General features: G+C 46.0%; 3 protein-coding genes across 4 annotated transcripts; 1 reads left to right on the forward strand and 2 right to left on the reverse strand.

The window, feature by feature from the left end:
• Nucleotides 1-14,068: 14,068 nt before the first annotated feature.
• On the forward strand, nt 14,069-16,176 carry LOC135387738 (uncharacterized). Its single transcript, XM_064616835.1, has 3 exons — nt 14,069-14,116; nt 14,483-14,674; nt 15,525-16,176. The coding sequence occupies exons 1-3, from the start codon at nt 14,069-14,071 to the stop codon at nt 15,945-15,947; spliced, it is 663 nt and encodes a 220-aa protein (XP_064472905.1). The 3' UTR covers nt 15,948-16,176.
• A 12,847-nt stretch (nt 16,177-29,023) lies between these two features.
• LOC135389918 (uncharacterized) lies at nt 29,024-96,707 on the reverse strand. Of its 2 annotated transcripts, none has more exons than XM_064619967.1 (3): nt 96,287-96,707; nt 30,170-30,547; nt 29,024-30,113 (listed from the first exon to the last, which is right to left on the reverse strand). In XM_064619967.1, the coding sequence occupies exons 1-3, from the start codon at nt 96,302-96,304 to the stop codon at nt 29,571-29,573; spliced, it is 939 nt and encodes a 312-aa protein (XP_064476037.1). In that variant the 5' UTR covers nt 96,305-96,707; the 3' UTR covers nt 29,024-29,570. The 2 variants fall into 2 exon arrangements, with proteins under 2 accessions (XP_064476037.1, XP_064476038.1); XM_064619968.1 differs by lacking the exon at nt 96,287-96,707 and adding an exon at nt 32,520-32,608.
• Nucleotides 96,708-117,562: 20,855 nt separating this feature from the next.
• Nucleotides 117,563-119,482, reverse strand: LOC135387739 (uncharacterized). Its single transcript, XM_064616836.1, has one exon. It carries the CDS (start codon nt 119,480-119,482, stop codon nt 117,563-117,565), a length of 1,920 nt encoding a protein of 639 aa, XP_064472906.1.
• Nucleotides 119,483-144,179: the final 24,697 nt, after the last annotated feature.

Here is a 144,179-nt window from a genome sequence, read left to right on the forward strand (position 1 = left end):
AAACAAATGTTATCTGACTATAAAATATGCAGTCGCGCGCAGGAAACTGCTAAATTCGAATGTCGACTAACCTGGACATATAAATGCGAACACCGAACTTAGCCACCGAACAATATACCAGCTCCCGTGGCATAGTGGTTAAGATGATCGCTTTCCACGCAGAGTCTGTGAGGTAACACGGGTTCGAATCCTGTCACCAGCTGTGCTGTCCTGTCTGAGGTTTTCCTTGGGTTTTTCGAAGACTTTCCAGACGAATGTCGGCACACTTCCCCTGAAGTCGTCCCAGGACACATACAAGCCACCCTGTCCCCCACTCCTTCCTGCTGTCCTCTCTCCATCTGTCCATGTCTTTACGGCTCTGTTAGCCACAGTTGCTTCGCGGTGCTAACACGGATTTTAAAATAATAAACTAACCAACATGCTGCTCCGTCGTGTCCGCCCTGCTAGCCTAACGGCTGCTAAAATGTGGAACTCGTTCGCTAAAACGACTTGGACAGAAATCGAAAACCCGGTGAGTGACGTCGTATTTTTAAACACGGCATATCACCTTACGAAGCAATCGAGCATTGTCCCTGTTTCGAGAGCATGAACTTCGAGCTTGGGGATTTCGAAACGGGAAATATTGAGGTCCTCCCCTCATTGAAAAGTACACATCACCCAGATGTTACTGAGATATATACCTTACTGAGTATGGTCTGCAAGCCAAAGGCGTTGCACCCGTAAGGTCTGCGGGCGGCATAAACTTCCAATTCCTTGAAAGTATCTTAACACTTTTTCTTTACGGACATCAAGACATTTAAGGCATCAAAGATTAAGAGATCTATATTATCTTTAGATATTCAGAGGTTTCCCAAGCAGCACAATGTACCGAAAGGCGAGTGCAATAGGGGTGGACGGGTAGGTGAAAGGCCTTGAGTAGACTCGTGAAACTAAAGAACATCGATAAGACACATAACGTCCACCCCTATTGCACTCGACTTTCGGTACATTGTGCTGCTTGGGTTCATGTCTGTGGGATAGCCGACATCCGTTTCGATGAGGCCTACATCACCATGTTTTTCTAGGCATTACATCATGGAGCGTATCTGGTCATTAACCTCAACTCATTGTCATAATTCAGTTGTTGTTGTTGTTGTTGTTTACTCGTTATTGCTATCTAATTTTCCCCTTCTGAAGATGCATTGGTGTATATTTAATGTGACCATTCCGTTTAATATCGAACTAAACCTGGCCAAAACTAATAGCAATACCGATCCCCATTTATATCGACGTCAATCATTCCACCAGGCATTCATGTCACCCATGTATAAGATTGCTAACCTTTCGATCTCCGGAAGGTGGTCGGTTTATAGGGCGCGGCGCTAATGAGTAGTGTACAGCACTAATCAGATGCATTCATTAACACACTGGTCAGTGACCGTATGGGTCGTGATCAATGGGCATTAAGCCGATTAAATAGTGTATATTTATGCGCACACATTAACGCAGGGAAGCCAGGTCGTTCAGGACGCAGTGCTCGTGGGACTGGATGAGGCGTTTATTTGCGCTACGTGCAAGAAACCCACTAATCCACATCAACTTCCGCGATTTCACCAGATCCAATCTACATTGGCACACTCTTCGCGTGCAGAATTGTAGATGTACATTGGGTGATAGCTAACAGTGATAGCGGACCAAAAAAAAAAATCCCCGACTTTGCCTTTGAATATCGCTGGGTAAACGCCCTGATACCAGGAGCACTGATGGAGGTTACTGTATGTCACATATGGAGGTCGCGCCTGTGGAATGTTCCAAGGGCAGTAGAAGCACCTCTGAGGTTTTCAAAACAGAAGAGAGCGTGAGGACGTTTGAGAAGGGGAGTCCTGCTTCGTTATCTGTTGGCGTTTGTAGGGAGCAGTACGTTCTCGAAGTCGCAATGCAATAGAAGGTATATGGGACAGATTAAGTATCTTCGCCCGCACTGTGTTCATCTAATTTCCCCAGTGCAGAATACCTGGACAACGGCAGTAATATTGCAGAAACTTATTTCCTCAAAATAAAGCCTGGAAAACGACTGTGATGTTGCAGAAACTTATTCCGCTGTAAACTCTACCTCGTGGGCGGGGACATCGAATGTGACATAATATTCAAATTCAACGAACCTGGTGTTGCTTTTCTTTCTTTTAAATAAGCAAGTTGATAACTCGTGTTTTATTGGCGCAGCGGTAACTATAAATAAGCACGACCGGCTTCACTTTTTCTGAGTATGCCAAATTTTAATGAGAGACCGTTTTTTGATTCGTGAAGTCAAGTTCTTAAAAAGCCGACATATCACTGGCTCCTTTCCTCTAGGAACATAGCGAGGGTCGACTTTCAATCAGTTGGGCTAACAGGCTCAGACGAAAGATCCTCAACCCGAAGCGGTGATCCGGGCTACAGCTTCGTCTTCAGACGCACCACAATCCTGCCTCATTTCGCATTTCACATTCATGCGTCTATAGAAACATTCAGACTATATTGTAATGCAAACGCTAGAGATAGTGTTGCGCGATGTTCAAGCACAATACGCTGTTCACCACTAGGTCGTTGTGCAGCTAACTTAGAAGGTGATGTCAACAACGCCTTCCCAGGTTCGAACCATGACGCTGAAGTCCGTAGTCGTCATCTGCAGACCGCCTCCTGTTTATGTTGAAGGGACATTAAAGACACCGTTTTGACGTGCCACCGTGATGAAAGACACCGCTACCTTGATAGCAATACAAAAGGAACGAGATTCGTCCGCTGCGTCGTTCGTGGTTTATGATCAATAGAAAATAGGCAATTTATGCCTTCCCCCCTCTCTCTTTCTATCCTTCTCAACAAAGCGGCATCCTATTGATCTCCTGAAACCATTCATCCAATCATCGCGGGCGATCGTTTGAGGAAGCCAATGGGATGCCGATCTGCAACAAATAATTCCGTTCCTTTTGTATTGCTGTCAAGATAACGACATCTTTCATTCAACGAGAGAGATATTTTTGCACTTTAGTGCTCCTCTAATGACCTTCCTCTCAAGATACCACAACGACCGCGAAGCAAGGCATCGAACACGACACAACGTTATCATGCACGGCATCCCTTTCCTGCATCCCTCGTTTTTCTTCCCTGTGACTGCGGGCTCGATAACACAAAGCAACATTGCATCGAGCAGTTCATCGGACGAACACAAGAAAAGCAAGTTTGTCCCACTTGCAGCTTACGTCTTGCTTGCTCTGCTTTACGCCGATCTAGCGTCTCTTTACGCTTGGTTTTAGTCGAGACGGCGTCTCGTATTCAGGACAGAGCCGTCGCCTCCTGTAAGAGCGTAAGTTCTTGGGCGGTGTGCCAAGGCTCCGTGAAATCCATCTTGACAGCGGATGCGTTTGTTTCAAGTGCGTACTGTGTGGGTGACCATCCGAAAGGTTGACATCGCGTAGGGCGGAAGTTGAGATTGTTGACAGTCCTATGATTGGGGCCAAGGGTGGGACGTCTACCGACCGAAGGCAGTGCCTTGTGCGTCTGTACGGTAACGTGTGAATAGGTCTCGCCTGAGACTGTGTGGTTGTCGCACGATTTCTGTCATAAGGTTACGCGGTTCCTTTACGTGTTTTTAAGGGTGCTCCTCTTGTTTGGCGTTGTCACTCAAGCGTGAACAAAGTAAAGCTGGAAAGAGATTTTTGCTCAAGTCATGCAGGCGGCTTGCATGGTTTGCACCAGAGTTGGGCAAATGTGCTCAAGATATCTACAATCATCTCAATTGGTTAAGGCGTCCCGCTCGTTAGCCAAGGTCGTGCTGTAGACTGGGAGGTGGTGGGTTCGAATCCTACCACCGGCTGTGCTGGCAGAGGTTTTCCCTAGGTTTTCCGAAGACTTTCCAGACGGATGTCGGCACAGTTCCCCACTGTAGTCGGTCCAGGACGCACACTAACACCCCTGTCCCGCACTCCTTCCCGCTGTCCTCTCTCCATCTGTCCACATCTGTACGCCGCTCATAGCCACAGTTACTTGGCGGCGCTAACACGGAATTTTGAAAAAAAAATCGCCTCAATGCTTGCCAGCAGAGGTTTCTCCTCACCTCATCCAACTGAGATTCGTTTCTAAGAATTTTCTTCACCGCACCCAATATTTTTTTTTTTTTTTTCTGGAAGATTCCTCACCTCACGTAAATAGTCTTTCTGGAGGTTGTTTTCCTCACATCCAGGTAATTCTTTTTTCCGGGGCATTCCCCTCACCTCACCTCGGTCTTTTCTTCCTGGAAATTTCTCCTCGCCTCACTTCACCTCAACGTGCGCCACATGAGGGTGAGGACGTCCTCACGCTCATTTGCCCTCGTGACTGTGCCCACCTCTTGTTGGGACAGCGTTGGTTTTTCGCATTATTTTCATTATTGTGTCTTTCTCTTTGGCGACCAGGTCGGAGAAAGGAAGAAGAACTCTTTTTTGTCAAGCCGCGACGGTTGGAAGAGTGACGATTTGAAGAATTCGGTGTTCAAAGCGCGAACTTCCGAAGGTATATACCAGCTCTCGTGCCATCTCGGTGTCGCGGTATCTCGTGTTCCAGCGTGCCTTCAAGAACACTTGAGTGCGCGGGCAATGGGTACCTGCCGATCCGACCTGGAGGCCAGCTCCCGTGGGAGGTACTCATTTTGTTAGGTTTGTACTTTGTTGTGCGTAGCCCGTCGTATCAGAGACCGCAATGATCCTCCAGTTGGTTCCTGGCCTTTCTTGAGGAGGTACGTGATATCACTACGTAGGTTTCTCCCCAACCGACCCCAGGTAGTGTGGTGGAGGACCCCACCTGGCTCAAAGTACCTGAGCTCGTTGTGTCAAGCCCGACTGAGTATTGATGGGCTGACCCTGATCATCAAAGCATATCCACACTTTTGTACATACTTCATCACAAGCATGTATATTCTTGGGGCATTTTTAATCCTCTAAATCACATACCGCATTTTGCATTGTAAATGACACTGCATCTTGAGCTGTAACTGTGTGAAATAAAATGTTCTTGACAAAAAAGAAAAAAAACTCTCGTGGCGTAGTGGTTAGCGTGCTGGCCATGTCATGTCGAGACTGGGAGGTACACGGGTTCGAATCCCGGTGCGGGCTGTGCTGTCTCGGTGTTTTCCCTGGGTTCTCCTCAGACGCTTTAAGAGAAATGTCGGCGCAGTTCCCTGTGAAGTCGGCTCAGGACGCAAGGTCCCCCTTGCTATAGCCGTGACGCTGCCACCAGCATCACCTCAGATCGGTTACTAGCAACGTTTTCGGCGATTATATTTCCCGCGGTGTTACGAGGTGGGCGAAGACAAGAAGTTGTCCTCTTCTTTCTTTCTTTTTTTTCCTGTTCCTGTTCTGGACCAATTCGAGTTATTCACCACTGAAGTCTGTTTCTACAGTCATTTCTGCAGCGTTCCGGGAGATCCTAGAAATTATAATATCCAAAACTGAGGAATCCTAGTTCGAGCCGAGACGCTCACAATTTTCAAGAACAATTTTCAATCTTAGAGGAGAACGGCTTTTGACTTATGTCATTATGTATGACACTATATGCTTTCTGTGCTCTCATCTCTTCATGGACCTCCAACGACTCTATAGATGGGGAATATTAGCTTGTCTTAGTAGATCGGAAAACGTTCAAGATAACGATTCTGAAAGCTTGTTAAGCCTTACACAGTTGAAATGACTGGCATTACGTACTGACCTTTGATTTGACAGCTTCCTTTATCGTATCGTTATTGAAGGGTGATTCCGATCGAATAGAACGTCCCTCTTATACTAAGAAAATGTATTACATTGATCGGATGGTTATATGGTTAAAAACAATGAAACTTAACTACTTTCCAAGTCCCCACAGAAGGTGAATACTTTATGCCGAGCATCGTCGACCGTGCTGAACGTTATACAGGCGACCCGCGTTTATCCGGACGGCTAGGTTTCCTGTGGAAATGTCCGAATCGCGGGGGAATCGGATAAGTGAAACACAAAAATCCAGAGTGATCTTAAAAGGATATCTTTACTGACCATTACACAGAAAACTTACTTTACTGTAACTTACTTTCGTGTAACGTGCAAAGTCGGAAAGGGAGGAAATTCTTCCTAGCAACACCATCTTTGTGTCAGTAAAAAGGAGGCCACGACCAGGGTTCTCGACGTCGCTTGACTAGGTGTGGGCCAAGTGTCATTCCTGGACAATGACAGGATAACTGAAGCCGATTGTTGGGTATTAGTCACTTCTGTTCCCTAGAATTCTCGTCCGAGTCCGGAAGCTGAAGTCCCGATAAACGAGGGCGAAATACATGGGGAGAAATCCGTCCCCGTGCTTTTTTGTCCGGATAGCGCAGGATCCGGATAAATGTAATCCGGATAAACGCGGGTCGACTGTACAATCAATACATAAGTGAACAATAAAATGAAAACAAAACGGAAGAGAGGACTGTAGCTCGCCACGCCTACCATGACAACGGCAGTCGGCGTTGACAGAACGGCAACATTAGTTGTGGAACAGTAACGTTTGAACAGCCTACCCCCCCCCCCCCCCGCCCCCACACACGCACATATAGATGGGCCCCATCTTCCACCAAGTGTGTGAAATACAGTACCCGACGTTCACTTCCTGCAAAATTTCAAAGACTGCAACAGCCACCAGACACGCTGCTTGTGAACTTCACCTCGAAACAAACAGCGCATATCAGACTCACTCCAAGATCTTCCACGGTGATGCGTCTGTCAATAGGGTCACTGTATTGGGCCGTCAAATATTGCGCTGTCCGCGAAAGTGTAGGGCACCACGAAAGGCTATTACATCGGGTGCCGTTACTCAATACCTTGGGAGGAGTGTGACGCCATCAAAGAGAGCCAAGGAGGTTAGGGGACGTTTCATCCTGTTTGTGACGCCCGTCAAAGGCCTCCGTGAAGGCGGCGCCCCCCGCGGTTCCGTTGAGATTGACTTCTCAGCAGGTCTGCGAACGGCAGCTTATCGACAAACCGGACGGAATGCTGCGGAAGTATCGGCAAATGCGTCGATGAGATAGCTAGCAGGCTGGTTGTGTTATGTAATGACCACTTTTCCTTGGAGCGCGGGAGGTACCACTAAGCCTAGTCGCTGGCTGTGGCTGCTGTTCGGTTCTTTTTCCATTCAACTCGTGGTGTCACCGCAGTTGGACTTGTGATCTTTCCCAGTACCTAGTCTTAGATTGTGCATTTCGGACGAGATCTCACGTATGAAGTTTGCAGTTAACAGCATCATCTGGACGATCGCACGGCTCTTTGCGCCTCTCAAGTATAAGGATAAGGACCTTCCTCCGTTCGCTGTTGATTAGCTGCAACAGGGCTCTTGCGTGAACTCTGAACATTCATCATCATTCACCATCTTCTCCCCCTCAAGCAATGGGATAGTGTTACGCCTCAGCGGCGAAACATCCCACTACATCATTACTTATTTGTTGTTGTTGTTGTTGTTGTTGTTGGTGTTGTTGTTGTAGATGTGTGTTGGTGCGTGCATGTAGATGCTTGTATGTACATTTCACGATATTAATTATATTCTGACGAGGATAAATTATCTGCAGAGCCTGTAAGGTGGAGACATAAGGGCCGGTGGAGTAGTACAAAGGATCTTCTAGACGTACGCCATGACACAAATGACATCAGGTGAAATATTATGGATGGAACGGTGTCACGAGTGGACCAACTGTATATTTTACCCTCCACGCGTATATATTTCGTTGTACTTTTGTGATGTGTATCGAGACCCCATCACAAAATATTTTTCTATTTAATGCTTCTCATAAGATGGTTTTTGGCATGTGCGCGTTTTATAATTTGTGCTTGGAATGTCATACAGGGCTTGTCCTCAGAGTCCTGTTTTCAACATAACAGTGAGAAGTTGTGCGCAATAACACGTCTTCAATCTTGAACTTCGCGTCCTCCAGCCCTGTTTAATCGATGAACGCGCAGAACGCAACACTTTATTCGGTAACAAGAAACCCGACACAAGGAAGGACAAAAAAAAAAAAAAAACGCATACGAACAAGGTCTGAACGTTTCGGAACGGGAAAGCCACCGGCTTCTCCAAAGCTCTTGGCTTTCCGTTTCTAACTCCCGAAGTTTGTTTGAGCAGCAGTGACTAATGTCGTCCTGCCATTCAGCGACGCTTCCAACTCGAGCCAGAAGCGATTGAGAAGTACCTCGGAATTGCTGGCTCATACATCTCGCCCGAGAAGACGGTGGTACTCCCTTTTACGCCGGAATAGCAAGCTCTAGCTGGCTGGCCTTTCCTTTTTTTTCTTTAATAAACCTTCATATCCCACCTTTTACTCGACGGAACATGCAGCCTTTTCCACTCGCTGTAGCTGGCATAGCGCTAACCAAGGTGTCTCACCACCGGTTCTTGGCGTTATTGTGGATGCCAGATTATCTTGTATTGCCTGCTTGGAAGCAAAGGTCCACCGTTCGATTGCAGTGATTCGCCGCTTCGCAGGCATAAGGTGGGGTGCCGATTCGACTTTGTACTTAACGTAGAGAGTTGGTTTAGTGTATTTAACAAGTACAATCGAAAAGAGCCAAAGAAAACACACGACACGAGCTTGTCCTGGGTTGTCGTGTATTCTTCTGCCCCTCTCGCAATGTACTCGTCTCGCAATGTCGTTATCATCCATCCGTCGGGCTTTGGTGCATTGGGTCACTTGCTTACAGTTTGCCGCCGCTGAATGGCCTCACTCCACCATCAGACCATAAGCTGCAGTGCCTCCTGGCGCTGAGCCTTTGCATGTGCTTGGGAGTCCTTCGAGGAGCAGACACCCGTATGGTACTCGCCGAAGCGAGGGAAGCCACAGTAAACGTCCTCCTCAACGGTGAATTCTGTAGCCTTTTCCTTCGCCTTGTGACCGACCATCGAGACGGCACCCGTTAGCCTCGAGGCACTCAGACGCGAACACTGCACGGTGCGTCGATCGATTGCCCAGTTGAAGCCTAGCATTCCTCATTTTACAGTGAAGCCATTGGTCCCAAGCACCCCTCCTTGGGCTCTGCTAGCACCGGTCATCTCTTTGTCTGTACCTGGCCTCTTCTGCAAGAAGCGGGATCTTGCCCCATGCGTCGTCCAGCAGGTTACTATGGACACGATTAGTTATTGTTATCGGGTGTGCACCCAAGTATTCACTCACGGCTCACGTACCCGGGTCAGTTAGCCCGCCGCATCTGTTATTACCGCCGCTTCCAGCATCGTCTGTGCTTTTGCACAGAACTTGTTCAACGTGCACTGAACTCTACGCTATTCTCTTTGGCATGCAAAATATTCGAATACCCCCGTCCACCCTTGGGTTGTCTTAACATATTCGAGAACGGCGCTTTGGTATGTCGCCATCATGTGACTAAGCGGTCCCCTTAGCCCTGTAGTCTTCGTCATTCCGCAAGCGGCAGTGGCGGGCCACACTGCAGTATTGCAATGGATGCTTTGTCATACGGTCATCGTTGGAAATGAGGAGCCCGACACTTGAATGCAACCCAACACCTAGCTTGTGTTCCTATAATGTTCTCTTCGAGTGACCGCAGCTGTTTCATTTCCACACTTCTTTGCCCGAGAATGCAAGCCCAATAGACACACGATGTCTCTCATTCCCCGCTCTATAGGCTATATCGACCCTATATTGTCTCTCATCCTTCCTCGTCGACTGCCGCGTCCGTGTTCACAGCTCTCTTCCACCACATGAGGCTCCTACACAGTCTGCCTTCTAATTTCGCCTCGGTTCTGCCTCATCTGACCTGTGCCCCACCTGCGGTGTGCGCAATGACCTCAACCACATCATGCTTGAGTGCAGGCAGAACTATCAACAACTCGTCTTCATGCAACGCCGATTACGTAGCATGGACCACCGTTCAATCTTGATCTCGCCAGGGCACTTGGACCATGGACGAATACGTCTCGCTAGCCCCAGGGTCTCCCAGAGTTTCTGTCACCTGCCGGCTTGGTGACAGAACTTTAAAGGTACAGTCCCCCTTTTTTCCCCTAAAGGGATAGGCCGTTTCTTTTTTCTTTAGTAGCATCATCCCCTCATCCTCTCCCAATAGCAATGGGGCAGTGTACCGGCATTGCAGCGGCGGCGAATCGTCCATATCATCATCATCCATCTCATCATCATTCATGTTTCTTCTAACACACTTGCATCTCTGTTTCGTTTTGTTCGAATTTTGTGTGTGTGTTGGGGAATACGTTTATTGTAAAAGAGCAAAAAAGGTTAGCCATACACGAGTCTGCTTGCTGTTCCCCTAAGAAATGGTCTAGTGCAGCCTAATGGTGTCTAAAGGTCTAATGCGTAAGCATAACGTACAATGACCAAGACTTCTGCTTCCCTGAGGAACCTGAGTGCAGTGCCGCAGTCACGTCAGTGTGTTAAGTTGGGCCAGATTGTGGTCTCAGAATACTTCCCAGCTGTCTTTGAGACCTTCTTCGCGTGCGTTTTTCTCGTCCTTCTTGCTCTCAGACCTGCTTGTTATTGCTACGCGCTGGATTGCTTTTAACCATCCCCAACTTACATCCGAAACTTACATCCCCATTTTTTTCTTTATTCACATCACATCACATCACATCACATCGCTTTTAACCATTCTTTCCAACCCTTGTTTGCATTTCGAGAAGGAGACGATGAGGCCGTGTGGGTATTTTGAAACAGACACCACATGGAATGCCTCATGCGAAATTATGTTGTTTGCGATGAATCATTCGCAAGACACATTATTTCAATAACCGAACTGCAATTTGAAACGCGCTGTCGAAATTCCGTTCGCTTCAAAAACAAGAGATCCCAAAAGAGAGAGGCAAAGGAGAGAGTTTGTGTGTGTGTTTCAGCATAAAATTAATGTAGGACTGCCGTATGTGACTTGATTATACGATCCGTACTCGTGTACAGATTAATTGATGATGATGAATGGAATCAGGTGCGTACTCGTGTGTACGCACCTGATTCCATTCATCATAATCAATTAATCTGTTGTTGTTGTTGATTCCAATCAGCACATCAGGCGAAACTGGCACACGAATGACAAAGAAGCATATAGCGACCAGTGCCCCTTTGGGAAAGACACAAACAACTTTATTTTAATGATGTTTACTGAGAAAGAGAAAACCATTGTGGCTCTGCAATACCATTCCCTTTGATCTTCTTCGGATCAATGCTGTCCTTCTCACCTCTTACTGTCAATATGTTGGACCAACAAAGGCGCGTCTTCCTACGGTAATGAGCACAACCAAAGCATTTAAATGATGAGGTAATGGGGTGTTTCCCACCTTAGACCGCGGTACCCTAACCCAGTTTATGTGAGCTGGTAGCACTAGAGTAGTTAGAATGACACGCACGCGAATGGCGCAGCGCAAAGGCGCAGAGATCGTTCTGGAAGATAAGGGAAGAGCCATAAGCAACAGAAGCGCTTTGCTGCTGTACGAGATAGCACACCAAGACAGACAGAGGACAGAGACTTACAGTTTCTGCGAAATTGCCATCACTGCAACCATTCTATTAAATATAGCACCATGGCAAAAATTATACAACCAGTCACCAAAAACACTACAACTCGCACTTAATCATACAGAGGTGTTAGACACTTTATATATATATGTATATATATATATGCAGGGTGTCACAGCTAAGTGTATACAGATTTTTTTAAATATATATAACACTTTTTCCAAGATGAAATCAATTACAATATAGCATATGCTGAAGGGCACTCCCTAGGAGGACATTAGCAAAGTCCAAAGGCAATGTCTTAATTAACTCTCATTAATTAACTTGTTAATTATAAAAGCTACAAAGTTGTCCCAATGAGAACATCTGTTCCTTTCGGTCACCTGATATCGTAGCCGTTTTCAGAACAATAATCCGTTCCATAGATCGCCCGCAAAAAAATTAGTGAAGGAACGTCATTTTTTTTCTTTATTTTGTTCATTGCGCATATTCGCAGACGCGTATTTCCTTCATCCCCAATGTGAGAGGGGGAAGGAGCACAGTGCCGCCTCATGCGTCGAAGATGAGCTTTAACTTGCGGAAACAAAACAAAAACAAATGTATCGGGTGACTCTATCGGAACTGGCCTTATCTTGGGTTGCATGTTCTGTTTCATTTTAATCTTTTTCCAGGACGCGAGAGGCGATAGTGTGCTCTTTCTCCCTCTCACGTTGGGGATGAAGGAAAGACGCGTCTTCTAAGAAGCGCAATGAACAAAATAAAGAAAAAATGGCGTTCCTTTACGAATTTTTTGCGGGCGATCTATCGAACGGATTTTTGTTCTGGAAACGGCTACGATATCAGGTGACCGAAAGGAACAGATGTTCTCATTGGGACAACTTTGTAGCATTTATAATTAACAAGTTAAGTAATGAAAGTTAATTAAGACATTGCCTTTGGACTTTGCTAATGCCCTCCTAGGGAGTGCTCTTCAGCATATGCTATATTGCAATAGATTTCATCTTGGAAAAGTGTTATATATATTTTTAAGAAATCTGTATACACTTAGCTGGGACACCCTGTATATATATATATATATATATATAACTCCGTCATACTGCACGACAGCCCCACCTGTCTCGTGCATTGTCCCTTCCACTGGCTCTATCCGGCCGGGAATTCCTTCAACGATGCGCTACCGTCTGTTACACACCCGAAATCCATTTCGGAATTCAGGAAGCGAAATTAATGTCGCCTGCATGCTCGCCCTCTTGTAGAAATTGCGAGCGAAAGGAACGACATTTCGTGTCTTTCTCTTAGATGTAGGCCGCTAAACAAATGCTTCACTTGGGTGAAAGTTGACGAGCAAGACAAAACAGAGAACAGACAAAAAGAAAGAAAGCCTCATCCAGGCTACGACATGGGAGGGCAGAACGTGTCGTCTGCGAATGAGGTGGTAATGGGTGTACCTTCCGCGAACGCGACAAGGGTTCGTGGGTATAAGAAGACACTCGAAACCTCTTGCAGACACACACTTTTGCAGTTAGCAGACGACGCACACAGGCGCTCTTCAGCACACGTTTGGGTGGCTTATAAGTGGTCCTTGAGAAAGCAGACGTAGAAGGCAGTGAAAAAAAAATGTTCAAGGTAAGTTGTGACCACCAATATTTGCTTGTAGACATATACTTGTTCCGACTGAGAAACTTCTGCCTCGGGAAGGTCGCGATCTCGGCAGATACGGCGAGGACGTGTGGAAAATGTTACAAGGGTGGAAGCTTACGGTGCTGAATTGTTAGCAGTCGTGAGGAAAGGCGTTCTGTGTACCCCAGCTGTTCTAGGGGCCATGAGCTGTTCTGGAGACGTTCTGCATTTTTGTGGCGAGTATGCATACCGGAGCTATAACTCGCTTCACAAAACAGATCAAGACCACAGAAGAAATGAATCGACAGCGAAGAAAGATTATGACACTGGAAGGTTGAGCGATTGCGCCAGTTTAACTATTCCCTCGGGGTACTACCAAACGTCGAAAGGCGCTACACCAAGCTAAGAAAACTTAATGGAAGCATTCCACGCCTGTAACTTGAATGCAAAAGAATAATAACAATAACAATATAATACTAAATTAGCTTACAGTTCACCTAGGCGTCGGGAAGTATCGGCCAGTGGACACAAACCTGAAATAGAGGCGGGAAGGCATGGATAAGAAATAATACGTCGACCGTAGACGCAAATTACTGTCGCGTCATAGCATTACATATTGGTGAGCTGAACTAACGCTTCCTGCACTTAAGATAATCACTGTGTCAAGGGAAGCAGAAGGAAGAACACCTCCGATGCACAAATGATTGACTAAATCCAATAACGCCCTTTGAGGTCGTCGACAGGAAGCCAGTAACATTTCCATAACCCCGCAAACTACACATTGTTCTCTATAACCATATTTTAACTACAACTTCCGCAAAGCAGAGGAACGAAGGAATACATAGCCAGCTTGCGATCGTAATAGACACATCTAGCCGATAATTCTGCAAGGATGCACTCTGTCTAATGGTTTATGGCTCGCCGTTTAGTAACAACTAAGAATCGTTCGAAAGAGTCTTTGTTACATGACCTCGTGGTTGCACTGAAGCCGACATGGCACCAGCGGAAATGATAGACACTGCAGCGCTCATCATCCTGCAGGTGCGTCAGAACTGGCGTTGCTAGTTACGGTATGATAGTTACAGTTGGTAGCCCTAATCTCTTTCACCTCAAAGTACGCGATCAGCGCATAAGATGCTACCTTGTCAACTTGTTTGCGCCGTGGACGCCAGAGGGCTATAGCCTTGGACGACCGTTTCGTCCGTTACTTCGAGCGTGCGGCCAGAGTGTACGTGTCTTCAAACCTGGCACTAACAGCTCGATTGCGAAACTGCCAGCCATATTTAGACGGGAGGACGAAAGTGCACATACCTTTGAGCAAACTTCATGCTTGATAGCGTTTCAGGAATGCTAAATGTATTTAAAGGCTATCGGAATGCAAAGTGAGGTTATTTTCTTCTACTTTAGGTCGTGTTCCTGTGTACGTTAATAGTAGCTGTCTACGCCGAAGACGACAAGGATAACGATGCTGCTGCAGACACCAGCTACGCAGGCTTCGGCCAGGCTTACACTCAACAGAGCGGAGTTAGGTCTCAACCTGTGAACCTGGATGCCGCCGCTGCTACGTATGGATCTGGATACAGCCAGCAAAACGCCGTTGTAGGTCAAATATAACTCCTCTAGTAACGATCTCAGCTATGAAGGAGCGCGCGAATTATTGATGCAGAAGCATTCCTTCTTCAATTGTAAGGGACACCGCATAAACTACCGTTGGCAAGTCGAAATATGGCGTCGAAAAAGGCTGTTGCCAAACAACGAGGTATCACGAAAACGAAAGAAAACTTTTGCCAGTTTCTTTCTTTTCTTTTTTTTTCACAGCTTTTTCGGTTTGTCCTTTTAGTATAATGGGCAAGTGAGTCACTGATGGCGAGCGCGGTCAAAGTTTTGCTTCGGAAAGGTGAGAAAATCGTTCCATTGGCAGGACCATGTTAGACGCGGAGTGTTCCATTTGGACAGGAAAACTTAAATATTTGCTCCAAGGGGCAATAAATTTTGACCCGCCAATTCGCATGAAGAAAAACGAGCGGAACTGAAAGGGAGAGAACAAGTGTGCGCACGAAAACATGAGGGCGGTGATGTTTGCCGGAATGCACGAATTTCACCGTGGCTATGGCTATACGCACACCACGTTGGCAATCCAATCCCTAGAAAAGAGAAACGCTAATTATAGCGTTGTCAATCCAATCCCATTTAAAGTTGTCAATCCAATCCATAGAAAAAGAGACACGCTGAAGAGACACGCTCCAGCGGACCCGAAGAGGAAACCCGTGTGATCAGGATAAGCAATCGACCCACCCCAGTTGTAGAGCAAAATTTGCTATCTCAATGGAATCCCCCATGAGATATCTCTATTTCCTTTATAACGTCGGGGTGACCCCTAGCGGTCGCGCATTGCAGCTTATTCGTCACATGCTTCGTATATCCAAGTCTCCATTTGGCTTTGTTCCAGGAACGAGCTCAACCATTTGACTTCGGCTACAACATTCAAGACGAGTTCGGCAACACACAGTTCCGTCAGGAGAAAGGCGACGAGTCCGGTGCAGTGCAGGGCAGCTACGGCTACACAGACGCCTACGGAGTCTACCGTAAAGTCAACTACATAGCCGACGCCAGTGGCTTCAGAGCTGACATCAAATCCAACGAGCCAGGACTGAAGCAGGACAACCCTGCCGACGCCCAGTTCAATGTCGAATCTCCACCTCAAGGCATCCAAAGTATCACCGCGACTCGCGCCGGCACCTTCGTGAATCCCGGAAGCCAAGGCGCAAGTGGGAAGCTCACCTCCGGAAGCGTTCCCGGACGTCCGGCCCAGCCGCGTCCTCGCTTCCCACCCGCCGCTAGGCCTGATGGGGGATTCCAATTTCCCCAGTAGATTTACGTAAAAAATAGACTTCATTTAGCTACGAAAAACAATATTCGTGCTTCTCTGTGTTATGGTGCAGGTACTAATGTCCGAATCCGGTGGTCTTTTTGATCGTATATGGGAAGGCGTCTCCTCCACGTTATTTCCGAATCTCAAGCAATAACGCATCTGCAACGGGTCACAGGTATGGGTGAAACCGCTTTTGCGCGTGCCATATGCTAACGTGTGTGATATTCAGGGTGAAGGACCATGTGTTGCTCTAAGTATTTATTGTTATTCAGTTTGTTGAAGTCGTAGCATCGCTCTTGTTCATGAGAGAAATAAATACATTAATCATGACTGCACTTGTTCATTCTTACCCACTGCCTCGACGGACGATTTCATGGCTGGATCAACAATGAGTGATTAAGGGCGGTACCGCTACCACGTAGTGTTGAACGCTTTGTGCATACATACGGATGTGCTTTACTTTCGCTTTGTGTGTTAGGGGTCTCACATTAACGTAGCCGGCCACACGTACGAGGGTACAGTCTATGCCGTCACGACCTGTGCGAAGATTGGCATTAGATGATGATGATGATGATGATGATGATAATGAACGTCGAGGATACGCGGAGGAGTTATAAGCCCACTGTCTCCTGTGGAAGGGACTAGTTTTTGCTTCCGGATGAGTGTGGGCCGTCGCCTGATGTCCCATCTGGGAAGAACAACTTTCTCAGGCGTCATTTTTTTTTTCTCCGACGCGTTTGGAGAAACGTGGTCCTCAGCCCGTGGACGACGCATGGTAGTGTTTAGTAACGGTAGCAGTAACAGTAGTATTAGTATTGGAACCAATAAGATTATGGAACAGTTCGTGAACAGAAAACAGGTCAACAGATATGTCGACGAGAAATGTTAATTTCCCTCTGTTTGGGCCCTTATTTAAGCAAGCGCTGTAGCTACATAGTGGAGATCTCGAGCTTTCTCGTCCAAAACCCAATAACGGCTGTTTTATAAGTATTTATTTCCTATAATCGTAGTTCTATCTTTAAACAAATCCAACTCTGCAATATGCGAGATATCCAAAAACCAAGTTTGCTATTGCAACGTTCCTTCATTGCAAGCTCAATCAATCAATCAATCAGGTCACGAAAATAAAGTATCTGTTGCAAGCTTCCCGCAGTGGCGGAAGACGTGAAAAGAACGTGCTAACAACCGAAAGAATCCAGTTATTGGGTAGCATGTCATCTTGACGAAAATAATGTCGAATTTAAATTAACAAAATCAGATAATTATTTTTCTCTGCCAAGTCTTTGGAGAGTTGTCCCTCAATAAACCGGAAACGGCAAACTTCGCACCAATCCTACCTTTTTAGGCGGAACGTCCGACCCGCGTCATTTATTGAATGAATAATCAGGAATATTTCTTAATGCCTTAAGTAAACGGCCTTAAATAAACTTGGTAGCACCTCGTACAATATCCTCCTATAAATCCCTCAATATATATGCTTCTCCCGGTATTCGCTACACGCGAATGATCTAACATATATGATATACTGTCAGAAATGAGTTATTATGCTTCCAGTAAATAAAACGAGGTAGCGGTCGAGATTACAATAAGACCTCAGTCACAGACAATAAATCCGCGCGTAAACAAAAGCAATGCATAACCGGCAAGACGCGGAAGAAGCATCCTGCAGGAAAAAACGGCAATACATTGTAGTTTAACCGTGACTATTACAGTCTCTCTTCCTTCCGGCATCCGCGAAATTGCAGTGAAGACCATAGCAAAAACAAAGTCGGGTCATCGAGCTGCTCTTGACGATTTGTGGGTGGATTCTCGATATTGTTGTTCTACAACAGGTCTGTACGGAGACTGAATTGTCAGACGAGACTTTCCAAAAATATATGGAGGACTGTATTGAGGCAATCAGCTGAACAATATTTGCGTTCGAAGAAAGCGAACAGTTGAAACGCACAATTGTTCCAGCCTCAGAACGATTGCTTTCCATCAAGCGAGTGAAGTCTCGAATCTTAGTATGCAGCTCGAGTCTTGCACAGTCGCGACGCGGAGTATAGTGTGTACGGTTTGGTCTGTGATTACATGCAGAGAGCAACTACCGCGTCTTTATTACCTGGGCTTTATAGCTGTAGAATTAGGGCCCACGCCTGCGACGAAACAATTCTAACGTACGCGAGGCATGGTGCTTCTCGCTGTATAGTCGTATGAGGCAAGTACTGATGAGGGGTGCTTCCGCCGCCCGTTTCCAAGAGAGAGAAGTCGTTCACGTGTAACGAAGAGAAACAAGTGATCTGTTTTATGTATGCAAGTAATTCATGATAGTGACAGTGACAACCGCTTTTAAGACTGTAGTAGATCCTACGGTACTGCATTCTAAAACGACGCACAGCCGTATGTTTAGGTCACCGAATCACCATCTTGGGAGCAATCAAGGGTAGGGTTTCCCAGCCTAAGTGGGTGAACATCCCATGACATCCTCATTTGTAATATAATTGTTGTTCTTGTTGGAATCAGTTTTTCAAAGGAATCAAAAAAGGACAACTATGATATGAGCGGTGCTCAAAAAAACTGCAATGGTAGATGATGCAGATCAAATAGCGTGCCGTAGCAGCATCACAGGTAAGGTGAGGGAACTTCCAAGTGACTTCTGTCTTTCTTTTGTCATTCCGAGTAAGCAAAACAACCACATCCCTATCATGTTTTGAATATTTATGTTCATTCTGTTCTATTAATTAGTGTGTATCTGTTTCGTCCTTTCCTGATATAAGGCATGACTCCTGAGTAATACCGGAAGTCCAACATTATCGCCGCCAGGGAAAGGCGTGGACGTTTAACGGAACGAATGCTCCTTCCCCAAATAGAAAACAGCAACCAGTAGAAAACTTAAAAAGAGAATCACTTTCACTTCAACCGTGATCATCCCAGGTAGAACTCCCGGGGCAGTCACGGTACCCCGCGTTGCGCTGGAGCGGTCAGTTAATCTCAAACATCTGGGCCATTGTTTCGTTTCGTTCAAGATGACCCCTAACTTCTAATTCCGGGTTTCGGAAACGTTCTGTAGTCGTTTATATAAAGCACGCTTCGTGACGAGCTGTATGATATGTATACTTTTTTTTTAGATTGCACGGCATAGAAAGAGATTCTAGACAGAGAATGGAAGGGGGGAATGGAAGGGGCTTAACATTGTCTGGACTGATTAGCATGGGCCAAGCTTAACGGCACAATAAACGGGGTCGGTATAATTTGCGTGGAAGTGTGACGGCTTCCCACGGTCGAATATTTTTGTGTGGCTGTACGGGATGCGGTAATGCGAGGGAAAACGGAGTAGTGAGCACTATTGCGAAGGTCTCGATCCAGGATCTGCTGAACTCCCTGATCTGCAGGTTAACTACTTTGGTTTGTTACATCATGTACGTATTGTACTGCAAATCAGAGTATTGAGGGAAAAAAACGTGAAAAATAATGATTTTTCTACGTGCCGTTGACCTTTGAACACACGTACAGTACAAGATCTGGTGTCACAGGAGCGAAGTGAGAAGCCATTCGTTGCCGTGAACACGTGACCGCTCCCGCGCCGCCTCACTGGCGGAGATCCCAGCAGTGACGTCAGAGCGGGAAGAATTTGGTATTGGTGATGATGACTATTTCCAATATGGTCTATTTACCGACTTTGTTTCAAAGCTTGGAATGCAGATCCACGTCTACGAATATAACCGACTACTACGTTTGTATGATACGTTAACTCCTGACGAAGGAGCCAGTCTCGGATGCTACTAGACTTGGCTAACGAAGACACCATGGTTATGGGGGGGGGGATATGTTTATTACGGAAAAAAAGAGGCAGGTAAAAAGGAAAGGTCAGCCAGGCAGAAGAGTCGACTTGCTATTCCTTGTAAAAAGAATAAGGAAGAAAAAGAATAAGAAAGAAAAAAAAACAGAAAAGGAGAAAGACGCAAGCGGCACATGGGCAGCAGGGGGGCATGAGTACACGATCGCTCAGAGGCAGTCCAGGAGCCCAGAGTCACCCAGGAAGCATATTAGCGCTCTGGTAACAGCCCATTGCTTCTGCCCTACACTCTAAACCTGGTACACACTAAATTTCAAAACACCCTTTTTGGTGGAATTCGGCGGTATCATAACTGACTCCCTTTTTGGTGTATATCAACACCCTTTGGAAAAGCTACAACCCTCAGAAAAGGTGTATTCCTTACACCCAAATTGGTGTATCTCAACGGTATCATAACTGACTCCCTTTTTGGTGTAATCCTACACCCAGTAGAATCCGTACACCCTTCTGGAAAGGGTGTAAATGGAGTGCACCATGTGTCGTATATGAGACACGGCGAAATTAAGTCCGCGAACGCGTCTGAGGAATGTCTGAAGCGTCCATGGCTGGGCTTTGGAATCCCAGCAATCTAATTCCAGCAACCACTGTAAGCCAAACTGATACAGATACATAAATGATACGGATGATACAGATGAATACATATAGATAAATAAAATAACATATAATAAAAATAAAATTAATAAATACAGATATTAGTACAAATTTTGTTCACTTGAACATACAGTTCTTCATGGTTTCGTGTTTGTTAGTGCAGTATGTACCCTTGTATTCTTTATGGAAATGCTCTCTTCCTCTGTTCTGTGAATACACAACTTTTTGCTCTGCCAATCCTTTATCGTAATTCTGTTTTGCTGAATATGCACTGCACTTGCTTACCACACTGTATTGGGCTGACATCTGACATAATGTCCACAAAAACATTGGGCAGGACAAGTATTTTTTACTTTATGGTATTAGTTAATGATGAAGTCATGTCGTAAATATTAGGTACTGACAGCACAAGAAGGTAATTCGTTATTCGCCACATATCCATTCATTGCCTTTCCTTAAGAAAATGTCAAACTCGAACACATGTTTCACCCACTGTGGATACCCACAAATAAAAGTATATATGTTGTTCATTTACACCATATTTACACCAAAATGTGATAACACGTTGGAAAGAGGGTGTTTCGAAACACTAACACCCCATCAACACCACTTCTGGTGATTGTTTTTTCCATAGAAGGTGTAATAGGGGAGTATATGCAATGTTACACCCTAATTACACCTCAAACACACCAAACAAGGTGTTCTGAAATTTACAGTGTACCTTCTAGTAAAGGATAAAAATTTCAAAATGTTTACCCTCTATTTCAGAAGTTACCTTGTAACCTATGGGCAATACCTTCTATAAACGTTACACAGATCACCTATAAATAGAGGTTACCGTCTCCTAACCACCACACCGACGTAAAAGTTACAGTTTCGTCAGGCATGGCTGTCTCTAAGACGCTCGCCTCTTCACAGATGCTACAGAACAAATGGTGCTCAAAATGAGCTCTCATCAGTGCAGAATGCATACTGTCATTCGGAACATATAGCTATAATATACGGAATTCATCTAAGGGCATCCAGTGGCGAAAAGTGAGTGATTTCTACGTGTACAGATTCACATGCATACCAAATGAAAGAAAGAAATCATTGCAACTGGAGCATATGTATTATTTAATTAGCAAACCTGGAACTACAGCTGAGGCAAGAACACGAGGACGTCACAATAACAACACTTCATCTGTGATGAACGACATTCAGTTTCAAGCAGGTATACTCTTTGCAGTCCCACGTTGTTGCAACTTCCTCTCCAGTACGCCGAAAACATTTCTATTCCTCACACACAATCACAAAAAAGTATCAAAATGCACCCTACTAAAGGCGCTAAAATTACAACAAGAAAACGAAAACACACACATAGCGCTATTTGTGTGTATCTTATCCTGCCCCATTGTGCCTTGGGGGCAGTGGGCCGCACCTTACGTCGCGAATTTCCTCATTCATTATCATTAACTTATTTGTTGTTGTTTTTGTGTGTATTAGTGTTCTTGCTATAATTTAATACTTTTAGTGGGATGCAGTGCCCCAGTCTGACATTTTACCAAAAACGATTTTTGTACTTTTAAAGAGCATATTTGTTGAAAAAAATCCAAGTATGAGAGGCATGAAATGTTGAAAAACTACCGATGCTTGTATGTTGATGTTAAACGAATGTAATGCAAAGACCCGCATACATTATGACACTGCAACCGGCAGTACGATGACTTGATTTCAGTTCTCCCAATGCATGGTTCTAGTGCCTTTTTATATTCTTTCCTTCATTGCCATTTAACATCATTCTATATGACAATGTGTGATTGGATTACATGACGATGTAAAGTAACAGTCTGAAAAACACACATGCTTTCACGTTTCATTTTTACATTTTACGTTTGTTTAATTGGTCGCATGGATTACATTGCTGCTGATCACAGTCGTATGAATATGAAGGCTTACATTGTGTTCCATCTTTTTTCTTTAGTTCTTTTTTTAAACACGTCGTATTTCAGAAAGTAGCAAGGAATTTCCGGAAATGTATAATCTCTATGCTTGTGCTCTTTTTCCTCCGTGAAATTTCATAGCCTAATTGAAATTGCATAATCACTGTACAACTGACTGGTTGCCTCTGTACATGTAACTGCGAATTATGCCATGTGATTCTGTTCATATCCATGGGCTAGCACTTAACCAGTAGAACATTATGGCTTCACAGCATTTGCCAAGAACGCTGGCTAAAGTTTTGCTAAAAAGGCAAGATATAGCTACTAAACAGTGAATGCAAAGTGGTACAAATTAAATTGACAGTGTACTTGACGAGTACTTGAAGTACTTTATTGCCTAGGACTTTGTACTTTACTCGAAGTACATTTAAAATTGGGTACTTTGTACTGTACTTGTAGTACTATAATGATGCGAGGTACTTGGTACTTTACTCTAGATTCAAGATTCAAGATTCCTTAGATTCCTTTATTAGTGCAATTTACGATTACAAAGTACAATTCTGAGGTACTTTGCCCATCCTTACATAGTTTTTACCACATCAGATCATGGTTTGTGTTACATTTTGCCAAGTGTATTGTTTAGGCATAATTGTTTGATGTTTAACTGGTCATAAATTTTACAACAGTTTTGGCGCACTATAGCCTTAGTGGCTCGTGCTTAATAAAGCCTCAATCATCATCAACATCATCATCAGTTTGCCCATCGCTGAAGTCTATGAGGAGTTCGGAGGGCAATCTGCTGTGGTATGAGGAACAGCACCGAGCTGTGCGTGTAGTAAAAATGCCAGTCGAAAGCCCTGGTCCTACAATACTCCAGTTTAAAAGAATCGCGACGGTAGAGAGAGAGAGAGAGAGAGAAATGGGAAAATGGAGACATCTGCCACGCTTGTGCAGCGAGTTGAGAGCTACACTAGTGATTAAACTGGCGGATAACCGTAACGCAAGAAGTTTTAGGGGATGCGCCGCTAGCGACGCCCAAACACACGCAAGTAACAATGACATTTTTGTTTCTTTTGTAAGGGCCCTTCACAGCCCGTACGCACTATTAAGCAATATGCCGAGCATCCCACACGTTTCACAGTGCGAACTGTGTCCAGGCTGTAATATATTAAATAGCCTGCGGGCCGCCCCCCCCCCCCCCCCCCCCCTGCGGGCCGCAACATCTCCATCGTACGTCAACACCATCGTTGAAAACAGCACGCCCGGCATGCACATTTTTTAAACTGAGTTCTAGTCCATTTTCCTTTTCTTCATTCAAAAATCAAGAAGACAATTCCTCGGCCTCGTTTTCCCACAAGTACCCTTACACGGCATTTCTAGACTTCAACCGTCTTCTGCCAACACACGTCGCACGTCAACTTGTTGCGCTAGCCGGGCAGTCTCTCTAGATTTCAAGTTCTTACAAGTGACAAGCTGCCGGAGGTCCACGTCTCATTTTTCTAACGAAACCAGACGGCTCGTCACGGTGGCCCGTGAGGCAAGAGAACTAGAAGTTTCTTCTCAGGAACAGTTGAGAAAAATGTTGCCTATTTATCAAATTTGAACCGCGCGCCATTCGAGGAAGTTCCATCATGATGGAACGTGGACTGCGGTGTCCCAACGGGGGGTGCAGTATAATGTGGGACGCATTGAGGCTAATTTAAGTGTACGTACCTGCTGGGAGAGGAGTATGGTTTTGCGATAAAGTGTGGGATACAGGGCGAATATCTAGGTGGTTTATGGACAGGGCGGAAGAGGAGACGCAACAGACACTGCGTCGTCAGGGTGCTACGCTTGAGCGACTTCCACGGGGCTAATGCGTAGATGGCTACCTACTCAACTCATTTCACTCTCCTCATATCCTTTATCTAATCTTAATATCTAATAATAATAATTATGTGCTTCTTATCTAATCTCTTTCGTGTAATGAGGTAAGGCACTGTATACCAGCGGCGAAATGTTACTGTTGTTGCCCACAAGATGGCATGACGAATGCGTGGGTGTGAATGGCCTCGAGAACGGTATGAAGGAACCACTGTACAAGTACGATGCAATCTATAGAGGATCACCATGCACGACATCTATTTTCAAATCTGTTTAACGTTTTGTCCTTGTCAAATCTGTCCTTTTTCCAGAGTTGCTTGATTTCAAATCTGTTTAAAGCCTCATTGTGTTGGATGCCCAGACCTTGCTTCAAGACAGAACGTAGTATAATTACATAAATTCTCGAAGGTGTCAACAGAAAACCAATGTTATATTGTTGCGGTTATACAAAGGCAATGTACAAAGGTACAACGTCAAAGGTAGTGTACTTGTGAGTGTACCCGCTATGGTTTAAAAAAGAAAAAAGAAGGAGGAGGAGGTGAGGAAGAAGTCATGTGGCAGGATAAAAAGCGGGAAAGGAGCAGAAATGTAATCTGATATATCTGAAAGAGTGAAGTGGCTCCTCTACAACATTGTTTTCATGATCGAGACATGATCGAGATTTTTAGAAACATAATTCTAAGATCCAGTATTCATGCAGTAAAATCATAAGACTTGGCCCGTAGTGAAAGTGTCCCATGTCGCCCATGTCGTCGCCCCATTTCGTGATAGAGCCTCGTCGACTTCGATGTCGCGTGCAGGAGGAACGCTGAACAATGTTTGTTTGTTTGTTTGTAAGAAAAAATAAAAGAGGAGAAATTGAACTCGTCTCCCGACTTGTTCTGCTGCTCCTAACATAAATTCTCACCCCCCCCCCCCCAGCCACCCAAAATAATTCTCAGGTGCTCTACTCGTAAGTTCGCTATTCACTATTCACATGTTCAACAATGTATTTAGCGTTGTTCAGCGTGCTAAGGGTTTAACAAACGTTAAGTATCAGCCACGTAGAATTTATCAATGGAAGTACGGACAACGGGGCACTGTTCAGAAGGCGGCATATTGATGCTTGCGAGGAGCGCCCAAAAAATAGCGGGACACGATGGCACTTCCCAATGCTGCTACCCTCCGTCACCCTCACATAAGCTGAACAAGGTATCGAGAGTCTCAGTGCATCAGGGCGGACATACTCCAGTGATCTGCTCCAGGAAGTTGCCCAAAGTCGCGAGTATTCATTCGTAGGCGCGAACCTTCACCACCTATACTGCTGCCTGAACGGAACTTTACGCAAAAGCCCGGTGTTATGGAAAGACTAAGTCTGGAGGAGCTTGTCCCGCGATAAGCGTGCTCACACTTCCATATCTTCTCTCCTACCATCATCATCGTTATCATAGAAGTTCCAAAGAAATAATTATTGCCGACGCTGTTAACAAGAATGATGCTTATTCACTTCGAGAAGTATCAAATACTAATGGCTACACACACACACACACACACATAAAGAGACGATGATGACATGGGGCTCATGCCGACCAGAAGGCTGGGCGCTACCCCGGGGCCAGTGCTGATGGCTACGACGACAACGTTAAAAGCGAAAACCAAGAGTACGCAAGACAAGACGGCAAGGAAAGACCAAGACTTCGGCTGAGCATAAAAGTAGGATGCAATCTGGAGATGATGACATTCCTTGATTGATTGATTGATTGATTGATTGATTGAGGGAAGACAACCACGAACAAGAACAGGTACAATAAGATACTTGTCCCGCTGCTTCTTATTCGCCGTTTTCTTCCTTCAATCTCAAGGAATGTCATCGTCTCCACGACTTTGTCCCCTCTTCAAATGATGTTAATGTGAACTGTTTCGTTTTTACTGCGGATCGGTGTTCCGTCACAGTTTGTTAACAGGGCATTGCGTCTTTTACTTCAACGTATATTTGTGATGATTGATTGATTGATTGAAAGAAAGAAAAAAATGGGGATTGTAGCCCTCATCACGAGGGCCGGCTACCCCAGATCACCTAAGGAAAGGAATTCCAGACACGTCCACCATCACCCACTGGAGATGTCGCGAAGCGGCGACGAACGCCACAGACAAGTCATAGCCCATCTAACAGCTTTGTGTCCCTTAAAAACTGTGTAACGGCTCGCAAAGCTGGCAGTTGAGTGCTCATTGGCCATGGGCCCAGCACCTTCTGCACTCCGAAGGGTCGATTGTCAACCCGGCCTAACGCGGCTACAAGTCTGTCACGACACTCAGAGTATCTTGGGCACGTAACTATAATATGTTCGACGTCTTCGATTGAGCCACAGACTGGACAATTAGGAGAGTCCGCCTTCCCAAGCCTGTACAGGAGTCTTGCACTGTATGGTACATTGAGCCGGAGCCTGTGAAACAATGACGTAATCTGCCGTGGCATGGATGTTGGGAGGACCAGAGCTAGTTCGGGGTCAACCCGGTGCAGAAGGGAAGATCCAGCCTCGCCACAAAACCATTGATCTTTTGACAGCTTATGGCTCAGAGACTTTAAGGCACTCTTGGCGTCCACCTTCGTGAAGTAAACACTGCGGAATGTACTATTTCCATGTGCTTTCCCGGCGTTGTGATCGGCCGCATCATGTCCGGTGATCCCACAGTGGCCAGGTATCCACCGGAAAATCACGTCATGGCCAGCGATCACTGCTTTTTGGTGCGCTACTAGTATGTCATTCAGTACAGGAGCTGAGAGGTGGTGTGTACCCGGTGTCATAAGGGTCTGTAAAGCGGCTTTAGAATCACAGAAAATCACCCATTTTCCCTGGGAAGGCGCGCACGAGATATGCTCTATGGCTAGAAGAACAGCGTGTAGCTCTGCTGCTGTCGATGAAGTACGATGCGATAGTCGAGCACTGCGCGCAGTATTCGACGCTGGTACAACGAAGGCACAGGCGGATCCTGTAGATATTGTGGAGCCATCCGTATATACCGCCGTGCGATCATCCAGACGTTGGATCAATTCTAAGCTCAGCTGTCGCTGCATGCAAGGGGGTGAGGACTTCTTCGACGAAAGGCCTGGAACTTCTGCATTGACTCTGAGAGGCACAACACTCCACCATGGCAAAGGCGATGCTGGAATGCGTTTATATGATGGTGAGATGCCTCGGTATGGCAGAATGGCCTGGTGAAAAGTGGAATTATCTCTCTTATTAATTGCTTCAACAAGGTGGTGCCGACGATGACGCGTTGACAGTCGGATGAAGTGACGAAGTGATTCCTGAACTCTTAGAGCTGGTACCGGAGGTTCCTTCGCTTCTGCAACTGTGAGCTGGTTAGAAGCTGACCGATGAACCCCCAAGCACACTTTTAGGCTCCTTGCAACCACACTCTCGAGGATAGATTCTGAGGTGGGACACAGACCTTGTAGAAGTGGCAGGGAGTACGCCAACATCTGACGAATTAGTGAATGATGCAGACCGAGCATAGCTGTCGGAGACGCTCCCCATCGACTGCCTGCGATGTAGCGCATGACATTAACAACGGATGTAGCTTTCTCCTTTATGCGCTGAACTTCGGCTGACCAGGACAGAGCTCTGTCCACGATGACCCCAAGGAACCTGTGATGTGTTACTCTTCGGAGTTGTTGACCATTGACTTGAAGCTGAAAGTTCGGTAAACGTTTCCTCGTGAACGGCATCACTACTGTTTTCTCTAACGACACATCCATGCCCCGTTGAGACAAGAAGATGGTAACTTTGTCTAGTGCCTCCTGAAGACGTGTACGAAGCGCTGGCCACTGTTTCCCGGACGACCACAGACATAAGTCATCGGCATACATACTCAGACGTACACCTCGTGGTAACAGGGACGGGAGTGTCGCCACTAGGGCATTAAAAAGCATGGGACTGAGTACTGCTCCCTGCGGCACTCCTGCGGTCACTGAGTGTTTCTGTGTATCCCCGGTGCTGGTACGCATGAACACCGCCCGGCCACTTAAATAGTTAGCAATCCACCTCAGCGCTCGCCCCCTTATGCCGAGGGAGTAGAGGCCATGCAGAACATGAGGGTGACTTGCAGTGTCATACGCCCTTTTGATGTCAAGGAACACAGCTGCAGTCATCGTCCACCCAATCGCTCCTGTTCAACTGTTGATACTAGGTCCAGTACGCAATCCATTGTACACCTTCCTCTTCGGAACCCCGCCATCTCTTTAGGCAGACGATTGCGAGATTCCAAATACCACTCAATCCGAGATAAGATAATACGTTCCATAATCTTGCACAAGCAACTTCTCAAGCTTATTGGGCGAAACGAGTCTATTTGACTTGGCGCTTTCCCCGGCTTCAGAATAGGTATTGCTCGCGATACCTTCCAGCCCTCAGGGATAGTTCCCTTTTGCCATTGGTCATTCATCAACCGAAGCAATACATTCCGAGCCACTTGGCCAAGATGCATTATCATTTGGTACGATACACCATCCGGGCCCGGGGACGACCGGCGATTGCACGCTTGAATGGCTGTTTCCAGCTCCTGAGGGGTGAAGTCAAGATCCATCGCAGTATCTTCAGCATTGTGGTTTAAGTCGACAGCGCAAAGTGCCTCTTGCGTTGACACCTGGTACCCAGAAGTTAGGGACGCTGTCGATGGTTTTAGGAGTAACGCGCAAAATTCTTCTCCCGTATATTTGTAATATTTTCCAGGACGAAAGCCGCACTGTAATAGGCTTCTGGCAGGTCCTGGCTGATATCAATGGTCCTTTCGTAATAAAACTCCTTGTCCTCTAGAAAGACTGGAGAGACGGCTTCACCACTCCAGGTCAGGTCAGATATAAAAGACACGACAACATAACGTAAACATAAATATTTTTTATTGCACGGTCTCTGTCACGCTTTGAGTTAGAATGGTATTCAAAAGCTCAAGCACACACAGTTTTAAAAAAAAGAACATCAAAATCACACATGCCTCTCAACCCGCAAGAGGGCGCCAGGCCTTGTTTTCGAGCTAAACAGAAACAACAGTCTCGACAAACCGAGTAACCCCAACCGGTCTGGCACCTCCAAAGAAGAACGATCCCCAACATACACCCGCGACATGACTCACAAACATCTCAGGAATGCGAAACAATGTACAAGAATGAGCATGCAGTCGTGCAGAAAGACTCAAGCGCAAAAACAGCGGCAGTGGCCAACACTGGAAGACTCAAACGAAAATGAATCACGTGACATCGTGCATTCACCAATAACGCAGATACTATACAAGAGACCATGGGTCCTTTTAAGACAGAATCCTCATACGCTTCACATTCATCGCGTTACGTAGCCGCCATTAAAAGCTACACGTTCGTTAAAACCAGAAAGAAGTCCATCAAGCCTAAGCGTACTAGGAGAACACTAGTGCTTAGTACTTCCACGGGCCGGAACCACCGGCTCCACCGGCACCACCACCACCGTAGCGGGTTGGAGGTGGGCCATAGCTTCCGCCGCCGTAACCACCCTTGCCGCCGCCGAAACCGCCTTTAGCTCCTCCAGCGCCGCCGCCATATCCACCTGCTCCGCCACCATATCCACCTGCTCCACCAGCTCCACCAGCTCCACCGTGGTGAGCTCCACCTCCGAAGCCACCAGCTCCGCCGTGGTGACCTCCACCTCCGTAACCACCCTTGCTGGCGAACTGCTGAACGACTCCGGCCGGAGGAGGCTCGACGTGGAACTCAGCGTCAGCTGGGCTAGCGGGTCCGACGCCGGGTTCGTTGGTCTTAACGACAGCCCGGAATCCGTTTTGATCGGCGATGTAGCTGACCTGACGGTAAACGCCGTTGGTGTCAGTGTAACCGTAGCTGCCCTTCACGACTCCAGACTCGTCTCCGCTTTCCTGACGATGCTGGGAGTTACCATACTCGTCCTTGACGTCATAGCCAAAGTTGTATGGCTCGGGACGACCCTGAAAGCAATAGGGGTTAGTGACGTTGCCAGTCGTTCCCACGCAACAGAACTCACGTATCCGGCACCACCGTATCCACCACCGCCTCCTCCGCCGTGATGGCCTCCAGCACCTCCGAACCCGCCACCTCCGTGGTGACCTCCAGCACCGCCGAATCCACCGCCTCCATGGTGACCTCCAGCGCCGGCGTGGCCTCCGGCTCCGCCAAACCCACCAGCACCGCCATGGCCTCCAGCACCGCCAAAGCCACCAGCACCAGCACCGCCGTGGTGGCCTGCTCCGCCACCAGCCCCGCCACCATAACCTCCGCCACCTGCACCACCACCGTGGTGGCCACCTGCCCCGCCACCATAGCCTCCACCACGTCCGCCACCGCGACCACCACCATAACCGCCAGCGACCGCCAAAGCGACGCACAGGCTCAAACAGAGACCCTGTACGTGAGTGAAAATAAAAACATACTTCAATCATTTATCAGCACCCATCAATCCTGCAGCCCGTTTGACGGCAGTCACAACGTGTGAAGTTGAAGCAATCTCTTTTCATTTGTTCTTTCTATGGACGTTCATCACCGGGAACATGACATCATCGTGACACTACCAGAGAGTGCTTACGTCGTACTTCCAGCTCATACATCACTATAAAAGAATACATCATTGTGCATAGTGCAATCGCACGATTGCGGGCGCTTCTAGAAGGTGTACCCACAATTTCTCTCCCTCGATTCGTTACGGGCCTCATTCTGCTTTATTTCCTATATTGCCTCATTGCGTCTTATTTACGCGTTGTCTTTTGATGTTTAGTGCAGCCTGGTTGCCGAATCCTACACTGCGAGACGGAAATATGGCTGTTCGTGCACTTCACATCTGCGTTGGTCAATCAAGCCCTATGGATGTGCAACCCGAATAACTAGGGATGATGAGCTGCCGGAGAAAGTCAGATATCTTAGCACTATCCTAAAATTTTGCATGATAACTCATTTGTGGGTGCCGAACTTACGTACCATTCCTCTTGCAACGACACGACCTCCACATTGGGCCCACGGTGATAACGTACGCTCGTAGGACACAAAGTTAGTAACAGAACCTAGTTGTGTCGTGAGAACCGAATTCCTGTCGCACTTGGTCACGTAAAAATAGCCCTTTGGGAGGAACGAAAGGGACGGAACCTGACGCGCCAACATTCAGCGTAAAACACGGCAAGTCACGATGCTCTGGAGAGGACGGGTCAAAGGAGGGATCGTTCCGGTACTGAAGAGGAGGCGGGAATTGATACATGACGTGCGCTATTATTAGAGGGACGCTTCGTACACTGCTAAGGTCCGTCGTTAACGATCCTGTAACTGCACCGGGTGCTTATCCATGGCCATATTCAGCTTCAGACCTGACACGAAACACGTGACTTATCCGGGACGGGAAATCTGCATGGAGTGCACGAAGCAGTACTCATTTGTAATGGGAGCTGCAATACGAGATGGCTTATGAATGCGCTTATACCTTTCTGACAGTAAAGGAGAGTTGATTGCGTGGAGGACGAGACAAGCACTCGTCGCTTGGTATGTGGAATTGTTATACCTAACCTAATCCGTCCAATGGCACTTCTTGACGTTTTTGTCTCGAGCTGTCATCCATTGTTACCGTCCATGTGATGGGAAAGGTGACTACCTCACCAGACCGACAGGCATGCTTATTTAATCGCGCACGTTATCATTGGTGATTTTCAGAAGATCCAGAATACTAGGACATTTGATTTTTGTAATTTCTATGGCACGTTTAACGACTTACGATTGTAAATTCTAAAAATGAATTCTAGCTTTAGGCGCGACGGATTGGTCGGCGTTAACGTTTATGAAGACTAAATGCTTTTTTTCTTTCTTTTTTCATTTCTATTTTCTCGAACTTATCTGATTACAAATACGTCACATCTATACGCTACTCTATCTGAAGCTAAACCCTCGTCTACGCCGATTCCCTCACACCGTCCGGCAGGTGGAGCTAGATACCTCTGTAAGGTAGCATAACTGGACACTCCAAAACGAAACTCAGAAATATAGCGTTCAGTCTAACCTTACTAAACTAACGACCAGCGGCTTACATTGACTGAGCGAAGAGCTAAGAGAGAAAGCTGGTTGCACTCGGGTTCGAACCTAGTCCCCAATTATCGCCGGCCAGATCCTCCACACGGAGCACTGTAGTCGACAGGAACTGTATGGCAGTCCCATGAGGAGGCAGGGCACTTGATCGGCAATCTCTGGGAACCGGGTTCGAACCATAGTGCTGACTTAACAGCCCTTCTCCCAGGGCAGCACCGGTCCAGTTAGATAACTGATCGAAGATCCATCGATAAGGCGACCGAAGGAAGCACCGAAAGGGTAAGTCCGTTGTTATCTTCCGCACTGAACCTTACCTTCGTCAGCATGTTTGCGTCCTAACTCCGGTTGGATACTACGAGAGTCGGAGGAGTAGCACTGCCTTTGATGACTGCTCAGGTGGAAGAAGACACAGGAATTGATGGTTGGTCAGACAAGCGGCCGCCGCTTATATAGCGGGTGACCAGGGATCCTTGTTACACTTTCCCCCCTTGCATTCCTCTCGCAAAAATTTGAACAAAAAGTAGTGGGCAAGCGGGCGAATCATATCGAAATTCAGGACAGCGAAAGTGAAAATAATGGACAGCTGACGGGCGAGAGCGAAACGGGCATCCGGCGGTGAATCTTCGCGCTCTCTCGCCTTCGGAAGAGCAGTTCTCTTTCTTCCGACGGCTGCTTTCTCTCGAGTCGAGAGGGTGAAAGTGGACTTTTCCGCTGATGTGATGCACAGCGTGGGGTATCCCATAGCGATGTTGTGTCCATTGTGCATTGCTTGTCTCGGCGAGTTGTTACAAGCACTAGATTGTTTCTGTCAATTAGTTAAAATTTACTGGGTACCACACAGGACGACATCGTGCGTATACTGTTGGAAAGCAAGATTCCGTACTCTCCATCTACGGTGGCACTGGCTCAGGAAATATCTCCAAGTCTTCTGACACAGCCAGGTGTCAGGCTGTGCCAGTTGTACATAGCCCGTACCTTCCGAGTCATTCATGTTTCAGTTGTTCCATCTTACGGAGCGTATGTGTCTTCCAGGGGGGGCAAAGCTGTCTTCGGTTCTTCTTTGTGATGTCCCCAGTTTCAATCCGTGTCCTGTGCAGCAAAGGATGCACACATAGCACAAACCACTAACGAGGTGTCACTAGCAAAAAAAAAAGAAGAAAAAAGGAAAAAAGAAAGATTATGCCAGTGTCTTTGAAGGTTTGTTCAGCAGCTTCAGGGAGGACGCGGATTGGTTGCATAGCCACACAGCCAGGATTTTCGTTATTTATTTTCTTTTCTAATTTTTAATCATTCTGCAGTAAGAACAAATTGTTTCTTTTCTTTCTTTTCCCGAGAGACTATCTCTATATTTCAAACCAGACCTCGATTGGCAGACCTCCTCCCTGCACTGCGGCTGCCCCGTAACCCTTCGTGCACAATCACCCACTTCATCTTTGCCAAATCAAGACGACTAAATTTCAAATGTCCTTACTTCACATATCCAAACGCCTGTTCTCACGGATGAATCAATTCACGATCATGTGCACCTCCAAAGCTGATACAATTATTTGCGTATGACCTAGAACTACACCGACCCACATTAAGTAACATACCCCACACCCTGTACGACTGACGCTTTCAATTTCTATTCGGATGCTCATAGCTGTCACTTGGAGTTTGGAATTTTGTGACGCAAGGATATCGAGTATCATGCCGTGCCGTACGATGCTATGCAGATAGCTGTCACTTTAGCTGCTTGCCCAAGGCTGCCCGTTCCACCATTTCCCCACCAGGAGGTCCGATTCATTTGACATTCAATTCAAATTGTTCGCGTCTTATTTACCGTCACGTGTCTACCAATCGTCTAAAACAAACAATTTTCCTCCTTCTAGTTCCCTCACAGAGCGGCAATTATCGAGCAGACGACGCGACCCTCGGCTTTCTTGGCAGACGACGACCGCTCTCTGACCCATTCATTTGAACGCAACGCCTGTAACATCTGCAACAAAAGGCCGCCATTGTTCGTCGTCTGACATGTTTGCCGTAACGCAGAAGACACGAATAGCTTCGCGAGAACGGCCAACCGTGAGCGTCAAAGAAAAGCTTAATGTCTTCGAATAACGCCGGCAGCCGACACATGTAATACTGCTGACGTGCTTGATGGTTGCCAAAGGTGAGTAATGTAACACAGCCCGACACAGGTTTTAATAAAGTGTCAAGGGTGAGCACGGGTAACTGTTATGCAATGTGTTTGGTAGGAACAGTAGATGGATTTGTGATTCGGGTATACTAGAAGAAAAAAAAAAGTCTCCTGAGCAACATACATGCATGTGGCAAATAAAATAGAGGCAAGTAAGTAGTTGACTGGAAATTATGTTAATGTACTTACTTTAGTCCTCAGCACCGCCAGTGCAGTATACACAATAAATGTTAATTATTACACAATCGTTCCTGTACAAAGCAATCTGTATTGAAACACTACCCAGAACAGGGAATAGCCAAATTATTTTTTCTCACGCGAAGATGAACCACATTACAGGATGTACTCATTTGGGGTTGAGAACAATGACCACGACTGTTGCGAAATTTAGAAGAACTACAATATGTTAAATGGCCATTTGATCTCGAGTAAAAAAGAAACCAGATGTACATCACTTGACAACGAAATGACGATAAAAGCCTCAAGCAAGCGATACGAAAGTTGTCAAGACTGATTGCCAGGTCCAGATTTCGTGGAAGGCTCATTTCTAAACGAGTAAACATATCCAAGTGTGGCTGGTTGCTTTCGAGTTCTGCAAGCAAATAGACAATACAATACTTCCACGTCTTGGTCGCCAATACAACGTAACGTTTCCCCAGTGCAAACTCATTCGAAACTTATGCTATTCAGAGTTATTCATAGCCCCACCAGAATCGTGCAGTTAGCTTTTGAACTAAACCCAAGTGTGTCCGCAAAACACACACACACGTTTCGGAAATAGTACATAGGAATGTGTGTTAATACGCGCAATAAATGTAACGTAATAAATTTTTATTCGTTTAATTCAATCAATCATCATGCTTCACGAACTTTGTGCCGCAAGATCTAGCGAAACGACCGCTCCCGCAGCGTCTTGACACTGAATCAGCAACCGGAAAACCTCTCCGCACACACAACTGAGTCTACTTGAAAAGACAATCGTCCAACAAAAGATCCTGACCAACATTCATCACAACAAAGCCCAGATGGTCTCTACATTTGAACCTTCGCACCCAACCATTGTTGGTCAACCAGGTTTTGCTTTTCACTACCATACGGTTCAGGGGTGCCGTCCACAATCGCCAAGTGCCAATCCCACAGACAAGAGGAACGCCAATCGAGTCAACTGAAGCGTCTGCCCTCCTGCCATTAAACGCCAATTAACCCAATAAAGAAGAGTACTTCTTCCGTGTGAGTTCGTGCGTCTGTCTGTTCCTGACTGTCTGCAGATTCATCCATCTTGCACGCGAAGACTCTGTATGTCTCGTCACGGAACTTCATGCTAAATAAATAGCCATCAGAAGCCGAAGCAGGTAGCCCGGGAAGACGCTCATTTCCACGCGGAAATGCCTCTGCACTTTTTGCTGACCGCTCTCATCCAGAGGAGCAGACATACTGTCTCTATAGTACGTTGCCTTTCCTGAGCGATTCGTGATTGGAGCCTCTTTAGCATAAGGAGCTACTCCTCGCAGTCGCGTCAGGTGATGTTTGGACAGCGCATCCCGCTGTATACTTGAGTATACGTACGGATGGTACGGGGAGGAACCAATCAAAGGAAACCAATCGATCAGGCGGGAATATAGACAGGAAGCTTCAAACGTTACTGGTTAGCTCGTTGCGTTTACGCGTTTGGAGACCCTGTTTAAAACAGCTTCGTGGGTGTTGATCGAGCAGAAGGGGTTCACGATAACGCCTTATTCCTTTGGAATGAATGACGTCACCTTGGTGATCTTTAATTTGACAACTTCCTTTACCGTTTGCGTAGGATGCGTATACGAACTACTGAGACGCCCTCTTGCGTGGAATTTTTGTTGTGACTGGTGCGATGATGCCTCTGCGTCAAAGATATGTTGTAGTGTGACGGTATCTTGCTACGACTCGCTTTATCGTGCTCGAGCCCTATACCGTGCTAGCTCCTTATTAAAGCGACAGCTTATTTATAGGGCCGACCCAACGTCAAACAGCCGTGTAGGTTCGTCCGTAACAGCCGTGGAGAGACAAGGGGGATAAGAGAAGGAAGAAGTTACAATGCTACCGAAATGAGTGGGGACACTTATTTTCGCATCCAATCAATCAATCAATCAATCAGAATCGGATGAAGCCCCCCCCCACCCCACCCCCACCTATAAAGCTACAGCACTTAAACTCGTTCGGTAAAATGCCCCCATACGCAGCCAATTTATTATGGAAATTTTATTTTGGCAGTGATTGACTTCATCGGTGCCTTTTTCATCGCACAAACGGCGTCGCATGCAGGAAGCGAATAGTAACAAAATGTTCTGTCATTCTGTGTCCATCGAAGTAAGTGCTTCAAAATTCTCTCTAAACATATCCGCGAGCAACACAGTTATAGGAAATCCCGAGGGCGGGGACAAGTCTCTTAACCTGTGCCCTCCGCGAGACGGTGATCTGCTATACCTTTAACAACATCAGCCTCGTTCTAGACTACAATCACAGCAAGGTCGAACCTTCTACGACTCATATATAACAAGCGCGTCCACAACTCGGGTGACACTTCAGACACGAGTCCTTCGTTTAAGTAGGATCACTCTGAATTGCAAATACTCTGAAGAGCCCTCAGGGAAGAGACACGCCTTCACAAGTTTATCCTACGAGTGACACAGCAGCATATAGAACATATCAGACTGAGATGCACAGGTGAGACAGAGCACAGCTGTCACGAGGGCAAGGACAGAGTCCGGAATGAAAACAGTGCAGGACTGCATGAGATACCGAGTAAATTGGAGTATGGCCCAATCCGTGACTGACAAATTGTGGACGGAAGTTTCGACGCCCATAAAAGGCCAACTTAAACCGATAATGAATTCAATCCGAAATGTGACAGCAAGGACAAAACAGCCGAAGCACAGGGGTTCCCTAACCAGTTGCCCTTCCTTTTCTGAATAACGCGTCCTGTAGTAGCCAGTCGCGAGTGGCTCGGGACTAACATCTCAATTTATTTATTTTACGAATCAATCAATCAATCAATATATCGGTCTCCAGACAATGGCGTGAAGAACGGATGCAGTGCATTCTGAACAGGTCCCTATAGTCACATCTCACTGTAAACCTCAACATCCACGTGAGCATAATAACTGTTACTGCTCATGATCGGTGGTAAAACCGTTTCAGAGAAAGCCTTTGCTCTTTCTGTGCATCGTTTTGTAGCATACTTGGCCTCAATAATACATTTTTTATCCTTTTTACTGCAGTAACATAATACCGATGCTAACCCTCACGCAGCCGATGCGATGCACTCATACTTCGGGTCCTGAAGTAGCCAGTCCCGAGTGGCTCGGGACTAATATCTCCATTTTTTCTTTTACAAATCACTTAATCGGAGGAATAAGCTATCATGTCCCGCAAGAACCACCGATAATTTACGCTGGCAAGATGCGTCCATCTCTCAGTATTCTGCTGTTGGGAATATGTTTTCAAGCGCTGACCTCACAAATGATATCGCCTAGGACGTGCGTCCAGGATAAGATCATGATTTTACCAGAAGCGACCGCTAGGGGGTAGTTACAGAAATGGCGTGTGCAGGGCACCAACGCGTGTAAAAGCACTACATATCGTTGATTTTATGGAGCGCGCGATTAGACACTAACACCACCTGCCTCCGAAATGCCTGGCAACCACCTAATGTCACTCCATTGGTTACACTTCACACGATTATGTCCACGATATGATCGCCAAAGCCGGTCAGTCTACCAGTGTGGTTCGCGTGCTGGCTATGTCACGTCGAGTACACTCTAAAAACAGAGCTTCACCGCATAGCACGCTGCGCGCCAACCATTGCCACGAATGATAGCGTTATCGCTTCCGATTCTAGGAGAGAAGGGGGCGTACGCCTTTTTGTGGCAATTTAGGTACATGGTAATTGCCTCAAAAAGGCATACGCCTCCTTCACTCCCCATGCGCCCATGCGCTTTAAAAGTTACCCATGCGCCTTTAAAGTAAACACGTGCAAATAATTATTTTCAGCCCAAAGCGAATACGTAACGAATAGATGCAGCCAAAGCGAAGTACGAAGCGAAAAGTTACGAGCCAGAATCGAAGCCGAAGCGAATATAGTTTGTATATAACCGGTCCGAGTACACCCGCAGTGCATATGCGGATATAAACAAGCGCACGCCGCATGTACACGCGACATATTCGTACAAACCAGAATAGGAAGTAACCTTCACAGGAATAGCCAGTCCCCAGTAGTTTGCGACTAACATCCCCATTTTTTGTTTTAGCAATCAATCAATCAGAATAGGAAGTAGCGCTCACTCAGATTTATGCCCTATCTTGTGCCATCTTTGGCCTTACCTGTGAAGCTACTATTCGAAATATTCGCTATGGAAGAAACATCGATTCCATTCGAAATTCGAAAAGAGAATTCAGTATTCGATTCAGAAACCGAATCGAATATGCATTTAGTCGGTGCGGTATTCGAAAATTTCGAATATTCGCGCATGCCTACATCAAACCATAAGTCTCTCTCACCGTCCTACAGTTGGCAAATTCAGGGAACCGAACAGTGCAACGAGGGTAGCCCAGTTGGACGCAGAAGCGCGCATAACCTTCGCGGAAAAATTGCGTCGTCGTAGTACATGCCCGTGAGTAATGCGATTAGGCCTCATGAACGTTCCTGGGATGCTTCAACCGCTGATGCGCGTGCTCACGGGCATAACTGGCGGGAAATCCTGTCCGACCTCCCCAATACTTCCGCGTACGTCCCCTTGTTCCGACGGGACATGCGTATGACAAGGGATGCGCAAAGATGAACGACGGCGGGCTGCGCAACGCTATATTTCGACCTGGTAGATGCCGCGGTTGTCACGCAGATAGCAACGAGGTGTGGAAGGGGAGTTTGGTGTATATACGTTCAGGCTAGTAAGCGTGTATTCATGCTGAAGAGGAAGCACAGCTAGAAGACGCGGTGAAGCAGCTAAAGCTGGAAGGCATATGCTGAAGGCAAGTATGCGGTGGGCAAGAAAGCAGCGTCTATGTAAGGTGGAGACGATGGTGGTGGTGATGTGAGAAATAAGAAAAAAAAAGGCGGTGAGGCGAGGTGGAGGCTGTTTGTTTGTCTTTCGCGTGTTGCGTTTCTGTTTGGGTGTCGCAGTCGACACAAAACGTCACACAGATATGTCAACCACATCTGCCACCATTTATCAATTTGTCACATATGTCAATCACATTTGCATGACTGCCGTCATGCAATTGCATGCCTTGCCTTGCTTTACTGCAACTCACGCATGTTTGGAAATTTTGAGATTCAGTATTGTCCATAGTTCTGGAAGTGATTATTCTCCTCATTGTCTGAATAGCAAGGCCAGGATGCCACTGTCAATACAATAACAGTATCTACATATCTTCCAGGAATGTCGTGAAACGAAGTTTACTTTTTCGCGTTCGTGCCGGTGTAGGTAGCGTACAGACAGCAGGCACCTGTACCTCGGAGTTGGCGACGAAATGAAACAAAAATGAAATGAAATCAAAGGACGAAGACAGCTCGTAAGCCTCAAAACGCAGAGCTGCGTATGCCTCGATTAAGGAATGGTAGATGACGAAAACGTATCACCAGTGGGATGGAACCTACACTTTCGGATTCCAGGTCACTTTTAGTAACTAACAGCTCAAACTAGAAACGGAGGTTGCAGGGTCGAATCCCACTGCTGCTGTCTATTTCTGCCATTCTTTCATGGAAGCACCTGTACCGCGCGGTGACCTGCATGCACACGAGTGCGGATACGAGCGCGATACTCGTCCATAACACTTGTATACCGTCGCCAACATGAGACATCTTTTTCTTTTTTAATTCCGTGTTAGCGTGACAGACGTGGACAGATGGAGAGAGGACAGCAGGAAGGAGTGGGGGACAGGGGGATTAGTATGCGTGCTGGGCTGACTTTAGGGGGGAACTGTGCCGACATTCGTCTGGAAAGTCTTCAGAAAACCCAGGGAAAACCTCAGACAGCACAGCCGGCGACAGGATTCGAACCCGTGTCATCTCCCAGCCTCGGCGTTGAATGAGACATCTTTGACGAGAGACATCATGCGTTCTGTAGTGAGGCATCACTCAAGGACGTAGACATATTGTTGTTTGCTGCTGGTGATGAGGTGTTGAGATTTTACGACACAATAGCAAGCGAGGCCATAGTATAATTATGTAATTTCACGCGTATTAGCCGCGGCTTATGCGTGATTTTTTTTTCTCACGGGCGCTCTGCGGCTTATCCACCGGTGCGGCTTATCTGATGACTATTTTTTCTTGGTATTTTCCCCGTACACCGGTTTTAACGAAAGGGCCGACAGTGTCTCTGGAACAGCACTGCCCTGCCGAAGCACGAACAGTGCGTAACAGGGACGGGTCCACATTCGAATAGACTGATCTTCCTGGTGCATTCCCCCAAGCAGCTTTAACGAAAGCGGTGACAGTGATTCACGTCTTCTGGAAGACCACTGACCCATCAATCCACGAAAAGCTCCCAACGAGGGCACAATCCGACCTTGATAGAACTCTAGAGCTGACCTCCTTAGCTGTACACTATGCCGACCCTGTAGTATGGACCACAAGGTTTATGGCCTTCCCTATGGTCTCCTTTGTCTCACAAATCAGTCGTCTCGTATTGCCCGCGGCTTATCTGCGAGTGCGGCTTATCTGCCAGAAAATTTTCAAAACGTTCGTAAAAACGCGTCCTGCGGCTTATCTGCGATGCGGCTTATACACGTGAAATTACGGTACCTTGCGACGCGGAGAAGCCGCCAATTATCGAATCGAATTATCCAATAAAAGAAGGTAATTATCTGTCCTAGTACATGACTGGACATCAGCTATTGGAATTCGCGAAAATGTCCTCCTGCGACAGCACCCCCTCCCTTCATCAGACGTTCCAGCCTCTCAGAAAGAGGGAGTTTAACTGTGAAGTCAACCTGCCACCACGCTTACGCGGATGGCTGCCGTCCAATCTTTTACGGTGCAAATGTTATACAGCTGAGTAACTCTTCCTCCATTCATTTGCCTCTTTATATGCGAGAGGACAGCTTTGAGAAGAGACGCTCATGAATCTTTTTTTAAGATTCTCATGAGCTTTGCATGCAGGACGACGCGTCGTCGCAGAGGCTGCACGACCTTGTGGGTGCCGTACGCGTCGGCATTCGGAACGTACGCTGTTTTGCATTAGTTTGTGGAAAAGTGGCTGGTCTTGCTATACTGCATGCGTACAACGAAATGCCAGATAGCTAGTGAAGTAGCTGTCCTTGTCTCTATTTATGTATAGTTTTCTGTGTTTATTTCTTTTGTTCTTTTTGGGAACAGCAAGCCTCTTGTATATGGCTAACATTTCTCGTGTTTTTTTTTGTTTGTTTTTTTGTACCATCAGATCTATCTCCCAGATAGCTGCAGCCACATTTGCGTTTCAACTCCCAGTTCCAGTTTAGTACGTGACGCATCAAAGGGGAACCTAAGACATGGCCGAAGAGAAGGAGGGTCACGTGACCTAACCACATGCCCTGTGACAGCAAAATTAGAAGCATCCCCCCTCCTTCGGGCTACCACAATAATTGCGTTATGAAAATGGCTTACGTGACCAGAATTTAGGACCACTACCTGAGGAAAGCCGCATCGGCCCGCTAGCACGTTATGTGTTTAAAAAAAAAGCCGGCTTCACGCTTCTGGAGCGCATGATGGGTGCTTATATAGCTACTTGTACACCGGAATAGTGTACACCGGAAAAACGGAGGCGCGTGGTGCCTGTCCCACTTTTATAATGCCCTTGGATAAGACATTTTGTTTGCCTTACAGTGTTATACAATTATCTGGGTTTTGACGACATGGCAGCTGTGGCCACTGCGGCTACACACAAACGTGCCGCCGTTATCAAGAGAGCAGGAGATAACGTGGAATCTATTATGTTTATACCCTTCGGGGCGTACCAATAACCTGTTGGCGGGCTAGGGCATCGTGGACATAAGAGGCACAGGTCAAGCATAGTGGTAAGCACTGCGTAACTTGAACTAACACGGGGTTGTTACGTGAGGCACAGCTAACAGTACTGAACACCCACCCATAAAAGACCGTTAACAAGTATATGTCAAAGGTCACGTCTAAAAAAAAGGAGTCTCGTTTTCTGATGAGTAACAATCTCCTGTACTGTCGTTCAGTTCATAACAGATTTCACAGTGCACTACAGCAGACAGATCTTATTTCAAGATAGAACATTCTGAAAACACAGGTCTCAATTAACTGTTGAACAACGCCGAATGTCAGTATCATAATGTGACTGAAGAGTATATGAGCATCCGAAATGATTCTGATGAAATATCGTCAGGTATTAATTTTCGCATTGATTTTAATAAAGAGAGTTAATAAGATGCAGCACGTATAGCTCATACGGTTATAGAACTCTGCGCTGTACAATTTGCATAATCGCTAACCACTCGAACTAAATCCTCGTCTCTTCTTGCTCCAATTCCCTTCGCTTTTCCACATAGCCCATATTGTACAGCCATCTCCATCAGATAACCTCTTGCACCCCGTCCACGATCCTTCCCGTGCGTTGAAAACGGTCCCGCCCATAAGTTGGACCGACGAGCATGCCTAATCGGACCCGGTCTGCCATCCACATTTTCACACCCATGCATTCGTTATTGTAATTAGAACATCCTTCATTCGGAACTTTGTCTTCCGTCTTCGCGAAACAACGAGATCGCTGCTCTCCTTTTGCGTGTAGTTGGTATTTGACCGATGATGACACGCGAGATCTTAACCTCGTATGCGCGTTTGTTCAACAACCAGATCCTGAGTGGTACTTCACTCGGAATCCGTGTACGCAAGACAGACCGAGATGATGCGCGAGTGAAGAGCGGTCTGGGTCACATTGCTCTGGCAGTCGTTTGTTGCTCTCTTGTTAGTGAACTCGCATTTGCATAATAGTCGTGTTGAAAGCATGTCCCGGTTTGTATCGAACACACGAGAGCATGCTTCTGAGTAATGGCGCTACGTTTCGTCAAAGGGAAGAGCAGTTCATTTGTAAATGCCGGATGCGTGAGTGAGACCAGTGCTGGAGACTAACGAATGTCTTCGCTGAGCTCGTGCAGCGAGCATTACCGGACAGTCATGATTATTCTATTTGGTCATTTTTATGTATGCGCCTCATAGGAAACAAGTGCCCAGCAGCGGAGAGAGCTAGCACATGGGATATTGTGCGGTACGGTTAGGTTTTCCAGTTTACTACATGGTACTCCTCTTCTTTTCGGGGAAGCAATGTTGAGGTCGAAAATGTTGGCTCTATGCATTAGCACTTGATATAGAGAACGCAAAGAAGTTCAGGGCTGCAGCCGAAAGTGCCTGGCATTGTTTCCCATGAGACGTCCAAGCGCAATAACAGAAAAGTCGCTTGTATACTCCAATTTGGTACGACGGCCTATTTGAAGTGTTCGCTCCAGTGATTATCGGTGTATAATTAAGGATATTTAGTAGTAGTTAAAGGGTAGTAAGTAGTAGTAGTAGTAGTTAAGGATAGATAGTAAGTAGGATAATTCATGTAATTGATAACGTGGCTTCCGAAGTATAAGTATACCGCTCCCAATCGACGGTTAGCTTCTGAGTCGTTTACGCTACTATTGGTTCTGTTATGCACGATCACTTCACGATGACGTTGTCAGCAGTCTACGAACACCATTATTGGAGTGTGTTAGTAGACTGTTGATAGCATAGCTTCCGAAGTACTGTGTCTACCGTCAGTCTATCAGTCAACCGATAAGATTGCAGACATAAGATAAGAGGATAAGACTTGCACAGTGTCACCGGTTCCGGTATGTACGCTAACTTCACGGTCACGTTAGCTGCGGTCCTTTCTATTTTCAGAAAAATTTAACATCACGTAATATAACATATCCTACTTGAGTGCAGCATTGGTTATTGTGGAGCATTGTATTTGGTTAAAAATCAGCTCCACCTACGCAATACAATCGGTGAGAGCGGAGGGGGGATCAATTTATTTTGACAGGGAAAGTCAGTCTGCCGCAGTACTTGCTCAAAGTAATGTCAACAATCGGCCAATAGTTGAAAGAGGAGACTCGTCGTGCACGGCGCTACGGTCGGCTCGTTGTCCCAAGCATGAAGCCTATATGCTGCGACCACGTTAAAAGCTGAAATGCAAACTCAGAATAATCATTGAAGTAGAACAGATGGTATTGAAGAAAGATCCGTTGACGTCCTGCTCCACTGACCGTTACCTTTTACAAATTTGTTCAGCTGACTGATAGGGGGGTGCTCATGTGGAACGCTTTCGTTGAGGCATAGCTTTGTGTTACCGTGGTAGTTGTCCCTGATCGCCGTAATGATTTAAACCGTTAAATTCTTGTGGTTCACAAATGACGTCTACAGATTGATGTACTCGATTTTACGAGTCCTCTTATTATAGGTTCACCGCAGGCATCCTTGTGCGAGTCTGAAGGCCGTAGTCATTGCTTTACTTTCAGCGCATACTGACCTCACCCGCTTGATTTTCAGTCAAGGCAAGACGGAACAGTTCGGCCTTGTGTGGGTTCTAACTTCTCGACGCAGTTGGCGCGCTGTCTCCGAAAATAATAATAATAATAATTGGGGGTTTACGTCGCGAGACAACCGAGATCATGAGCGACGCCCGGTCTGTGGATTGCTTTTGCACACCTGACGGTTCTTTAACGTGCGATGAGAGCTCATCACACGGCACCCCGTATTTAACGTCCCTCGCGGAAGACGGCGTGTCTAAGCAACTTGTACCCTGCCACCAAGTTTCTGGCGTCCTCGGCCGGGTTCGAACCCGCGATCTCGGGATGTCTCCGAAAATAAATGACAACGATGAACAACAACAATAAATGAAGAAGTGATGATGACATGGGAAGAGTAATGTAATGCTATTGAATTTTGGCCAAGTAGTGGGTAATGGCATTGCTCATTACCTGGGTTGAAAGGTGACGTGTCGTCTAACGCCGCAGCAGTTACGAGCTGTGGCCAGTACAGGCAAAAGTCCTCAAACTGTTTCTTTTTTTATTTCTTTTTTTTTTCAGCCCCCTTTGTCACTGACCAGGTCGTCAAGAATGAGAAGGACAGACCATCGGGTACTCCGCACACCAGGAGAAGGTTTAAGACCACACCACGGGGAGTATCGCACCAGGGACTTCTTCGATAATGTGATACCACATTAATGCCAATAGTTTCTGAAGTTTTTTTTTTGTGTTAGCGCCGCGAAGCAGCTGTGGCTGTGAGCGGCGTACAGATGTGGACAGATGGAGAGAGAACAGCAGGAAGAACAGGGGGGTTAGTATGCGTCCTGGACCGACTTCAGGGGGAATAATGCATTACTAAGCAAGAAAAAGTAGTGAGTAACGCAATGCATTACAACATAAAAGCAATTTTCCCGCTTCAACGTCACACACGTACCATGCAGTGTGAAGCTGCGGTGGACTACAGAATGTAAGGCGATGAAGAGACCTTTGGGACCTGCAGTGGTGGGTCTGACAGACAGAACGAAGAAGGCGGTCCGCTGACGTTGAAGGATGGGCCTTTCGTTGCCTGTAAGCGATTAATTGCAGAAGCGCGCATTCATCATCCCCATGCGTCGCTATCGCCCACTATCGCGAAGGTCGGCTCTCCCTCCACGGATGATGAATTGCGTGCGAATCACGACGATATCAGAACACTTTGATCACTTTCTCATGCGCAATGCTCCTCCACCGAGTTGTTGCTCGAATTTCTTATCGGTTTGTATCGGTTCCTGGAGACGGATGCGTTTAATTCCTCCGAGTAACCATTGTTTCGTTTTCCAACAAGCGGAAGACACGAAATGGAAAGTATATTTCTAGGTTAACTGGGCAAGGATTGTGTTCGCAAAGGAGGTATGATTATCCGTGAAGGGAAGTTTTAAACTGCAGTTCAGTATAGCTTTGGCCTGAGCATGCCGAAATATATTGGAAATTGGGTAGTTCACATGGATCGGGGAGGTAGGGGTTGGAATTCCGTAAGAGGGTGAGGCGAAGACAGCCGTGTCTGCTTGCTCTTTAGCAGGTATTTAGAGTCCTCGAAAGTGGTGTTCGGTGGGGGACGGGGGGGGGGGGGGACCCTCATGGGCTGCGCACTAAGAGTAAGTGCTCAAAGTTATGGATATATTTATTCGATGGTCCGTTAGTAACAAAATTACGAAGCGTTGAAGGATCACCAAGAGGTTTGCCATAGACCCTGTCGTCCCAGCCAGATCATCATAAAGAAGTTCAAGGTTTCCAAACGCATCCCACCTGATCCTTGACACCCTATATGCAACCTCTCATATAGGTGGACAGCGCAGTAATTATTCGCCGAGCAAAATCCACACATACGTTTACGCTATCCTCCCATATGAGGGCCCCCTTCAGGAAGGGCGCTCCACTCAAGCAAGATGTAACGTGTACAAGTAGCCATCGGGAACAATGCTATGCATGACCTCTAACCTGCAGATTATTAGGGCGGGCAAATGGACTACCATTCCTTCATTAATTAGGTCACTTAAGCGAGCAAATTGCTTTCGAATCTACCCTGCCACGACATTGCATAGCCATGCTGGTGCCACTGGAGCAACGTCCATTTCGACGCGGTCATCTGTAAGGTAACAATGTTCTGCCATTGACTTAGAGATGAATGACACAGCGTTGAGATGTGTTTAGATGTGCTCCTCGTTTATCATCAGCTTGTTTCGTTCTGCCTTGAACGGAAACGTCGTCCAAAGCGGAGATATATCTTATCCTGGGGCAGAACGCACTGGGAATTGGGTTCGTGAACTGAGCAGCCTGGTGAATCAATCACATCTCAATATTTCAGCGATATGAGGAAAATATTATAGCCGTGTACACGTAAATCGAACACATGATGTTCGTTAGGCTATACCAGCGCCGTGGGCCACGAAGGGTCAGAGAGAAAGGGCTTGTTCAGGCACCTTTCTTGTTGCACTTAGGTATGCTTCCCCTCGAGCTATATGAGGCTTGTGTTGGAGTAGCAGAAATAGCCCTTTTTGCCTTGTGTATCTGTACACGAATATCCTTTTTAGCTGCAGCAAGAGGCATGAGTTTCTCCATGTTTTTATTATTATCACTATTATTATTATTGATATGATCTGGGTTTCTCAATAGATATAAGTTGAGAAATCGTTCCGTGTTTCCGGCTATTCTCATCCAGCCTGCACATCTACCGCTACCCAATCTCACACACAGATTCACAGTGGATTCCAAACATTCATCTTCGACTTCTCTGTGGCTATACCGCGGGGATCATGATTTCATCATTTATTGTTGTTCGCTGCAAAAATTACCAAAGATTGGTAATTCGCGTATTGCCACTGCCATAGTGTCCAATGTCATTGCATGCTCATTGCATGCTCAAAAAACCTCAGATAAACTCGCTGAAGATCGTGTTATTGCAGCTGCAGAGCTAGCTGCATCAGCTTCTAACCAGTGAGATAATTTGCCTTTGGACTGCGCATGTCCTTCCGTTGCACAACTTCGCGCGCCGGCCATTGCACTACGTACCCCACGTTTCACTTTAAGATGGAAGACCTTACTTCGGCATCGCTCCATTGGTTACGCGTGGTTTACTTCCGTTTCAACACTATCAGGAAGCTCTAGACTGGCTCACTCGCAATCACGAAATAAACACAAACAACAACCGGCGTCTGCCTCGAGCGTCCATATACTCTTTTTTTAATAACAAGCCGGCTCTTTGCCTGGCTAACCTTTCCCTTTCTTTTTTCTTAATAAACATATCCTTTACACCCCCGCCAAGGAGATGGCACGAGCTCTTCCGCCACCCAAAGCACTATACGAGCTCTTAACACTCCGATCGTGACAACCAATGCTCTATTAACGCGATGCATTCATCGTCTGGAATTAATATTATCGGTGACGAATGACCGCGCATACCCACGCATGCAAAGCTTGCCCTCACGTTGCAGTGCAATAGCGCGTATTGATTTGAAGATCCTGGAGGATAGTGCAGAGGATCTTAGCCGTTCATGGACTCGTGACTTCCTGAACCACCATTCAAATCGACCCAAAAAGGGTTATCAACTATGCGGTAACTCGTTTAATATTTACGTGTTGCAGGTTTGGCGGTGAGGCGTTTGAAATGTCACGTGACGGGGTTAAAGCCTCGATTGTAGACAGTATGCGCGGTACGTTCGAATCAGAGCGGAAAGTCTGATTGGAAGTTTGTGAGGTGCAATCTCTGAACGAGGACTTTCGCAGGCGACAAATGGTGCATGCATGAATGATGTACAGTAGTTTCAAATTACGGAGGCGTAAGTTTTTCCGTAAGTGCATTTTGCAAGACGATTTGCGAGCACGGGACTCGTTTCCTATGTCGTGCTAGCTGATGCGTGGGTGTGCTGAGAGGGTCAAGAGGTGACTGGGACAGCTTCGCAAAGGTGGGTGTTTTCGAGATCTGGATACGTGCTCTTCTAGGTTAACGTAATACGAAGGTTTATATAAAAACTTAATGAAATAATAATAGCAATAATTCCAATATAGCTTAGTGTGCATGCAGTTGTTGGTTGGATAGACGTCGCTTCACGCCCTTTTGCCCTTTAAGGTGAAAACAGAAAGACGTGAGGAAAGACATCAAGCAATACACACCGAATTTTATCTGTTCCAACAAATTGCTGAAGAATTCCAACTCCAGTGCTCTCCACTGTTTGAACTCCAGGCGGAATAGCTAACTCTGACCACTATTTCAATCAGTCTCCTCTGGTTCTACTGGTTGGCATAGTTGAACCAGTAGTGGACCCTCCACTGATGACCTCTGGTTCAACCAGTGGTCACCAGGAGACCTCTGATGACTTCGAGAGCGGTCACCTGAACGTTGGTGAAACCGCACACTCTACCACTTGTTTATTTAATCTAACAGCAACACTTTACCTCGATGACGATGAGCGAGGTGTTCCATCGACATAGGCAGGGCTCCACTGGATTGCTCGCGGTGATTTGGTGAAAATACTCGCATAATGATGAACTTCACAATGAGTGAAGTCCTACGCAGTGTCCAGAAAGGTGAGCATGGCGTGAGCATGGCGAGAGCATGGCGAGAGCATGGCGAGAGCATGGCATCGCGTGCTTTCAGGGTACGGCATTGGCCAGCTGGATTCCACCACAGACCAAGCAAGTTGAGCGTATATAGAGAGCGCGCGAAAGTCTAGATGATTAAAGACACTGTAAATGTAACTACTACGTTCACTCCCTTCTGCTATGGTATAACTTGCCATCTCGAAGTCACTGCTCCCAGTTTGACTTGTAACCTGAAAATTCGCCTTCCAGCATTTTTAGTGTGCCGCGCAAAAGTAAAACCTGTCAATCGAAACATTGTCGTCTTTCATTGCCTGAGTTTTAGTGTAAAAAACCTGTGACCTGTTTTTCATTGCGTTACTCTTACGTGGTGTTTCAAGCACCTTCAGATTTTTTTTTACTCCGTGTTAGCGCCGCGAGGCAACGGTGGCTGTGAGCGGAGTACAGATGTGGATAGGTGAAGAGAGGACAGCAGCAAGGAGGAGGTGGGGGATTAGTATGCGTCCTGGTCCGACTTCAGGGGGAACTGTGCCGACATTACTGTAGGAAGTCTTCGGAAAAAACCAGGGAAAACCTCAGACAGCACAGCCGGTGACAGGATTCGAACCCACCACCTACCCAGTCTTCAGCCCGACCTTGGCTACCACCAACGAGCAGGACGCCTTAAACCACTAAGCCATGCCGCTGGTACCTTTAGCACTAGCGTCCGTCATTCAAAGCCCCCATCAACGTGCCACACACCCTACTACATCACTTTGCACCCCTTCCTTGCTCCTGATACCTGTCTCGCACGGTAGGATTATTCAGGGTATTACGTCGATTGATATGCCTGTGGGAATCGCTAACAATCGAACTTCCCTCGTCGTCGAACGCAACCGTTACAAATCGAGCAGGGCGTGCGGTAACGCTCGTTATGAAATGACAATATGTCGTTCCGCCAACTCCGCCCCCGAAACAATGGTCGTGTCATTCTGCATGCTCACAAGAGTAGACATCTCCATTACAGTCCCGCAATTGCAACATAAACATAGCCGTTGTGTTTACGAGCTGAAGAAATCGGACCTCGTTGGTGAATCGTCGTTAAGGATAAAGGATGTCCAACCCCACAGTTAAGCGGGCTTGTTATGCAGAGGATGTGTCCAAGGTTCCCCTGATCGAATTCATTGTCCAAGGTTGATGGTTTTTTCTTACTCGTTAGAAAGATTGCTCTGTTTGTCTTCGAAATGAAAGATCGATTATATGAAGTGCGTGGTGTGAGAATGCTTCCACAGTGAAGGTTACGTCGAAGACAAATGCGTTCTGCGTCCTTTGCGACATTTGGATTGCAACGTCTTGAAACATATTAAGTGGCGCAAACGAGATCCGGCGTAACACGCCACAGCCATTATGATTACTGTTTCAGAAACCAAAAGACCCTACATCATGCATCTGCTGGAATCAATGATTGCCACGCGGAAAGCAGAACCAAAGAATAGGGGGCTGATATTTGCATTTCTACTCTGCTACGAATAATTACCAGCCAGCCCATTAGACGCAACGGAATGGTGCACCATAGCAAATGTTATGCCCTTCGTTATCTAGTCAGCATCTCTCTTAATGCGGTAATAGAGGTAATACCTCGGAGACCATTATAGCCGCGGAGAAAGCACACCTGAAGTGCGCGTTAACCAGAACGCTATTTTGCGTACTTCGGGATGTGTTTTCTCTCTGCATGATGACCGTCGCACAATGTTGTGTGTTCGGTGTGCAGTTTCCCTTTCTTTTATGAATAACGCGTCCTGGAGTAGCCAGTCCCTAGTGGCTCGAGACTAACATCTCCATTTTTTTCTTTTACAAATCAATCAATCAATCAATCTGCAGATGTTGGGACGCGGAAGACAGGGACTGAAGGAACCACACAAACACAAGCGTCACTCGCAACTAATATGTATTGCAGGCAAAAGAATCCTTTTAAAACACAACCGGTAGGCGACACGTGCCGGGTTATAAGCCTCAAACCGTGCTGATAGACGCACGGCAGCCAGTAGATAGTAAGGACGTAATTAGGTACTTAGGAAGGCAAGTTCTTTATCAGAAATGTGTTAGAGATGGTTGACTGACACACTTGCCTTCCCCTGCCAAAAGTATGTGATGCGCTTCTATTATCTCCCGGGTAATTTGAGATCTGGCCCTCCCCAGGACAGTGGTACCCCGAAAATCCGGAACACAACCACATCTAAATACATATTAGTTGCGAGTGACGCTTGTGTTTGTGTGCTTCCTTCAGTCCCTGTCTTCCGCGTCCCAACATCTGCAGTATGCTGTCTCACCAACTAGCCCAACTTGCTGCGCTTGTTCAATCAATCTGTGTTCAAATGTATCAAATCAAAATCAATCAAAATGTATAAAACAGCCTAAAGTGATGCTGACGAAAGCTGAGTGACGAGTGCTGAGAAACTCAGGAACTTGGTATATTGCAAATATTCAAGGTCACTATTCAGTAATCTAACTTCAATACTTTTTCAGTAACTTCTACTCATTTTCCAAGTTACTTTGAAGGTACTTCTCTGTACGTGACACGGAGGTCGAGCTAAACATTATCTTGTAAAAGACGCGGCTGTGCTCTTTGTGCCGTACGTATGCCTGAGATATTCGAGACACCCACGTCCCGCTTGTGAAGGGGTAGCGTGCAGCGCCTCGGGTTTGGGAGCATGCATCAGGCGATGTGTTGTCCTGGAGGGTATGCCGGTAAACTATTGAGACCCCTATCAGGCAGGATAGAAGACCCGAGCCGAAACCCATAGCGAGAGAAGGCACGCAAAATATTAATAACTCTTTGTGAGATTAAAGCAGCGATATGGTGAAAAACGACAGTAAATTTTGTCGTTTCTGTAGAACATGCATTCGCATCTGTTGAGTGCCTGTTCAGTATTGGGTGTAATGTGTTTCAAAAAGACAGGGGCATGCTATAGAACAGTATATATATATAATTTTGAAAAAAAAAAAACATTTGTTCCTGCGAGCTAACAAAGCTTCTTAGTAATTCCATTTCAACTTCACGCTCTTCGTATTTCTTTGATAGCGAATTCCAACAGTGACGTCAAAGTGTCTTGAAAAGTAACGAGTTCTTTTTAAGAATATTTAATTATCTATCATAAATGTTTTTCAAGATTCGGTATTTAGTACTCCACTCAATTACATTCTTCTCTCGGTACTCAGTCACTTGACTCTTTTTATGAGTATCTTGTAGAAGCCCGATTCCCGGAATGGTGTCTTTCGTGATGAATTTTCGGGGTAGCCTTGAACCTCGTCCTGATATTCCGTGAACTGCACTTAAAATCATGTAAGTGCCCTTTTTGATTTTGTGGCCATCTTGACCACTAAAGGCTGCTCATCATTGTGTTTATCGCAATTAACTCCGCAATAGCAAATAGAGCATAATTAATGTATCTCGTTTCCCATTTACGTATCTCCCATATAAGTCACGCTAGCAGACCAGCATCACCGGAGCCCCACGGAAAGCACCAGTCCAGTGCACTCTCCTGATACATTGTAACCCTGCCGATGCACGCGCAAAAAAGACAAGCTCACGCGCTTCCTGTTTGACTGGCAACACCGCGACTTCTTTCCACCTCCGCTCTAGACGAGTCCCATCCATCGTATAGCCGGCTTACATTAACACCTCAGCGGAATCCCTTCAGAGCCCCGCGTGGGGCGTTGTCTCTTCCAGCGGCGACGGTCACAGCAACCGTGTCCCAATGCACCACGCATCCATACCGATCAATCAATCACGCAAAGAGAAACGGGTCTTCCGCTAATGATGGCACCCACGCGTTTTTCTCCCCTCCTCCTCCCGTTTACCCCGCCTGGATTGGAACAAAAGGCGTCTGGGCCACAACCCATTGTCCACCGTCACCTGTCGACCATCTCATTACCAAGTGGCGACCAACTGGCAGGAAAATACATCTTGCGTCAGCCACGACAAAGACCCCCTTTTTGTGGAATTAGCCCGCGCAGCAACAAAGCCCTTGTTTGGAGAATCGTGGCGATCTTCAAACACGACCTCTGCCCGACGGACTTGCATGCAGTCGTGACGTCGAGGGGCCACTTCGTTAAACGAACGACGAGGGGAAGAAAAAGAGAAGGCTTCCAGTATCGATTGGGTCTTTTTGGATTGATGCGTCTGTGGGCGGACATCCTACGTGCGAGAAGAGACTCGGCGTTGAGAACTGGTTTCAACAACATTGATTTTGTTTTCCAGTGTAAGATTGTTGTTGTGTTTGTAGGGGAGTCGACCGCCTGTTGTTGAGGTGTGAGAATGAGAGGACATGGCTTCAAGCGGAGGGACGTTTATTGAAGAATGGGTGAAAATAACGATAGGATAATCTTTGGTGTTACTGCTATATAATCATGAGACATATTACCAGGCAGGCACCACAGTGGTCAGTCTGCCCTGCTAATTAATTTTACTCACCTGAGAGTTCTGCGTACGATGTCCCGCGCGCCCGGGGAACGATGTCTAAGCAGTTTAAGCCAGGCCAGCCAGCCAGGCAGCCTAGGCCAGGTTCGAACCCTCAAGCTTGATCTACCGAAGGCGGCAATTAGCGATAGGTGCGAGGGATGGTGTAGCTATCAAGAGCGAGTATCACGGCTGGAGAACATCCCACAGAAATAACTACAACGCACTAAAGCCCTAAAAGCGTGCCTGCTTGAAAGCAGTTTCCGGATATTTTCCCAAGGGTTGGATTTCTTTTGTATGTTTTTTTCTTACCTATAAGACAGGACAAGGAGTTTTGCATCTGTTATAACCGTGGTCTCACACATGCACCTGTTGGAGGCATCGCTGTGTTCATGTTTTCCATTTTTCGTCCCCTTTTGGGGTATCTACTCATTTAATATTTTGACAAATTTGCGACGGACTTGTGAGGAAAATAATTTGAAATTGTGCCTGAAGGTGTTTCAAGTACGCCTTGGCGTTTACATACCGTTTCTTTAAATGTAGAAATAACAGAACCACCTCAGGAAGGGTCAAAATTGTTGTGCCGCAATGGAGGTTGTATTTTCCCGCGCGCGCACACACACATGGGACAAACTACCAGTAGACATGCAAATTCTATGATGATGTGCTTTTAGGTGAAGCTCTTGGTCAAAGAAGGGGAGTTGCGGTGCTCAGACATTTACTTTCTAGCGACCATGCAGTTACCGTAACTTTTAGTTACAATACCAACGGTTGAAGTGTTCAAAAAGGCGTCATAAGGTTACCAGAAACATACCATAAACACGCAACGTTTGAGTGCCGTCCTTCCCTCCAACCACCGTGAGTGGAGACGGAAATATTTTGTAGGTCCAGGAATTCCTCATGACGCAGCACGAGCATAATGCACCACGCCACACAGGGGGTTTGTCGAGACCAGCTTGCCGTTCTTTGCCTCACTTATGTGGGCAGCGTCACGACGAGGATGAGGTGAGTCGCACATAGAGCATGCTTCGCTCTTTTCGCAGCGAATCAGCAGGGATCTGTGGTTCCTCAGGGAGTTCGCGATTTTTTTTTTTTTTTTTTTGCTTTTCACCACTGATTCTGACTTGACTTTTTCACGCTAAATCCTCTGTACTGTTACCTGTGGAGCCTTTTATTCAATGGATTAGCCTTAACGTTCCCAGTAGTGGCCCGCTAATCTGATAAGGGCGTCAGGGAAGGCGGTGTCGCCCGCCGGTGGCACGGAGTCGACGGCAACAGAACATATACGTATATCGTGTGTAACGTATTCAGTCGCTTGTAGTCGGTCGCTTTCAGTTCATGGCCGCGACTCTTGAGAGTGGTCCGTTCACTATTTTGCTGGTACTGGGTGCTTAACGTAATTGCCCCCCCCCCCCCCACACACTCCAACGTCGGTGCGCGATGCAAACCGTCATTTTACATTCCTTAAGTAATCTGTGCGGTCGACAATTCTGGTTTACTCTGTCCTTGAGTGCCTGTGTCCACTGTTCACATTTCCTGTCACAAGTGACGGCGTTTTCAATGTGTGACTCTTATACGCTTTACTGATATCCCGCTTTCTTCGACTATTATTCGTGTTATTCATGATCTACGTAGATGGAGCGGGCTCACATCTCCATACTTTTTTCTTCTACCATCATCATCTCCATATTATATTTTACAGCAGAACACATTGCTCCCACCAAGCAGACGACAGAAGACGAGCACGCGCAACGCCGGCCCTCAACTTGTCCGTATACCTTCCAGTTCAACACAACGGAACCTCCCCTTTCTCAGAACATCCTTCGTATAGAAAGTCGCTCGAGCAGCATTCGGGTGCTTATCTAATGGAACCCCTTGCGCGTGAGTGGAACAGCCCTTGAGACATGGCGTGACGAGCATGTCCTACATGGGGACAATGACTTGTTTAATCAACAATCCATCACAATTCTCATCTGCCTCGTACACGTGTGATTACGCGAACCTTCATTGCGAAAGAAGCGTAGGAGTTTCGTGCTTAGCACTGGCCGAGCCCACCTGTTGCAAAAGGGTTGTAATTACACCTCGCATTGGAAACCCGGCGCTTTCTATCTCGAAGACTAATACGTCTTCGACTATAGGCGCTTTTCGCGGAACTGATTGAAATATCGCTGATTAATTCGTGCTATTTGGGCACGGAGAGTTTTTGATTTAAGGCCGGTTTTTGTAGATCCTGCTGGAACGACGATCATGCTTGGGGCTTGAAGTAGATTGATGGGGCTTGGTAATGTAGAGTTATAAGTAAAATTGTGATGTAGTACCAAAGGTGGCAAATGTGTCTGACCCTGACTTAGCTTTTTTTCTAACATTACACTAACACTATATCACCTTGATTTGTCGTTGACCGTATACTGAGGCACGATTTCTTCAAGGCCGTCGGTGAATTCTTCAGAAGTAATCTAAATGTTCGTCCACGAGGTCTCTTATACTATCGGGCGTGCAGCAACACATTAGTAAGCTCAATTAATGACCTAATAAATATAGTGTATGAGCATGTAGTACGCGAGTTAACTATATACTCTCTCTCTCTCTGTGCCAGTATCACGTGGTCTGCTCATGGTATGGCGGCATATGCTACTCTGACAGGGGAACGTTTTGGAACGACCACGTGGGGAAGCGTGTCGACATGTGTGCGCGAAAGCGCTTGCAGCAAACCTAGAAAGGACCGCAGACAACACCGACGAGATTCTTACGCGACAGAGTTTATTTGCTGCAATATTGATATGATACAACATAATAGAGAGTTCCGCTCCAGGTTTTTTTAAGATCCTTCATGTTTCAATCTTTATGCTTGAAGTTGGGCACGAACTCAGATAGGCATCTTCAGCAAAATATGGTAAGAGAACAATAGCAGTGTAGGAACCCGGATGAGTCCAGCACTAAACTAGTTTCTAGATTCGTTGTTTTACGTCATTCTCGTTCTAGTCCTGGACTCGTCTGGGTTCCTACACTGCTATTGTTCTCTTATCACGTCCTACCACCAAGCCCAAGTCCTTGCTCTCTTCATATCTTGAGTTGAGTTGAGTTTAGTTGAGTTGATAAGAAAGGAATAAAAATGGAGAAATATACACTCATTACGAGAGCCGGCTACCCCAGGTCACTTAGAAAAACAAAAAATGGCTAACTACAATAAAAGCAATGAGTGACAAAGACACTCAGTCAGACACTCACACACACTGTCACAGACACTGTCAGTCACACTGCGTCCACCAACTTGGAGTCTGCGCAAAACCACACAAATGCCTGCATGGCGTAGAACTGATGGCCGGGTGTCCAAGGGCCCAGAACCTTAACAACATCGAAGAGTCTGCCATCCAGCCGAGCTAAAGAAGCTTGTAGATACACTCTGTGCTACTGATACCGTAGACCGGATAATAAGATGTGTTCAGTGTCCTCAAAAGCCCCACAGGCGCCACAGTTAGGTAAACAACGATATCTTGGTAAACAACGTTTGACTCGTTGCCGGTTGGGCCCCAAATTCCGGTACTCGACGTACTCTTGTGATAATGTCGGGTGTTTCGACGTCAACTTGCGCTCCTTGACTATAGACCATTCAGCTTGTCCAAAGTACTTGGCTCATGGAGCTCCTCTGCGCATCAGTGCCGGGCTCTTCGCTCCCTTTTTGCTTTCATGCAAGCCACTGGACTCCTCGAGGAGCTCTAAACAGAGCTACGACCCGTCGTCGCTTCGCGTTCACCATAATTCATCCTCTCATATTAACCTCTGTGAAGTGAGGTAGGGTCCTATGGCTACCACGGGGAAACATCCCATGTCATCGTCACTTCTTCATTTATTGTTGTTGTTGATAGGGTAAACCATAAAATGAGTACCTGAACACCTGAATGTACCCTTCCGCCACTGCCTCGGCCAATTGCATCCATCATCTATCGGCTGCACCCAGACGTGTACGTATTTGGAGTATTGTATTTTAAATACAATTTGCAAACTTACAAAACATTATGCGTTATCACAGTATGTCACCCAGGGTAATCCCCTTTATTAACCGCTATGCAACGAATAGCAGCTCACTAAATTAACCCAATGAATTTAACGGAAAAAGTAACTGCAAAAGTATTGAGTACATTTTTGGAAGTATCGGTAACTCTATCAGCGTATCTTCCCTCACGGGACGTATGTCTGTAGAAGACTTGTACGTATTTGGAGTATTGTATTTAAAATACTGTATTTTACATACAATTTGCAGTATTTTGGTACTCTACTCAATACTTTGTTTTGTGTATTTGTACTCTATTTAAAATACATTTTATGGTATTTTCTACTCAATACTCTAATTACATATTTTGGATCTCCCTCTCAAACTTTCTGTGTCTCGTCTTTCCGTTATCTTGCTTGTTCAGAGGAAATTTCCTGAGTCCCTTGGACATGACCCGGACATTGGCCCTTCTTGGAAGTCTCCATTTAGAGATCTTGCCCCGTGTGTACTAATCCTTGGCGAATGAGGTTTCTATTATGTGTGCCCTGATGCGGTGACTCGAATTCTGACTGAATTGTGACCTCACCGAACAGGGACCTGTTAGAAGTTTGATTTTTTCTGGGTCACATATACTTAGTGGAATGAAGTGTTTTCTCTGCGTCATCTGTTTGGGACTTGTGTTTAGAGGACTCCTATCGCCCAGCAGCGGCATGCGTAGTGCGCGGGGTTTAGGTGATTCATGTCACATAGCGGCGACTTGCCGCATTGACCAGTGACCGATGACTTTTTGCGTTAAAGGATAAATAGTGCCGTCCAGTGCACCTGTGGAACGTCTGTTCAGTATTGCAGGCAATGTTTTGCAGGGAAAGAGGGGAAAGGTTTCAGACGACCATTTTGAAATGCAATTGCTAGAGCAGGCAAATAAAGTGTACGCTTAAAACGCAAGACTGTCTTATTTGCGAGAGGTGCTCGAGTATCTTCATTGTATTTCAAATACTTTTTGAAGTATTTTGTAATCTATCTTAATTACTTTAATTTTCATGTATTTGTACTCTATCTTAATCACATTCTAACGTTAGTATTTACTGTCTTATCTTAAATACATTGTTGAGTATCTTGTACATGTCTCGCCTCAATGCTCCCTGTACAACGGCCGTCTATACACTGTTTAAGCTCGGAAAGGTTCCCTCGCCGAACTGTGGCGAATGCGACGTCACAGAGGACACTGCACACGTCATTCAAGACCTCGCTAAATTCAGAGACCATCGCCGTATTTTAGACTCGTCGCTGGCCCATCTAGGTAACCGCCCTTTCAGCATCAAAAAAGTTCTTGGATGCTGTGGGTCACAAGTACCGACCATACACGCGGTTATGGAATTTTTGAAATCATGTGACCTCCTCGACACCCTCTGTTGTCTCCGTGTTTCTCGGCTACTGTCAGAGTACATTGTGCAGTGTGATGAGGGCCATTGGTGTGTTTAGTCCACGCTCATTTGACTTAATTCCCCATTCCCCTCCCATCCCTTATTTTTTTATATAATAAACATATTCCCCCCATTTTTTTCTTCTTCTATCACATCACATCACGTCTTTTAACTCTTTTAACTCATTTAAACTCTTATTTCATTTACTGGACCCATTCATCGGGTGGACCCTGCTTGTTTTTTGTTTTGTGTGTGTGTGTGTGTGTGTGTGTTTTTTTTCTTTGATTTTAAATGCCTCTTAGTCACCTTGAGGTTCGTTTTTCTATTTTCTTTTCTATTCAGGGGTACTGGAGCAGCCTGATCAGACTTTGTCCGGTCTCACATTTTCATATTTTTTAATATCTCAATCAATCCATCAATCAATCATACCCTTCCGCCTGGCTGAATTGCTTGATCACTAGAGCCACGTATTTACGTGTATAATTTATATAAATATAGAAATGGCATTTAATTTGTGACAGGTGACGTTACCTGCAAAAAGTCTTCTCCGCAACGACAGTTCATCCACCTCTATAATACAAGGCGACAATTTAATTTTTGTTAAACTGCATAAATATTAGAAAGGGACAACGAACGAGAATGGTCGAGCAAAACGGAAGAACATTACGTGTTCATTAGCTATTAAAAGCCCACAATGGATCACCAGCCCCGAAGCACCTTACGCACTATTTAATGCATGACTTCATTCTGTGAAGACTTGCCCGCACAGGTCTCCACTCTATGCATGCAAAGAAAAAAAAAAGGAAGATCTCATTTGCGATGAACAAGTGGCCTGGGGGAAAGCGCGCATTTCGAGTTGTTCTCACTCAGCTTAATTACCGCTGGAGATGGAACGTGTGTGTGGCAAGAGTGATAATCACTTTTTAAATGCAATGCATTCAGCTCTAGTAGCACAGCAAGATCAGCATTTTCATGCAGTGCCATCAAAAATTGAAGCCAAGCATTATCGCCGCACTGACGTCTAGCAGGGGAACTACGTCTGGAGGTAAATGAAGAAAAATAGCATACGCTCTTTGGCTGCACGTTGAACATATGTTTATAAGTCCCAAACGTCGCCACACCAGCATTGGGCAGCTGTTTCGGCCTTATTGGGCCTTCATCAGCAATGTGTAGGTGGGCGACGTTTGAGCGAGTGGCGTCGGAAGGTCACGTGGTAGGTCTCTTCGAGCATCGTCATACACCTGTTGGCGTCAAAGTCTTTCGGCATGAGCCCCGTTCCTGTTTGAGATGATTGCCCATGCAGAGGGAGTGACTTTTTCAGGTTAAACCCGATTCCGTCCGGTTATTCCCCCCCCGAACTGACCTCCGACCAATTCGGGTTAAACCCGATTTCTCCCCGAATTCCAGTCACTATGAAATCGTCAAGTGACGTTTCCACAGAAGACGAACAAAGATCGCCACGTGTAACACATGTAAGAATGGTTCACTTACTTTCCAAGCCATACACCCAGGTGTGTCAACACTGTCTATGCCTTCGGGGATTACCGCTGGAAGGTCACGATCTCGCAAAAAAAAGAAAAAAAGCGATTAGGAAATGACTTAATAGATAAGAGGAGAAACAAAAACACCCGAAGGCACAATTATCGCCCGATTTCTCAAAAAATTACAGATTTAAAAATAGCGCCCGATTTTTACCCCCCGAATCTGAGAAAGGCATTTTAACCGGAAAAAGTCACTCCCTGTCCATACATGGTGAGACTGGAAGACTGAAAATGCGTGCTACCTCATATTTATTTTTGCAATTTATTGGATCGAGCTGTATTCGATAGACTACGTAACATGATTCTGATGTCATTAAAAAACCTATATGCTAACCATAACTTACGAAAAACGCGTCTCTCCCCTACCATCTAAGGCAGAAGATTCCGAATTCCGCCACGGTCTCTTGTTCATTGGCATCTCACTTACGTTTCCAAAAAGTTTAGCGTGTTTAGTCTTACGGTTGTCACTGGCTGCTAGTGACAAATGCGCAGCTAGTATTTGTCAACTGAAACTCGTCATTTGGAAAGGCGGATAAGCAAGAATAAGCAATCAAGCCGCACAGTAACCTGATGGCACCCCGACTACTATTACTACTGCCATAACAGGGACTATACGTGGACGTGATGTGAGGTCCACCACGGACGCATGCGCTCACTCTTCATTAGAGATGCAAAATTTCCGGAAATTTTGGATCGCACGAAAAAACCGTTTTCCTTCGGGTTTTTTTCCGAAAAATTTGAAAAATTGGGACGTCGAGAACACCAACAAAACGGTATGCAAAACACAACCCACAAAACACACAGGATATACGGGCACGCACGAATTACGCTACAGTCACACCACAAAAAATACAAAAAAACAATACCGCTTCCTTCAACAGAAACAAGACAGCTACTTGAACAGCCCACACAGTCAAAATACAATCCTTTAACACTTGACTCTCTTACGTAAACGGACGCCCGGAAGTTCCGGATCGCCTGTGCTTCACGTGTACTTCATCTCGCGAACTTTTCCTCCCCTTGATTACGCTCAACAGTCCTTGCCTCCAATAACGTCATTACGGAGGCCATCTTTAAGGAGTCGACGATGAGGCTACAAGATCGACCTTTTTCTTTACTTATCTTTTTGCGTAACGTTTCATAACTTTCCTCGTACGATGGCACGAAGTTCCGTGCCGTCCCGCCAGAAATCGAAAGTCAGGAGCTCACACGCTATTCTCGGCAACGGAAATTACACCAGAGCAACCATTTCGCTCGGTAAGACGTGGAAGACACCACCGAAAAGGGAGATGGGCATGCCGAAACGCGACGCTCTAAACGGGTTTACCTTCGCTTTGTAAGTATCTCGGAGGAATATTGCGGCGACAGTGGACAGCCCAAAAGCGACAGAATGATGAGGCTGTTGGAGACGTGTTAGTTCTGGTCTCGAGTGTCGCCCGCAGCCTTCGGTCGGAACGCAAATGAAGCAGAACGTACAAATGCGGCGCCGTCGGTGCTTTTGAAGTGGTGCTGATGGGACTGATTGCGGCGTGGTGCGCGTGTTATTTCGCGTTCCCGCTTCGCGTCAAAGGGAAGTGTGAAATATTGGGCGCGTCGAATGGGATCTGAAGGGTGTCCGCATAGGCCCTCGACCGCGTCCTCAGATTGAGTGGGCGCATAGGATGTCGTCATGCTATCTTGAGCATCAATAGGAAAGCTACGAGACAGATTGGATCGGATTGGATGGACGAATGAAAACTTTGGTGATTGTGATTCCACAAATGCGAAGCCGGTGAATGTATAGAGCAGATGACCGCTGGGCAGGATTTTGGGGATGGAGAAGCTAATGAAAGGAGGGAGGAGGAGGGAGGGAGGAAAGAGACAGAAATGGAGAGGTGATGCATCGGGGTGTTGAGTGCAGTTATTTAGTGAAGCGTCCGTATCCGGTTGCTGGACTCGTTTGTGTGTGATTTTCTGTGCACTGAGGCTTGTGTTGTGTTTCTCCGTGTGTGTGTTCCAGCCTCAGAACAGTAATTATTTGCCATCATGTCCATGCAGATAGACTTGACGGAAACGGTCAGGACAGGTAAACTGAAGAACAAATCGATGCACACTTTTTCATACACCGCTGCAAGTATTGCACACTCATATCGAAACTCAAAGCGCGCGATCAGAAGCAATACCATGCAGGCGGGTTATACTTTGATCCTATCCTATCGCTATTCTTTTCGTTTCTGCCACCTTCAGAGGTGACCGGTGACTCTTCTGTGACCGCTCTTCAGTACGGAAAGCGGCATTCCTCTTAGCATAACTCTTATATAACCCCGTGTAATGAACCGCTGTAGATAGCATCAGCGGTGTTGACCTCCCCCGTGAAGGCAAGACGAGGAAGCGTCTGGCGCCGTTGCATTCATTACGGCGAAATTCATTTCCTATCCGGCGTTAATTAACACGGGCTCGTGACACGTCTGTGACAGCACCTGTCTCACCCCGTGTGCATGTGCGAAGTGTATCTAGGTGACGCCTCTATGCGAAAGATTCCCATGGAGAGTGCTCCAGTTACTCGCGTGAAATGTTCGCCGTAACTTTTTTATTTACTATTATTTTTTGTGCCTAGGCGAACAACAATGTTGTTGGACATTTGGGTGTGAAGATTTTGTAGCCACAGGTGAAGTCACGAAAAGAAAAACAGAAGAAGGGACAACAGAGCAGCACCTCAGGATAATGATAATTTCAGCGGCTTTACATCGTAAGCCACAATTATGTCATGGACTGCTTACGAAAGCTTCAATCAAAAATATGGTGAAATCATGAAAAGAAAAACAGCAGAAGGCACAACAGAACAGCATGGCAGGATAATGATAATTTCTGGCTTTACATCGAAAGGCAATCGTTTTTTCGAAGGTGGGTTTTCAGGCCAAGCGGACATTCTCTCGAAGAGAGTATGTACCAGTTGGATGACGAATTACCTAAGATTCATTAACTCTTTCATTAGAAGCAAATTTTAGAGGCAAATTTTAATTAGAGGCTTTAACTAGAGGCATCTCTTGCAAAAGTGAGGCAGCAGAACAGGAGGCAATTGCCGTTGAAAGCCCATTCAATTTTTAGAAAATCCTGGAGCGGACACGTGTGTTGAAATATCAATCGCCGAATTTCGTTACGGAAATGAACTGAAACTGAAACCGAAAACGAAACCGAAAACGAAACCGAAACCGCGCGCTTCGGGAGCGCACGTAGTTCAGCGCTAATTCCGCGTCAGAGGGAAACGTGCTTTGGAGCGATCGAGCTGTTTGTATTAGTCTCTGATCTGCCGTCGAGAGAAGCCGCAGGCGGAAGAAGGACATATCCTCATATCCGAGCTGTATAACTCACCCGCAAAAACCGCATCCATGCTGCCCTCATAGTTCTTTCATAAAAAAATTAACGAATTAATACAACATTACACATCGTATGCAAATTGTCCAAATTGGCAGATCCGTCCCATTTCCAACAAGTCCAGATTCAGAACGGAGTCATTCTCAATGAAGGTTGGCCTCGATCGGAGTTGTGTGGCGATGCTCTGTTTTAACAGTGTACGCAGGGATTTTCCCAGCACCCCCGTACCGCCTAATTCCCCAAAAATTATGCAACGCCCCCCAAATACCGACCAGAATGAACAATAACGCCACAAAAGCAGCAGATACGGACATCACCCCCCACCCCTTGCGAGACACCCCTCCTCGAGATTAAAATCCTGGGAATATCCCAGAGTGTACGTTACCGGGCGACATGCTATACCGCGCAGACGTCATCAGCGTGAGTGCTGATACTGACCCGACGAGGAAGCAGGTGCGGGACGAGAGTGAGACTGATGATACCACGTTGAACAACAAGGGTCTCAGAACTCCCTCTACTTCAAAGCTGAAGACTGAGTACGATGCTGAGTGTTTCCCGCCACCAGTGCCTCTAAACGATGTTCGTTCCTGTTGGTACGAAGCTATCCACGAGAGAGGTCGATCACTAATCCTTAACCTCAACGACGTAGAGAGAGGACCTGATTGACGGTTACGGAATGTCCAGAAGGACAGAATGTGCTGGGGAGCTTCCCAACCCGTGGCCTTACTGCAGGACTGCATAGAGACAAGCGGATGCAGCGTATCAGCAAGGATTGCAGAACCATAGACTCTCTTAGCATATAAGAAAATTGTTATTGTTAGGCGGCATGTACACGCTCGACTTCGATGTTAGAAGTCAAGACGGCTATAGGACCCAGTCTACAGTGCAACAGGACCTTCTGAATCAAACCCATTACTTGTGGGAGAAGGTGATATGACTCGGGGTGCCACTGAAGTCTTAAGGAACAGGCGTTAAAGCCACACTTAAAACGCGTACCATTTACAGACTTTGTCGTACATTTCTGAAATCCTCTTGCACTCCGTAAAGCATTTACTTCCGTGAGTAGGTTTCCCAGCTTATTAACCGGTAGCTACTTTCGGTAAACTTAATTTATAGATTAATCATCAAAGACTTTGACTTCCTTTGATCTGGACGTTAGCGAGTTGTATTCGAACATGCGCTAGGTATGTAGAGGAGGTTGGCTGTTATAGACAGAGATCATTCGCGTTAGTGACTCCGTGCGTGCAGCTTAATCCAATGCTCGCTCGGAAATGCCACAAAGCATTTTTCAGTGCACTGCTTCCCTGTGTCAGCGCCGAATGCTCAGCTTGTGCACAGCTTCCTTACACGGCTTCACAAGTTCCGTGTGTGTTCCTCTGGTACTTTGAAGTGCTGGGATTAGCGTCCGTCCTCGGCAAAGCTCCTCTAGTAATGCAGCGGGCATTCTTGATAGTGCTAAACGTGTTCGCATCACTCTTGCTTACAAAGCTCATTGCTTACAGCCATAGCACAAAATCATTCCTGAACTAACGCATGACTGAACAAGCCACTGCTGAACAACATTGCTCGCACAAACAACCGACGGTACAAAATATCCACATCGAGTGACATATCAGAACAACAGGCCACGGCAGTGTTCCCCGAAAATTCCGAATGTTTCATGATCGACACGCACTAATCGATAGTTGAATTACCGAGCCATCAGAACGCATTTTCCGGAAGGCCTTAACGCGTGGGCAAAGACACTGTCGATGTAGTTCACGGCCTTCACGGCGATTCCTTTTCCCTTTACGGAACTGGAAGCGGCCGTCTACGAATACAAGACACCGTGTACAACCTTCCATTCAGAAGAACAGGGTCACCCCCGGCCAAAAGATATTAACCCAGATACCGTCATTAGCTGAGCTGTACACTTTTACAATGCGGCTGATGTCTTAGACGCGTGTCACTTCCATGTGGGCGTCGGATAGAGTGACTTCTGTTCCGCGAATGGGTTCGTCTCACAGAATTGCGTCATTGACGGGGTGAATCGCTCGCTTCTGCTACAAGCACATCCCGTAAGATTCAGGATTGCAAGATGCGGGCGATGGCCAGAAGCGGTAAATATCTGCGGCGGCCTCTCACCCGCGCGTGTTTTGTGAAGGGTCCAGAAATGACAACTCCATCGCGAGGTACGATACTCTACCCTAGTACTGGCGGTAATGTGCACTCTCAGAAAAACTGGTAGAGTCGTTACACCTTTTGGGGGGTAACTGGCCTGCTACATATGTTGTGCCCAGAAGGTAGTAAAGTTACACCCCATACAAGGGTGTAACAATAATAGTAATAATAATAATAATGTTTTATTCCTTGTCTTTCAAATCAAGATACAAAGCAGGCCCGCCTATGCCGGAGGGCTTGTGACGCTGGGCCTGGAGGCAATCAACGGAAAGACAACTAAGCACACAATTTAGCTAGGAAATACAAACCAAATACAACTACATGGTACATTAATTAGGCACAATAATATAATTGACGCAGTAACCTTTTCAAATCTGACTTCGACTGGATCGTTAAAAGCTGAGAAGGAAGATCGTTAAAAACACGAGGGACATGACATGCTCTACGAAAAAGCCCATACATAGTGAAAGAGAATGGTACAACAAAATTAAATGATTTTGTTCTCATTGAACGGTTCACCGCGACAGATATTTTGAAGGAAGATTCCCAAAAGTGCTTTAGTGCAGTTGTGGATTTAAAAAGATTACCAAAAGATGGAAAAGACAGATCTCGAAAAAGGTAAATAATAATAATAATAATAACAACAACAACAATTCAGGGCTTTACGTCGCGAGACAACTGCGATCATGAGCAACGTAACAGTGGTCGGGTCTGTCGATTAATTTTGCCCACCTGAGGGTTCTTTTACCGTGTGCAGTGAATGTGAAACGGTACCAACCATCGCAGAAGTTAAGACCCACTTTCAAAGCCTGACAAAGCATTCTCGTGCTCCACATATCATGCGTTCCCTGCGCGTATACCTGCTTAACCCCTCGTTCGACGGAAGAACTGAAGAGAAATCACTTATTTGTTCAGTAACCTCTAGTGACTGATTCAAGAAGCTAACGAAAGGAAAGTTAGGTAGCAAGCGAGCTGGTGGTGACGATCCATGACTTGAAAACCCGAGACGAGGTAGGGACGAAAACAGACAGCTGCTGTGGGCAAGTCAGACTATATCACAATATATCTTATATCATAAGGCGGAGCCATGAGATGCCTAGCCAGAGTTCAAAACTCCATGTTGGTAACCGCTCTCATGCCTTATTGATACAACATGGGTGTCATGAGGATCAGGTTATTGTGTGTGAATCTCCATAAACTTCACCAAAAACTTTCAGGATCCATCTTGTTTCCTTCGCCTATTCTTCTCCACCGTAGTCCCTCTTCTTGAATTTGCATCGGTGGCCTGGAACTGCCTCAGTATCACTCAGTCCGCTGACATAGAAAACGTTCAGCGACGCTTCATCTTTGTTTTTCATCTTCGTCATCTTGGCTGCAGCACTTACTATAACTACGATCATATACTGAACAAACTCTCGATCCCCACACTATCTCATCGCAGAACGATTCGTGACTGTCATTTCTTGTATAAGCTCATACATTCTGTCATCGCCTGCCCCGAACTACTATCGTGCATCAACTTTCGAGTGCCCTCACGTTCTCTGAGGTCTCATCTTCTTTTCTATGCTCACTCTTTTGCAAAGCTTCATCCAATCAATCGTTTACAACTAATGTTTAACTCCGCCTTACAACACCATGACATCGACATTTTCGCTCCTTCTCGTGATTTTCTTACTAGAATTAGTGCCATTGTTTCTATTTAACTTCGTTTGTTTCACCGTTAACCTTGTTGGCTTTTTGTATATTTTACTGTCGTATTTTACTGTCGTTTTGTATATTTTACTTTCTTTGCTCACATGTATAACCTTATGTGGTGCACCAATTAGTAGACCCTAGTGGTTGTTTTTGGGTACCTTAACAAAAATAAAGTTATTATTATTATTATTATCTCTGCGTGCAATACAACACCGGACAGCGCCCTATTTTGAGTGCCAGAGGACGCCGAGCACATACTGCTCAACTGCGAGCAATACACTGCAAGTCGCGAAGCGTTCCGGAGCCATTGCACAGATACGTCTATGTACCTTTTGCATCAAGAGATACCGGCTGTACGGTGACTACCCAGCCGTTCTATCGGGTGTTCGACTCTGTTATTTCCTTCCTTAGGACTATCGTAGACCACACATTATACTGCAGAAATCTGGCAGTGACACAAAGCCACCCTAGCTGGAGCAGCCGGCCCAACGCAGAGTTGTGGATCAATTCATCCAGACCCAAGAAAGGTCCAACGGTCTGCAACCCGCTTGGTTGGCTCGTGGCGTGTTATTTCCGAACAGGTCTGCCTGCCGATGTGGCGTCAAGTTGCCCGGACGGGTTTTCGTTGAGTTTTTTTTTTTTTTTTCTCGGATAAAGACAAATTGCCACCACAGTTCCCCATGAGATCGGTCCAGTAACTGCATCCCGTAATCATTTTAACCTTCAGTATGCTTCTCAGTCAGGGGAAGGTGTCACACTGCAGCCACGGCTACGCGACACGAGGCGAAGACGTGGAAGATCTGGCTCGCGCATTCGGTCTGCACGCTTATCGAGTCTCGTCAGCCAAAAGGAAACATCATTTGAGCTATGACTTCCCGACACAACGCCCAGAGTGAAAGCAAATCAAACGATTCCCGTACGGGGATTGGACGACGAAGGATAAGGATTCAGCAACAGATACAACGTGCAGTAAGCGAAGCCCTCGAGCATTTCATCCGACTGCTCATTGCAGTCACATGCTGCATGACGTTCGTCGTCACATTCATCACCCTGGATCCTTCCACCGTCAAGCACAAGGGTCAGTACCTGCTCTACACCCCATTCGCCGAAAGAGGCCTCACACCGACCCAGCGCACGACCAATTCTGTCGTCAATGCGCTAATCTTCCTGAGCACCATCATAATTATGACCTGCGTCATGGTAACGATCTTCTACTTCCGCTACTACAAAGTTCTCAAGATATGGATCGCGTTGTCAGTCTCCTCGCTTCTTTTCGTATCGTCAGCCGGGCTTACAGATTTCTTCGCAACGATGCTCAACATGCCAATGGATCTCCCTACGGTGCTGTTGTTCCTCTGGAACTTTGAAGTGCTGGGACTAGCGTCCGTCTTCGGCAAAGGTCCTCTAGTAATGCAGCAGGCATTCTTGGTAGTGCTAAGCGCGTTCGCATCAATGTTGCTTACCAAACTCATACCAGAGTGGACGATGTGGTGGATATTGTGCCTGATACCGATCTGGGACCTCGTCGCCGTTCTTTGTACATATGGGCCCCTCCGCGTACTCCTAACCCTCGCTGAAAATCGAGAAGTCAAGTTTGGTGAAGGTATGCTGTTCTCAACGGGAGCGGCGGACCGTTCTGCTCGCAAGCTGCTGAATGAAGCTTCGCCAAGGAAACAAGACAAAGAAAAGAAAGCTCAGAACGAACTACCACCACCCCAACCTCCACCGACTAACGCAGAATGTGACTCTCGTCGCACGAGCTCGGACGTGGAAGACGCACCGGCGTCGACCAGTGTGTTTGTCGACACTAAGCAGATGCCTTTGAAGAAGATCGAACCGGTGGCCACACAGAAGGAACCGAAGAAGGGACAAAGAGCAACGCCTCGACTTAAACGTCCCAGTGAACAAGGCCTTCAAATGGGACTTGGAGACTTCGTGTTCTATAGCATACTTGTGGGAAAGGTGGCGGTATTCTGGAATTGGAGCCTGACAGTTGCCTGTGCTCTGTGTGTCCTTGTAGGAATTTGCCTAACGATTGGGCTGTTGGTTATTTGCGGAGCAGCATTGCCAGCTCTTCCATTGTCACTTACACTAGGGCTAATATGCGTCGCTCTAAATAGCGTAACAGAGCCGTTTACGAATGCATTGCAAGAATTTCAAGTGTATATATAGATAGGCATTGCAGTAAAGAGCACATATTGATGTATGAAATGCAGTCTTTCTTGTCTGACTGCAGGAAAGGGAAAGGTTTGTGATGGCGTCGTCTCTTCCAGGTGAGTCAAACTTGAGGCTGACGCCCATGCCCTGGGGGCTTAATCGCTTCGTCGGCGATAACGGTCGTTACAAGCTAACGAGTGGCGGGAAATTCAAAAAGGCGGGCACGTGACACATTGCGCGAGACGTATACCACGGCCTTCACGTATCGCGCGAAGAGCGCCGTGCACGTGTTTTATCACGTGCCCACCTTTTTAAATTTCCCGCCCGCCTTTTTGAATTTCCCGCCACTCGTTAGCTTGTAACGACCGTAACGACGATGCAGCAATTAAGCCCCCTGATTTGTCAACAGTGAGCCCCACACGCAACGGTCTAAACACAGACACAGCTCAACTTCGTGCGGTGTTCAGGTGTCTCGAGGTCAATAACTCATCGTAGATCCCCATCCCCCAATAATTTAATCGCAACAATATTTTTTTTAAAATTGCTATTAGGATATGATGGGCAATGGTTACCACAATCTCTTGCAACCCCTCAAAGCAATAATTAAGATCTACTTTTATTGATGCTACGACTATGCTGGCTCCACCTTGCTTCGTTACGGAAGCAAGCCTGCAGCCACTGCAACACTAGTGCTGCAGCAGCAGCCACTGTGGGCTGGCAAAACGCCACACTGCCCGGGACAAGACACTGGGACTTGACACTGGCGGAAGGCTTGGGGCTAGCATATCATCCTTGTTATAGCAAGCCATTATCGCCCTCCTCCTCCCAGTCACCGCATTCTGCACAAGGTGTGACAAGATACGACCGATCGAAACACGAGTGTGTAGGCAAAGCTGTGTGGGTGCTCATCTGATCTGGGCATCGTCATCCATGATCTGGCCATCCATCTCATCTGGTCATGGTAACAGCTCAGCAGCAACAGCGACAGAGGATGAAGTAAAAATTTGAGCACGAGCTAGCTCGAGGCTCGCAGCACACAGTCACGCATCAGACGAAAATCGCTCGTAAAGACCCATCGCATTTCTGCGTGCAGCGATAAAGCTGCATCAAGCTATGCGTTCTCAAACGGACGACTTGAAAGAACGCATCGCTTACAAGACGAGACAAGCAACGAAACGACCGCCGAACAAGACGGGACAGTATGGTCAGATGAATGAGGTCCTCAGTCACGTCGTGGTACTGCTCACGGCCGTGTCTATCTGCATGGCGTTTGTCGTCGCTGACGTAACACTTGGTCCCCCTATGAAGTCCGGTATGTACCTACTTTTCACGGAAAGCTGGGTCATCTCAACAGAGCACATGACAAATTCCATCCGTAACGCGTTTGTCTTCGTGGGCACTATTATGGTAACGACTTGTATCATGCTAACAATATTCTACTATCGCTTCTATGGAGTTCTCAGGGCGTGGGTTGCAACGGCGGTTTCCGTGCTTCTTCTCCTGTCATCAGTAAAGGTTCTTGCATTTCTCTTGACGACGCTTAACCTAGCAACTGATATTGTCACAACAGCGCTGTTCCTCTGGAACATTGAAGTTATTGGACTGGCGTCCGTGTTCAGCAAAGGGCCTCTCATTGTACAGCAGGGTTTCCTGATACTCATAAGTGCAGGCGTATCAACATTGTTTGCAAGGCTTATACCAGACCGGACTATGTGGTGGATACTCTCTCTCCTTCCGTTTTGGGATCTGTATGCTGTGCTGTGGGTGCACGGACCGCTTCGCATCTTGGTAGAAGTGGCTGAAGAACGCAGGGAAAATTTTCAAGAGGGCGTCATTTTTTCGACGAGTGCGGCGTGCTCCTCGGCTCGGAAATGGGCTCACAATGTTTCGAGGCAAGAACCTGAGAAGGGGCCAGAGGTAAAGAACACGCAACGTTCGCTGCAGGAAGACCTGTCGACGACGAGTGCTGTCTTAAAAAAGAACGTACTTCAACCAACGAGTGAAAATCTCACGCAGAACGAATATTTTTCAGCCAGCCCCATGCCTAGAGGCATTAGGCAGAGGCGTCCAGAAAAGAAAGCACCCGCGCCCCAGTGCGAAGATGGCCCGTCGCAAGGTTTACCTGAGACGAGCGCCGATTTTGCTAGTGCACACAAGCGACAGGGAGAGAAAGAGCCTGCTCAAGACCTCGTAGAGGAACCTGGTTTGCAAATGGGTCTGGGAGACTTTATCTTCTACAGCACGCTTGTAGCTAAAGCAGCGCTATTTGGGAACTGGAGCCTGACTATTGCCTGTGCCCTCAGCATCCTGGTTGGAATCTGCTTAACCTTAGCGATGATGGTTGTCGTGAAGAAGGCGGTTCCTGCTCTCCCAGTGTCGTTGCTACTAGGGCTGACATGCGTTGCGCTGAACAGTGCTGCACAACCTTTTACGCGGACGTTGCAAGAGCGTCAGATCTACGTATAATGAAGTGATATCAATACTTCGTGATATGATCGGTATGGTCGTTGAGAAGTATATATATCATATTACGGGTGTGTCACACAAATTTTTGTGGAAGTTTCAGCGCTGTCATAACGAAATGAAGGGCAGTTTGCTGTTATTCCGAATGCATGTAGCGCTCTAATGCGATTACCACAGCGTGCCCTAACAGTAAATTTTTACACCGTTCAGTGCGTAAACGGGAGTGTCTCAGTAAATAAACGGCCGTTTTATTCCGCACACTCAACTAAGAGGTGTAATAACGCTGTTGAAAAAAGCGTCTGCAAAGCCCACATATGGAGCGTAAAAGGGTAGAAAATCCGGAGAACCGGTGAGGAAGTCTTCGGTAAGTACTTCATGACGAAAGCCACCGGGTATTTCCTATACAGACTATATTGTCCTCCTGGGACCAGTCTGGGACAGGGAAGAATAACAACGGCCTCTGTTCGAAATATCGGCGGCTGTCGTCCGCAGGCGCTCCTCTTCACATCATCTTAAATGGTGTCTCAAATGGAATACATACACCACCTCACTACCTCAGGCTGGTACCTCAGGCAGTATGAAGTACCTCCCTCAAACGACGTTTTCTGTAGAACGCGCCCTTTGAAATAGTGCTTTTGTAGAATACACCACTTGAAAGATTTGGAAAACTTGCACCACAATGACGTGTGCCACATTTGCACCCGAAACGTGTTAAAAAAATACTGTACTCGTACAACGGGACAGTTAATGTCCGTGTGTTCGTCTGCAGCAAAGACTGGGCAAGCTCCGCAGCAGCATTTCCTTTTCCCTCCACGACACATCCCCAACAACAACGAATATCCTCTGGATGTACGAATAATGTTTTAACGAATTCGTACGTCCGAAGGATATCCCAAGAATATCCGTCGGACGTACGAATCCGTTAGGACATTACTCGTACGTCAAGAAGACATTCGTTGCTGTATAGGGGACCTCATCTAGTGCTAACTGGTGAGTCGACCTGTACCAGGACATTGTCTCTTTCAAGTATGTAGACCTGGGGGCTTAATCGCTTGCACGCGTTACGAGCTAACGAGGGGCGGGCATGCGATACGAGAAGGGCGTAGTACACGTCACGCGCAATGTGTCACGTGCCCACCTTTTTGACTTTCCCGCCCGCCCTTTTGAATTTCCCGCCACTTGTTTGCACGTAACGACCGTAACGACGATGAACGGAATAAGCCCCAGGACCGCCGTCTACCTTTCGCCTCCCAGGGGACGAGTGGGAAATTCCCCCTCCCCTATTTTATTTTTTCTGTCTTCGTGAAACTTCGTCTTCCTGCCCGAAAAGTGTGTTTTTGGAACCCCTTCGATCGGGCTCTGGGGGGAAATTGACCCAGGTGTCCCTCTGTAGACGCCCGGCACTGAACTGATCTCATGGATGTCGCTTTGACGCATAGGCAATTTCGCCAATTCTGATAACCCTCCAGTTCTCTTTTAATGTCACTAGTCGTGTTAACTGAAGACCCGACCCTGCCTATTCGGTTAATGTCACACTCTGCTTATCTCGCACACGCATCGCAACCGGGATTCCTTTTCTGTGGCTGACGCAGAAAACAATGGAAAATCATTTTGTGCATAAATACCGGGAGTGAGCGCCCTTAATCGACTTCCCGTTGCCAAGTAGCTGGATGAGACATCGTTTGTCGCTTAAACGATCGGAAGTTCTCCCTCCTTCAAGCGAAGCTTGAGAACGCATTAAAGAGAACGAAGGAATCCCCGAAATAAACGGCTTTGCGCTGCCACCACAGCAAACGGTTGTGCTATCAGACATTGTTGGCGAGGGAAGGGAATGCAAAGGGCGTTGCCACGGGTGATTCCTATAGGCGGAAATGTTCGCGTAACAATAGAATCATGACGAAACACCGAAGAAGTCTTGTTCATATGTAGAGGGGTACACACCATTATGAGAAAAGACGGAGCCACAGAGAGGACGAGGAACACAGAGTCATCCATCGAATTAATGGCATTTATGCTACGTTTTGTCTTGCAAGAAAGGTCACCATTAAAGACCAACATTTCGTCAGCAAGAAGTTCCTCTCTCCAGCTCCGGACGACTGACTTGTTACAGCGATGTCGTCAGTGGCATAGTCAAAAAAATGTCACATCGGGATTTCACATTCGGGGGGAAAGGTTTCACCCTTATTGAACTCTTCCAAATGCACAACCAACGGTACGATTTCGGGGGGGGGGGAGGTGAACCAACAGAACCCCCCCCCCACACACACACACACATCCCTGGCTACGGCACTGGCTACGGCACTGGCTGTCATCTTGCAAACTGGTACCTTACGCGGGAACAGAAGCCATACCGTGATGCAGGAGAAGCAGGCTTCAAGGGCGGTTTGATTTGAAGAAAAAATAAAACCGATTTTGGCTTCCCTAGTGTGAGGTGGCATCATGACCTGAAACAGTCAGTCATGCACATTGGCTTGAGTTGTATTGGCCAAGCGTCCCGCAGTCAGAACAGCTTATGCTTTTTCGTGGGCTCGTTGAACAACATGGTGTGCTGGAAGGGACAACATTCAAATGCTCTGCTGCGACGCCATTTTTGTGACACGAAGCTGCGAGATTATGTCTTTCGGGGTACGCAGTACTATAAGGCCCGCAAGTGCGCCGAGTGTAGTGACCCCGAAGATAAGATCGCGTATGTATATGTTGAACGGCATGATGTATCCACAACTCTAGCTTCAAAGCAACGGCAAGCCACATTTCCCCTATCCCGACGAAATGAGAGTACGCGATCAATCAGAGTATACAATGCAATATCTGCTAACTCATCCTTTGTAGGAGCGTATTGGCCCTAAACCCCCCATTCTTTCTTTCTTTCTTCCTTCCTCTTGATGCAGATCGCGTACTGTAGATTCTAAAGGCCGACTCACAACTAGCTCAACTACCTGCACCAGTCATGTACCTACTGTTCTACAGACTAAAGATGGACCTCGAGACCATCACAACGGTACCCGTCTACTTTCGAGGCACACCCTCCTGTCTCTCTCTCTCTCTCTGTCGATCTCATCCACGCCTGGTGCTTTTATTCTTCCATTCCTCTTCGACGGACGAGCTACGTTGCGTAACACCCAAGGTTTCAACTTTCGAAATTTCCATTCCGCTATTCAATTTCAAATTTCGTTGTCTGTCCGTTCTTTCGAGTGCTTCACAACGGCGAATCCCTCTCAAATCGTGGCATTCCAATGACACCGAGCCATTTGTTCACGTAGCTGCGTCGTTGTTCAGTGTTGGAAACGCCGGCAACTCCAGAGTCCTACGATGAGAAACGATATTGCATAACGCGTAGGCCTCCCGTCTCCTTCGACGCGGGACCCTTCATCTAACGACGTCTTGGCACTCACGAAACCTTTTCGGGGTCGCCATGTCGGAGTGAAATCGACGCCTACATAAAAATAAAAACTAAAAGAAGCATGCGCACAATAAAGACAAAGTGTTCGAGTCCTGTTGGAGAGAACGTTGAGAGTGAAACCTAACAAGCGTCTACTCAATTGAGACAGTGGTCGAATTCGTATCACGTCGAAGAGCTTGTAATCATTCTCGGAGGCCGAAGTGCCGTAGGCGGAATGGTTCCGGTGCCATGACGTTGTTTTGGCATGCGAACGGGATGAGTTTCGGAACTGCCCTGCTTCTTTTGTAGATGGGCGAAAGCATGGACTGCTGGGATAATGACTGTGGAAGTTGTAACATGCATAATTTGTGTGTCACGTCATGATCCGGATAATAACCGTATCGCGATTACAGAGGTGAGATTACTGTGAAGTTTGAGTTGGCGTTACGGAGCAAGTGACGAGACTTGAAAGAATGAATAGGGGGCCAGCGTTGTGAAGGTGTGAAAAGACAGATGGGTGCGAATAGGTATAATATAAAGAATGCGACAGTTAAGGCGACCTCGGCTCGCCGCAAGATTGTGTCGACCTGGCATCCCGTAGAATATTATGTTTCTTTGCTTCCTTGCAAAGTTTCTGCATTTTATACGCTAAGAAGCCAAAACCGGGGAGAAAACAACTGGCTGCACCTTAACGCATTATGTGAAATGCGTTCAAATATGGTAATTCTAAGGCCCGATTTTTATCACCATAGTGTCACTATAACTTCTTCCCTCTTTCCTTTGCTTCCTTTCTTCTCTCACCACAACTGCTACGGAGGGACCGACAAGGCTGTCGACGTTGGGTGAACTCCATAATACTCTCGCTTTACAAGGACGACAGCCATCGCCTTGATAACCTTTTTTGGTAGTCTTACGTCCAGTCCATGTATACTCTCATACGCTCTAGCTGCCCTCAAGCTGCTCACAGTACAATCAAGAGTTCAATACAATATACAATACAAGAGTACAATAAAAGTTCATCCACATGCAGAACGGATACTAATATCTCTGGCCCCCTTTTATGGCGTTTTTCGGAGCAATGATACCCCTTGACGCTGTTCTTAGTTAGTTGGCACTGTCAAATATTCATGGCACATTAGCACCCTGGTTGCAAACAGCTTCAAACAACACTCCTCGTACTGACATAATACAAAGAAAAGAAACGAAACAGAGCATCTCTGACTGAAGAACGCAACAACACCCAGCCGTAACTTCCTGTCGTTCGTTCCAAAAAACAACGTTCATCAAAGTCGCACCATAAGACCACGGGCACGGCGGCAGCTACAACATTCCGGGATGACTCAATAGGACGAGTTCTCGGGTCCTTCTAATGGTTTCCGTGAGTTACAACCAGAGCAACATATAAGAAAGCCCGGTGTACAAGAAAAACAATTATAAAACACTTCTTTTCGTCGAAAGGAGCGAGCACCGCCTAGTTTGCATCTAATGACGTGAAACAAAAGTGCTAAGAAATATGGAAAGAAGAAAGAAAAAGCAGGGAAATGGCTCCTCCGCCATTGTCGACTCGGCAGCCGTGCTCGCCTCTCCCTCTGCGAAGCGGGTCGGCGCGTCATTTCTTTTCGCCCATTGTCCGCGCTAAGTCGAAGAATGCTCTTCAGTTATTTGGCATAAATTGTTTCTTTGCCGTTGCTCATCTGCATTGTCTCGGACAGTGCACCCTCGGTTCAGTTATGCTAATTGTGTGTATACGGCCGTAGGAATCGGGGGTGAGACCGCCAGCAGAGAGATGATGAGGATTTGACCTTTGCTTTTGTGATTGGGGGTATTGGAGTATATAAGCGTGTATGGTTCTGCTACTTGGAGATGGGTGATTAACGGTACGTCAAGTTTGTAAATGAAGTGGGACCTCGACATTTATTCCTAAAGGGACAGAAAATACCATATATACAAAAAAAAGGGGGGGAACACCAACGCTGCCTAGATACAGAAAATCTGAATAATGCGTCCTTCAGCACCTTCGCCACGTGGACAAATAGGATTCCTTGGTACATTGGACACGAGCAACCAGGGAGTCGAGAGGGTCAGCTCAAAAATGCCACGGCGCGGTTCTCGTGACGTCATGCCTGTTGTCATGACGTCACATTTATGACGTCATGCCTGTTGCCATAACCAACGCCACCTGTTAAGGAAGGACTGCTTAATGCCTCCTCTCATTCCTTCACGCGTGGACGTAAGTCGGAATGCCATTCAACCGTCGGAGACGACTTCAAACGACTGTGTGTGTGGCTACCAGTGGCTCCCTATGCGGCTACTGGCGGCTAATCTCTCAGGCTACGGCCGTCGAAGCGCAGTTGTGATTCGCGGGCGCTTGACTTACGTCACGTTGTTTAAGCGATCAAGCTTTGTTTCGACGTGGTATTCGCATGACTCGCATTCTAAAATTAGAGTATTCAACAAGTAGAGGCGCTCGAGGGCCCAGCGACTCTCCTCTCGATGCGAGACGCTGGAGTCGATGGCGTACGATGAGTGCGTACGTCCCGACTCACTTGCGTGTCGCGCGAGTTGAATAAACGAACACCATTACAGAGTAGCTACGTCGTCTGTTTCGGTCAATCACCGCGGACGACTTCAAACCCAGGTTATTTCTATGGCTATCAATGGTGACCCATGCGATGTGATTGGCCGACTCTTAAAGGGATGATCTGGGATGATCTGCGGCAGATCATCCCAGGTTATCTCAGATAAACGTAAAGGACGATTCTTTGAAGCGATGTGGGCCTGCATTGAAAGTTTCACAGCAAAGAAGGCAATAGAAGCGGAGAAAATCGGCACCGCGAATACCGAAAGTCATGCGGCTGTGACATCATAGCTCTCGCTGGCGCCAGTGAGGCAGCGCACGAGAAGTCACGTGCTTACGGCTGCCAATGGGAATGGACTCAACTCTGAGCTCTGTGACGTCTGCGCTTTCCTCGGCAGTGTGTTCGAGAGCCTGTATCTCGATAAGTACGACACATAGAAGAATAATTCTTTTTTCTTCAGTATTCTGGCGTGCAGTACAATGCGTCCATCATGTACCGGACAACATCTACGAAAGTGTTCCAACCCCTTCAATGACCACATCGTGTAATGACCATGCCGTGTAAGCCATCAGGTTTTTCTTTACTCTAGGCGATGAGGGTTTAACCCAAAAGATATACGCAGCTGTTAACAGGCGTTCCTGTGCACTGGGGATACAGTAAGCAAGCTATTCCAAGGCATCAGCAGTACCCTTTTCTTCCTTTTTTTTTTCGGATACTAATTACTTATGACTTCGACAACTACTCAAATATTCAGGAACTGCTGCAGCCATCACGTTTTGAACATCTCTTTAGAATATATGGAGCACTTCCTGGCATCAACTTGAAACCACATATTTCACAAATGTATGCAAGCGGGACAGTTTGTAACAACTCGTGACGGCGGGAAGACGCCAAAATAACACAGCGACGAAGACAAGCAACCTGCTGTGTCTTGCTTCCCTTTGTCCTCCGTTATTTCGGCGGCTTCTGTCCCAAACTTGTACAGTAACTTGAGTAGAGCACCTTACGTACGTATAAGTTACGTACCTTAAATAACTTTGCGAGTAACTTGGTATATTGAAAATCACTTCAAAGATCAGTATTTAGTAAGCTAACCTAAACACTTTTTCCAATAACCTCTATTCATTTTCGAAGTTTCATCGAAGTTATTCTGTTTTACTCCGAAGTTACTCCGTGTACTTTCAAGTTACTCTGAGCGTGGACTTGGGAGCATGCATCAGACGATGAGTTGTCATGGAGGGTATACGCCCCAACAACACCGAATATCCTCTGGATGTACGAGCAATGTCCTAACGAATTCATACGTCCGACGGATATTCTGGGGATATCCATCGGACGTACGAACTCGTTAGGACATTATGTGTCCATCTAGCGGATATTCGGTGTTGTTGGGGCGGGTAAACTGTTGAGACCATTATCAGGCAGGATAGAAGACCCGTGCCGAGAGCCGTAGCGAGAGGCCACGTAAACTATTAATAACTCTTTATGAGGTTAAAGTGACCATAAGCAGAAAAAATACAGAATTATCTCGTTTCTGGAGGGCATTCGTTCGCATCTCTAGAGCGTCTGTTCAATATTGGGGGCAACGTATTTAAAAAAAAAACTGGGCAGGCTATCGGATAGTAATTTTGAAAAGTAGTTGTTCCTGCGAGCTGAGAACATATTCTTAGAGATGCTATTTTTAACTTCACGCTCTTCGTATCTCTTTGATAGCAAATTCTAAGTGTGACGACAAAGTATCTTGAAAGTAACCTGTTACTTTTAAGAGCATTTAATACTCTAATTTAAATAATGTTCAAAATTGGGTATTTAGTAGTCTACTCAGCTAATTTTTTTTCGCCCGTTACACAGTAACCTAACTCAACTTAAAATACTTTTCGTGAGCATCTCGTACAACCTGTTGTATCCACAGTCAAACCAATTATACGATGGCTCATACCAAATTCAGAAAACTTAGTATATCAGACTCAGTTGTTGCGTCGGTACGACATCTTCTACCCGCATACTTATAGTGTGCATATACCCCCGCAGCTGACCCGGGATCGGTGCCGCCAATCCTTCAGTTCCCATTGGCAAGCGGAAGAAAATGCACGCATGTAAGAACACGACGTGTATTGCGTGATGAATGGCAGTCACTGATGAGGACAGCGTATCCCGCTGATGCCCTGTCAATATGGCATTTTGTACGAAGAGACCGTTGACCGGGAGGGGCAAAGCACAACGTGGTTGCCGTGCCGGAAAGACCTCGCGGAAGCTGTCACGCGCTGGCTGCATCTCCTCTTGCGTAAGGATACATTTCCATCGGGCATTCGTACATATATAACCAAACACCGACTGGGGTTACGCTTATGCACGATTCCCCTGACTATTTCTCACGCGTCAGAGAAATGTGATCTCTTTTACGTGAGTATGGGGCATGTAGCGTGTCAAACTTGTGGCCTTTATAGTTCATTGGAAGGTTCTTGTATGCGTTCATTGAAAACGCACGTGGTATGTGTCTGATATATCAAGTATGAAAACGTGCATGAAGGTGCCCTGGTTCGTTGTTCAACCGCCTATTGTACATCTGGTAATTTGATATCAGTGCGATGCAGAGTTAAATCGAGTGAGCAGTAGCTCTCGTTGTCCTAATGAGAATAAATGTAGTATATATGTTCTGTTATTATTCGGTGGCAGTACAACGTAACATTCGCGTGCTCTAACAGGTTTCGAGCTTGTCAAGCCCGTTGTAAATGGTAACCGTGCGCGGTGAATGGTAATAATCAAAAGCTCAGTCGGGAATTGCTCTCCTGGAGACAAGGCAGTGCACTGTAGTCGTCACTTGCGAAGCTTGCAACACTTGCTTACCAATGTATGTCACCCGTATTGTTGCTGTAAGGACACATTTTTCCGTATTTTAATGGCGTGTTGTTTTTTTTTTTAACAGTCGCTCGTATTTACTTCTTACTTGGCCATCTGAATCGAAAACTCGTTCGCTATACTACATTAGGCGCAGGACCACTAAAATAATGTATCTGAAGACATTTCTGTTCCTCTTCCACTCATTCTGGAGATACCCCATTCAAGTCTCACACGGCCACTAGTAATTAAGCACTCATTATTCAAGCCCTCTCAACACTTGCGATAAAGAAACAACCGCCAACGTTAATAACGCCACCTCATGTTACTATAGGCCATAGCGAACGTGCCGTTCTGAGAGACTCATCTACCATTATGGCTAATCTTCTGAAAAAAGAAAAAAAAAACAGAACGGAGTCTTTTTTTTTCCTGCCACAAGGGACGCCACCATGCCAATATTATCCGTAACATCAATCTCACCTGCCAAATACGCCTTTCCTCCTGACCTCCCCGTGTGACCTTTCGTGACTCAAAGATCCCCTCCCTCCCCCTCATCCGCGGCAATATCACGCGCTACCATCTTCTTCAATCTATACTTATCATCCCACGAGAAACCAGCAATTAGAACATTCAACCCTTTGAGTTGCAAAACGGATTATACCGGCTGGCACGTGCAAGAGGCTGAGGTACCACTTCAAGTTTGACAGGTAAGATACTTTATGCCCCCTGTTGCCTTTGGCCCATCAGCGTCCTTGAAAAACTTTGTGCCTTGCGCCCTGTGGGTGATTAAATCCTTGGGCACCTCAGAATTCATGATGAATGCATACCAACCCAGTGGCCATGAGGATGCAATTAGACCTCACCCTGTGTGTTGTACCAGAGACGCCTTGTGGACGATTCCGCCACTAATAAATCGCTTCTTCGAGTCTAGGTCAGCAATGTCAAGCACCTCTCCGTCCAATGACGTAAAAAAGAAGATCCTTTGTTTCGTCTATAGCGTGCCTCGCCTACCGATAAGCCCTGTGGTTTGTTGTGCCCGCAGACAACAAGGCGAACAATATGGGTTCTGTGTCTGCTCGGTGGGAGTGCGAAGAGTTTGACACAACATCTCTGTTGTGGGAACAAAGTGTTGATACGTACAAGGGCAAACTAAATTATTGGTTTCTGGTGATGCGTTCGTTTCTTTGTGATTGACGTGGGCGTACCTTGCGCATCATTTTCCCACGTCGCTTCCGCGATTCGGCACTTCTTGAAGCACGTTAATTCTTTCAGAGTTTGCGTCTTCTTTTCTTGTATATGATCAAGGCATTGCCATCGTCACTTCGCTTCCCTCGTTCAGCCTTTGTGTCTATCTCCACCATACACAGATAATTTATTGACTGCTGGAGCAGTTTCATGGTCAGTGTCTGGACAATTTGGCTGTGATATCACGATGGATCCCAAGGTTCCGTTTGACGCGGAGAGCGCGAAAAATGCGGGTTTTGAGTTTAGTCAAGGAAACACAAACTTCGTTATCGGGTCTGCGTGATCGGGAATGGATCGCTGATTCGGAACGTGATCCAGACTAAACACAAAATCCGCATCCGTTTGACGCGGAAAGCGCGGAAAATGCGGATTTTAAGTGTAGTCACGCAAACACAAAATTCGTTATCGGGTCTGCATGATCGGGAATGGATCGCTGATCCTGATTCGCCAGTCTAGAAATTCGTTATATCCAGAAGGTAGAGGGTGGGTACCGAGGCGTACGGATGAGGCCGTTCACACGGTCGTCTGTTTGCTTCAAAAATAGGACCCGAAGCGAATTGAGCTCCGCAGGTTCCAATGGGTCCATATTTGCTCCGTTAAAAGCAATGCCGAGAAAAACGTTAGTGGGCCTAAACGAAACGTAACTTATATATAAATAGTTTATTTATATGTGATCGAATGGTTGATATTTACAATGCACCACACTATATCTCTTCTCATGCCGAAGAACCTCCATTCGGAGGCGGGGACATTGGTTCTTTCAATACACGAAAGGAGAACCTTTGGGGGCTCACCTCTGACGCACGACGGAACCTATCACAGCTATTAGACTAGAGTATGGAAGGCACACGGAAGCAAGCGACTCCTGATAATCACTAGCCAGTCATTGTCTGTAATCAGTTAACATCATTCATCACAAAACTGGGCAGATACCATTCACATTCCCGTTTGTGTCCCTTTGCCTCTTCACAGCTTCCGCTCCAGCAATTGCCGCGACTTCGAAGACGTCTCCAAGGTTGTTTCCGTTTGCATAGCGATTTCGCTAAGTACAAAGGGAAATCGAAGTGCCATCTGTAACAAAGGCCCTCTTTTGAAATGCCATTCATGGCCGTGTCCTTGCTATTGTTGCTCTCGTTTCGCGAATGGACAATTGGACTCAAGCTTGCCTCATGTTTGCCTTTCGCTGAGCGTACTAATCAGTCATTCGATCTCTTTCGAAGATTTCCTGTGTGACAAGATTGTCAAGTTAAAGGGTTGCGTGATGAACGATGTGGTTCCTCGGGACACGCAGGCGAAAAGTGGCCTTCTTGTAACGTCTCTTCGATAGCCTTTTTCCTTTATTTTTTAATAGCAAGCCGGGTCTTTGCCTGGCTAACCTTTCCTTTTTTTTCTTAATAATCATATAACCCCCCCCCCCCCCTTCGGGCGCCGAACATAGCGTGGTGCGCGTGACACAACCTATTCGCGTACCATAGGAGATTTAATAACCGATGATAATTAGCGCATTGGCGAATTCAACATCGACCGCAGCTCGGTAAATTTGAGCAATGTATGTGTATTTCAAACAAGCCATTTGTGACGTCTTCTGTGGTCCGTGACATACTCAGTTTTTTCTTTTATTCCGTGTCATTGTGGCTTGAGTGGCGTACAGACGTCGACAGATGGAGAGAGGACAGCTGGAAGGAGCGGGAGACAGTAGGGTCACATATGCGTCCTGGGCCGACTTCAGGGAACCGACATTCGTCTGGAAAGATTGTCGGAAAACCCAGCAGAATCTCAGACAGCACAGCCGGTGCCACGGTTCGAACCCGTGCCACTTCCCAGTCCCAGCTGGTGTTTTTTTCGAAATTATGTGGATTTTTTTGATTAGTGTGTTCTTTTTTTCTCTCTCTCTATTTTTTTTTTTTTTTTTACTGCGAACTTGTCTGTGTTTGTACTAGTTTTGTACCTTTGATCGTAACGCTAATTTTGTTATAGTTAAACTTGAATCGTTTGGTTAACGTGTAATATTACTTTGTGTTGCTTTATTGGGCACCAATAAAACATTATTATTATTATTATTATTATTATTATTATTATTATTATTATTATTATTATTATTTAATGTATGTTTTATCGATGTGCTGTTATGTTGCGCCTACCCTCCGTTATTTAGTACTGCCCAGTGGGGCCTCAACGTATATGGATGAATAAATGAAGTGAATGAAGAAGGAAGGCACTGAAAAGGTTAGCTAGGTGTAGGACTCGAACTCACGTCCTCTGGATTACGTCATCTTGCGTCGACACTGTCGTTTGAATGTGTGTGTGTGAGTGAGAAAACATGTAAGAGTCAAAGTGGAACTAGTGAGAGAGTGGTTGATTTGCCCCGTCAAATGACACAACCTTCGAAGTCACTGGGGTGCTCTGTTAGCCTAGCTCAATTGGTAGAGCCCTGGATCGGCAATCCAGAAGATGTGGGTTCGGGTCCTACAGCTGGCTAACCTTTTCAGTGACTTCTGAGTTTGAGTTTGATTATAGACTTTTCAGTGACTTCCTTCCTTCCTTCTTCATTGTCTTTAGGCATTTGAGGCTGTGTGTGTTTGTCCTTCTCCTGTGTTTCAGCCTCAGAACATACATTTCCATCGATCTTGCTTGGACGAAACGCACACGTTGTTTTCGGTCCTTCACGACCCACACAACACAACACTATTTGTCTAGCTACTTGCGTATCAGTAAAGATTGCATCACCACAAGCAGGAGACCTCTTTGCAAGGATAAAGTACGGGCGATTATGCAACTGTCTTACATGTCCTAGTGTTGGGTTTCCTGACATGTTTATTCATGTTGCGACGCGCGCACCGGTAGCACTGACTGTTAGCAGCTAATGGTTCACGATCATTGTTGTTTTCTATAGTTCCTTGGTGCTCGGTCATTTTCTGTCGGGGTCAAGTGGAAAGTGCAAAAGATGATTTACGACGAAGTGACAGTAGTTCAGGGGAGAGCCGACTTAAGGAGTGATCGGGTTGGCTTGGTTCTCTCTTCTAGGCTTTTTTTTTACAGTATGTTTGTTACCTTTTAGCCTTAAATGAATTGTCTTTAAGATAAATACCCTTTTTTACTCCGCAGTCTCAAGTGAAAGGTGTAATAACAGCGTGTGAACCTGTGTTTCCAAAACGTCAATGTGGAACAATATTTGAAATGGAATACATACCCCCGAAATGGTATTTTCTGTAGGATATGCACTTTGACATTCTGCTTTTTCTTTCTTTCCTTTTTTTAAGAATACGCCAACTATGCTTTACAAAACGCACTCCTACTCCTGTATTGCGTGCATGAAACATCACAAATATGTATGACATATAGGCAAGACATCTGTTCCCCAAGGTTGTAAAAAAGTACTGTGTAAGTACCTGCTCTCTGTGTCTCCTGAAGTCACACCCTCGTAAATCTATGATGGCTTTTAAGTACACCAAAAGTACTAGACAGGTGACGAGAGGCAAGGCGTAACATGGTCATTTATTTTGGTCACTCTGACGATGGACTTTCACTCAACCGGACTTCTGACCTTCTTTACCGATCTGCCATAGCTAGTTGCATATTTCCGACCATCGCTTTCCCTCCATATATAGACCGCAAGTCCTCCCATGCCATAAAATTTTGTAGGATATCTCAGCCAACTCCTCGATTCGCTTCAAAATTTGCCCCGCATACGTATATTTCCTCCCAAGCATCACCGCATGTCGTCCTGTCTCCTATCATGACCCACGTGGAATCGGTTCAGTGAACAAAGCGTCTGTTCCTGCACACAAACAGCACAACCCTCCCACGGGGCTTGTTACGGCGGGTCATAATTAAAGGTTTCCCGGCAATTCCGTTGACAGCGAAGCGCCGGTTGCTTTTTTTGGGCTACAATACGAAAATAGGTCTGGACTTGTAATGTCTGTTTTCATCAGGGTCCGGTCACTCGGAAGGAGCACTCGAAAAGGAAAAAAAAAAAGAGTCAGAAAGAAAATAGTGGAGCTACCTGCGTGGGTACACACTCCGGTTGGGCGGATGAACTGTCAGGAAGGACGGAGCCTTGAAAAAAAGAGAGCGCAGCTTTTTCCCCCTCGCTTTCGCTTCCTACTATGTGTTCGTGTGTTTCTTAATTCCTGTTAGTTTTCTCCTCCATTCTTCTTCTTCTTCTTCTTTTTTATTTTGTAGCATGTTTGAGCATTTTTTTAGCATTCTTTTCGTGTCTCTGGCTTTCCACATCAGAGGGCGACCATGATGTGCACTGCTTGTGACCCGCCACTGAAGAGCATGACATAGTGCGGTGATGGTTCCTCTCTTTAGTTACTATCTATCAGGTTTGTGGAGTTGCTACTCCGGAGTTAGAATGGTTCCAGAATCATTTCAGCTTTATCAGAACCTGGAATGGAATGGAAATGGAATGGCGGCAACCTTCTTATGAATGCAATGGGAATGGGAATGAGCCCCACTTTTAACCGGAATGGAATGGAATGGGAATGGAATGGTTGTCCCCATGGTCTAGTTTCGCTTTCAACCCAATGGTTTTTGCCCTTGCGCCACTTGAACCCGTATACGCCCGCGCATCGCGCCTGCCCACAATGAAGAGGGGAATGATATTGTCCAATGTTTGCTTCAGCACTTCACACTAGTGAAGCCAAAATCTCCATTTCATTTTTTCTTAAAATCCAATCAAATCCATCAATCAGCACTTCAAAAATATGTATAAAGCGAACCTGTCCGCGGTCACTCAAAGCAGAATGGAAGAATACATGGAACTACGAATGGTAATGGTACTGTGATGTTGCACGTAAAGTTTGTCTGCCTGTATGTGTGGCGACATGGGGGGGTTGCACGTGCCTCAGGGTAGGACTGCGGATAATTTTCGACCACATGAGAACACCCCAGGTTTTGACGTGCGCCGGAAATCTCCGACACACGGTGCTGGAATCAATGATTCCCCCTACATCGCTACCGTCCTCGGCCGGTATCGAACCCGTGATCTTGAGCTGGAACGACGAAAAATGCAGAAACGGGCAAGTGGGGAACAGGCGTGTAGCTTGCCGGTTGAGGAAGGGGCAGTCATAGAAAAATAATGGGCGTATTGAGAAACCGCCGCTGCCGAAACTATGCGCGAAAAACTGGCCTCTGGGTGAGAGAGAGAGAAATACATGATGACGATCATATGGGTGACTTGCAAAAATTATCGCCAATTCCAATTCACGGATTACGAAGAACCCTGCCTCACTCGATTTAAGCATGTAAATTTCATGTTGCAAGTCGAGTCACGCAACAAAACTGCATATGCTTCGCATGAAAAACTTTGGGGCGTCTCACCCGCGGTGCGTAGTTTCGAAATATTTTATTATTATTTTTAATTCGAAATGATTTTTGTATTTTATTATCGTTCGAAATCGTGTATTTCTCCGCTAGAATTTTACCTTGCTCACATTAAGTCGTAGAAGTCGAGAAATTTCTGGCCACGAACGTAAAGTAGACTCAGTGTACGTATTTTAAGTATTGTATTTAAAATACTGTATTTTAAATACTCTTTTCGGTATTTAATATCTTACTAGTTACTTTTTCCAATGAATATTTTGTACTCTATATAAAATACTTTTTTCGGTACTTTCTGCTCAGTACTTTAATTACTTTGTCGATTGAGTTCGCACTGCAGTCGCCTTCTTGCAGGCTTTCACAGTTTCTCTTTTTTTTTTCCTTCTTTAGAACGGATAGCGCTCAAGTATCTCAAACGTACCTTAAATACCTCTCGTATTATTTGGTACTCTATTTTAAATAATTATGTCTTGTATTTTGCGCTGTATTTTAATTACAATCGGCTCTCAGTATTTGGTACCTTATATTAAATACATTTGTGCGGTATTTTTGTACATGTTTTGTATACTTTAACTTCATCCTCATATCTCACATCTAATGTTTCGCGTGTAATGGGGTAGCGTACTGCTCCAAAGTAGTGAATCACCCCATGTCATAGTAAGGATTTATTTGTTGTTGTTGTTGTCCATGTCTGAGTAGGAATGTGATCAATCACATTTGCCCCTCCCACAGAATAATCTGACTAGCCAGTAGTCGAGCACTGCCCACTGGCCAGTCCTCCAGTCTTAAATATAGAAGTTTGACTATAGACATGCTGTGCCTATGTGTTACTGCTGCTCTGCGTTAGGCCCTATAGATATTGGATACAGATAAATTGTCGATGTGAGGTGATTTCTACAAGCATTTACCTGCAAGTTCTCGAAAGTAATATGTGTTCTCTCAGAGAAATGAGACTGTAAGCCAAGAGTCATTCACAGTTTCCTTCTTAACTTCAAATACAGGCTCACCGAACGTAGTACATGTTGAAAGCTGCACTTTTCATTTGTCCCGCGTTTTTTTTCTTCGTTCTCTCTCTATCTCTCTCTCTCTCTCTCTCTCATGTATGTACACGCATATGTTTGTTTTCCACATAGTAAACGACAAATAATCGTCCACCGCCGCAAGCGGATCATGCATGGTTCCCACACAGTATATATTGCCATGTAATCTCATGTCACAGCGTTGTGATTCCGAAATAGCACATTCTAACTCTTTGAGCACGGCCGCCATTGAGGAAGCAAATCTTCTACAAAGACATCGACAAACAGGAAGCCAGCGTTACAAGTAAGTGCGTAGGAAACGTAGTCTGCAACGACAAACGATTTATTTCCGCATAACAGAAAGAAAGAAATATTCTCACGAACACGACTTAAATATCGTGCTCCGGAAAAAATCGGCAGAGAAACAGCTTTTAGCGGTCATTTGCACGATGCACTGAGAAGTCAGCAGTTGTTGTGCGCGGAATGCAGAGCCCTATAGAAGCTAACTCGAAGAATGGGGGACTTTAACGTTTCGTTAGTTCTTACAGTTTCTCACAATATGTAAAAAGAAGAAACTACACTCGTTGCCCATGTTCCTCAAGGAGTTTGAGAACAACAATCGATGAAACGAAAGGTAGGACAAATCAGGAAGTGAAGTTACTTCTCATATTTCTTTCCGGCAATCCTTGCGTGGTTAGGGGCAGTATGTGTGGCCATAGCTTCCTATATGTTATAGCCTGCGATATAGGAGGCTATGGTGTGGTGATACGCTGCGCGCGTCGCGGGTTAAGACTCCGGATAACTCCTGTTACCTAGGGTTCTTCAACGGTTCCGCCAGAATCTCATGAACAGGTGTGATCATGGTGCCGTTTGTGCGATAATGAGACAGAGATAACAAAGTGCTTAAAATCAGGATACCATATATGATAAGGATGTGGCCGCCGAATGGTCCGCAGTCAGTCGTGCAAGCAAGCAACCATGTGTTTTACTGCATGGAGTGCTCACTGCGCACCAGTCGGATGTGCAGCTGAACCACAGGCAGCCAACAAGCCTTACAGCGAGCTCCACTTCCAGTATCAAGTGTTGGACTGAAAAAAAGAAGCCTGTTTTTGTGTGTTCGGTTCGTGTGGCCACATATTTTCCTTTCCCGAAACCTATTCGCAACCAAGGACGCTACAAATACAAAAAAAAAGTCTATGCTTCTGGACATGCCAACTCATAAGGTCAACTCCGCCCCCAAATCTAAAAACTACTGTGATTGGTTTACGTGGACGAGTAACGTCTCCGAGTCGCAACGTAGTGCGCCAGTGTGCCTCAGACTGTTCGTTTGTAGACTGATGATCTTGCGCAAATAGCCGTCCGACACGCGGCGCAACCATAGCACATTTGCATGTCTGTCAAGCAAACACGTAAAATATTCGCGTTAAGAAAACATATGCCCGTCTACCTGCCGTCCTTATCGGTCTTATCAGATATCCCGCACTTGTAATGCGCTAGTGGAGATATACCCCTGTGACTATATAGTTATTTCGTCGTCTCTGAGTATGGGCGGGAAGTAGAACGTGATCCTCATACCTCTTCGCGAAACAAACGTCATACCTCACACGGCTTTCGGCATTTCTTTTACCAAGGCGTTAGAAAAAACAAAAGAGCGATGGAAGGCTTCCCAGTTCCGGTTCTTCGCGTTGAGACTTCTCCAAATATATGGCAACAGTTTTGTTTTGCATGAATATACAAGAAGAAACACTATATGAAAGCAGTGAAAGTTTCCTGAGCGTTGAGACGGGAATGCTTGACAGATAGGTCATCACAGGTGGATTTCCGCACACAGCGGTATATGTGCACGGCGAAAAGAAGAAGGCTCCGGATCTTTTAACACGGAATAGCTGCAAATGTTTCCTGAACAGCGTTTAGTGACAAGAAAGCTGAAGGAATAGAGGATCGTAGACGCCATAGCAAGTTTCGCCCGTTTTATTTATGGCCTGCAACGATTGCCCTATAAACCTGTCACGGATGGACCATTGGGCAAGAGCTATCGCCTTAATCCTGAGAAAAACCTGACATTCCTGCACATATTCATTTCTCTTTGTTTTGCTTTTGCCACCGGCCGTAAGCACTTATTTGCTTACGAGGGAGCTAATTAAATATTTAAAAAAAACGTGATACAATCATATTCCCATCCTTCCCGTGATTCTCGACACGAACCTTATACAAGGCTTATGAGCCTAATCCTCCTTGACGCCAACATACGCACAAAGACGCCTGCACGTGACGACAAAGACCAGGAACTGTCAACCAGGAGGCCGACCTTCAGTCACAGCACGTTCGACGACATCGTTATGTCCGCAATTCCTGAATCGCCCGCCACTCTCGGATGCAGATTTCTTCGCCTTCGATCCACTTCCCTCTCAAGGAGACGTCCAATGCGATGTGACACGTCGCTTACCGCATACTCAGAGAGACAGCAAAGGACGAACACAAGGCGGCAATTTGAAGCCAGGAATGCGATCTTCAACTCGCACTTGCCGACAAAGAAGCGAGACAATACAGTTATTGCGACTTCCTTTTTCTTTTCCTTGTTTCATTTGTGAACGCAAAGGGAAGTCATACTGCCACGTTTATCTTGAAGATCCTGCTAATTCAGACTGTGGAACGTTGCATTCACTTTTCGGTGCTGACTGACTATGTAGTAACGGCGTTTATAAAGCAAATGGTGTATGAGTACAGTTGTCCGACAGACTGATCGATTGATTTGGATTTAAATGGCGCAACAACAACGAAGGTCGTAATCAGACTTGTACGTATCTTGAGTACGTACTCAAAATACAGTATTTTAAATACTTTTTCCGGTATTTTGGTACTCTACTCAATACTTTTTGCGACAAGTATTTTTAATGTATTTAAAATAGGTTTTTCGGTATTTGCTACTCAGTACTCAAAATACTTTCCTTCCTCGTCAAGCCATATCCAGCACGGTTCCCGCCGTGCCGAGATTTTCAGCTCACTGGAATTTAACCCCCTTTTTCTTTGTTTTTCTTTTTTCGGGACTTCGCGAATCTGTCATTTATCCTCTTGTACAATAGGCTGGTCCCAAGCCTGGCCTTGCTTCTCAATAGCCAGCTTCGTCAGAAAACCGTTCCTATTCATATTGCCATGTGAATCACCAGGGGATTAGGTACAAGATAATCCCGGCATTTATTTACTTGGTCATCAAAGCAATAAACACATGCCAGAGGTTGAAAGACCCGAACCGACATACAGGAGGGATTACGAAGTTTTGGGTCAGAACATATCAACAAACTTTACTTGCGTTCACCAAAGTTCACCAAACATTACTTGACACCAAGACGTTGCAAATGAAATATATGCATGGCTGATGAAGTTCATTCCTTTCATTTGTAAGGCCACGTTCAGAATACGCGTTTCACTTACTGCTAATACTAAAGTACTTTAAATAGTATCTTAAATACTTCTTAGAGTATTTAGTACTCTACTCAAATTACTTTCAGTTTTGAGTATTTTGTACTCTATTTTAAATACTTTTTCCGTAGAGTATTTAGTATCTTATTTTAAATACTTTTGCGCAGTATTTTGTACAAGTCTGGTCGTAATGCACCAAGACGATGGTAAAACATGGAGATGGTTATTTTTCTTGCGCTTTATAATGGCAATTCAGTGCAACGTTTCAGCTATATGCTGAATCACTCCGTTGAAGTATGTTCTTCGCTGTTCCCTCGACAAAGCAGGTAAGATCAAGAAGTAATGTGGTTAAGCAAGACTTGAGGGCAACCCTAGGCGAGGGAGCTGCAAATCCTTTGCCTTGAAAAGACTTCGGGGATGCCCCGGGCGAAGGCGAAGAGAGTAGTGGGCACAGTGCATACATGTTCAAATTGTATAGTTACATAGAGTAATTGAAAGGGTCACACAATGTTACTCCAGACTATGAGCTGCTTCATCAAAATCGCTTTCTTATTGTCACAGAATAATATGCAGAGGAAGGCGACCCACCACATCATCATCCCATTTATGTGTATGTGTCTGTGTGTGCAGAGGAAGGCGGGAAACGAACGCTATCACGTCAGAAGTCAAGGAAATCAAGAGATTAGGAGTGCTACGTGCGCATAAAAAACATCGCACTAATCGTTTTTGATTCGGCGTTAACGCCACGAAGCAACTGTGGCTATGAGCTTCGTGCAGACGTGGATGGATGGAGAGAGGACATAATTGACGGGGTGCTAACACACGTGGGACCCAATCTACTGATTTCTTCTGCCTCGATAATTTCCCTTATACGTGCGTCAGGGTGCCTATCAGACAAGGGCTCCGTTGGCACTCGCAGGTGTTAGAGGATCGCGTAGTCTGTCATTGATGCATCTCCCTGTCTGCCCTATATTTACAGCTTACCACATGTGAGAGGAATTTTATCTATATGACATTCTCTTTGCACTCTACAAATTCGTTCTTGTGATTATTCTTGAGTCTCTGCGCGTTACTGTAGTTTACTGCGCTACGCCTATATACACAGCAGTCCCGAGTTTCTTGGGGGCTCAAAAGGCCACTTCCACATTAGCCCTTCCTGCCATCCCCCCCCCCCCCAAAGTTATGGGACACCCCATGTATGTTATGACCATTACTTGACCTCTCCTGCCTGGTTCTGGCTCTGGTTTTGATCACTGGTACGGAGCTGCTTGAGGAACCCCTCACAGACGGATGTTAACACGTGGCTCGGATAACCTCCACTGTGTATCATCTCTACTTGATTAACAATACTGTCGGCATAACGGCGCAGGCACGACTTATTGAGCGCGTTGCGAAGACAGAGGTGAGCGATACCTCGTTTCACAAGTTTAGAATGGCTTGAACCATACGGGAGAAGAGGCTTCTTCGCTCGAGGAAGGTAAGCCCAGCACGTACTTCTTCTATGAAAGATGAAGTTGATGTCCAGGAACCTAACTGAACTGTCCTGCGGAACCTCGTGCGTCACTACTAGTGGCCAGCCCACATCTAAAACAAAATTCACTTTTGAGGGCAGAGCAGCAGAATCTCCCTTAAGAAAAATGAGATAGTCATCCACGAAATGAAAAGTCTTTAACAACGTCGTTTCTCGTTTTGTATGACTTTTCTTCATTGACTTGAAACTCGCTTGACGAGAAACTTGTTGTATTATTCTAATAAATTTAATTTTCAGTTGGAAGTCAGCGCCCGTCGGTTCTGTGTCCTTGCTTTTTTTTTCCCCTTTTTTTTGGGGGGTGGGGGGGCACATCAGTCATGACTTCGTATACCAACTACGCCAATCTCGTGTCTTGCCAGGAGACTTGGTGGTGATGGTGTAACGGTGTTCAAAGAGTGTTGTGTGCAAGCGGCCCATTGTACGCACACATTTTTTTTTTAGATGTGTGCGTTCTGCGTTCGCTATAAGCACACATATCAAGTTACCTCGGGCGCGTATATCGAATACTTGCGTGCGCATTATTACAAATCTCTTATAATCCTCAATAACTCACGCATGACCACTTCTATATTCACCGGCGGCATTTGGACGAACCTATAAAAGCTCATTCGCCCATTGGTGAGAGCTCCAAGTCCGCGCTGTATACTAGGAGGTGGTGGGTTCGAATCCTACCACCGTCTGTTTACTTTCCGGTAGACTTTCCAGACGAACGTCGGCACCCCCCACCTTGCCCCCCCCCTCTTTCCCGCTGTCCTCTCTCCATCTGTCAACGTGTGTACGCCGCTCATAACCACAGTTGCTTCGCGGAATCAAGGGGGAAAAACTTCTGTATTCCGCGCAGGAAAAAGAAAAGAGGCGCTCTGTAAGACACCACCCACGTGCGCGAAAGAAATGGTGCCGCCGGTTCGGCTTTTGTCTTCGCAGCCAACACAGGAAGTGAAGTGGTTTACCGGTAAGCTGTCTCGGAAATTGAGCGTCCCACCAAATGAGTCGAGGACTCGCGTTGTGTATGCGAAAGTAGATTAAGTGGAAGAGTGGCGAAAACGTTATTTACACAGACACGAGGAGCCTCCGCAGGTCGTGGCCTACGAAGGGCGCGAAGTGTCATCTCTTGGTCGGTGTCTGAAGTGACGCTGCGCCCGCTAGCCTTATCGGAACTGTTCCTACTTATCTTCCGTCGCAGCATGACTGAAGAGCAAGTACGTCACAGTGTAAACCAATCGGGGGTTACTGTCTGCTTTGAGGAAGAAAATCATATTCAATGGTAAACAAGACCCAACGGATGTAGCGATATCTTTGCCCGTGACAACGTTGACATTATGCATACCGCATGGTATCCGCACTTGTGTCATCCGCAACCGCATCCATGCTGCTTGGAATAGATCGACCCGCATACACGCGGATACACTCTAAATCTTTTCACGACCCTAAATGTGTAAAATGGCTGTACACAGCAGTAGTACACCCTTTTTACACCCCAAGAATATGTCTCAGAGCTCTTGAGGGTGTAAGAATGGTGTATGACACGCTTTTCTGGAAAATCTCGGTGATGGTGTATACAGCATAGACAGAGTATCCGGATTGTTCGTGTGCGATCATTACATCCGAATGAATAAAATCCAGATCGCAACACTGCAGCACTCAGACAGGACAAATGGGTTTTGTCCTGTCTGAGTGCTGCAGTGTTGCGACATGAATCACCACTCCTCCTCTTCCTCCCGTTGATCAGGAATAAAACCTACATGATAAAAATGTTACGTGACAAACGTTTTTGCTAGTGAGCATGGGAACTGTTGCGGAATATTATGTCACACATGACATTCCATTAGTTAAACGCAAAGAATGACAACTGTAGTCGCCAGTTTTGATTCACGGCGTACAGCGGATTGTGGCTTCTCTCTGGGGATACTTTCAGAAACATTAATGGCTACCTGCGGACATAATCACATCGGCGGACACAGCTATACAATTAACTACTTACGATTCTAGCACGATTTAAGCGGTGGAGTTACTATTCTTGCCGCGGTGCGCCACGGATAATCAAGAGGTGCTGACCCGATACCCGCCGCTGTCTGACTTTCTCTGAGACAGTCCTATTACCGACCTTTCGATGCAAGTTACGTTGAAAATAGCATATATCCAGTCTTTGCGCGTCATAGAAACAAAGCTTACATCTTGCATAACCTAACATGTGCAATGATTGACATGTCGATTAGGCACGCGCTCTAAACCAGGTATACATACTTGTTGAAGCTTCCACATGACTGAAATGCTTGCCGTCAATTTCCTGGTCCGGTCGTCCCGTTAACACTATAAAGTTCCCTTCGAAACACAGGAACCCTGAAGAGACACCGCCGACAGACTGTTCCACATTGCATTAGTTCACATTATTATTATTCACCCGGTAACAGAAACTGAGACACCACAACCATCAATGCAGAACGCCAGATATTCACACTATGCGTTAAAGCAGGGAAGCAGAACATGTTGAAAAGCGTACGGTACGTGTTAAAAGAAGCATACTCCAAACGCGGTCTACTAACACGACGGTGGATGTTGTCCTTTTCCTTCATAGCAGAAAATTTGATGCCAGCAGGACGCAAGGACTGCGGTGAACTGCGAGACGGGTTAGCAGAGGCGCCTGCGCGCTGGTTTAGTGACTTGCAGTTTCTTTTCGCGGGAAGCTGCTGATACACCGCTGCACGAGACAAGCAGATAGCACATTTCGAAATGTAATCCAGACTACCAGATATTGATGGTTCGCGCTATAGATAAGAGATTTGGCTTCGCTGCATGCTCTGATGCAGACTAAGATAGCCGAGGGGTGGTTACTATGTGGGAATTCTTAATCTGAACAGACGTGCTGTTATGACGACACCAAGGGGAAGAAATTGCTGCGTCTTCGGGCATCTTGCCGAACCCTATAGCGATAGCTTTATAGAGTTATTACGTGGCCATATCACATGATCACATCATGTGCTCATAAGGTGGCTTAGCCCAATAAAGCCGCCGTTAGTCCCACGGGGTGGCTAGTCCTATATAAAGCTATCGCTTGAAAACATCGGCGGTGGCAGAATGGATATGACAAAGTCCTTATACTTTGCAGTTGATAGTCCTTTTTATTATCAGAAGTTATTATTTTTGCATTCACTTATCAGCATCAAGCTGTTGTAAATGAAGCCGATAGTGCTACACGCTGAATAGTGGCGGTACTAAGTGCTTCCCGTGCCGAGGGAGCCTCTGCGACGTACGATCCGTACTTGGTTACTGAATAGTCAATGCCCATTTTTGGCCCCCCATTTGACCCAATGCCTAACCCGTTTGGCTGACCTTTCTCCCGTGTTTTTTTTTTCCCCTTCGTCTAATAAATATACCCCCCCATTTAAAAAAAAAATATATATATCAATCAGGGACGGGCACAGTCAACTAAAATTTCGTGTGTGTGGTGACGTTAGCAGCTTATAGATAGCAGTGATGATTAAAATTTTATCGGCCTACGGCAGGTGTTGGGAAAAAAAAAAAATTGTCGTATTAACCTGTATTTTCCACTCAACGAAATCTTTCATTAAAATGATTGTTTTCTCCATGATACTGCTTTCCCAGCTAGTTTATACTACATCTACTTACTTGTTTATTCCTTTATTCCAATGATTTACTGTAAAACTAGAAATTTTCGCGAGGACTTAATTTTCGCGAATTTCGCGATCGAATTTTTTTTTTTTTGGGAAATTAAGGTTCCGCGAAATATAGGCAGCGGGGATGAAAAACTATGAGCACTGGCAATTCGCGACGATATGAGCTCCACAAAGACCAATCGACTTACTTGACGACCTTCATTCTCACAGATTGGTTCTTCTCAAACACTTCTACAATTGAAACGCCACTTCAACCTCAGTAGTTTATTCGCATACTGTATCAGTTGGCATTGCAGATACCTGCTTTCACAAAACCAGCACGTACGTCATTGCCGCGGGATTGGAGTTCACGTACGGTAAGCCTCTGTAAGCCTGCCGGCGCACCCCGGCAGTGTCATGAACCCCCGACCTCCACGATCCCACGATTTTCCGCTTCCACACGAATTCGCGAATTATAAAACACCGCGAAATTAATTACTTTTACATTCCATCTACATACAATGATAATCCTTGTGGTCGTAGTTGTGATAGCACCTTTGGAATAGCACCTGTTAATCGGATGTAAACTTTAACGAATTCATTCAACCGATCTGTCGACTAAATGCACAGTCTTAGCTGTCATGCTTACCAGAGAATCCGTAAAAGCCAGCAGAGCCAAAGATTAGTTCACTTTCATTTCAATTTGGATTTGTTCCCTTTTATTTATTTACGTCAACCGTGCAGGTACACCAGAGATAATCAATCAATCAATAAATAAATGAAATGGAAAATGCGAGTTGTACCTAACGTGTAAATTAGCTACACAAAGGCATCTAATACCAACACCGACTATCAATATTAACGGGCTATGTCTCCTCCGCACAACACGAGGGTGATGTTGCAATGTTAACGACTGTTTCCCACAAGAGTTGTTCAAACGGTTTAGTCTTATCCCTTATAACATATTCAAGGGGACAACGTTCCATTAACACATGTGCATTATTCAACTGAGCTTATGCAATCTTTTGTTCGGTGCAGTCTTCCTTCTTATTGATTATGGCCCGAACAAACGTACTTTATTCCATGTAAATATGTGCCATTGTGTCCTTTATACTGACTGTGAAACGTAACACATCATCAATACTTCTATCTATAGCTGAATCAGTAATCATATTCCTTGATTTATTTATGTGCATTCAAGGCGTGCATTAACAAGGGCGCGTTACATAAGGGGGGGGGGGGAGCAAAACGACAGAGGAAATGATAGCAAACAATATATTGAGCAAATAAGCATGAAACAGGACTGTGCCTGGATCAAAACACATGAAAAGTTATATAGTATTTAGAAACATGTACGCATAATTATGGCAAGCGTCTGAGCGTTACTGCGTAAGTCAACAACTTATGAATAAGGCAAGGGCGGGCGCATGTGTTATTATTACCAGACATATTAAGACGATGAAATTTCAGAAATACACAATCTAATGCATCATTTTTAAAGATAAGAGCTTTCTAATGCTATTTCATTACATTCTGGGTCTTATTTTACATACGCACAATACATAACAGTTACACTAGTTGGGTTGGCTGCTTGGTTGATTGGTGATGTGTGATTTCCGAGATCTTTCATCGAGAGATTCCATACCACATCCCTCTCTTTCAGAAAGCTCTTCGGTTCGCTGTGTGTGCGAGGGGGACAGAGAGAGAGAGAGAGAGAGATGGTTAAGAGAGCACTGGAGCTTCCACAATGCTGGCAGCAGGGTAGTGTAATGTCGAGCACTCGCCAGAGAGCAGAGTATAAGTGCAAAGTTTACGGCTTCAGTTTAGGAGTTTTCATTTTTTCATTTTTCATTTTCATACAGTAGCATTACCACCTACGCGAGGACACGTACATGTTGAAAAAATATAAAAACTTCGCTGGCGATCAAATAAGTTTCATTTTGGGACGAGGAGCAGTTCGCTTTCGTTCCCCAAAATAAAACAGTACGAAGTTGGCACGTTGAAGAAGCACACTGAAAACGCCCTCTGTGAGCGGGAAGGATTCTAATGGGTCTCAGCGTCGTTAATGGTGTAGGTTATGCGCGATTCTCTCATGCGTGCAAAGTTCCACGCGTGGAGGAAAGGAGGTGCCGTATATTCTGGGGAAAAGTGAAGCTGAGAGTTTGACGTCACCACCGCTAGCTTTCCGGTTCCGGGTTTCACGGTTTGCCGTGCCATTAACTTAGTAATTATTGGGTAGATGTGCGAGTAGCACGTCAATACGGACTCTAAGCGACGTGTGCAAACCAACGCATTGACCTTCCCAGTTGACGTGACACATGCAGACTTGTGCCCGTTACTCGAAAAAAGTAATTGATTACCGTTACCGTTACTTCTGTGGAAAAAGTAATTGATTACCATTACCAATTACTCGACTTCAAATGTAATTGAGTAACGAGTAGAAAAGTAACGCGTTACTTCGGTCGTTACTCTGCATTCACACAAATTATAACCGTCTTTGTGTGCCTCAGAAAAAAAAAAAAAATGTTCAACAGCCGAACTGCTGAAATAACAAAACAAACAAAAACACGTAGGACAAGGAGATCTGTACGCCCAGGAAGACGTTGATTACAACCTCCGCTTGCTATAGTAGAACAGCCCAACAAAGGCTGATGACACCAGGGGCTTGACATGGGGCAGAGCATCTGAAAGATAAGCTAATCTCTGCCAGAAAAGTAATCAATTACTGAGTAATCGACTACTCAGAAAAGTAATTGATTACTGAAAAAATTACTTTGACAGTAAAGTAACTGATTACTCGGAAAATTACTCAAGAAGATAATTGATTACAAGTAACGCAATTACTAGTAACGCGTTACGCACAAGTCTGGACACATGCAGAGCTCCAATGAAGCTCATGCTTTCGTCCTGTCCATATGTCGCTGACCCAACGCCACCTGGTGTAACCAAAGCGCTTCAACGCCGTGACGTGTCACTATGAGCCCACCAGTCACGACGTGCTTTGGGTGGCCGTAGCAACGGGGACGAGCCGTCATAAGCCCCATGGGTAGCCACTGGAAGCCACAAAAAGCCTGCGTTTGAAGTCGTCTGCGACGATTGGCCGAAGCAAACGACATCGCGATTCTGCATGTCCACGTGAGGAAGGACTGAGGGGAAGCATTAAGCAATTTCTCTCTCGTCTATTACCCTCGTTTGAGGGCGCCACCTTCCTTTCTTTCCCCCTTTTTCCCCAACAGACCGTTATGCAAAGTAGGCATATTGCTTTCTTCCTCTGTACTGTTTCAGTTAACGAGGTCGTTACTAAACTTCGGTCAGCTATCGTTATAACGGGAATTTCGCGACGTCGAAGCTCGTTTAGGTTCGAGGATTGTTTGTCGCATTCTAAAACGAGAGCGCTAGAGGGAGCTGCTCCGGAGGACGTGTTACGAGTTAGCCGGGATTCCTAACAGAAGCGCCTCTTTCTTTAATTTCGTTTTGGCGAGAACGAAGAAATGTTTGATGTTGATTTAAGGTGGTAACTTTAAAGCTCTACCGAGCATACAACACACATAAAATATAGCGTACATAATGACGAATGTATTCGTTATATTTTATTGGTGTCTTCATCATTCAGTTTATTTTTTTGCGTCTCAGTATTCTGGACGGTACAGGAATAAAAGGGAAACATGATAACAGGGCACATAGGACACGGACGAGGACAGGACAGGATAGTTCGCTGCACTCAGAACTACACTCTTAAAAATGAACTTCACCACATAGCACGCTCCTAGCCAACCACCATCTCGAATGACAACGTTCTCGCCCCTGATTTGTTGAAAACGGGAGGAGGAGCCTATTTTGTGCTGTGCATAATGGGCACAAAATAGGCTCTTCCTCCCGTTTTCAACAAATCTAGGGCGAGATCGTTGTCATTCGGGGTGATGGTTGGCTAGGAGCGTGCTATGTGGTGAAGTTCATTTTTAAGAGTGTAGTGCGATGATTTATTGAAAAACCTTGAAGACCTCTGCCAACATTTTCGCTATCAAGGCCATCAAGTTTTTTTCGATAAATCATTTCACTAGTTATCATGCGCTGTTATCATCTGTATGAACCGATTACCACTGCACCGCGCTGTAGCAAATAACATAACAGATGCCAAATAAATATTTGATGACTCGTCTCCAAGTTTATTGCCACTTTCGGTAGCTTTCGTGAAAAACGTGTACTTCAAACTACACGAACACGATAACAGAGTAGGTTCTTCAAGGAAATGCTGGCGATTCTTATGCGAAATGAAGAAAACAGTCCCGGTCACTCATCACTAATTGAAATGTTAGTGCATTGAATTTTAGTACATTATATACGGGAATGTGTCACCCCGGCGTAGCGCGTCGCCTACACGCATAGCGCAAACATGCGTGTGTAATTCTAACCGTGGACAATTACTAGAGGTCTAATTAAGTACCTGCGTACAGATTACAGCCTAATACCCTTTACACATGGGCATTCTCCAATGACCATTCAAGCCAACGAAACATGACCAAGGACGTCATATATTGGTTCCATCAGCGACCAGCTCTGATGGCAATGATGTCCTTCTGTTGGTCATTCTATAGTTCCTTTCCGTGCTTTTCAACTTCGTAAACGAACTCATCGATCACAATGAAGAAGGTAATCGGATCATCCTTGCTAAGAATCCCTTCAAACGAGTTCGGACCGGATGATATACGTCACGCCGAATTCAAATTTGTCCACTCTAATGAGTACTTCCCACATCTCATTCGCTATACACCACGAACACCCATAAGGACAAAACATACAAGAACGTTCCATCACCCCTCTGTCGTCGCTTGTCTAGCGAAGATGGAAAAAATGTATAATTAACCTGAATACGATGTTCTAACCTTCGACACGCATTAGCGTAAAAAGAAAAAAGAAGAAGAAAAGTCAGGTGGGTGCTCCGCAGAAGTCATTTGCGTCGATACACTTCCTGTATGATCCAGATCAAGGTTTATTACTTTGCAGATCATCCGCAATTCGGAGATGAACCGATAGCGTTTCTTTCCGCGGTGGGCGGTTTTGGGTTCTCGGTAACCGGTAATCTACAGTCTGCGTTCTTCTCAATTTTGAAGCAAATTACGCGCGGTTAAATTTGAGTGTGGCAGTTCAGGCCCTAGATTCTTAACCACCGTCTGTAATGGCTGCGTTTATTTCTTCTGCCGAATACCTACAAGATAGCAGCAGCTCTAGCAGTCCCTGCAGTCCGTATGCAAACTAAATCAAAACCATGTGAGGTCGTATCAACGGGCCACGGCACAGTTTTAATGTTGCAGTGCTCCACTGGCATTTTCTCTGACATCCGGTTGATTATGAATGTCGCCGTATACAAGACTCCAATACCTGCCTTCTGTGACGAATAAGAAGGCTGAGATTAATTTCAGAAGATTAAAGTGAAATATTGGAAGTCATAAAGGTCTTCCAGGATACCGTGGTAAGTCTGAATAGTTCTGGTCAGTTTGGGGATGACCTACTCGTAACAAGAGGCGACTAACTGGTTGCTGTACCACATCAATGTGAAGCTGTGATGCATTTTATTATTTATAATTGGGTTACAAGAATAACTCCGTTGGTCCATTATCAAAATGATCTCGAAAGGAAAGAAGGGATAGTTCATTAAATGAAGTTGGAGATGCGCAGAACGGCCGGTCTTGCATTCTCAGTGTCTTGTTTTGAACTAGCTGCATTATTTACAATAGTACATGGGCTCCAAAATATTCCATACTGGAAGTCGTCAGTCCTGGTCCTTGTGAATCAAATATGTCATCCTACGTTTTCTGTGAGTTTGAGGGGAACTGATCAGATACACAACGTCGTAGTCCTCGTCGTTTCTAACTGTGTTGCGCAAAGCAAATGTTACCTGTCTCCTATTTCAATTTGTTAGCCAAGTTTTCGAGATCACCCTTACTTTGGTGTGCTCAGAAGATCTGGTGACAGAGTATAGGACTTATTGATTGCATATACAAAGTACTCGTGAGAAGCGAAACATCTGGACCCGTTTGCATAAAAGTTGAGTACGAGTCTCAGACTCATTCTCAATAGACTTGGTTTTCACCTTACGTGTAAATCTCCTCCCATTTATTTTTAATCGCCTTGGCAAAGCATGGAGCACGCGCTCGGTGCGCGGTGCCCAGAATCTCACTCGCCTGATCTATTTGTTCGTAAAGACCACGACCTACAAGATTATAACGACAATGTCATAATCAGCAACCCCTATGAGGAGCCCGTCCACACGATTCGCTAGGGGCGGTACTCATCGGACCGCGAGATCTGCATCATGATTGGACAATGGAAATTTGAATTTTGAACGCGCAGAAGCGGACGTACGACTACCGATGCAGACGACAGCAATAGCTCTTATGAAAACGCGTGGAATGATGATGATAATCAACTTTAGAAAGAAGCAGCTCCCGTGGGACATCCACCGCTTGTACAAAAATACTAAGTAAAGCTGAAGTACAAAATATTGCAGAAATTGAGGAAGCAATAACCGGGCCGATGAGTAGCGCCACCGCTAGCTTCCAAATGCGGCGCTGGGAAGGGGTGCCTATGACATGGTCTGTATAATCTAGTAGGTCGTGGTAAAAACACGACGTAATATTTTCGCGATATATTCCTAACCAAGTGCCGTTCAGACAGTTTTGAACATCTCCACCACATCTTTATTCCTCTGTTTACAGAACGGAATCGTTCCCATTCGAACAGCGTTACTTCCAGTGTATAAAAACGACACACCCCCGAGAGACTCATGGTCACGTAAGGAAAACTCCCCTTTATGCAACTTCATCCAGCTGCTAGAGGGCGCACCTCCTCCGGGGGATTCCTTCGCCGTACACTTTCATATATCACCCATGAACGGAATGCGGGTGTCTGACTTTTTTAAATACGCCCATTGTGTGAAGGTCCGTGAAGCGATTGTTGCTCATCCGAGAGACGACGAAGACCTTCTCGATAGCAACGCGCACCGCATGACAATGGCGTCTCGCATATCGGCTGTCGAAAGCGCGGGCCTGCATACGAGATCGCACATACATTGTTAGCGGACGACCCATCGTCCCCTCTTACCGATAAGTCGCTCAAGTTCCTTTGTGTGGTCTTTGCGTGCAGACGTCCGAGAGCGTTTCATCTTCCCCGTCTTCTTTTTCGAGTCAAAAGGGTTACACTCTTACACGTATAATGCCCTCGTTGATTTTCTTCGATATTGCCAGACTAGGACGGTTTTGTGAAGCACACGAGCTCTGCCTGATGATGGCTTTTTGAAAGTCGTATCGTCCGTTTGAAGGCTTTGTTGGCGAACACTGTTGAAATACATGTTTGATGGCGTGCGCTGGACCGTTCTTCTGGGGATCACGAAAAGCGAGAGAGCAAGGATATTTCTGCCAAAGGATTGTATATACAGCATAGCAAAAAGTGGAGAGACGGAGCGCTACTTGGATAGCAAGATGAATCCTGTCTTTGGGAGCAGGCTCAGGCTTGTCACTATGTGTACTGTGGACCTCCGTGCAGACCGCTTCCAAACGACTGCTCCTGCGCTTAGGGTCCGTTTACATCATAGTCTACTATAATCAGACTTGAGGTCGACCTCCATCAGAAGCGGCATGCTGATTGTGAGACGTTGTCGCCGCCTGGACAAGCGGAAAATATCTTAACCTCACCCATTACCTTTAACATAATCCAGACACTTGCCGGCCCCGGTGCAGTTAAACGCGCCAAAATAGGCGCTTAAGGTAGACTGAACTTAGCCTTGGTTAGTCCTGTAGGTTAGCCTGTTAGTCAAGCTTTCGCTTGCCCCATCCTACAGTTGGCAATACGAGTCCTGTATCACAAATTGGTGAAATAATAATGGTGCAGTGATGTTACACACAGGGACTCTCTGCCTATAGTGTGGCGACATGTTGCACATGCCGCAGGGATAATTTCGACCACAAGGGTGCGTTTGACGCGCGCCGGAGATCAACGGCACACGATGCGCAATGTTTACCTCCGCCACATTGCTACCGTCCTCGGCCGGGTTTGAACCCGCGATCTTGAGCTCTGCAAGAATTGGTGATATAGCTTGTGACGATCTTATGCATCAGCAGAAGGTCCCGCGGGCCTGACCTCTCCGTTTTCTATCTGAAACATTCATTCACCTAATCACACCGCGATCTCGACGACGTCTCGCATTAAAGGAGGCACGTCACAACTTACGGAGTCTTCACAGCGCATGGCGATTTCTGAGAATATGCAGAAATCGCGCGTTTTCTTTTTGTTTCTGCACGTTACCGTCGCCACCACTGTCATGTTTATGTTCGTGTGGATGTCACCTGCAAGGTTGAACCTTCTATAATCCCGTCTGCATGGCATTCCTAAACGTAATGTTCGTCGAACAAATCGTCTCCTTCTCTTCATGGGATGCATTGAACTGTTCTAAAATCAACACGGGAAAACCTGCCCGAGCACGTAGCCTTGTCCCGAAACGTCAGCGCAGTAATACGAAAGCCCACGCTCGTCACTATGCTTTCACTGTCAGTTGACTGCGTTATCCGACAGTAATCCCTCATAATCGCATTATCTCTTGAGAGTCGGCAAACAGTGTTGTCGAAGTGAGACAAGCAGTTTTCGAACGCTTGTGCCATTGTCTGTTATACGCCGTTATGATTCAACGTCTGTAGTAAGGCGGAGGTACGCACAGCCAATAAACGTTAGTGACACACACACACACACACTCATGTATACATATATAAAGGATGGTGGTGTGATTGCCCATTCACCGTCGTTATGGCAAATAGAAACATGTAGAACACGCTCTGAAACTGCATATCTGTCAACCCACGCCGATAGGCATGCGGAACTTCTCTTAGCATCGACTCGCTCTGGCATTACTGCGTCCTTTGCTTTATTGAAAACCTCTAGCGTCACCGTTTTTCTTTTTTCGTCTTTTGTTTTTGCATTCCTATGACAAATATAATCATTACTGCACTATCTTGTACTGCACATTACCACCGTGTAGCTCACTGTTAGGAGACGTATTATACTATTTCACCACATTACCGCCAGCAATATGGGGTATAAAGCCCCTGGCGATGAAACTCCCCAATCATAATCATTAAAATAAAGTTGTTGCAGAAGTAGCGTGGAGTCTGTCGTCCCTTGTCTCTGGCTGCGTTTCTTTTGCAGCTAATATATGTACCAACTACCCCACATGATCACGTTAGTGTTATTGTTTTACGACCCTGTAAGCACACGCTTAAAAATGAGTTTCACCGCATAGCACGCTCCTAGCCAGCCATCATCTCGAATGATATTGTTATCTGCCCTGATTTGTTGAAAACGGGAGGCGTACGCCTTTTTTGTGACACTTATGCTCTTCATAATTGTCACAAAACGGATTGTCACAACACGTTGTTAATGGATATGGATTGGAACAGGAAAGTTGTCAAACAAGAATCCACACACGGGAGAAAGCAGCGGTAATAATAGATTTTAGGGGGAAAAAATCTTACCGAAAACAGCATCGCAAAGGATGCTGTCCTGGCGACCGTGTTAATGGCCGCGCGTTCAAGGACGCCCCCCCCCCCCCCCCCTCGGCGGCGGACCACGTTATCAAGGGGCCCTTCTCCAAAATATATACGCGGAGTTGAAGGGAGACCCGAGCAATAATAGATCCTAACAAAACTACTCTAGCAATTACAAGGATGTTTCGAAAGGCAGCCGTCGTCGTGAAAGCCTGACAACGACCGCACGTCTTGATTAACGGTGAAGCGCGCTAACTATTACACTACACTGGTACGATAAATATGATAAAAGCCAGCAGGATAATTGCAGTAAAACGGTATTGTGTGTGCGACACTTTGTGTGTCTCAATTTCAGAGCAGCCACTTCCCACCGAGGAGATTCATTCACCTCTGAGGTTGTCTTCATCCACTTTACTCTGCTCAAAACAAAACGCTCTATACATTCGTTTCTCGAACATCTCTACGCGTCACGTATTTAACCTTACAGACGGACCACGTACGCTCTAGTTACCCGCGGGCTTTGCATGATTGAAGACTCCACATTACAAAAGGCAAGATGACCGACCCACAATGCCTCACGAGTACGTATTGTAATTGCGCACAAGGGAGAAGCGACTTGAAAGGGTAAAAACTGGAGTCGTGTCCGGAAGTACCCATTCGTTAATGACAATTCGGCTTCTTGTAGCCGGAAGGCTGTGCTCGCGAACGTTATTCAAGGAACATCTTCGGAGCGTCGCATTCTGGTGCATGGCTGATGCAATCATGAAGAATACGCTTGAACGGGCGTCGTTCAAGTTTAGTAAACGTCCATATCATCCACGGTTTTAATAACAGCGTTGAAAAATGTTCTTATGAGAAAACCCCCGCCTGAAACAGTCTCTCAAACAGAATACACCCCCCTGAAAATGTGTTTTCTATGAAACGTGTCATTAGAAATGGCGGAACTAGAAGTAACAGACATGCGAGCTGGTGTTCGGCCAAGTGGGCAACACAACCTTGAGCTTGAGGGTGGACACCGAAGAGTTCGCAAACGGACCCCAGAAGCAACAATGGAAGCATTGCGTCTTGTGGAATCCTAGAGTTGACAATACAAACGATGGCATTCCAAAATTGCAATAAATTGCTAGGAATTGCTAGGTCTGAAAACCGTATGTCTGTGTGCACATTCTGAGTTGCTGTTTTGTGTACAGGACACCATATAAGAAAGTATTAAGAGTGAAAAAATCTTCGACTGCATGGTGTGAAGTGGACACTAGCCCACCATACCGACACCATTGCAAGACAAGGCGCGCCACTGGACAAGAGATTTGCGCACCACATGTGAGCAAAAAAAATACTACGCGGCTACATAGGCTTGTAAAACTCTATAAACTATTCGAGCGTGCATGGTGATGGTGGAGGTGGCGGTGGTGAAGATGAAAACTGCTCGCCGTGGTTGGCCACGGTGGTGGTGATGGCGATAGGGCTTGCCGTTGTCGGCCTCACGTATGTGGGCAACGTCACGACTGACGCCCTGGGGGAATGTGCGTCCTGGGCCGACTTCTAAGGGAACTGTGCCGACATATGTCTTAAAGCGTCTGAGGAAAACCCAGGAAAAACCCCAGACAACACAGCCGGCACCGTTGGTTGGCCACGTGTTTCACATTTATATATTAGTCAAGGAAGACAAATAAGAGACCAATAAGATATTGGAAGCATCACGCAAATTCATCGTTACAGAAAAACGCGGAAGATGGCAACGTTTGGAAAGAAATTGGCCTGCGAGTCACGTGTCCATCTATGTCAGTTATGTGAACATAGTTGTATCAGATATGATGGGCAGGCAAGTCTCGGAACTATCTATGTGAACACACAGTTGTGTCAGATATGATGGGCACGCTTCATGGTCACTAGACCAGTGGTACTTCGTTTTCAAGCAACTGTCACCTTTTCTTCCTCAAACAACATGTTTGCAACATGAATGCCACGAAAGAACAGTTTTATGACAGCCTCGGTCGACAGAAGGGTTTTTGAGCGTACCCATGGGATTATTTGCAATTGCTTCATCTCCTCTTGGCTTCCTAACGATGTCTTCCACAAAAGGGCAAATTTTCTGTACGGTCTCCTGTTCCTGTGTAGAAGCACAACGTAAGTACTGCAAGGGACGTTGCTGCGAAATGCGACTACATTGTTTTAACGACAAATAAATTCGTCAAATTTATTAGCAGCCACGATACACTTTACACCGCATCCTTCATATAGACAGACACGCGTCTACATATATGAAACGTCGCATCTTCAGTGATTGCGTCCGATGAGAGGCATGTACGCCACAACGGTACTGGCGATGAACATGAAACAGTTGATCATCGCCAACGAAAGAGTCACGTACGCTTCCAGAAGGCTCTTCTCCCTCGTCTCCTTTACAAGGAACGAGATGGTACAAGGAACGTACATGAAAGATGTGACCACGTAGTGTAACCGGTAGATGGGCGAGTACTGCAGGTCCAGGGTTCCAATCATGATACCGACCAGCATCAGCAGCGAGGAGATGAAGAAGCTGAAGGACGCCATCAACAAGAAAAGAACGTCCATGCGGAAGTTGTAGATGCCGTTGGAAGAATAGTTCTCCATCATGAGAGAGACGACGACCAAGAAGCAGAAGATCACCTGCAGGACGTTCAAGATGCCCAGTGCTGAACTCATGTAGACGCGCCAGCCAGACATGATGGTCTCTTAGGAGGTCACGGCAGATAGTGGTATGGAAGCTAGAATCTTGCGCGTTCTGAAAGGTGGGTGGAATAAAAGGATCTTCGTCATCGTCGTCTTCGGTTGAAGGTGCCGTAAGTCTGTTAAAGCGCCTTTCGTTGTTAAAGTGCCGTGAAATGTAATCTGTCTCGTGTTTTCAGAATCCGATGTAATTTATGTCATTGTAATGTCACATGCACTACATTGTATTCCCTCGATTATTATACATTGTATTCCTCCGAACGTTGCTGATCCAAGGCCGATTTCTGACTCCTCAGGACACACCGTGATCCATCGTCGCGCGGAGAGCGGAGACGTGCGGGGTTGCTAGGAGGTAAACGTCAAGGCTCGCGTGACGCTAATCTTGCAGAATCCGAGACTATGCAGCTTCGCGGGTTCTTTCGACAATTCGTGGAAGCGAAATTCCGGAATTTTCGAAAGTCTTATTTGCGAAATTTTTATTTTGCGTACTGAATCTTTAAACGGGGTAAATTTAAAACCCGAAATAAAAGATATCGCAGTTTTTGAGGCCGGAGCGGTACTTCCTGTCACTGTTACTGTTTACTCTCATCGCGTACGCGTCTTTTCCCGATGATGTTTTACCCCAGAAGGTGACTAGCAGAGAGATATCCACGAGGGAGGAGAGCCTGTTCAGTAATGTGCAACTAACTCTACATGTAGTACAAAACCAACCATTGCAAAGGTTAACTTTTCAGGTGTTGTGCAGGTCGGCAGCGAAGAATATCATAATATGCGAGTCTTGTCCTCAGGAGCTGAGAACTGGCAGCCCGCTCGCACTGTTGCAATATTGTTTCTGAAGAAAGCGTTGTGACATTTATGTGCTGTACTATATCATCAGTGTGGGTGGCGCCCTCTGTAATCGAATTCAAAAGAGACGGGCGAGTAGGCGATTTAGGAGCGGAAGCTCAACATAAGAAGTGAGGGAGAATCCGTCTTCCGGTAATTAACCCTTGGGCGGTGATGCTCTCCCCTTGCTTGCCGGGCAGGAATCCGTTGGCCTACATGTCTACTTACTTCCTTAACCTCTGTTGGCGCCATCTGTGGCACATCTTCCAAACCAGTTGTATACGCAACTCTCACGTTTGTGGTTAGATGACGCTTTCTCCTGGTGTGTTTGTCGTGCGGAAGGAACCAGGATGGATTCTTTGCTGTAGTCTTCTGAGGACGACTGATATGTGTAGCTCTCGATGTTGAGCGCCATACGACCAGCGTGTGTGCAGTAAAAGGAAAGGCCTTACATTTGATGAAGATGAGAGTCACTGAAAAGGCTAGCCAGCTGTCCCTTCCAGCCAGCCATTCTAAAATCATTAGAACGGCTCGGTACGAGGAACCGTCCTCGGTAGCTCAGTAACGTGCTGACTTGGTGAACCCAAGATCGCGGGTTCGATCTCGGCCGAGGACGGTAGCAATGTGGGGGAGGTAAGCATTGCTTCCTGCACCGTGTGTCGGAGATATCCGGCGCACGGTGGTCGAAATTATCCGCTGTCCCACCCTTCGGCACGTGCAACATGTCGCCACACTGCGTATACAAACCTTATTGCAGCATCGCGGTACCGCCATTTCGGTACGAGACACGTGCGTTCCGTAGTAAAAACAAAAAACAGTGTGATTGATATTGTCATTATTATATAGTACCAGAGTTGCCAGAGCGTTCTGCAGTTAATGCGAACAATTTCAGCATTTCCCAAGACTTTTTCGACCCTTCGTGCTAAGCCCGCAACGCTCTTTCGTTTCGCCCAAGTTCACTGTTCCCTGGACGCTGTCTTCCTGTTTTCGCTCCTCCTGCGTTGGACCACGTCTTCATACCACAGGAGTGCGTTGGAACTCCCACTTTTCAAAACTTAATTTCTTATACTCACAAGGGAAGACTGTTCGTCCTACGTCTAGATGCACTTCTCTGCACCTCCGGCACTTTCTTGTATTTAAGACTGTGATGCCCTCGCCCAGTATCCGGCCATATCGGTTGCAAACATAGTATTGTTTTTGCCCTAACTCATACCCAAACCATCTTGTGTTCGTTAGCATGCTGCCCTCAATTCTTCGCGGAATGGAGTCCTCGACGTCTGTCAGACGTTCAAGTTCGTGATACTTGTGTCGAAACTCTTCCTCGTTCATGCTGTAGTCAGTCCTCTTTGCGCAACATTTTTAAATTGTGAAAACGAAATGACGTCAATACAACATTTTATGTAGACGCTTCGGGCAGTAAGCGACACTTACGTCACGATTTTGAAACGTGACCAAGATGTTGACAAGCACTTGTCTTGCCAACAAATTGCGAGCAACAAACGGCACTTCGCCAATAAAACGAAAAGCGCAATCTTGGTTCAGAGATGGACATGTACCCTCATTGTTTCAAAAAGTACCGCTAAGTGTCAATCGCTGTAGCAATGCCATAGTTGCTACAAGTTAATATCGAGAACCACATTCACAACGTCGTAGTATAGTGAATAAACTTGAGGGGTATTGTTATCTAGGGTATATTACGCGAATGTGTTGGTGCCATAAAAATCTGAACCGGGGGCAGTCATCTATCACGACATGCCTTCCATGCGTGTCCAAGGCTCAGGTTCCTCTTGCACTAGTTATATGCATTACTACAGGGTGAATTTATAGCAAAGCTTACACATTTTGATCGCGTCATAAAAATATAAGATGGCGTTTCTGGCGCTTCACACTTTGCACACTGATGGTCATTTGCATAAAGTTTTATCGATATATATATATATATATGCTGATGATTCAGGGGGTACGGATGGACACGTAAGTATATAAGTACAGAAAAGGTAAAGAAGGGATTCAGAAGCCTTGAGGGAGAGTTTAAAAATTTTTTATTACAACTAATTACGGGAGAGAACTAAGGTTTATTTACATGTTACAGGGGTCGACGTTTCGGCAGTCAGCGCTGCCTTCAACAGAAGTTCTGTTGAAGGCAGCGCTGACTGCCGAAACGTCGACCCCTAACTGTAAATCTATTCCTAGCGCCCCCTTAATTATTAATGTAATAAAAGTAGCAAGTGTTTTTAACCCTTATACGGCCTCCCAAGTCTCTTCATTACTTGTAGTCTATATATATATATATAAAAGTGAAATAATAAGACTTGGACTACAGATTACAGGAACGTTAACAAAAACTAATTTATTTAATGGGCAATTTAACACATAGAATAAAAAAAGAATGGTCGACGTTTCGACAGTGCCACTGTCAAAACGTCGACCATTCTTTTTTTAATCTATGTGTTAAATTGCCCATTAAATAAATTAGTTTTTGTTAACGTTCCTGTAATCTGTAGTCCAAGTCTTATTATTTCACTTTTATTCAACTTCGTAGCCATCTGATATATTAACCTATTTGTTCTATATATATATATATATATATATATATATATATATATATCGTTTTTCGCCTTCGTTTTTCATAGGTTTTGGATTTGCTTCGTCTTCAGGCAGCGCCACCAATACTTTGTGATGTGAACGTGAAGCAGACAAAGGAAAAAATTGCGGTTTGCACGCGGTACAGACCATAGGAAATGCACGTGGTGAGAATTTGCTTTGCTTCTAATTTTTTTCCTACAAAGTGATACCATTTTAAAAAAATATATAGATAAAACTTCAGGCGGACGACTATCAGTCTGCAAAGCGTGAAGCGCCAGAGACGTCATCTTGTATTTTTACGACGTGATCGAAATGTGAAACCTTTACTAAATTCACCCTGTAGATAATTCGTATTACCACGTCGCTCTGTCCTGTTGGCTTTGATTATTCCGCTTTTCATACTACCCTCTATTTTGGTTCATCAGTAACATCTGCTAGTACATGGGGTAGTATGGGGATACTTCCGTTTTTGTACATGGCCATTACCATGAGCGTGGTGACTAGGAGGTCACGAGCTCTGCTTGATCGCGCTACCGTGACGAAAACAAAGACATCAAGATTAGTACTAGCTGGCGTGGAACACTCTCCCTGAATGTATGAACGCCGCAACCACTCATGACGCCTCAAGATGCCCTTCAACATCGACTTCATCACAACTCCACTGGGCATGATCAGCGCCTTCGAAGTTGCATGTGGAATTCCCGCCGTTGGCCTCCTGATGACCACGCACAGCCTCCCTTCGATCTGGAATCGGCGCGACCTGCTCATCATGGCTGTGGTCTCTACCACATTTCTCGTCACTTCCATCGTGCACCTGGTATCCTGCCTGATGGGTTCAGCTGACCTGCCTTACTCTTGTGCCGTGAAATGCTACACCTCTGTAGCCATGGCAGTGTACGTTCCTAGCAGCGCAAACTACATGTGCAGTGAGGCCAGTAATGAAGCGTACACGCTGCCTGCTTTCGCCGGCGTACTTTTCATCATTACTAGTCTGCTCATTTTTTCTCATGCTGTTGTGCTGCACCAACCTGTTAGTGGGAACGTGTAGGGTCTCCTGCAGCGCCACCCTCAGCGCAGTGGTGTTGAAGTGCAGCAGGGAAGTAAACCCCCCCTTTCTGTTCATTATGTGTATTTCTCAATGGGGATGATCTCAGTGAATTGACCTACGCCGTTTTTTCAATAACCTCCGTTCTTAAACCGAGTGAAAGCTTGGTCTCACAGTGAATAAGTCTGACGCCATGTTCTTGGTTAAAAAAATATTAGTAAAATCATATATATTAAAATTTATTTACTTACCCTATGCGTGTATGTGCTATTTAAACACGTTTCTTGGTTACTTGGGTAGTAGCCTCAAGCTCGCTGTGCCCCAGCTGAAGCAGCCTCCCAGTTGTTTTTGTTTTATTGTGTGTTAGCACCGCGAAGCAACTGTGACTGTGCGCGACTTACAGACCGGACAGATGAAGGTATAGTACAGCAGGAAGGTCCGAGGGCGGTAGCAATATGGCGAAGGTAAACATTGCTGCCAGCACCGTGTGTCGGAGATATCCGGCGCACGTCAAAAGAACCCCAGGTGGTCCAAAGTATCCGCAGTCCTACCCTGCGGCACGTGCGACATGTCCCCACACAGCGCAGACAAACCTCACGTGTAACATCACAGTAACATTATTATTAGCAGGAAGGTGTGGGTAGAGTGACTAAATAAGCTACGCTTCAGAGTATCGACACTGAGCTCCAAGAGCGACCGTGCGCCATCTTGTTTCCGTGCCATGCTACCCACGCGCACGCGATGCCATCTATCGTGCGCGGGTGAAATGTTCATTTCGTTTGCAAGCAGCAGTTGATGGCCTTGCGCTCACCTTGACATCCTCGGGACGCTCTGGTTGGCAATACATGGATTATCGCACAACAATCATGCACGCTTCTCTATCCCACAGGGAGCTTTATGTTAGCCGTCTTTGATCCTCAACTGGTGATGGTACCGGTGTGGTGCGGAAACAAGATGGCGCTCCTGCTCTCCCTTGGACCTTATTGTCGATACTCTGAAGCGAAGCCTTATTTAGTGACTCTAGGTGTGGGGGGACATCCGCATGGATTTTATCCGGTGGATTTTTTTGGATTTTATCCACACAATTTAATCAGGATTTTTTTAGATTTTATCCAGATGCGATGTGGAGGACAATCTTCATTCATCGTCACACGGAAAACTCCCGTTTTATTTTATTGTAGTGTCGGCTGTGTGCAAAAGCTCAGGAACGCACATTAACTTCTTTTTCTAACTTCAACTTTTTAACTTTACTTTTTGTACTTTTCCGATTTGACCTTTTCCCCGTTTTCTTTTACTTCTGCCCATTCAGGGTGAGGCTTTCTTCTGCTTCCTGGAGGCATTGTAACTGAAATACGACAGCTAATTCAGTTTTGTAGCGTATACATCATTCACCCACGCGTGCATGGGACTCTACCTTTCGGAAGACAATGGAAACTCATTCGATGTTACTTGGACAGGCAGTTTCATAAATGGAAACTATGAGAGGTCACCCGAAATCAAGAAGAACAGCAAAAGACATTTGTTTTTACCCTGTGTCACATTTCCCAGGCTTGTCTATATTCTCCAAAAATATCCGAAAATATCCGGGTTGTATCCAAAAAAGCCCACTGGAGAGGATCTTTTTAAAAATATCTGGATTTTTTTTCAACCTTTAGGACGGGGGAGTTAGTATGCGTCCTGGGCCGGCTTCAAGGGGAACAGTACCGACACTTGCCACTTTGACATGTGCAATATTTGGAATACATTCCGGAGACTTTCGCAACCTTTTACTAGCCGCACTTTTTGTAAAATATACTTTATTATAAACACTACAGGAACATCAAAAACAACATTTCATAAGTGAAAATTTCGACTATGTTACACGATTTTGTACAGCAGCCAAGAAAGTTTGGCATGTGCCTCTAGGGCGACTCGCCATTGTGCAGGGCTTTGGTTCTGCAACGGAGGAGTGTTGGCACCGTCTTTGCAGATGACTATCGACTACTCTCACGCAGTCCATCCACATGCGGACTACTGTGATAGTAAGCCTGCAAAAGGACGTATGAGTTATCAGCATGACACAACGTACGTCAGCAACAACAGCTCCTCAACAACTAATTCAACACTCCAAAGTGACCTTGTGCCATTGGCATTGATAGAGAAGCGTCAGGGTCACGCTGTCTCTGTTGACAAGGTCAAGTATTAAAACGTAACTGGTGATGGCTTATAATTTTGAACTTCCTTTAATCTCAGACGGAGGAACAGGAAAATAAGAAGGAGACAATAACGAAGAGTACGGGGCCGATTGGTACATGACTGACTGTTGGAAAGTTCCACGAGTTAGGTGTGTCCTCTCTTTGATGTTCTGTCCCTAGTTTCGTAGTGTTATAGTCGCTAACAGTCAGTCAAATACGGAGGAATACGTGACTAGCAGAAGCAACATCAGCAAGAGGAATGGTGTAACGTCTAGGACATAGCTCAGGGAAAGGCATAGGGTCGCTCAGTGTGCGCAGACATCTCTGTAGTCTGTATGTCATTGTTCGTATAGGCAACATTCAGGACGATAAACCTCGGCTATCTTTCAGAATTGTAGCATGTATATCGGTGATGTTTTATCACATATTACAGAAACAATAGAATCGCTACCCATAGCAAATGTATGCCAGATTGGAGATGTTGGTTTGCAGGAGTGCTGGAGTTTACGGAACACGCTCCCGCGCATTCCTTCCTCAGAGTGACACGCTAGCAGCGAATGTGTTACGCACGGACCTGCAAACACGTGACTGAGTTACCTAGGCACACGGCTGTAAGTCCGTACGGTTCCATTCGCTCCTAGCGTGTCACTGTGAGGACGGAATGCGCCGGAGCGTGTTCCGTAAACTTTTGTCCAGCACTGTACCATTAAACAAAGGTGTGAAGGAAGTACATGCCCTCGGTAGCCTGCTCTTGACGTCTCCCTTGCGTAATATTTGCACGATATCAGTAGTATGTGGTGTGGTGTGGTGTGGTGTGGTGTGGTGTGGTGTGGTGTAGTAGTGGAATGTTGGATCCTGTTACATATCCATGGCCGAAAGTATATGCTTACGTGTGGCTTGCGTAGCGCGATAGCATGTAACCATCACGTACCCGAAAGGCGGCATATCAGAACGCGGTCAAAATAAAACGGTTTTCGAAAGTGCGTGGAAACACATCCTCACCTGAAGCGTTATCTTTACCTGTTTCTTCTTACTCAAGCACTGTATCCTCCTGGACTCTTGTACCTTCGAGAGCCGCCGTATCCTTTAGAGCCTCGGTTGAGAAGTGCGTCGTCTGCTGTGTACTTTAGAAGCTCTAGCCGGTTTGCAGCGTACGGACTTCCCGAAAAGAACGCGTTTGAAGATCCGTATGACTGGCCTCCCTTGAAAGACGACTGTCCGCCGCCGAAGGAGCCATACGATTTTCCATATCCAGGTCCTTGCGCGCTGGTTATGAGGAAACCCTGGTCACCACCACCAAATGAACCGAACGATCTCCCAGATGATCCCTTGAAAGACGTCGGTGAAATCTCGTACGATGACCCTCCCGCAGGATAGGCCCCTCCAGGTTGATACGGCTTGCCAAATTCAGCAGAGCCTCCATTATAATTCTGGACTCCCACAAGGCCACCAAAAGAACCCTTGGCTCCTGTTGCTGGAGCTTCAGCTACATCAAAGGTTAGCTGCTGCCCGTTGTATTCGCTAGTGCCATATGACTTGCCTGCTCCCTGATCTCCTCCATAACCAGCCTTTCCCCCACCTCCGGGACCAGAGAAGAGGAAAACCTGCTGGTGTCCACCATTGCCGTTGCCTTGTAGTTGAGATAGAACATCGAGCCCCGGCCGAGAGTAAGCCTTTCCACCTCTGTAGCCTTGGGGTCCGGCATCGCTGTATGCCTGTTGGGCACCTACACCGTAGGACTGTGCTCCATCTGCTGCACCATACCCTTGTTGCCCAGCCCCACTGTACCCTTCTTGGCTTGAAACGCCATAGCCTTGCTGGACAGCTCCGTTATATCCATCTTGGCCAGCACCACCATAACCTTCTTGACCAGACCCAGCGTAACCTTGTTGTGCTGCACTGCCATAACCTTGTTGTTCTACACCACCGTAACCTTGTTGCGCTGCACTGCCATAACCTTGTTGTCCTACACCGCCATAACCTTGTTGCCCGGCAGTACTGTATCCTTGGCCTGTGCCTCCGTATCCTGGTTGTCCTGCGCCTCCGTAGCTTTGTTGTCCTGCGCTTCCATAGCCTTGCTGTCCTGCACCGCTATATCCTTCCTGCCCTGATCCACCATAACCTGGTCCCCCAGCATTTTCAAGAACAACTTGTTCGCCTGCTCCGTACCCCTGCTGCCCCGCAGCGCCATAGCCTTGTTGACCTGCTGCACCTGCCCCGTACGGTGCCGCACTACCTCCAGGGGCTGCGCCACCTGCCACCTCAACGACCTGATATCCTTGTTGAACTTGTGGAGCACCACCCTCATAACCGGCTCCATAACCGTTTCCACCAGCCTGAAGTGCTGCAGCGGGAACTTGTGCCGTGTAGCCCTGCTGTTGATACTGGTAAGATTTATCTTGCCCCGGCACAACTTGCACAGCAACTGGCCCAGCTGTCTGGCCAGCGTAACCCTTGCCTTCTACAGCACTTTGGTAGGTGGAGTATCCTCTGGCACTTGAGACGCCATAACCTGGGACTTGAACCGGATGGAAGACGTTAGTACCACCTTGAACTTGGAGTTGCCCGTGCTCGTGCTGGTCTTCCGGGCACGGCGCCTTACCACTGCCAGCGTATGTTACGGGTCCCGCTTGCACACGGCCGTCAGAGAAATGAATGGGCACTTGAGCAGCGTAGCCGTTGTGACTAGCACCCTCAGGATTAACCACCCTTATGGAGAGCAGTATTCCTTTGGCTACTTTCACCGGAGCTTGTACAGGAGTGAGTGCAGACACCGGTGCGTAGTTGCTCACCGGGCTGACATGCGCTTTGCCTGGAATTGATAAGGCCGTACAGTCATTGAGTAACCTATTTTCTTTACACGGTAAAGCGCGAATGTCCTGACTTGTTTCCGAGGTGCATACCTTTGTAAAGTGAGTATGATGGGGTATCCAGTTCGACGTTTGGGTTTCCATACCCTCTGCTGGCACTCCTTACACCGCCCAAGACAAACGTCAAGCACGCAAGAAAGATACCAGCCTGAAAGGGTAAAATAAATTCAGAGACTGTCTCATATGGTGTCGCTAAAGCACATTATTACGTTGGCTCACAACGAGACGATCATGAACGGCATATCAATTCATTCTGTTGGTTGCATACAGATGTTCTTGTGACACGCAGCAAATGGTGTTCTCTGCAAAGCAACGCTATCCTTTATCCTAATAAAGAACTTTCTTTGGTGGACCTCTAATGGGTTTTAAGCTAATTCGAACCCCAGTAATTTGCACTCAATCTTACGCGTTATCAACTTCGACAGACCCTGCAGGCCCTCGACACTAGAACCTTCTCCTTCTGCAAGGCCATGGGAAGGTGGCCGACACAGAAGCAAGAAACACTAAAGGCACTATGTGCCTTTCTAGAAGACAACGTTATATGTAACCGCTATTAACTCAAGCAACCTGGGATCTCCATAGCCCCTACGAAAGAAATGGAGCTGTAGGTGCCTCAGGGGGCAGCCACCCTACTTCAGCATCCTATCCAGCTGATGTGCTACTAGTTCTACTACTACTGCTACGCGTTATTGTCGTCTTTTTCTACCTTTACATAGATGCCTATTGCAATATCAATTGCAGAGCGAAGATTAATTGTTATTCCCAGTTCTTTCATGTCACTGTCATAATATTACCGTAAGATCTGTTCCTCCACAATTCATGTCCTCGCTCAAAAATTACAACACATACATATATATATATATATGAAATGATGAGTTGCAAGTCCTTGGTATGACATGAAGCCCTCATGGCCAGATAATATCGGTGCACACAGGCAGTCAGCCAGGAAGTCAGTCACACTATGAGTCCAGTTCTACTACAGAATGTTAAGGAGACCAGTGTCCCTGATAAATTCCACGAAGAAAAGCAGTGCTTGACCATGCTGAACGATATTGGGCCAGGGACCGATATTGGAGCCGAACGATATTGGAGTCGAGCGCCGACGACCAGTTGGGAATCATCTTTATGCAGCAGAAGGAAACCCATATGGTGCAGGACGCGCGGATTTCGTACGGAATTCTTACACATGTGTCAATGTGTTCCTCTTGGCAGTGGTTGTATCCGGCCGACCACAAACGGAACATCGTTGAAGGCATCCTTACACCCCTGTCACACAGGTAATCCACAATGGCCATTGACACTAATGACTGTCGGATATACGTAGCACCCGCAAACGTGTGAAGTGTCAACCTGTCAGACAGCATTGGATTCAATGCTGTTTGAGAAGTTGACAAGTGACACGCTTGATGGCGCTACGCGTATATTAAGTAGCCATTGACTTCAATTGTCATTGAAGACTGTCCATGTGTCAGGTGTATAATACGTTCTGGGTATCAGCAAGATCCTCTACTATCTCATATTTATTTATTTCATGTTAGCGCCACGAAGCAACTGTGGCTATAAGCGCCATAGTTGTACGACCTGCACTTATGCATATGTCATCTGTAGTTCAATACCGTTCAAGAAGCCAGAGGTCGTTGTGGTAGAGGAAAAGAAACTACTAGTAATGCTACTTGAGAAGACTCATTTTTCGTGTTTTAAATGGGAACTTGGCACCCCTATCGCGATTAAAATTAATATCTCTTGCAGGAGCATTTGATTCTCCTAAGTGCCCTCTTGTCCGAAGTGGACGTATTTCCAGAATTATCGGCATTCTGTGGTGACAGCCGTTAGCGAGCCCGGACTTCCAGGGAGGAGCAAGCGACGCGATCTCCTCATCGACTTGCGTGTGACGCTCCACTACGATGTACAAGTGTGCGCGAAGAATTCCGCGACAGGAGCGACCGAAGAAATAATTTACACAGCTAACGTCACGTGGAAATAGGGAGCCAATAGGGAGCCGAACAAGCACGTCGGCACAGGAACGCCCTGATGGCGTCACAATGTCGTCACAATGACGTCGCTTATACGTCTCTCTGAGCGGGAGTTTTGAACTGCGTGGATTCCTATGATTTATAACGGCGATAATGAAAGATGTTGCTCAAATGAGCGAAAAGTGAAGCTGTGACGCGATAGGGTATGAAATACACTACCCGTATAGCAACAAAAATATTCGAATTTATGCTTGGAGAACGGTCTATCCTTTTAATGGTAGATGCTGCTGATCTTGGTGCGTACAGCGTGGTACACTTTTTAATATCCAGTCAATATAATATAGTCCCCGCTAAGGCATAGGCACGCTTAGGGCCATCTGTAGTTTTAGGTCATACCTCTCGTCTTAACGAGCGTCGGGATCTGAAAACGTTTCACGTTCCACACCATGTCATTTAATATCGGCTATAGTTCATTCAGCGGTCTCCTACCGCCCTCGTCCGTGACGTAAAATTGTTAGTGTTTTGCATCAATCGCCCGAAATGAAAGCCATGCAACCAGGTACGAGACTATATTTAGAATACGCCTGCTGATCACATCTATACGTTTACAGGTGAGCTGGCATGATTGATGTTCATATCTGTGATGCACGGTGAAACGTAAGCCTGCATTGTGGGAAGTTCATGGTCCCACGCTATCCTTGAAATACACTCTCCCCGCCCTTTTCATGTGCACAAAGCCAGTGCCTAACGTGATCACAGCAGTGTATACAAGTCAACATATAAAAACACAGAATGTTTCCTGACTTGAAGTTGGACCATTATACATATCCCACCACACAAAAAAAAAAGTTGTCAAGAAATAAGTGTATTTTGATGGAACTATAATTCATGGTTCGGACTCTGAGCCCATTGTCCGTGAAGAACATTAAGGCTACACTAAGTACGATGTTGAGCACAGAGAGATCCAAGAGAACAATTCGTCGGTGGACGAATGTCTGCGAAGGGAACATTTTTGCTACATACAGTTCCCCAGGCGGCGCTCCACTTTCCAACGAACGCGTGCTTTTGTGTGTCTAGAGTTCACAGCAAAGTGCTTCGTGCGATATTGACTATTATAGGTATACGCTGGTGCATGTACGCTATTCCTCGGCGTAGCTCAGCTCCCGGTCAGCGAAAGACGAATACGTGAAAAAAGGGGGTTATCGAGATGAGTTGGTGACAAATAATTAGGACCAGCTTCTCTATAATTATGGGTTGTATCCGTTAGGAAACATCCAAGATATTGGACGGTCAAACGCTGCAACAATGAGTTGGTTCACGGATCAAGCAGCGTTGAAGGACCAATCGCATTGAAGGGGAACATTAATATGATTTTCTAGTCCTATTGCTGTCCAGTGCTGTCTAGCTAGCGAAATGTCTAGATGTCTAGTATCTCGTTTCACTTTCTGGTTCCATCTAGGATTTATAGTCTGATCTGGATAGATCTGGATAGTGAGGAAGAGCGCCACACTTGAGATATATCTCTCGGGTAACTGACCTCACATGGAGCTAACTATTGTATCTGTGCTTCACTTCCTGCATACATTGGTGCCGCTCTATGCTATACGTATTTTCAGCAGAAACGCGTGACTGGGCGATCACAACATCGTTGCGCCGGCAGTAGTTTTCGGGGGGAAAAAAAAAGGCTTCGCCAACAACCGTTCTCCAGTAGACGGTGCGAAGTAACCTTGAACGCTGCTCTAAGAACATGTACGAACTCTGCGGCTCAACGACCTCGTGTATCACACGGAAGGAATTGGCTACAAAAGCTCACTACAGCAAAGGCCTCACTGACTCTAACCTTTCAAACGGAGTAGAAGAACGCTCTTAAAGAGTATTGAGATAGGCAGTATAAGTAGAAATGGACTCAAACGGAGGGTAAATACTACAGTGCGTCGTCAGTGTGTTGTCATCAAGTAGGAACACGACAGCGGATGGTCATTAAGTAGGTGGAACCTACCAATGGAGATAGTTTCCTTTACACGTCTAGAGGAGATGGTGTTCCCCTACATGTGTTGTGACCAGCGGTGATGGACTGCCCCAGCGGGCAGATGTTCGTGGCCTCACCCTAGGACGGTGCCGCTAGAACCGACGGGCTAGCGCGTGGCAGCAGGGTCACGACGATGTGAACATCTGCCATGAACATCTGCCCGCTGGGACATTCCATCACCGCCGGTCAAGACCCATGTAGAGGAACACCATCTCCTCTACACACGTGTTCCAACTCTAGCCATCACTGGAGAACAACCCCACCCCGAAGGGGTTGCTCTGCGTTCCCGCCAGACCATATGGGATCTTAATCCGGAACTCAGAATGTGTGTGTTGTCATCAAACTAGCTATGGAGGTAATCCCCTTTCTTGTATCCCCGTCTATCCTCTTCTTGCATCCCCCTCTATCTTGAACTTCTATTGCCAACTCCAGGATGGGACAAGACGTAATCTTGTATCGCTACTTGGTGGATGGCACAAGCCCCGCTGCTCGCATACCGGATAACAACAACGGACATTAAAAACTAAGGGCAATACATGGTAGGCGGCACAAGCAAATTTTTTTATCACCATACTTTTCTGCGGGTGTCAGACTTCACTCTGCCTGAATCAGTACATTGCTATGTGAAAGAGAAGGAAAGCGCGTATCAACACATTCACGAAATACAAGCGGTGTCCACATTCGAAACTTGAGACTTCGTGTTCTTCCGCTTTTATATGTAGATCTGAGCCGAGGTTTTAGTGGAAATCACGTTGAATAGCAAGAGCGACAATGCGCTACTTGCACCACTGTCCTGTGCGCTACTAAACTGGTCGCTATGACTTCACGTGTACAATCGGTGTAAGCTGCACAACCGTCCTGCAGGTTTTTAGCACGCAAAAAGAAAAAAAAAACATTTTATCCATATATGAGGCGGCTGACCCACTACCAGTGTCTTCGCGTCCACAAAATTTGGGTACAATGAAAAACAAACGCAAATCAGCTGGCATTTTAACCGATTGTCGCCCCCGGAGACAGGACCGTAAGACCCACCTGCAAGAGAGGCATCCTAAGTCGACACATCGTCACTGCGACAAGCACACAACTGTCTCACTATCCACACCAGGACACTTTCTCCAAGACCACCGCCGTCCTCGAACAACCTTCAAGCAAAACCGCGTCTTGGAAAGGGATGTTAGGTTATATATAAGACGGGCGGCCCTCTTGACGCACCTTCTTTTTCGGGGGCACAACCGAATCATCCAATCCAGTTACGGACCAGTTCCCAAAGATGAAAGTAGGCGATGAACTGTCCGGTGAAAGTGGCGAGAGAGACAGCGACGAAGAGAGAGTCGGCCAAAGAAAGGAGAAGCTCCTCTTGAACAGGTTCGCGGAAGCGCGGGCCCATGCGTGTCTGCGGCGCTAAAGAAAGGAAACGTTTTACCCGAATTTCATTACACAAGCTTTTTCCGCTTATAAAGGGCAACCTGCGGTGTCTTCTCTTTTTTTTCGTTCCTACGTGGCTGACTGAACGTGAGGGTTCGAAGGTTGCGCCATTGCCTGCGATTCAATTTAGACGCGCGAGCGCTCAGCGCGCGTTAAGGGTTCTGTGAATAGAATAGGGCTGCGCGTAACGCTAGGCGATTAGAGATCCGCTGGAACATGAAAGATGAGTACAGGGACCCTAAAGTGCAAAAATTTCTCCCCGCGGAATGAAAACTGACGTTACCTTGACACTAGCATAATAGGAACAAGATTCATGTGTGGCGTCGTTCGCGCTTTACGAGCCAAAGAAACCGCGGAATAGTCTTTCCTTCTCCCTCTCCTTCTCAAGGAGCGCGACAATGCGGAGATGGCCTCCGATATGTCTCCTCAAATGATATCCGGTGCTGATTGGACATCTCGTTTGAGGAGACCAATCAGAGCGCTCCGCACTGTCGGCCTTCTTTAGAAGGAGAGGGAAAGGGTTGATTGCGTTTTTTCTATCGATCATAAATCGCGAACGACGCAGCACATGTATCCGGTTACTGCACCGTTATTCATTCTGAGAGGAGAAATTTTTTGTACTTAATTGCCCCTTTAATGACCTATTAATTCGCCCTCGGAGGATATTGATCCTTTGAGGGAAGGACCTGATGCAGTGAGAGGCGGTATAACTAGACCTTGCAAAAGTAGCGCAATGCACTGATAGTTCAAGTGGGTGGGAGTGACTGGCAGATTGTGTTATTAGTTAGTGCTGTGCTTCATTTCCAGGAGCTGCCCGCGAGGATAGCACGCCTGACCTGCCCGTCCAGCCCTATGTTCGCACACTTTCAGTACAATGTGTACAACATGTTCCCTGCGTGTGCACTGTTATACCAATGCTCCGTTCTGTGTTCTACGCGCCGCATAACAGGATAAAATAGTATGCGCAAATTTGGCCCTAGAATGTCTCCTGTTTTGCACGCTCTTTGACAAAAAGCTGAAGATTAGATTATATTTACAACCGAGAAGCGTTTTCGTTTTTTATTTGTTTCTTTTTTTTTAATGTAGTGTAATATAATATATATGTGCTTCTCTCCACTCCGTTATGTAGTACCCCCTGGGGGTCTTTAACGTACTTAAATAAATAAATAAATAAATTAAAAAAATCTCAACTTCCTTGTCAAACAGGGTCTCCGTATTTGAATGTTAGGATTATAACCTCGACAATAACGATATGGCGATATATATTTTGCTTGTCTTTCTTTTCTGTATCTTGAATGCCTGTATTACGCTTTGTGCGACGCTTGGGTCCAGCAAGGAGTTCGCTTTGCGCAATCTTCTTTCGAATTGGACCTTATGTTGAACCTACTTACTTTCCGCGTAGGAGATTCACTTTTGTCCAAAGCGATGGGACGCTTACGTGAATATCTTCAAATATAAACGAAGGTAGCTACCCCCACTTTTGTCCAAGATATGAGCCGTCATAGAAGCAAGCCTCCGAAATGTTGTTTACGTTCATTTCCTCGTAATATGTTTCCTAGCAATTGTTTCAGATATCAAGGTTGACTTTCAACATGACATCATGAAAACGGCTCGATGAAACAATATAATTTGTCTCTGCGAAGAAAGACTGAAGAATGTTCTTATCTCTATAAATATCGCTGTGGAAGACAATGCATTCAAACACACGATGTCCTTATAGTCAAGACTGACGCGGCAAAGATCCACATCACCATTATAGCGCTCTCTTAACTGACAAAGACGTTTCGGATATAACGACGCATAAACTGGATGGGCGTTGAATCACATCAGCATTGGCGATCTGCAAACCCAACGCAGGCCTCACTTTCCTAAAAACCAACCAGGCGCCTTGTCTGTGCAGCATGTCTTCCTTATGTACGGGCGCGCATTCTATTATGGAATCGGTCAGGCAGCGCTCAGCTCTTCTTGCACGTTCCACGCATTTTTTCTCATATGGATCGATACAAAAGGCACTATGAAAAGCTTGCATCGACAGCGCATCGGCGAAATTACATTGTTGGGATGTACGTCGAGCAACTGACGGAAGAAGAATGACGTCTTGACGCCCGCCAATGACTGCGTTCTTTCTTTTGGTGGGGGGTTGGATATGTGTGCTTTCGTGAAGGGTTTTTCTTATGCTTCGAAACGGTATCTTCTCTTGCCTCTTTTCTTCTTCTTTTCTTTCTGCTTTTAGCGTACAATGTTTTGACGTGTTAACAATGATGGCGTTTGGTATGTTTGGAAAGTCGAAATTGCGTTTCTTTCAAGGCATGGATCAGTGGCTTCGTTTTTCCGGGGGTGTCTTCGCGTGCCATATTGATGAACTGGGAAATCCTTCGAAGAACTTGTTAGGCTGGCGGCAATATGCGAAGCAGTGTTGTGAAGTTCTTGGGGTTGACAAATGGTCTTGTTCTGTATATGCCTCAATGATAAGATGAGAAGCAACAGCAGAAAAATTGCCAGAAGAGCACACAGAGGCCGCATCAATCATACGCATTGAGCTGTTACGTTTGCTGTAAGTATGGTGTTCGTGCTTCCTGGGTCGCAAGCCTCTGACTTCTAGAACTGCTTCGAGCTCAAGTAGCACCTCTACCACAGTCCTAAGTTCCAGGAGCTCACTCAATCAGAGTTCATGGCACATAGCCGATAGCCCGGCCTTATTCGAGACCGCAGTTCCCTATTTCACTTCCTCACATTCAGTAGGTCTCTTAGTCTTCAGTAGGTATTGTGAATCTGTTCAGGAGACCATTTCATCAAGAAGCCCAGGAAACAGCATAGATATTCCAGCATCGAAAAAGTTGTTCGGTGCTGGCCGATGGGGTCAGCAAGTGCTGGCCATGCATGCCCTTGTTGCACTTTTTGGTTTACAGTGACCTTCTCGACACTCTCTTAGGTTCAACATACTTAAAAGCGCTAACAGACAAGGACAGAGAAGTAGACAGGACGAGCGGCCAACTTGCCCAATTTACAACCCTGTTACAACTCCCTTAAGTATCTGCGTGTTTCGGCTACTGTTCTAAGGGCAGGGTATATTGACCAGTGTGCATCGAGAGCCATTGGTGTATTTGGTCTAAGGACTTTTTAGCTATGGTCTCATTAACTGTACTCAGTTTGTACTCACTGCACGTGTTTGTATTTTGTTATTGCTCTTTGACATCTGGGGATGCACTTGTATTGATTTTCGAACTTCCTCTTCTATTTGCGGGTACTGTAGCTGACTGTCCCGTCTTCGTCGGGACTCGTATCGCCATATTTTTTTTTCTTTTCTAGTCAATCAATCAACGAAGGTCCGCGGTTCAGACAGCTAGACGTTCTGACCACAACATGCTACAGATATTCTCTTATTAATTCTCCATCTAACTTAGTAATACTTCTTTTTAGTAACTTCACGTAAAACTTCTGCGAGGATGACTGACATGGAAGTCTCCCCTTAAGAGACTATCGAAGCCGTATCAAACCAAAAGTAATCATCTTCGTCTCACGATTGCTCGAAGCACTTACACGCACTTCCCTTCTGCTTCTGTAAAGAATTAATATATTGGCTACAACAATACCATGTAATTAATTATAACAACAAGCGATGAAACGAATATTAATGTTGCTCCCCTTTGGCCCTCCCCCGGAGCTTGCTACACAAGGAAGCTCCCGTTAATTCACCTCTGCACTAATTGATGGGGTGTAGGAATGCGGTATGCCACGTTAGGAGGTCACTCCGAAGAAGCCTCCCTCCTGTTGACTTTAAGCTCACCGAAAGTTCAATCCATTCCAGCACTTCCTGCATCATCGTTTAGGGATGCCGTATAGCTGTCGAGTCAGTTATTCCTGCATACACACACACACAAAAAAAGGAAATAGGTTTTCTAATTAAGGAGTGTAGTATGTCAAGCGTTGCAAACTATGTCGGTGCACTCTTGCATGGTGTCCTGCTCTTCTGTAATGATGACTGAATGTCACGGAAGGTTGCTACGGGTATCCTTCGTGGTTTCGTGTGACGATCAATCAAGTATACGGATGATAATTGCAACAGAGCTTCGCTATTAGTTCGTACAAACAATTAAGCTTCACAATGCAGAACATCAGTGACCTACCTGGTACTTTCGGTTTGCTCGTTGCCAAATTTTGTCGAAGTCCATCTCTTAAAGGGGCACTCAAGTGCAAGAACTTCTCGCAGAGTGAAAGATACCGTTACCTTGACATCAACATAAAAGGAACGGGATTCACCCGTTACCTCCTTTGTGACTTATGAGCGAAAGAAACGGTAATGTTACGCTTCCTTCTCCCCCTCCTTCTCAAGGAGCGCGACGATGCGGCGAGGCCTCGGATCGGTCTCTTCTTCAAACTATCTCCTGCGATGACTGAACAGATCGTCTGAAGAGATCAATGAGAGCACGCTCCGCATTGTTCCAAGTTTCCAAGTTTTACAGCGAATAAAGTAAACGACGCATAAAATATCGGCGTCGCGAGCCCCAAAACGCATCAAACTCTGGTGTCATTACGGGCGCCTTCGCCAGTGAGGCAGCGCGGGAGAGGTCACGTGCCTACGAGAACCAATTGGAGTGGCACTAGCTCTCGCTCCTCTGACTTCAAGAGCTTGAGCTGAGTTTTAGGCGTGTGCCGATGCGTCCGTATCACGGCAACCACACACGTAGAGAAATAGTTCTTTTTTTTTTTCTCAATACCCCGGTGTGCAGTATGTAATGACGCATGACGCGAAAGAGAGCATGCACCAAAGTGCCACAACCGTTTTAATGATATCGTTTCGAAAAAAATGAACTTCTTGATAAGTCCCCTCATATCGCGGCATGCTCGCCTGATGTGTCAGAAGGCAAATCTCTCTTCACCTTTGATATTTAGTTCTTTATTAGTACCCCCGGGTGAAACACTACAAAGGGAAGTAGCGAACTACTTATGATATCCTAAAAAATGCCGGAGTTAATGCACAACGGTGAAGATGGAAGATGGTTCCACCCCAAACTTCTGTTTGGCACGAATAAATTGAATAATGCATTTTTCCTGCAATACGGGTTCGCTAGTTTGTAATGATGATCAATGCGTAACGTACGCGTATATATGAGTTCAAAGAGAGAAGGGGAAAAAATGAAGAAATATTCACTCATTACGAGAGCCGGCTGCTCCAGATCACTTAGAACAACAAAAATGGCTAATTACAATAAGAACAATGAATGACAGAGACACTCAGTCAGTCACTCACACACAGAGTCGAACTAACTTCGAGACTCAGCAAAATCGCACAAATGCCTGCATGGCGTGAAACTGGTGGTCCGGTGACCAAGGACCTTAACAACATCGAAGGGTCTGCCATCCAGTCGAGCTAAAGAAGCTTGTATAGACACAGTCGATGCTGCTGATATCGTACGTGGACAGGATAAATGTGTTCAATGTCCTCAACAGTCCCACAGGTGCCACAGTTGTGAAGAAGATGTCGGCCTTAGTGCACATTGAGGCGGAACCATTGGTAAAGTGACGCAAACGGCCTAGGAAACGATGTCGAGAAAGTAGAGGTAAGCTCCGGAAAACGGCGGTGTAGCAGCGAGGCGTGAGCCCCGCCAGAGAGCCATTGTGCCTCAGCCAGTTAGCGGCACACAGCAGTCAGTATGGCCCTAGCCTCGGACTTCCTGTAATAGATGAGTCGTGACGCACGCTTCTGATGTGCTCTGCGTGCCGCAACGTCAGCCGCATCATGCCCAGGTATGCCGCAATGACCTGGGATCCATTGAACATGTCGTGTCTAGCAGCCACCACCTCTGCGTGTAGTTTTATAAAATCAGTAACTACAGTGTTGACAACGCTGGTAGTTCCTGCAGACACAAGGGATAGCAGAGCAGCCTGGAAATCCGAGAAAATCACCCATTTGGTCATCCTCATGGCTATGGAATATATATAACGTCGGCTTACGGGTATAGATGATTCGCGGGAATGCATCAGTTTTACACATCGAAACATCCGTGCAGAGTCGGGGACGCGACTGGGGTTCGAATCGTGGCGCCAGCTGTGCTGACTACGTGTTCCCTCGTATTTGCACTTTCGGACAAATTTCGCAATGAACCAGTTGGCTATGGAATCCGCCCAAGGCGCACGGTTCCGCCTCACTCCGAGGAGAACTTTGCCGTATCCGCGGATTGCTTGTCAACGCACCACAAAGAAACAGACGTCACTAAAATAAACACGGAAACTGTTTCAAAACCCTTTCTTGTAAATCTGCGGGGCCCACAACAAACACGACAACAACGAAAACATGTAGAAACCGTGAGTGAGGAAAACAGAAACCAGAATATCCAAAACGATGAACCGATATTGAAAGTCACGACGCCATTAACACTTGCGAATCGGCCAGGTCCAGTTTCAAACGCACCCCCTTGAGGCAGGAATATGCCCAACAGATATATAGATGTCCCTTGTACGGAGAATACTGCGTGATACTTCTACCGTAATCGCAAAGGCATGGCACGAGTTCGTGAAGATGATTGCAAGGAGGGTCGCGTACATAGTTTTTACATTCCTGTCCGGGGTCAGGGAGCGTTGTGCACTGTTCAAGTAACGGTGTGTACACTTCTCTGGCATCAGGGACTGACGTTGCACTTGAGCGTGAAAGTGAAGTAGTGCTACAGCGCGAGCGGCGAGCATTTTACACGGGCACATTTAGGCATGTTATAGAAAGGGCCATGGATGTGTCACAGAGCATACTCCGGAATTAAATCATCGTCTGGTGACTGTGCCGTGTACACTTTAACTGTGACCGTTTCCTGTCGGCCATGGCACTTGCGGAAGATGAGATCGTTGCTGCAGACGCAAGGGGACTGTTTATGAAAAGTGGCATCACCACATTATCAGGGCTCACTTTATTGCTCCGCAAACAACGGTAACGGGAAACTGGCAGAGACGAGAAGGCACGTTCCAGCGTCGTGTCTCACACCAAATTCGTGAAAACGGCGTTCAGTTTTGGTAATGTTCGTATACAGTCTACGGTATTGATGACAGCAATTGCTTCACAATCATATAGTACGTTATCCAGATTCCTTGTTCTTCAGGGAGTTATAGAATGTGGGGCGCAGTTTTAGCGCACCCAATGAACGGGGTCTAAGGTGCAACGCATGGACAAATGACGCACGAATGAACAAATGCAACGCATAGCGTTGCAGTTTTAGGATACGGTTTTCCCGTCGCAACCAAAAACTGAAGCACCTTCAAGTGTAGTCGCAGCATTCTCTTTGTGCACTAAAAAGTCCGTTTAGTTTGAATAATACATGGTTTGGTTCCAAATATTGTCGTTGAATTTACGAGGGGCATTCAAGTCAAACCGGGACTTTTCATTTTTCGCAAAAGTAAAATGAACTTACAGGCGAGAAATTAGTTTTATTTTTCAACGTAATCTCCAGCTGCACTAATGCACTTGTCCCAGCGTTTCACGGGGGCTTGGATGCCAGCAGTGTAGAAATCCTTGACCGGCGCGTAGCAGCCATGATCGGATCGCATTCTTGACCACGTCCTCTCAGCTGGAGTGGCGGCCCCCAAGGAACGCCTTCAGTGGCCCGAAGAAATGGCAATCGCTGGGGGCAAGGTCTGGACGGTAAGGGGGATGTGGCAGCAACTCCCAGCCAAGTTCCTGTAAGGTGCGTGTCGTGAGATGCGCGGTATGCGGGCATGCATTGTCCTGTAGGAGGAGGACTCCTTTGGTGATGATGCAGGGCCGCTTCTGCTTCAGCGCCTTATGCACATCCCTAAGAACCTGGCAGTAATATGCACTACTGATGGTAGTACCACTGGGCAGAAAATCAACATGAACAACGCCAGCCTTGTCCCAGAAAACCGTGTATAAACGTTGGATGTTCTCCGGAACACTTGGCTCTGAGCCGCCCCAGCCGGGATCGTCCTGCACTAATGTACGGCCGTCTCGGAACCGTTTGCACCACTCAAACGCTTTGCTGCGGCTAAGTGTATCGTGGCCATACTGAGCCTGAAGTCTTCTGTGAATTTCAGATGACTTTACGTCTTCATTCACGAGAAACTTCATGACTATTCGCTGTTCGATGTGCGCGCTCACCTCGTTGTCTGCCATCTTGTCCAGCACGTGTCGTCTGTTTTGCACAAACTTTGGACCACCACGTGGGGAACGCGGAGGCCTGTCGCGTGTAAAAATGACGAAAAAGAAGTAGCGCGAGCCATTTGTACACTCAGGAGTCAGAAAGTCCCGGTTTGACTTATTGGACACCACTCGTATGTCACACGCTATATGACTCTTTCGCTCTTTTGTTTACTTGATTTGTTTGTTTGTTGCTTGTTTGAGTTTAATATGTGTTTCTTTTACAGCTCTTTCGTGGGTGTAGCTCTCCTAGAACATCCCGCACGACGCGATGGCGATTCAACTACAGAATAGAATAGAGTAGAAGTATAGAAAAAAAAAATGGAAACGTAGGTCGCGTTGGTGTGACCAGCTGTTCCACGACGCTTGATGCGTGAAAGCACTGAATTATTTAAATAATTACTTCAAACCACTCACTTCAAGTACAGTTCGGGTGCCCATGTGCCCACAAAATACGGAGCGATTGCGTTGTCGTCGTGTACAGTGAACACTTCCAATTTCATTTGGGGCCCAAAGTGCTTGATGTACCTCATTATGGACCTCTCTGTCATAAGTATTATTACTTTCTTTTTTCAGAAACAACATCGCTTCGGACGAGCACTGTCTCGCAGACGGTACAGACTTTATTATTCTCCTCTGACGGCTCACGAAAGTCTTTCTACTTCAGCGTGCAGTCTTGAGAAAGGGTTGTGCACGGTCCAGGCTGCGAACAATGCGCTCATAATGGCTCGAACAACACAAACAGGAGTAAACAACGGAGTATGTCACGGCTACACAGGCGGCCCAGGTCGTGTGTTGCTACGGGTCAGTCAGGAAAATATGTGGACGAGCAACCTTCAGCGGGATCACTAACATAAATTTGTTCAGCCGTCTGGTCTTTGCGGGTAACGTTACAGCTGGGTAACTGATTTATTGCGGGCAAAAGGGATGTCGTGAGCGTGCGTTTGGAGCGTCTGGTTCGTGCAGAGGAACAGGACTTTCCTTGTTTTCGCATTTATCTTGCTTGCTATGTCGCAATATTGTGGGTGTAACGTTTGATACCCATGTATATATATAGTTCCTTCTGTAATTTAACCACGCGGTATGATGGCTTTCAATGTGCGTATTTCATTGTAGGTAACGCTGTTCTTCGCTGTTTTTCATTATACAAGGTGTCCTAGCTAAATGCGAACATATTTTTTAAATATATATATTTATATATATATATATCACTTTTTCCGCAATGAAATCAATTGCAATATAGCATAATCTGAAGGGCACTCTTTAGGAGGGCACTAGCAACCTCCTAAGGCAATGTCTTAATTAACTTTCAATAATTAGCTTTTTAATTATAAAAGCTACGAAGTTGTCCCAATGAGAACATCTGATCCCTTCGGTCACCTGATACCGGAGCAGTTTTCAGAACAAAAATCCGTTCGATAGACCGTCCGCAAAAGATTCGTGAAGGAGCACCTTTTTTTTTCTTTATTTTGTTCATTGCGCATCTTCGGAGACGCGTCTTTGCTTCACCCCCAGTGTGAGAGGGTGAAAAAGCACAGTGCCTACTCATGTGTCAAAGATGAGTTTTAACTTGCAAAACAAAAACAAATGTATCGGGTGACTTTATCGGAACTGCCCTTATCTTGGGTTGCATTTTCTGTTTTCTTCTAATCTTTTTCCAGGACGCAAGAGGCGGTATAGTGTACTCTTTCACACTCTCACATTGTGGTGAAGGAAAGTCTCGTTTCCGAAGATGCGCAATGAACGAAATAAAGAAAAGAAAGGTGTTCTTTCACGAATTTTTTTGCGGACGATCTATCGAACGGATTTTGTTCTGAAAACGGCTCCGGTATCAGGTGACCGAAGGGACCAGATGTTCTCATTGGGACAACTTCGTAGCTTTCATAATTAAAAAGTTAACTATTTGAAAGTTAATGAAGACATGGCCTTAGGAGTTTGCTAATGTCGTCCTAAGGAGTGTCCTTCAGCATATGCTATATTGCAATTGATTTCATCTAGGAAAAAGTGATGTAGATATTTTTAAAAAATATGTTCGCATTTGGCTGGGACACCCTGTATATATCACTGATCTTCACTGCTTTTCATTGCATATATGTACATATGATCAGATCAATGTAAGAAATTTGCTTAACATGTAGTCATGTTGCTGAATCCCAGACAACACTGCAGCCGTTCTTTTTCTCTTTTTTTTTTTAGTAGTATGTAGGAATACACAAGTACACCGTTCCCTGGTACGCTTCTTTATTGTCACCTGTGGCACCGTACATAGTATCCTTGTTAATCCCGTCATTCACCAAACCTTAACTTGCGAAACCACAAACCAAAATCCTTACTCTTAAAATCCTCAATCCTCAATCCTCAATCCGTACTCTTAAAATCCTCAAAGCTTGCTCTGTGCAATGAGGTTGAATTCTGCAAAATCTTACATGTTAAATTTTCGCCAGGTAATGATAACGACGGCGGGAAAAGACTTCTGCACGAGTTGCACATAGAAGGAACTTCATGAGGCCACTCACTTTAATGTGGGTCTGTTGAGCGGCGGTTTCCCGAAAGGTGGCGATGACGATGGTGATGACGATTGCCGACACTAAATTTAAGCGTTCGTCGTGACGAGAGCACACGGAACTTTCACGGATAATGCGACGCGGCGCCCTCGCTCCGAGGAATGAATGAAAGGCATCGAGTGCATATCACGAGTTCCACGCCAGAATAGACGGGACCCACATGAAGGAAGGGAATCCTGAAAACGTGCCATATATTAACGTCTTTTTCTTCCGTTAGCCACGATTGATTGTGGAAAGGTTTTTCGCCTCTTCGTACGGCCAGTGTAGATATAAGGACACGAGTATCAATTTAAGTATGATGGCGGTATAAATCCGAATTGTGAACGTTCGCAGGCAGGATCGAGGATCGGCAGGATGGCAGGATCGGCTCGCCGTTGTTGGCCACGCAGAAGTGGGCGTCGTCACGACTACAGCAAAAAAAAAAAAGAAAGGCGTATGGAAGATAGGGGACGAAGGGTGAAGGTGCGTAGAGGGTGCATGAGTTCGTCGGGGAGAGCAAAGTGTTAGATGGGTCGTTGAGCAAGACCTGCCTTCTGCAAAAATGAACTTCGCCGCATAACACGCTCCTATAGCCGATCATTACCTTGAATGGTATCCTTGTCAGCACTGATTTGTTGAAAACAGGAGGCGTACGCTTGCGACACTTATGCTGTTCATAATTGTCACGAAAAAGGCGTACGCCTCATGTTTTCAACAAATCAGGGCAGATAACGACATCATTCGAGATTATGGTTCGCTAGGAGCGTGCCATGGGGTGAAGCTCATTTCTAAGAGTGTATGTGTGGTGGTAACAGTACCAGACACGAAATGGTGATGTGAGGTGATAAAGAAAAAAATGGGAATGTGAGCCGAATTGGCTACCCCAGAACGCTTACACCCAGAAAGTACAAACAGGTGTACGAGTTAAAGTGATGAGGCTCAAAATTTTCAACTAACTGAGTGTAAAATGTCGGAATCGCTGGAGGCACACACAGGACACATTCAGCAAATCATAGAGTGTCCATAAGCTCCGTTTGTACGTAGAAAATCTCCAAGTGTCCTCGGCGACTTGTTGGAAGACTGAGGATTTGGGTACGAGACTTGGAACGTAGCTCCAGTGAATCACAGCAAATGATTTGTAATGGCTATTTGGTCCGAACCTGGTGACGTTCTTTCGTTGTTAGTGTTGCTAGGGTACGTAAGCCCTAGCCATCATTTGCAGAGACATTGCTCTCAATCAAAGGACTGTATAGAGGAAGATTGGTACAGGTACACGATTGAAGCTTGGAACAATATGGTTCATATACCGACTAGTCCTGTTTTGTAGGCGTTGGTTTGAACGCAGATAAAGATATTGGTACTCGGATACCTAACAGCCAGGTTTACATCATTATATGCGGTTTCTCAGATTAACTATAGATCTTAAGCTACGATGTGCACCCGTGCTTGATTGCTTTTTAGGCATTAGGCTAATTAGGCATTTTTTTGGAGGCGGAATGAAATTGGAATGAACTGGTCTGGGTGCCACAGTGTCAAGGGCGAAATAACCTTGTCTTTTTGCTTTTTCCGTGATAGGTAATATCAATCTCCCTTATTGCACAGCTGGGTTACCCAGTACAGGTTACCAGTCTCTTTTCTTTTATTGATGGAATTAAAGGAATGGGGTTGCCAAGCCATTCCACGAGTGGGAATTGGCGATACTTTTTCATTCTGAGGAATTGAAAGGATTGGAATTATCACAAATTGGAATGGAATGGGTGATCCCATTCCGCAACCCTGATTCAACACTCGCCCATTGAGAAAACATAAAAGCTCTCGCGCCCGTATTTATAGACGCGAAAAAGGTTCGCCCGTTTCGAAATTAGCGATGTTAGGTACGCATCCATGCAGTTGTGGATCAGTCGAGCGCACTTTCCTGTTTGTGTACATGCAACCCCTCATCTCCAAGGCGGAACAAACTTTTCATGGCCGCTTTTCAGATTCACCTTATAAATACGTACATCATTAACTACAGACGCAAGAAGAGTCCACCCACATCACCAAAACAGGAAAAGGTGGTCGCTGTACCAGAGGCTACTTCTTTCAGGCCGCACTGATTTCGTTTCGGACATTGCACTGAATACAGAACGTTCTTGCAGCACTTCCTTTGTTGTAGAGCATCGCCTGCAAAGAATGCAGCGGGGATATATTCCACCCATGTCGTGTCTGAAACAATTGCCGCGTCGATGATGAGGCTATTGCACTTTGACGTGCCAAGATCGGCTATTTCCACGGGTGCTCTTATAGCCCATATGGTGATATTACAGCATTATACTATCCGAGTTAAGAGCTGCAATTAATGCTCGTAATGTTTACCCACGATATGGAATAACTAGGTGCGCGCCTATTATTATAATCGAGGCAGCGGAACAGCACTTTGTTCTGGCGAATCGTGGGACAGAAACGCATTAAAGGCGTCTGTTTGCTTTACAGAGTCGTTAAGAGGTAAACATTCACAACAACTGGGGTTACTATATTATTATGCTACTGTGATTATTAGTATGTCGTTTGCAGTTTGGGGGGCAGTTGCCATCTACGGTATGGCTCCGTGTACGTGATTTTGCATAATTAAGAAAGGTACCAACCTTTCTTTCAGCAGAATGAAGCAGGAGCCTCAGCGTCGTGGTCTACCGCTACTTCGGACAGAGCCGCTTCATCTATACTGGCTCTTCTGCGGGCTCTTCTGCTGGGTGTAAGAAATTTGTCCACAACTAAATTAACATTCATGGCGCTAATTATTGTCTATTTCATGCACATGTGCCATTAATCTCATCTTTTGTTTTTTTAGTTGAATATTATATTTAGTACAGTCTAGTAGTGATAGTATTTAATGTCCAGGGTGTTATTTTAGGTGCATTCTTCCTTGCGTATGCCTACAAATAATACGTTTTATCCTTTACTTCCCGGTGCGTGTTGTGCCTTTTGTTGTTCATGTTTAGCTGTTATGGCTTATGAGCTCTGTCCATGTCAATGTGTGTCTTTGTGTCTAGAATTATGTCTCTGTCGCCTCCTTCTGCCGTACCCAACCCGTTCGGCTTACGCGGGCCTGTCTCACGATTACAAATTGTGCGTATTAATGAAACGTCACTGAAGAGGAGTATAACATCACTGTTTTGTCACTCTTTTCGTTTTCGAAACCGCAGAACGTTGTTTCAGATTTGCCAGTTTTTCGCCCGTTCTGCATTGCGTCTTCTCTTTTTATTATTGTTAATCCAATTAGTTTTTATAATATCTATATTACGTTTACTCCAGTCTTCCCCTTCAACACAGCCATAAAGTCTCACGGCACGTCTTATACCCTGACATATATACGAATAGTCCCTCCCATCTTCTGAAGAAGAGCTCGGCAAACGCAGAAGTCGTCGCAACTAGAAACCTCCCACAGATTAGCGTGGTCTCGTTGTGTGCAGTGCCACCTACTCGACCTCTGCATGAGACTCGTATCGAACAAACGGAGGGTGGGAACTTGCGGAAGATTGTATGAAAGAAATACGGACACATTTCAGCGTCCTTCTACTATAAATATCGGACACGAAAGCGGTCATCTCCCACGCAGGAGACAAATTAGATCATGAGTTACACGATCCTTCTCCTACTGACGGCTGCTTGAGTATACGTATAGTACTTAGTAAGACGAACCCACTTGATCTATGATGACTCCCATGGCGCCACTGACTGTGAACCAATTCTTTGGATGTTGGTTTTTATGCTATGGGAACGAGCAATCGAAACGCATATTATCTGTAATGATCGCAGTGTGTGTGTGTGTGTGTATGTGTGCGTGTGTGTGTGTGCGCGTGCGTGGTTGGGCATAAAAAATGCAAAGCATATACTGAAGAAAGTTCGGTTGAAGGGGTTGTAATGTGCTTGTATTGAAAACTCAAGGGTGGGACATGGGAGGTGTGTATTGTCATCGAGTAGGATGTCTACCTGTGGGTGCGTTGTCCTTTACACTGACGGAAGCTCTATCTTACATACTGGATAACAACGAACCCCAGAAATGACTTTTTTTTTTTTTTTCATACTATCTAAATAACCCTGGACCTCCTGAACAGTCGCAACGGAGGGCAGTAACAACAGCAACAACAACTTTATTTTATGATGATGAGTGGACGAAGTGCAGTACAGTCCTACTGTGCTTACTGCAACTTGATTTACACGCATGTCGCTATATCAGATTAGTGTTAGTAACCGATACTAATATGCTGGATATCTTGTGACCACAAGAGTCAGCACACACAAACACACACACACACACACACACACACCATCATCATGACAGACAGCCCCAGGACGATTACAGAGGGCCGTTGCACTAGGACTGGGTCAACAGGACAAACACCGACATTTCCAACAGAGAACACATACACAGTCGCTCTCGCATGCATACAGCCTCCAGTTTAAAATGTCATATCACTGTCACGTGAGCATACCAGGCGAAAGATTACTGTAGACATGTCACCGGCGTATAAAGTTATAAGGCTTCAATCTTGTTGCGCATAAACATGCCTGCCTGAAATCTTCATACCCCATCTGCATATATTTATCTACCCTATCTTCCATACCCTATCTGCATATATTTAGTTATTTCGTTAGTTAGATGTAATATTGTTCTTCTACGCTTCGTAATTCTACTTATAATTTATTGTTCAATTCCTCTCCTTCATAACTTGTGCACAGTTAATACAAAAACGCACTCTCTTTCGTATTCTGGCGAGTAGACGCACCGCCGTCCAAATACCTCTATCCACCGTTACGTCATCCGAAGTATTGTCCCCCACCCAATCAGACGCAAACGCGGAGGTACACATAACGTTCTGCTTCAAGATGAGGGGTGGGGCGGGGGGGGGGGGGGGGCGACACTGTCGACGTGCTCGCTGCGTACAGTTCATAGCTCCTTTAAGCATTATTTTCCGGTTGTTCTCAGCACATACTTTTTCATGCTCTTTCGAGTATGAAAGATTCTTTATGTCCTTTCACTCGGCGACTTTAGTAAAATCTTACACTGCAGGGCAGCTTGTTTCATGCTCCTGTACAATATAGGTCGTTACCAAAGTCATTGGGTAAACTTTCTCGGTTTCCATTAAAACCACTCTAGTCAATACAACAAGAACAACAACTACATGAATGACGATGGTATGAGGTGATTCACCGCAACAATTGCGGTACCATACCTCAGTGCATGTAGGTTAATATATGAGCGGGATGACGATGAAAAAGATGAGGCACACACGCTCGCACACACACACATGACACACGCAAATGAGATATCACACACGCGGGTGCGTCGCAACTGATGGGATGTGATCTTCACAGCACTACATCTCCGGCGGCGGACCGGATCAACTACGAGCCACTGCAACATCTTATGTTAATGTCGCCAAGCACTGCGTATTCCCTTTGCCCAATGTGAAGTGCTGTGAACCCACGAGCAGAAGTAAACACCAGTACAACAGACGGTTAGCCAGTATACGCTATGTTCAAGAAGTTGACATTGCTGATGTCAATCATTTCCCACCGCAAATCTATTTATATTCGCATGCCGCTTTTGAAGCGTTCCCACTTCAAGGTTAACCCCATTGGCCTGTGTTTCAAACTGTCACGGCTCCATTCGTTGCTTATGCAGACTTCCTTTCGCGTACAATTCCGGAAGTCAGAGATGAACTACTCACTTGTTTCAAAATTGAGTTGAAAGCCCTGAAGTCGGCAACAACTAGAAATATCCAGTTCTTTTAGGCCGTCCTTTCAAAACTGACAAGTTCAGACTGACGTGGGAGAGTCTAAAAATAAGAAGGTAGCGCCAATTCTGGCCAAATGCGCACAATAAATTCGCAAGGTCAGAGCCTCTTGTGACAACCTAGACGGCACCGTGCAATTTCGTGTGAGAATTTCGCACCGTTATGTGCAAGAGTACTTCGTGTACATGCATGTTTGAGCTGCGTCTTTTGTTTACGCTAATTGCAGTGGAACTCATTCAGCGGCTACATGGAAGACCAAGAGCACTACAGCCATGTCTTTTATGTGATGAGAACATGAGAACGCGGTGCTAGTTATGTGGAGAAGCAGTTTCATTGTGAACCTAAAAGTGAACCAAGTTGTTGGTTATTGATAGGTTCTCAACACGAGCAAAAGTGTTCACTTCATTCACATGATGATTCCCAACATGTCTCCCAAGTTGATGTCGTCTATCCAACATGCGGGCACCCAAGATACCCGGTATATCGCCCAACCTCTACTGTGTTCCGAGTCAACATAAGAGCTACCATCACAGAGATATATCTACGCCGGCGCACAACGTACTCCACCAATTGTGCGCATTGGGCGTATACGAGAAGATGGCGAAGGCCATGCAGAAGGGGACGCCTGTTGACATGTTTTGTTAACGTGAATGTTTTTTGCGTGTTAGACTTAAAAGCAAACAGATGTACCCTATAAGTACGTCCTCTTTGATGAGTGTTATCGCAACGTGGTTACCTGTACGAGCAACAGTTTAAGCGTGTGGGCACACAACGTTTTGACTTGAAAGCGTCTTGCGCCTGCCTAAGCCAATCATAGATGTCTATAGATTTGTGACGGAGTTGACCTGCAGGAGTTAGCCCCGAAGTAGAACTTCCAATGCTCTGACACGTAAAGAGTTTTCGCAACGTGATCACGGTACGAGCAACAGTTTGAAGCGTGTGGGCGCACTACGTTTTGGCTCGGAAGCGTCATGCCCTTGCCTAAGTCACTCATAGATGTCTTTAGATTTGTGGGCGGAGTTGACCTGTAGCCCCGAATCCAATGCTCTGACACGTAAGGGGTTTCCTCTCGACGGGTGACCATTAACTTCTAAGTCCCACCTTTTTATCGTAGGCTCGTTACGTTTAAACTCGGTAAGTGCGAGAGGACGTAGACATATTGGGCGAGGGCGTCGCTTTTCCAGCAATAACCCCTTTGCGGTCTCAGCACACGTGATCTGTCACTTTTTTTCTCACGCCGAATCTATATTCGGCCAACCTATCATCCCACAGCAGGACCTCGCAGCCTTATCTCATCATGTCTCATCTGCATGCGTGCTTCCATGGAACGTAATTGAAAGGAACGTAATTGAAACTCCAAAACAATGCATCCCTATAAGGGGCTTCCACTTTGCAAACACACGCATACAATAGCGCACTAGGACCGACAGGAAGTACCGACAAATTCGTCCCATCGCATTTTAAGCAATTAAGACGTACAAAAGACTCTTTTGATTGTCTTCGTGCTCTGTGACAACATTCTTCCCAGGACGCGCGTCAACTGTCAAGCGCCGCGGCGTTCCTGTGTCTGTTTCGCCAACCTGAAAGCATTAGCGAACAATGGCGGTTCTATTCTAATCTTTTTCGGCTTCTATTAGGAATTCACTTTTCCTCAGCGCACCCTGCGAAGTCACGTGTCATCCTTGGAGGCGGAAATGTTGGGGCACGGACAGTTGCAAGAGGAATCATTCAGCAGAATTGGGGTTGAGAGAACCGGGTTTTATACTACTATATCTTTATGCAAGCTTTAATAGGATGATCCAGCTGTTGGAAGACAAGTGTGCCGCTGTCATGTAAGAAATAGATGAGCTTTAATAGGGCACGAAATCCTTCGCTCACGTGGTGTTCCGCTTAGTGAAGTGATCTTTCTTTCCTGGACATTACGGATCGTGAGGCAAAAGGCGTGACGTCGTTGTCAACCATTCGGTGATTGTAGGTGTGAAGAGAAGGCGGTTTTTGGGTTCATGTCAGACCTCGTTGCGTCCGTGATAAATGGCCAAGGTGTTATTTTTGTACTTTCGTTGCGTTCACGATATGACAGGAAGCTGTTTTTCTCATCAAATCATCTCGCGATTTCCGACGGACTTGGCTGTTTCATTTTCGTTTGGTCACACGTTCATGTCACATCGTTTGTCGTACAACCCTCCCTCCCAAGATAACAGTCTCATATGCTTTAACGTTTCATATGAGCACGAACCGACTTGGAATACGCATAAACGTGCTTGTTGGAAACCAAGTGAGAACAAAAAACAGCGCCTTAGCCTTTTACCCGCCGCATAATGAAGGAAAATTATTTCTGGCGTTCTTTTGGTATACGTTTGGTCACTGTGAAGTACATAATGTCATACCGAATTCTGAAGAATTTTGTCGAAAGCGATCCTTTCTTTCTATGACGTTCCATTCGTGGAACATTGACGCTTTGAGGTATAGAATGCACACATAACCAAGTAGGCCGGCATTACCCGAAAAGACAAGACACTAGATGTTATTCCTTTTATTATTTTTATTATTATTACGTTTACTGCAGCAATGCGTGACGTCTGCTTCTGGGAACACTACACTATAGGCATTCGATAATCAATGACTATATATTTGGTACTTCAAAATACAGGGTGTCTCTTTTTAGGCAATACAGACTTCATTAAACACATGAACAAAATAAAGAAAAAAATGGCGTTCCTTCACGAATTTTTTGCGGGCGATCTATCGAATGGATTTTTGTTCTGAAAACGGCTACGATATTAGGTGACCGAAAGGAACAGATGTTCTCATTGGGATAACTTCGTAGCTTTTATCATTAAAAAGTTAATTAATGAAAGTTAAGTAAGACATTGCCTTTGGACTTTGCTAATGCC

This window comes from Ornithodoros turicata, chromosome 3 (genome assembly GCF_037126465.1).
Source record: "Ornithodoros turicata isolate Travis chromosome 3, ASM3712646v1, whole genome shotgun sequence".
NCBI lineage: Eukaryota > Metazoa > Arthropoda > Arachnida > Ixodida > Argasidae > Ornithodoros > Ornithodoros turicata.

Excerpts from the sequence above, each read along its gene's own strand:
- LOC135387738 (XM_064616835.1), top strand. The coding sequence starts at position 14,069 with ATGGCACCAGCGGAAATGATAGACACTGCAGCGCTCATCATCCTGCAG. Across the intron at positions 14,117-14,482 it reads CAGCGCTCATCATCCTGCAG|GTCGTGTTCCTGTGTACGTT; the intron begins GTGCGTCAGAAC and ends CTTCTACTTTAG. Across the intron at positions 14,675-15,524 it reads ACAGCCAGCAAAACGCCGTT|GAACGAGCTCAACCATTTGA; the intron begins GTAGGTCAAATA and ends GCTTTGTTCCAG.
- LOC135389918 (XM_064619967.1), bottom strand. Across the intron at positions 30,114-30,169 it reads GATACGGTGGTGCCGGATAC|GGTCGTCCCGAGCCATACAA; the intron begins GTGAGTTCTGTT and ends TATTGCTTTCAG.
- LOC135387739 (XM_064616836.1), bottom strand. The coding sequence starts at position 119,482 with ATGGAAACCCAAACGTCGAACTGGATACCCCATCATACTCACTTTACA.